This window comes from Lithobates pipiens, unplaced genomic scaffold, assembly GCF_037356315.1.
Source record: "Lithobates pipiens isolate NorthernLeopardFrog02 unplaced genomic scaffold, aLitPip1_a1.2 Scaffold_18, whole genome shotgun sequence".
Taxonomy (NCBI): domain Eukaryota; kingdom Metazoa; phylum Chordata; class Amphibia; order Anura; family Ranidae; genus Lithobates; species Lithobates pipiens.
Window position 1 is genome coordinate 262,565,339 of NW_027507758.1, and position 144,179 is coordinate 262,709,517.

The window sequence follows — 144,179 nt, forward strand, 5'->3', positions numbered from 1 at the left end:
AGCATCAGCATAGGCAGTCTTGAAGGGATCTGACATTTCAAAAAAAATTATTCGGTTACATCAGCATCAGGTGCTTGGTAGCTGGTGGTGATCCAAGACTGATTAATTTTTTATGAAGGTCAGTCGATCGACCGAGTCGGTGGACAGGTGCACCCTGTGATCGGTTACGAAGCCTCCAGCAGCACAGAATGTGCATTCCAAAAGAACCTTTCTGCAAGGCCTCCCGAAGATGTTTCATCCTCTGCTCCCTCTGCAATGGCAAGATAAGGTCTGCAACTTTACCCTTGTAACGTGGATCAAGGAGGGTTGCCAGTCAGTAATCATCCCTCTCCTTGATACCACGAATACGAGGATCCTTCCACAGGCTTTGCAGGATCAGGGAGGCCAAGCAGCGTAGGTTTGCTGAGGCAGTCTGCCCGGAGACCTCTGGGTCATTAAGGACGACATGATCTGCAGCCACCTCCTCCCAGCCACGTACAAATCCATGGGTTTCTTGGGAATGTAAATGATCCCTTAAAGACTGCTGCTGATGCTGAGTGCTAGGCTCCACCTCCATGCTGACACAATCCTCCTCCTCCTCTTCCTGTGTGATCGGCATGCCAACAGGAACACTGTCTGTATAAAGGGGGCCTTGAGAGGTAAGGAAGTCCTCCTCTTCCTCCCTCTGTTCTGCCTCAAGTGCCCTGTCCATTGTTTCATGCAGCATGTGCTCCAACAGGTGGACAACAGGGACAGTGTCACTGGTGCATGCACTGTCACTTCTCACCATCCTCGTGGCTTCCTCAAATGGTGACAGGACAGTGCAAGCATCCCTGATCATAGTCCACTGGCGTGGGGAAAAAAAACAAGCTCCCCTGACCCTGACCTGGTGCCGTAAGCGCACAGGTACTCATTGATGGCCCCTGCTGCCTGTGCAGCCACTGCAGCATGGCCAACGTTGAGTTCCACCTGGTGGGCATGTCACAGATTAGGCGGTCCTTGGGCAAGATAAATTCCTTTCAGAGGTCAGCCAGCCGAGTACTGGCATTATATGACCGGCGGAAATGCACACAGACTTTCCTGGCCTGCCTAAGGACATCCTGTAAGCCGGGGTACCTGCCCAAGAACCACTGCACCACCAAGTTAAGGACATGAGCCAAACAGGGAACATGGGTGAAGTGTCCCTGTCAGAGGAGGTTGCTGCCATTGTCGCAAACCATTGTCGCAAATCACCATTCTTGGCTTAAGTTGGCATGGCGTCAACCATCTCTGAGCCTGCCCCAGCAGAGCTGACAGAATCTCTGCCCCAGTGTGGCTCTTGTCCCCCAAGCACACCAGCTCAAGCACCGCATGGCATCTTTTTGCCTGCATACTTGCGTAGCCCCTTGAACGCCTATGGAGCACCGCTGGTTCCAAGGACAAAGCACAGGAAGAGTCCATGGAGGAAGAAAAGGAGGGAATGGAGGATAGAGGTGTGTCAGAATCACCAGTAGTAGCATTTCGGAGGCGTGGTGGCGGAACAACCTCTAACACTACTGTACCTTGTCCTGCATCCTTCTCAGCTGCCAGCAGAGTCACCCAAGCACCATTAAAGGTAGGTAAAATCTCTGTCCATGCCTGCTGGACCATGAGTCAGCAGTAATATGCACCTGACTGCCCTGTCCAGCGAGGCCAAGGCAGTGCCTTCCACATGCCAGTAGAGAGACGGAATCGCCTTCCGTTCGAAAAAGTGGCATTTGGGAACCTGCCACTGAGGAACCGCACATTCCACAAACTCAGGGAAAGGGGGCAGAGTCTACCAACTGAAAAGGCAGCAGTTGAAGTGCTAGCAATTTAGCCAAGCTAGCATTCAACTGCTGGGCATGTGGATGGCTGGGAGCGAACTTCTTTTAGCAGTGCAGCAGCTGTGGCAGGGAAATTTGCCAATGTACCGATAGCAGATTGCCCACAAGTACTTGGATGTGACACACCTAATTCTACACCTCCATTCCTCTCAGTGCAGGTTTCAGAGAGGATTGAAGGTATAGTGGGGTTGTAGATTCCAGCTGGTGAGGAACAAGTTGAGGTCCACTTTGTTCTTTGGTGTGGGTCTTTTAGGTACGCTTGCCAACGAATTGCATGGCAGGTCGACATATGTCTGGTCAAGCATGTGGTGCCCACGTGGTTGATGTTTTGGCCACGCGAGATACGCTTGAGACATAACGCACAGAGACAGCAGGGCCCTGCACATGCGGAGCTCTGAGGTGTGATTCAGTCGGTATGCTGACCTTAAGCTGGCCCCTGGAGGGCATCCTGCCTCTGTTTAGATGTGCCTCCTCTTCCTCCTCCTCTCTCCTAGCAGGCACCCACGTGGAGTCAGTGACCTCATCATCCCCTCCCTCCTCATCACTGGAGCAAACCTGGCAGTATGCTGCAGCTGGGGGAACATAACTGCCAGATTGCTGTCCTTCTTGGGCACCCCCTCTCTCTGGGCTCACGTTACTGCCTTCCTCTAGCTGGGTACCATCATCGGAGCCTTCAAAACGCTGGGCATCCTCCTGGAGGACATGTACCCAACACTGTGGGCAAACAGTTCGGGGGCTCCTCAGGAGGACATGGTGGGGCTAGGGAAGGAGTGATTGATGCCACTGAGATGAGAGAAGAGGCCATGTTGGCAGCTGCTTTACCAAAGTACCCGAGCCTGGGTGAGAAAGGATGAGGAGGATGAGGACGGCTTGGTCATCCACTCTACCAAGTCTTCAGCATGTTGCGGCTCAACACAGCCAGCTGGCAAAAAAAAGGACAATTGTGTCCCGCGGCTACGTGCTGATGAGCATGCACCGTGTCCATGACCAGCACTGTTGCCTCTAGACACAGAGCCTGCTTGCCCTCTTTTATTGGCTTGTGACTGTCTGCCTCTCCTTTTTGACCTTCCAGACATACTAATGGCCTGCAGTAAGATGTAGCTGCACAAATCTGGGATGTATATATAAATATATACTGATTATACTACAGCTAGTAGAATCAACTAGCTGCCTGTAGTATTATTAGTATGAGAACACCAGCAATTGAAGGTAGTTTTAGGTGCACACTGTGCAGAGTACACAGTACACTAACTGTAAATACTGCACCTGCCTGCCTGTGGTATTGATAGGATCAGAAGAACACCCTGGCTTTGGCCAATTACGGCTCTTTGTACAGACAGCTCTGTGATTTTCCAAGCATGGGGTCATACTGCATGCTTGGCCAATCAGCCAGCAATGCACCGCGATGCCTCTGTGAATTATGGGTCGTGACGCGCAACTCGAATTTGGCGCGACCGGCCCATAACCTTCGTAATTTGATGAACAACCAAACAGGCGATGTTCGAGTTGAACATGGGTTCGACTCGAACTGGAGGCTCATCCCTATTCAGAAGTACAGATGCACATGACTCATCTGATGCCTGCAACAGCATAAGACTGGACATCCAAATGTTCGTCCTAAGTTGTGCAGCTCATCAGAGACAAGCCCCTACAGCTGACTGCTAGCATGTGAGACTGGGGTTGGACGGAGGAGATGCCCTCCTCCCGCAGACCTGCCCCAACATCCCACATACATGGATTCCGCCCATGAGAGCAGCGTTGTGACGTCACGCACAGATGGAAGAAGGTGTGATTGCGTACTAGGGGTTCATAAGAAGAATATACAGATAAATGCAGATATTCATAATATATATATATATATATATATATATATATATATATATATATATACAGTATATGTATATCTTGATATAAAATGTAATCCAACATAGCCAATGTCAAAACAAAAACACATCAAGGGTTCTAAAACTAAAAAGAAAGAAGAAAGACAGAACTGCACACATATGTATTAGAACAGCATTATATACATCTCATATTGTTTAAAGAAAATGGTAAAAATGCTCTTTTTTGTTTTAAGTATACATGATCAATATACGCTTGTGATTATTTTCATGTGTTTGTATGTATATGATTAACTTGTAACAGAGTTTATTCTGCCTGTTCACTGTTGTTTTTTGTTAAACCTTTCAGATAATCATAAAACTCACCACTATCCCTGAAGAAGAGGTTTCTGTCAGAAACTATGAACCAGACTGAGACAGAAGTACAGTAAAATCACACTTGTTTACTAATAAAAATAAAAAGGTAAATAGAGTAAACATAGTCAAAGCATAGCCAGAGTCCAGTAACCGGATTGGGTAGTCAGCCAAGCCAGAGTTCTATAGCCAGATTGGGTAATCAGCCAAGCCAGAGTTCAGTAACCAGATCAGGTAATCAGCCAGGCCAGAAGTCAGGGATCCAAGTAGAGGAACAGTAAGCAGGATAAGGTGCCAGAAGAGATGTCAGCAAAGCCAGTCTTTAAACAGGAACGCAGGAAATGGTTTCTTGTGATGTGACCAACGCGAAGGCAGGAATGAAGTGAGCTTGAAAACTTTAAGTAGCAGGACTGACATGCAGATCCACAACAGCTGCTTAACTGTGGAGAGAGATGAGAGCTGGCAATTAGCTAACAGCTGAGTGGCCAGCTCAGAGAAGGAAGGGCTGAGCCAGCCCAGATGTCTATGGAAATCACGGAGGAGGGCAGGAGCATGTATGTTCAAGGATGAGACCCAGAAGCATTCCTCCGGAGCATACCCCTTCCAATGCACCAGGTACTGTATGCGACCACGGAACCTACGGGAGTCAACAATGGATTGTACTTCATACTCCTCATGCTTCTCAAACTCTATAGGGTGAGGACATGGCACCGAGGGTGGTAAAGTGGTTGCAGACTAACGGTTTCAATAAGGAGGCATGAAACACATTTGAGATGCGCACACAAGGAGGAAGGTCCAATGTGTAAGGCACTGGGTTAATCATGCGAAGGATACAGAAAGGCCTAATAAACCGAGGTGCGAACTTCAGTGAGGGAACACAAAGTCGGAGGTTGCGAGATGACAGCCAGACCCTGTCCCCAACCTGGTAGGAATGTGCAGGTCTGCAGTCAGCATGGAGTCTGTACCTGTCATTGGAATGACGCAAAGCCTCCTTGACTTGTGCCCAAGTGGAACGAAGACCACAGAGATGCCCCTCTAGCACAGGAATGCTCTGTGGAAAAAATGAGTCAGGCAACATGGAAGGTTGGAAACCATAATTTGGGAAGCAGAATTAAAAGCACTGTTGTGAGCAAACTCAGCCCATGGTAATAGGACCAGTTGTTGTGATGGTCAGAAATATAGCAATGTAGGAATTGCTCCAAGGATTTATTGGCCTCGTTCTGCAGCCCCATTAGACTGCGGGTGATACGCAGAGGAGAAAGCAAGCTGAATTCCCAACTGTGCACAAAAGGCTTGCCAGAACCGGGAGACAAACTGACTACCCCTGTCAGAGACAATCACCTTGGGTAGCCCATGTAAGCGAAAGATCTCCCGAGCAAAAATGGCCAGTTCCTTAGAAGTGGGCAGCTTCTTAAGTGGAATACAATGACACAATTTTGAGAACCGGTCAACCACCATAAGGATAACAGTGTTGCCTTGGGAGTTGGGTAACTCCACAATGAAATCCATACACAGGTGGATCCAGGGCCTCTCTCCATTGGGTATGGGTTGTAGGAGGCCCACAGGAAGGTGTCGTGGAGTCTTACTCTGAGTACACATGGAACAGGCAGCTACAAAGGCAGCTACATCAGCAGTAGACTAGGCCACCAGAATTTTTGTGAAATGGTCCAAATGAGTTGATTCTTCCCAGGGTGGCCAGCTGCCTTGGGAGAATGGTAAGTATGGAGCATGGCAGTATGGACACTCTCTTGGACAAAACAGAGTTCACAGGGTTTCTCAGGAGGAGCATGGACCTGAGCAGCAAGAATTTTGTCACCCAAAGAAGAAGTGAGACTGCTGCGAACTGTAGCCAGAATACGATCAGGAGAAATCACAGGAACCGGAACTGACTCCAACTTGGAAGTGGAGGAAAACCGTCGTGACAAGGTGTCAGCCCTTACATTCTTAGTACCGGTAAGAATGAGACAATGTAATTAAAACTTGTCAAGAAAAGAGCCCATCGCGCCCTTCTGGGAGAGAGGCGCTTAGCCTCAGACAAGAATATGAGATTCTTATGGTCAGTAAGAATGAGAACTGGCACAGTGGTACCTTCAAGGAGATGTCTCCATTCTTTCAGGGCTAAAATGATCGCCAACAGCTCTCTGTCACCAATCTCGTAATTGCACTCGTAATTAGCCACACGGATGCATAGCATTCTCAGAGTTAGGACGTTGAGATAGAAGGGCGCCAACTCCAGTCTCAGAAGCATCAACTTTTAGGCTAAAAGGCAACATAGTTTCAGGATGTGGCAACACAGGAGCCAAAACAAAGGCAGCCTTGGGACTCTCAAAGGCCTTAATGGACTCCGGAGACCAACTCCGTGGGTTACCGTCCTTTCTGGTCATATCAGTCAGGGGCTTGATCAGAGACGAGAAATTCCAAATAAACTTCCGATAATAGTTGGAGGACGTACACCCAAGGGTCGGGGCCACTGTAGGACTGCCAAAAGTTTCTCTGGGTCCATCAAAAAACCAGCAGTGGAAATGACAGCCTAGGAATTTAACCTGTTCACGATGGAACTCGAACTTCTCCATTTTACAATAGAGATTGTTTTCTCTTAGTTTCTGAAGCACATGACAGACATCTGTGTGGTGGCTCTCCAAGGACTTAGAAAATATGAGGATATCATCGAGATAAACCACCACACATAACTGCAACAAATCTTGGAGGACATTGTTAATAAATTCCTGGAAAACTGCTGGGGCGTTACAAAGACCAAAAGGCATTATGAGGTACTCATAATGCCTGATCGGTTATTAAACGTAGTTTTCCACTCGTCGCCCTCCTTAATCAGCACGAGATTGTATGCCCCTCTCAAATCAAGCTTTGTGAAAACCGTTGCTCCCTTGAGGTGGTCAAATAACTCTGTAATCAACGGGATCGGGTAGGCATTCTTAATCGTGAAATGATTGAGACCCCTATAATCAATACAAGGTCTCAGTTCACTGCTATTCTTCTTCACAAAGAAGAAACCAGCACCAGCGGAAGACGAGGATTTGCAGATGAAACCACGAGAAAGTGCGTCTGCAACATACTCCTCCATGGCCTTATCCTCCAAGACCGACAAAGGGTAAACCCAGCCACGAGGGGGTATGGCACCAGGTTGAAGGTCATAAGGTCGGTGTGGAGGCAAACTACCGGCTTGACCTTTGTCAAAGACATCGCTAAAATCGCGGTACTCATCCGGCAGGGAGAAGAGTGAAGAGATACACAGGACCCTGGCTACCTTCTGAACACATGTCTCACTGCATTGGGGTGAGCAGGAGAGAACCTCAGCATGGAGCCAATCAAAAGTGCCTCTGTAACCAAGGATAACCAATAACCAGTAAAAACTTAGGTGAGGAAATAACTTGGAAGGGGATTATCTCATGGTGAAGAGCCCCTATGGCCATGAACAACGTAACTGTCTCATGAGTCACATGGGCAGGCTGTAGAGGTGCCCTGCCATGAGCCTCAATGGCAAGTAAAGTGTCACGCAACTGCAGTGAAATTGAGTGCTGCGATACAAAGGCAGCATCAATGAACAGGTCTGCAGCCCCAGAGTCGATTAGAGCCTGTATCTCGATGGGCGACTCAGCCCAAGAAAGGGTGGCCAAAAACCAGGGGCTTATCCTTCTGGATAACTGGGGACAAAACAACGGCACCTAAGGTCTGTCCATGACAGGACCTCAAGGTTCGGGCGTTCCAGGGACGGGTAGGACAAGACTTCAAAAAGTGACCCGCCTGGCCACAATAAAGGCACAATCTCTCCCTCCTCCTAAAGGCTCTCATCCACAGAGAGATGCATGAAGCCCAAGTGCATGGGTTCATCTTCACTGACCAACTCGGTACCAGAAGGCATGGGAGGTGAGGGAGGCACGGGTGAGACTGCAAAGCTTGGAGGAAAATGTACAGGAGGCTTCCGCAAATGCTCCTTAAAAGAAAGTCTTTCTGAGTCTGAAGTCAATGAGGATGGCAAATGAGAACAAGCTCTCCAGCTCAGTGGGTATATCTCGGGTTGCTATCTCATCCTTGATGGTATCCGAGAGATCATGAGAAAAAGCAGCCACAAGGGCCTCATTGTTCCAAGCAACCTCTCCTGCCAGAGTACGGAACTCAATGGCTAAGTCGTCAACAGGTCTCGTACTCTGTTTGATGGACATGAGGCACTTGGCAGCAGAAGCGGTGCATGTGGGAACGTCAAATACCCTTTTAAAGGAGGCCACAAAGTCAGGGTAACTCAAGACAACAGGTTTTTGTGTCTCCCATAGAGGGTTTGCCCAAGCCAAGGCTCTCTCAGAAAGCAAAGATATCACAAAACCTACTTTGCTTCTGTCAATGGGAAACACCTGGGGCAGGATCTCAAAGTAAATCTCAACCTGGTTGAGAAACCCTCTGCATTGAACTTGACTTTTTTCCCAAAATCACTGGGGAAGTGGGGTGGAACCAGACATACCTCTTATATTACTAGTATAAAAATAAACAAATTATATTTCCAATATATACAGTGATTTGTAGACACTATAACTTTCACGTAAACCAATTAATATAAAGTTATTTGGATTTTTTTTTACCAAAAACATGTAGCAGAATACATTTTGGCCAACATTTGTTATATATATATAATTCTCAGGCTTTTTTTGTTTATATAATAAAAAATTAAAACCCAGAGATGATCAAATACCACCAAAAGAAAGCTCTACAAATTAATCACAGCAGAAGCAGTGCTGGCCCGGAAGTGCCAGATTACATATTTGGTACTGTTGTGCAGAGTATTGAAATCATACACTGGAAGCTTCTTGTTTGCAGCAGCAATAGATGTTCTTTTTTATGGAGGATTAGTAATGCATGTCATACAGCATGAGAAACATGAAACAGGAACTAAACACAAACAAGTGCACTGATCTTAGATAGACGGTACATCCTGTTATATCAAATAATACACATTACAAAACTATAATACTATAGCGCCACCTGCTGCATGGATAAGTATAATGCATACAGTATATAGTTCACTTTACATTACGTGCTGCTTCTGCATAGAAACCAATGAGCTTCTGACCCCAGCTTGTTCAATTAAGCTTTGGTAATAAAATCTGGAAGCTCTCTGGTTTCTATGCAGAAGTGAGCCTGATTTTGCACTTTCCAGCTTTAGTAAATAAACCCAATTGTGTACTTAAAAGTGGGGTATGCCTGTAGCTAATCTGTTGCCTGCATAACACACCAGGATATTACATTCAGCGAAAAATAGAGTGCTTTAGGCTTGTGTATGGCTTGTTAAATTAAGCATGTAGTGAGTAAGCTAATCACTCCCTCAAGTCACTTAAACAAGCACCTAAAAGCAAGAGTGTTTTGGAATATAATTGTAAAACATATTTTTACTAGATATATAACATCTATTAGGACTACAAGCAGGGGCATTGCTAGGTGTGAAAGAGACCAGTGGCTTCTTCCAAGCCCCGCAGCGGAAGGATTGATTGCTTGGCGGGGGTGGGGGTTAGGCTCACTTGCTGGTTGCTACCTACCTCACTAGTGCCCATCCAAGTGACCTACCAGACCCCTACACTGACCCCCCTGACACCTAAATTGATCCCCCCGACACCTACATTGATCCCCCTGACACATACACTGATCCCCCTGACACATACACTGACCCGTGTGACACCTAGTCACCAAGTAACTATGCAACTATTACAGCAACAGAGGATTTAAGGTTTAACTGGATGGACTTGTGTGTTATTTCAACCTAACTATGTAACTATGTAACCTACACTGACTTCCCAGATACATACATCAATCCCCCTGACACCTACATTGATCCTCCTGACACCTAGATTGATCCCCCTGACATATATACTGATGCCCCTGGCACATACACTAACCTCCCTGACACATACACTGACCCCCTTGACACCTACACTGATCCCCCTGACACCTACACTGATCCCCCTTACACATACACTGACCCCCCTGACACATGCATTGATCTACCTGACACATACTCTGACCTCCCTGACACATACATTGATCCCCCTGACACCTATATTGATCCCCCTGACACATACACTGATCCACCTGACACCTACATTGATCCCCCCTGACACATACACTGACCTCCCTGACAACTACATTGATCCCCCTGACACCTACATTGATCCCCCTGACACCTACACTGATCCCCCTGACACCTACACTGACCCCCCTGACACATACATTGATCTACCTGACACATACACTGACCCCCTGACACATACACTGACCCCCTGACACATACACTGACCCCCCTGACACCTACACTGATCCCCTTGGCACATACACTGACCTCCCTGACACCTACATTGATCCCCCTGACATATACACTGATCCCCCTGACACATACACTGATCCCCCTGACACATACACTGACCCCCCTGACACATACACTGACCCCCCTGACACATACACTGACCCCCCTGACACATACACTGACCCTCCCCGACACATACACTGACCCCCCCCGACACATACACTGACCCCCCCCCGACACCTTCACTGATCCCCAATACCTACACTGACCCCCTCTGATACATACATCGACCCCCCTGACACATACACTGACCTCCCCAACACATGCATTGATCCCCCTGACACCTACACGGATCCCCCTGACGCCTACATTGATCCCCCTGACACATGCACTGATCCCCCGACACATATACTGACCCCCCCGACACATACACTGACCCCCCCGACACATACACTGACCCTCCCAGACACATACACTGACCCCCCGACACCTACACTGACTTCCCTGACACATACACTGATCCCTCTGACACATACACCGACCCCCTGACACATATACTGACCCCCCTGACACATATACTGACACATACAGTGGTGTATAAAAGTGTTTGCCCCCTTCCTCATTTCCTGTTCCTTTGCATGTTTGTCACACTTAAGTGTTTCGGAACATCAAACCAATTTCAACAATAGTCAAGGACAATACAAGTAAACACAAAATGCAATTTGTAAATGAAGGTGTTTATTATTAAAGGTGAAAAAAAATCCAAACCATCATGGCCCTGTGTGAAAAAGTGATTGCCCCCCTTGTTAAAACATACTATAACTGTGGTTGTCCACACCTGAGTTCAATTTTTCTAGCCACACCCAGGCCTGATTATTGCCACACCTGTTCACAATCAAGGCATCACTTAAATAGGAGCTGCTTGACACAGTAAGGTCCACCAGAAGATCCTTAAAAGCTACACATCATGCCGAGACCCAAAGAAATTCAGGAACAATTGAGAAAGAAAGTAATTGAGATCCATCAGTCTGGAAAGGGTTATAAAGCCATTTCCAAAGCTTTGGGAATCCAGCGAACCACAGTGAGAGCCATTATCCACAAATGGCGAAGACATGGAACAGTGGTGAACCTTCCCAGGAGTGGCCGGCCGCCCAAAATTACCCCAAGAGCGCAGCGACGACTCATCCAAGAGGTCACAAAAGACCCCACAACAACGTCCAAGGAACTGCAGGCCTCACTTGCCTCAGTTAAGGTCAGCGTTCATGCCTCCACCATCAGGAAAAGACTGGGCAAAAATGGCCTGCACTGCAGAGTTCCAAGGAGAAAACCACTGCTGAGCAAAAAGAACATCAAAGCTCGTCTCAATTTCTCCACAACACATCTTGATGATCCCCAAGACTTTTGGGACAACATTCTGTGGACCGATGAGACAAAAGTGGAACTCTTTGGAAGGTGTGTGTCCAAGTATATCTGACGTAGAAGGAACACTGCATTTCATAAAAAGAACATTATACCAACAGTAAAATATGGTGGTGGTAGTGTGATGGTCTGGGGCTGTTTTGCTGCTTCAGGACCTGGAAGACTTGCCGTGATAAAAGGAACTATGAATTCTGCTGTCTACCAAGAGATCCTGAAGGAGAATGTCCGACCATCTGTTCGTGTACTGAAACGAACTTGGGTTCTGCAGCAGGACAATGATCCTAAACACACCAGCAAGTCCACCACCGAATGGCTGAAGAAAAACAAAATGAAGACTGTGGAGTGGCCTAGCCAAAGTCCTGACCTGAATCCTATTGAGATGTTGTGGTATGACCTTAAAAAGGCCGTTCATAGTCGAAAACCCTCTAATGTAACTGAATTAGGACAATTCTGCAAAGATGAGTGGGCCAAAATTCCTCCAGGACGCTGTAAAAGCCTCATTGCACGTTATCGCAAACGCTTGGTTGCAGTTGTTGCTGCTAAGGGTGGCCCAACCAGTTATTAGGTTTAGGGGGCAATCACTTTTTCACACAGGGCCATGATGGTTTGGATTTTTTTTCACCTTTAATAATAAACACCTTCATTTACAAATTGCATTTTGTGTTTACTTGTGTTGTCCTTGACTATTGTTTAAATTGGTTTGATGTTCCGAAACACTTAAGTGTGACAAACATGCAAAGGAACAGGAAATGAGGAAGGGGGCAAACACTTTTTCACACCACTGTACACTGACCCCCTGACACATACATTGATGCCCCCTGACACCTACACTGACCCCTAGCCCATCTCATTCTGACCACTCCAAATCATGCATGCACCAGGGAGAGAGAGCCAGGATAGGAGAGAGAGCCAGGATAGGAGAGCCAATCTGCTGCCCGCCCATTTACACAGAGCAAGCGGGGATCTCCCAGTGCCCAGCACGGCAGTGTCATTCCCGCCTCTTCCTGGATCCGGCGGTGCCTATGATGGATGTCACATGTCCCGCGGTCTCGGCATTGGACCAGTGGGATGTCCATCATAGAAGCCGGGTCCTGGAGGCGGGGCTGTTTGTACGTCACTTGGCCACGCTGGATAAGCGGGAGATCATTCCCCGTGGAAATGGCTTGGGGCTAATAATGAATTTAGGACTATCAAGACCCGGGCTTTTTGGGGGCACACTTGGGGCTCCAGCCCCCGTCCGCCCCCATCCGCCCCCTCCCGACGCCACTAACTACAAGTAATAGAAGAAAGAAATGGCATTTCCCTTTTTAACTCAAAAAGTGTAATGCTGTATTTTACTGATTTCATGATACTGCATAATTTTTTGTTCATATTTGAGTTTCTATGCTAAATGTATTCTACTAAAAAAAAGATATTTTATTGTGATAACTTCATAAAATGATTTCTAGTGCATCATTGAACTACCAATAGCATGGATCTTTCCTTTACAGATTAGTAGCAGATGGTCTAAGTCTTTGCTGATTCAATCCTGCTTAGCTGGCAAGATACACAACCTTCGTTGTAGCAGCACAGAGAGAATGCATTGCCTAGTTTATGTATCCATACACCACTTTTCTACATGTTCTAATATGTTCTGATGGCACTCAAGATCCAAGTATCTGATGCTAAGGTAAAACAACACTATGTTTGATATATATAGACAAATGTAAGAAATATATGTTTTTTAGCTAAACATATGCTACTAAACTAGTGTGATTGTAATACTAACAGTTTATCAATATCAATTAATATTACAATTTTATATTGTCAGCATGTATTTCAAATTTTTTAGATCATTGTCATTAGTTTCAGCTAATTCATATAAACATTTTTGATTATAAAATAATCATAAAAACACTTGTTGCAATCAGAATTCAACATATGCTTCTCTGCTTACAGTAAATGTGTACCTGCTTTGCATTGGTTACTTTTATAAGTCTATTAGTTTTATCCCAAAACTGTAACAGAAATGCTTTCTGGCTTATGTCGTCCAAAAAATAATAAGCTGGCATCTTACGTACGGGTCTTTTTATGATGTAGCAGACAAGATTCTGACTTTGAAATCGCAAATCTAGATATTGAGATGAAACTTCCAGCAACCTTTTCTAAACACAGGAACAAATGTTTTAAGATTCAAATGTGATGAATACAGTTATGATAGAACTTTACACTGTAGATCACCAGCTATAAGTGAGGATCCTAAATCCCTCTCAAATTAGCTTCCATATCTTACACTTCATTGTAGACAGTGGGAAACCCCATTCTTCAAGTAAATCTGCCATTACCAGATTGATTGTCTGTAATGCCGTGTACACACGACCGGATTTTCAGGCAGACTAGGTCTGACGGTCTTCCCGACTGACTTTTCAGCGAAGTTCCGATGGACTTTCCGAACGAACGGGCTTGACCACACACAATCACACCAAAGTCCAATGGATTTGACCGTGATGACGTACGACCGCACTAGAATAAGGAAGTTCATAGGCAGTAGCCAATAGCTGCCCTAGCATCGGTTTTTGTCCATCGGACTAGCATACAGACAAATGGATATTTCGACCGGACTCGAGTTCATTGGAAAGATTTGAAATATGTTCTAAATCTAAAGTCCGTCTGATTTTTCGACAGCAAAGGTCCAATGAAGCCCACACACAGTCAAATTGTCTGATGGATTCGTTCCGTCTGACCTTTGCTGCCAAAGTCCAGCCGTAAGTACACGGCATTATGCAGTGATGGTAGTACACATGTTTTATGAATGTAACATGTTATCAAAACTATGAAATGATTAAAGAGGTCGGGTGCCAGATGAAGATTGAGCTTTTTATCAATGGTAAGCAAATAAGGAATGGTTAAAATTCCTGAAAAAGCAACTACCAATTCCCTTAAGCACTGTACACCCTATGAGAAGATCGGAAGAAGCATTTCATACGGGGAACAATCGTTCGATTTTCGTATAGTGTGTACGCAACTTTTGACATCTGATTTCGACTAGGCAAGCAAAAATTTCCAAAGGGACGAACGCCAATTTTTTCTCTTAAGTGAACTGAATGGATGCTTTTTGTTTAATGTGTACCATTTTAGTACGATTTTCATATGAGAAATATCGAATACAAAAGACTGTGCATGATCAGGAACAACAAATAAAAAAATAAAAAAGCCTTTGTCGTACAAGTATTTTCGTACATGATTTCTATCCTTGGTTTCAACTTGCTGTGAAACATCAAGGAAAACCGGGCAATCGTTTGCTCGGTTTTTTCATAGTGTGTACCCCACTTTAGAGGGAGCAAGGTCACATGGTAGAGAAGATCACTAATGTGCAGTGATCATACTATTGCCAGAGATCTTCTAGATTGAGTGCAAGTCTATTTTCTGCCAGAGAGCTTTGTTTATCACCACCCACTACTATTGCTCAAGTTTTTCAGAGTAATGTTAAGGTTATCTCAGCTTTCCAAAAAATCAAACAATTTCCATGTATTTTCCATCCACTTTTAAACAATGTGTAATATATGCACCTATTGCTTATCTACCTCACCAACAGGTGTCATCACTTTATTAAAGTGACGATAAACTCTAGTTAAAAAAAAGAAAATCAGGGGGGTTGATTTACTAAAACCTGGAGAGTGCAAAATCTGATGCAGCTCTGCATGGTAGCCAATCGGCTTCTAAATTCAGCTTGTTCTATTAGAAAATATGGCATTCTATTTGTTTCTATTATATTCTAGACTATTATGTTCTCTTATTTTCTATTCTATTTTGTTCTATTATGGCCTATTCTTTTATTTTTTTTTATTTTTTCTGTTATATTCTTTTCCATTCTATTTTTTTCTTTTCTATTTCTTTATTTTCTATTCTATTTTATTCTCGTTTTAAATTTGAAAACTAAAATAATTTGAAAACTATTCGAATTCGAAAACTATTTTCTATAGTTAGAAAACTATTCGAGAACTATTTGAATTTTGTCCGTTTTTTTTTTTTTTCGTTATTTCGGATTCATTTAAATTTGGTACATTGTAATTCGGAAATTTGGATACATCCGATTTCCAAAAAACAAAAATTTGTCCAAATTTCAATTCAAAATTAACCGCACATGTCTACTGTCTGCAGCCTGGCACAGTCTATAGGTGAAATACACTGTGGCTGTACACTGTACTGAAGGGTTTTCATACTGTATGCATTGCATTCAGGTGCAAATGCCTGGATGCGGGTATTCTGCTCTCCTGACTGCATAGGGTTCTAAATGCTAGTACCACCTGATGCGTGGTTTAGCCTCATCTAGACGCAGCATATTTCAGCCTGTCATAGACTATGACAGGTGGGAGGCTGCGGGGCTGAACGCTGCACTTGTGCCTTCTAGGCGCACTAAAAGGCTGGAATCGGATGCATATGGTCTAAACGTCCACCGTGCAAGAGGCTTTGGATTTTAAAAAAGAGTAATTAAAGTCACAGTGGGGACATTGTTGAGAACCCTAGCAGAAACCTATAGTGTGAATATTTCAAATGCAAGTTCTAAATGTTTTAATATTTTTTTTTTCTGGCAGGTTGTCCTTCAGAACCTTTTTCTGTGCACTGCTGTATTCTATACAGTGTATTATTTCACCAACGCCATATGTTTCCTGGCACTTAGGTAAGCACTATATGAAAATTAAAACAGTTGGTGTAGAGTGGAAAATGAAACGCCATATAACTTGTTATATGGTACAATATTTGTGACAGTAAAGAACAGATATTCATGTGTTGTGATGCATAATTTACTTTTACTACCAGATCTACTACTTAGATTCTAAGACCCCATGCAAAAAAGGACACTGATGGGAGAAAAGAAAAAAGCTGCACACTCCGAAAAATTGTCAAAAAGGGAAAGTCCCCCAAAAGGGGTTTTCCAGGCAGCAAATAAGTGGAATACTACATAGAATGAAAGTTTGGCTTACATTTTATTGAATCAAAATATCAAAAATTGTTTTGACAATGGCTGTTAAAATTAGAGCTGTGGTACAGGAGATATGAACATGACAATAACAGCGTCAGTGGAGCTATTTACAATACATAATAGTACACAATAGTAAAGCGCTAAAATGTTGGTAAACTGAAGCGTTTCGACCCCACCGGGTCTTCTTTCTTTAGAGGATTTTTACGCCGTGGGAATGATGGCATGTGTTAAAATTCATAATTAAAAACCACAAAGTCAAATAGAACAACAGTGTGCATCTCAGTATAGTTACCACTTGCACCATGTTGTATGCAGTCAACTGAGCCTAAATCGTCTAGGTGAAACCCCCTTATCGGGTCCCACCAAAAGTCCCCGGTCAGCAGGCATACCAGCAAGAGGAGCAAAAAACCACCTTGGCGTGGCTTACGAGGAGTCACAATGGTGGGTTCCCAAAACCCGGACGGGGTGTGGAGGCTGAAAAAAACAAAAACCTACAGTTGAGGCATCAAATATCAGTGGCAGCATTCCTTGAGTCAGCATAAGTGCTAATGTATTATGTATAATTTGCAGTACTTGATGAATAGCTACACCTATTGTTTTTTATGTCCTGCAAAGTATGGAAAGATTGGGAAAAAAAAGTAGGGGGGGAGGAATGATGTGAGGAGCATGGGATAAGGGAAGGTGGGGATGGGAAAACTGAAACGGGGTAGCACAGGGAAGGAAGGGGAAGGAAAAAGTGAAAAGGGAAGAAGGGAAATGGAAAAAAGGAAAAGAAAGAAAAATGGGTGACAAATATTAGGACAGTATGTAAAAGAAATACTGAATGTGTGCTAACGTGGAGCAGTGACACATCCAGAAGGTGTATGTGACTGTGAAGATATAGGAGAAAAAAATTAAAGATGGGAAGAAATGGTCAAAAAGTAAGTGCCTAATGTGTGACAAGAGTAAAACAGGAAAAACAAACAATGCTGAAGTGTACAAAAACCAAAACTCAACAAAGAAATAGAAAAGGTGTTAAAACTAGCTGAAGTGACAATAAGCAGAGATGTGTGTGAAGGTGCCAGAAACATAAAAGCAGGCAGTAAATGCAATTGTTACCTTAAGTGTTCATAAGGGGTGTTCCAACAGTGAAAAAAGAAGGGATAATCAGTGTTATAAATCCAAAATGTTGCAGTAATCAGGGAATACAACAGAAGTCCAATCTGAGATATCAAAAACATGTCAGAATGGCAATTTGAACAAAGAGTAATGAATGGTCAAATAGCATAGGGGAGACCCATGGCCTACTCTCAAGGTGGTGTCCGCCCGGGTAAAACGTTGGGGATCAACTGGTATCCCTCAAAAGATTCAGCATTATATATGGAGGGACTTACCCTTAATTGGTCATATAGCCTACTGTGAGTGCATGGGATCTGCCCCCACCTCCCCCCGCCTGCAATGGCGGCACTTCACTTGTGGCACCCCTGGCGTTCCGGAAGAAAGTATTCCCGGCATTTCCATCACCTCTGCCGCAATCGCGTGGCATCCTGACGTCACGTGCACGTGAGACTGACCCGCGCATGCGCGAGAGACCCACGCACGCAGGCACAGTCATGGCACCCGGAGGTGATCCGGAACACAGCTGGCAGGAAGTACTACACCCTAGCTGGTACTGCCACCTAGTGGGTGTATTAGGAAGCACAGAGCCCTATGCCTCCCCACCCTGCCAGGAAGACACACCAAAGTGGAAGCCCCATCCCCAGACAGACCCGCGGTCCAGGAGCCAGAGGACCAAACCAGGGGAAAAAGATGAAAAGGAAATCATTGTGTAGAGCAAATAACACATGAAAAACGCCTATATAGTATTGTGTATCAAACTCAATTGTTACAATAACGACCTTGGTATCTTGAACATTAGGAACTATAACAATTGATAAACTAATAGTGGTGTTAATAAAACAATCTATCAGAGCTGGATTCGAGTACCAGCGGTACTCCACATCTCCCAATCTCCTCAAATGAGGTTATTAGGATGTCGATACTATATTGAAAATATTCTAGAAAAGGCATAAGTGTCATTGATCCATCTTGTCCAAGTGTAAGGTTACCTGGACACGGGGCATGTCATACAAATAGCATAATTTGAGAACAAAAGTATTTAGGCAAGCAAAAAAATGAAGCGAGGACAAAAACAGTTAGAAATCATGAGACAAAAAATACAAGATGTTAGAGACCAAAAATACAGGAAATCTGGGGCATATAATGGCCGATACAGGGGGAGGGAGGAGGGGAACAGAAACTTAATAAAGTTAATATGCTTGTTATTAATGTGTTTTACCTGAAGAAAAGGAAAGGGGCAAACGAGATGCTTTCGTTGAGGCCAGGAGATGAGGTGGCCTGTAACTGGAAGATCCATTTCTGCTGATTCTGAAGCAGGACTGTTAGGAATTTCCCTTGTGATCAGTAAAAACTCTGGGTGTTCTTGAGAAGCAAACAATTTATTTCTGATGTGGCCCACAACAGGGAGACATGCTTACAGGACAAGCTGCAGGAAAAAAGTCCCAACAAAAGAAAGTGTTCCGCCCTCACATACCCCACAAGAATAACATCTCTATGCTTCTATTGGCTGAGGGAACATAAATAACGTTGTCATGGTACGAACTGATACCTTTATTAGCTATCCATGTTCCCGTACATTCTTAGGCTATCATATTTAGTTAAATCTAATCATCCTACTTACTATGGAGTTAATTAGGACAAAACAATACAATGAGTTAATACAATAATGTGCTCAGAAGTAAGCTTTTTAACAAATCAGTCTCAGGACTATTGTTTTTCTAATAGTCACACAATAAACATTTAAAACTTTTCTAACATTCCCTCCTCTTTGTGTGACTATTTTATCTCAACACATTTCGATGAAAGTGCCTGTGTTATACACTTTCGGACTGTATGTCATTAAGTTGAGCTTCAATGTCCACATAGGTATCCTCAGAGGTAGAGAGGGTTTGATACATTGTTCTTGAGACTGCAGTTTCAATGAGTTTTTGTGAAAGTCCTCGAATACAGGGAATGCAGCAGCATCCGCAAGTGACCAAAACGGCCAAAGCCACAGCGATTGAGATCAAACATGATGTGATAAATCCAGTCCATTTACCGAACCATCCTTCAAGCCAAGTTGTGAATGGATCATTAATACCTGAGTTTTCTGCCAATTCATTCGATAGCGCAGTCAGTCCTTCCAAGGCTCTGGTCACTGTCCCTCCAGGAGCTGTATTGTTGGGGATAAATGTACAACACATGCTACCAAACATTTTGCATACCCCTCCTCTTTCAGCTAAGACCATATCTAAAGCCATTCGGTTCTGCCAGGCCATTAGAGATGTGGGGGCCAACTGTTCTGCTAGGCCCTTCACAGCATCCCTAGTATAGTTTACAAATCGTTGTTGGTTATAATATATATAATTAATCCAGTCAACATTTTTATTTATAGTCACCCACCAGAGAAGAGACTCAAACCCAGCTGTCACCTGATTCCTGGCTTTAAACTCGTCCGGCACCCCGCGAGGAACCCCAATCTCATCTATGTAGATCTGAGAGTCAAATGACCCCAAGGGAGAGGTGTCCCTACGATACTGTCGGTGACTCTTAGTCCACGGGTATTCTGACAGGATTCTCAGGGGCATAGCCAGCTGGACCATAGCGCAATCCCCTTGGGCATTGGCCGGTAGTCCAGCTCGCAGTTTCTTATCCCCACACATCCACCAGACATCAGCTCTCTGAATGTCATGTTCAACCCAGTCACCATTGTCCTGTGTTAATCCTCTCCACACAGTAGTCATCAGGTAGTGACCCAAGATCCACCGCGCTACGGTTCCCTGGGAGTGCAAAACAAGTAAAGTTGCCCGGATAAGCGGTAACCGCTGGAGGTATCTGAGGTCTCTGTACTGGGGGAAACAACAAACTCAACGTGTGACAAGTAGAATTTGTTTCAGGTTTATAGCTCTTATTATACAATTGCAACATACATTTTAAACCTTCTGGATCTGTATTGTGATCTAGAGGAAAAGGAACTGTTGCTAAATGTGGTCTGGCTCCGGCACAAACTAAACAGTTTTCCTTTTTCAGAGTTCTAACCGTGTACCTCAACCATTCTAACCATTCATTTTTTTTCCTTGGTAGCCCGTCTCCAAAGCTATGGCATCTTCTATTGTTAGGTTAGTGAATCTTATAGTTATACTCAGAGCTTCTATTTTAGTATGGCCTTCTTCTTTCCCTTCTGAGTCTACTTTTTCCTGTTGTTTAATTTTATTAGGTGGTAATACCTCAAGGAAAAATGTTCCTGAGGGATCAGTTCCTGACACCCATGCTCCCATGGAATACAACCGCTGATCTTCCTTCCTCGGCTCCTTTAATGTTATTAATAGTTGGTTACAGTTCTTACTATGTATGCAGGGGGAGTTGGCCGCTTTTGTGATTATGAGTCTCTCCTTTATACCACTCTTTTTAGCCCCTGGTTGATTATACCCCCAATCTTGATGCACTGTAGTCCACAGGGCCTGATGCCATGCTTGACATCCTGCCTTATTCCAGACCCAGCAGATATATGTATCTGCCCATAGAAGTCCTCTAGCCCCAGTTGTATCCCCACAATCTGCAATCTGACAGAAGTCTACCAGTATAGTGCTAGTTATTCCCTCTATAAAGTTTTAGATTTAATGCTTTTCCTGTTCTTTCCTAATTCAAAGGTTCCTCTACTCTTCCATAGCGCCTACCCCCTCTTATGGATGCCTCTCCTAGAGTCACCAGTAACCCAAGGATAATTACTGTCCCTTTCATCCTAACCAGCTACAGAGTTCCAGCGGATAGGATAGGGGAGTTGGAAGGGGAGGGAGACTTCACCGGTTTGAGACAAGTCCCACCTTGTGTGAGACCTCCCTTTGTAGCCGGATTTTCTGGACCTCTTGTAGCCAACTGGCCCTACTCTGCCTGTAAAACGTTTTTACAATGGGACTGGTGAATCCAGGTAGACCTCTCTGCAATCCTTATCACAGTAGGGGTAGTTAAAAGGACTTTGAAAGGACCATCCCACCTTGGGGAGTACCACTGCTTTTTTCTTATTACTTTTATTGAGACCCAATCTCCCACATGCACCTTTTTCATCTTCTTTTGGGGGTGTGATATACATACTGCTCACAGCTACTAGTAGGCAATACATCCAATTATTTTTACCTATTTCTTCCATAGCTTTTCTCAGTTTGCTTTTTAGAATGCCATTATGTCTTTCTACCAATCCAGCTGATTGGGGATGATAGGCACAATGGTATTTCCCTTTAATTCTCATCACTTCTATCAAATGTTGTATATTTTTTAATTACAAAATGGGGTCCATTATCACTGTAAATCCTTTCAGGGATTCCAAATCTAGGAATAATATCTCTTAGTAATGCTTTGGCTACAGTCTGTGCATCTGCACTTCCTGTCGGGAATATCTCCACCCATTTGGTCAGGGTGCCTGGGTACCAAACAATATTTCTTCCTTTCACATTTGTCTAATTCAATAAAATCCATGCAAATGTGTTGGAATGGATATTGTGGTGTAGGGAACTTCCCTTTCTGTGGTCTTATACCTCCCTGAGCATTGTGTCTTGCACATATAAGACATTGAGAGCAAAAAGTTTTTTTAGTAATTTGTGAATCCATAGGCTGTACATACTTTATTTAACATCTCAGTCACCCCCCTGTTTGACACATGCGTTACTCCATGTGTCAATACTGCTGCATACCTAAATAAAGATTTTGGTAATACCGGTTTCCCTTCAGGTGATGTGTAAATGTCATCAATTATTGTGCAACCCTTTGTTTTCCAATATTGTTTTTCCCCAGGGGGGGGGGGGGGCATTTTGCTGCATATCAGTAAGGACTGTATGATCTATCACTATGATTTCTCGTCATTATTTTATGTGCAGCTTCATCTGCCCTTTTATTTCCCTTTGAGATGGGGTCCGTATATTTTGTGTGTGCTTGACATTTACAGATTGCAAGCTTTTTTGGTAACTGTATTGCATCTAGGAGTTCTAAAATGAAGTCCGTATGTGAAATTGGTTTACCACTGGAGGTGACCATCCCCCTGTTTTTCCATTGTTGTGCAAAAACATGCACTGTTGAAAAGGCATATTGACTGTCAGTGTATATGGTTACAGATTTTCCTTCTGACAGTATACATGCTCTTGTCAGTTCTACAAGTTCTGCAACTTGTGCTGAATAATGTTTTGGTAGTGGCCCCGCTTCCAAAATCTCATCCTGTGTCACTACTGCATATCCTGTTGCATTTGTGCCATCTGGATTTTTCTTACTAGAACCATCAACAAAAAGTATCATGTCAGGGTTAGATAATGGTACATCTTTCAGATCACTTCGTGGCAGTACCTTTTCAGTGATGGCAACAGTGCAGTCATGTTTATACCCGTCAGTAGGAAGTGGTAGTAGTGTGGATGGTTTTAATGTAGTACACCTCTGTATTGTTAAGTGAGGTTTTGTCAAGAGTATTGTCATGCAGGAAAGGTGTCGTGCTGGGCTCAAATGTGATATCTTTTGCTGTAACAGGATAACAAACACTGCATGTGGTACCTTTTCAGTTAGTAAAGTTGAATAAAGACACCAGTCCATCCGGTTCAGCCTGAGTGAGTGTCTAGCCTCTACCCCTCTACACCCACATCGTTCTCCACCCCCAAGGATCCAACGTCCCCATTCATATACCAAGGCCAAATCGGGACAGAAGCTAATCAACCCACCTGCATGTCCCCGGAGTGCGGGAGGAAACCAGAGCACCCGGATGAAATCCACACAGGCACAGGGAGTACATGCAAACTCCAGGCAGGCAGCGCCATGATTGGGATTCGAACCAGTGACCCCCTTCACTGCTAGGCGAGAGTGCTAACCACTACACCGCTGATGCTACCAGTGCTTGTACACAGGGTGGAAGTACTCTCGTTGCAGTGTCTAATTCTGTAGAGTAATCCTTCCTCTAAAACCACCTGCGCCTCTTCCTCTATGAGACCCCTCTGGTTTTGCCTCAGCAGTGTACTCTTCTGCATCCTCCTCTCCTTCATCACCTTGCACAAAAACCTTTACTTTCACATTCTTTTTTGCTTTTAAATACTTCTCAGAATGCTTAGCATATTGTAAAACATCTAAAACCGATGCAGTTCGGTAAGTAACCATGTTTTTAACAATGTAATCCTTATGATCCTGTTTCAATCCATTTAAAAAAAAATCTTTAGCTGTTGCTGATATGCACTATTCACATCCTCAGCTTCGGGGAGCCCGGAGAACACTCTAAAATCTCTCGTAATTTATTTAGGTAGTCACTGACACTTTCTTTATCTTCTTGTACTGTCATATTTATTTTTTGCCAATCAGTCCGTTGTACCCATCTAAGCTGGCATCTGTTCAGTAGGGCAGTCAACCTGTTTCCTAAGTCTGGGCTTTCTGGAGGCAATGGATCCCCCCGTCCATGTGCATTTGCTGGGGCGCAGGGGTCCCAATCCCCCTTCACCGAAGCCCAATCTGATCCTAATACTCTCCTCAGGGCTCTCTCTACTTCCACCCCATTCAATTTATAACTGTTCCGTAATCCCTCTATGTTTTCAATGAATTCAGCTGGACCTAATTTTGGATGTTTTATGTGTTCTGTAGCCTTTTGTATATCACTGTCAGTCCATGGTCGAAAAACAGTCATAGTCAAGGGATATGGCTGACCCAGTGCATCATTCTGTCCTCCCCTTGGGTTTGGGACCTCTATCAAGGGGTATTCCTCACCGTCCTCCACACCATACCTAATAGGAGGTTTACTTAGTCTCTTGGCTCCTGCTGGGGCACCCAGTGCATGAGTTATGGCGTCAGTTAATGTTTCAAGGATCGATCTGTTCATCTCCAGGACTGAACTACTGTCTGGAGAGATTGAGGAAGTGGAGTTGGGGTTTTGTTCAGAGGCGGTTCCTTTGACAGGGGTGGATGTCACAGGGAAGGTGTTACTCTGGGCAGTTACTTGCACCTGAGGGGGAGGACCATTATAGGGAGGTGGTCTCTGGGTATAGCAGATGAGATCATCCTCTTTGTCCACTAGGGACAATTGGGCTTGGCATTTTTTCCTTTGTTCTTCCTTCTACCCTAATTCTAGCATGCTGAAGCCAATACTCCGCCATTTCCAACCCATACCTTTTTTGATCTTTAGCCTTTTGACTTTATAAATGTACCCAAATATAAACAACATTGCATCATTAACACTTCACAGTTGAAAGTCTATGAATTCTAAAAATAACTCCAATCCAATATAAATATTTACTTTAAAACTATTATTCAGACTCTTTCCCACCAAAAGTCATAATATTTTCACAGATGCACAAATTAACCTCTGTCAGGCAATCTGCATTTTCTTGTTTCTGAGAAACAGCTTCTTGACCTTCATAGCAATGAAAACATCCTCAGCCTTTTTTTTTTCTTTTCTTTTCACATTCATCAAGCCACCTGATAATTCTACAACATTCTATTTACTCCAAAGTGCAATCTACCTTCTTTTTCTTTTATGCTAAGTTTCAATATTTACAATATAACCCTTCTGTATGATCATAGCTAATCAAGGGTTAACATTTACAACTTCTTGCAGGAGCAGGAGAAATCCTTACATGAGGGGAGGGGGAGGGGAGAGGGTGCAGTGCCTAGGCTTCTTATCTTCTGAGAAATACCAGCACAAAAAAACATGTAAACGAACAAAACACACTATCGAGAGAATCAAAAAGGGTTAAACATGAACAAAGATAAAGTAAACACACACAGAAGAAAGTTAGCCTTGTGATCTTTGTAGATCACTTAACTAAACAGCGCTTAAATAGTCAGGCATTCAACCTCTGACATTCGGTATACCTCAAATCTTTTTGTTATCTGTCCGGACAGCGGGCGACGTAATTTTTTACCTTAGACAACGTCCCCAAGTGTCTCTGTCTACGAGCACTGGATCATCTAGATATTATACGATCAATACCAATGTCGGCAATTACAACACATTAAACCAGAAGCAAAGAGAAAGAAGAAAAGACTCTTAGAAAGAATTAAGAATAATTTAAATTATCTTACCTCTCAAACACCTGGACTGGATCACACAAGGTTCGGAAACAGACAGTGGAATTCAGATCTGTGGCCCCGCCCCTTTTTCACCAATAACATTGATTGGGGGGACTTGTAAGCGTTCGGTGAGCTTCAAAGTCCAGTACTCACCGAAGTTTTGTCGGGCCGTCTGATCTGAAAACCAGCGTGTTGCTTCCGGCTCGAAAGACCAAAAATGTTAGGAATTTCCCTTGTGATCAGTAAAAACTCCGGGTGTTCTTGAGAAGCAAACAATTTATTTCTGATGTGGCCCACAACAGGGAGACATGCTTACAGGACAAGCTGCAGGAAAAAAGTCCCAACAAAAGAAAGTGTTCCGCCCTCACATACCCCACAAGAATAACATCTCTATGCTTCTATTGGCTGAGGGAACATAAATAACGTTGTCATGGTACGAACTGATACCTTTATTAGCTATCCATGTTCCCGTACATTCTTAGGCTATCATATTTAGTTAAATCTAATCATCCTACTTACTATGGAGTTAATTAGGACAAAACAATACAATGAGTTAATACAATAATGTGCTCAGAAGTAAGCTTTTTAACAAATCAGTCTCAGGACTATTGTTTTTCTAATAGTCACACAATAAACATTTAAAACTTTTCTAACAGGACCTTGTTCCAATCCCCTCTTCTATCTGGTATCTGTATTTTATAAAGTGCAGTAAAGGTTGCTTTTGGCATTGTATAATCATGTGACAAGATGGCATGTCTCCCAACCAGGATATAGTGATTGCCGACTTGCATGCCGTACATGTGCTTGGATACGCATCTCCAAAACTCTTGTTTGGTCTTCCCTATGTAATAGGCACCACATTCACACTCCATGAAGTATACCACCCTACGGGTCTGGCAATTCACAAGCCTTTTCACGTGCGCATGACGTCACAACGCTACGCAATTGCGTTGGAGGTGACGGAAATGCCGGGAATGCTTCCTTACAGAACGCCGGGGGAGCCACAAGTGAAGTGCCGCCATTGCGGCGCTATCCCTGCCGGGTGGTGGGAGGTGGGGGCAGATCCCATGTACTCACAGGAGGCTATATGACCAATTAAGGGTAAGTCCCTCCATATATAATGCTGAATCATTTGAGGAATACCAGTTGATCCCCAACATTTTACCTGGACGGACACCACCTTGAGAGTAGGCTGCAGACAGGTAAAATAACCTTACATATAATTCTGTTTAGGTCGGACATCAAGGCACCGGTGTTGATGCCATGGGTCTCCCCTATGCTATTTGACCATTCATTACGCTTTGTTCAAATTGCCATTCTGAAATGTTTTTGGACTTCTGTTGTATTCCCTGATTACTGCACCATTTTGGATTTTTAACACTGTGATCATCCCTTCTTTTTTCACTGTTGGAACACCCCTTATGAACACTTAAGGTAACAATTGCATTTACTGCCTGCTTTTATGTTTCTAGCACCTTCACACACATCTCTGCTTATTGTCACTTTAGCTAGTTTTAACACCTTTTCCATTTCTTTGTTGAGTTTTGGTTTTTGCAGGCACTTACTTTTTGATAATTTCTTCCCAATTTTTTTTCTCCCTATATCCTGAATATGGGTATAACATGTAACATGTTATGAAACTTATCCTTCAAAGGTTTCCTCACAGGTTTCTATTGACTGTTTACTGTAGGGTCACTTGAAGCTTCTCCAAACACAATTTCCCTCAAAATTTGAAAGCACTTTTGGTAGACACTCTCAAGTTCTGGTAGATACTCATAATTATCCTCCTATGTAAATGGTTGGTGGTACACTGCATGCTGCTCTGAGGAAATTATACTTACTACTTAAAGCTGAGTTCCACTCAAAAGTGGAACTTATGCTCACCCGTCTCCTCCCCCTCTGGTGCCACATTTGGCACCTTTCAGGGGGGATGAGGGAACAGGTATCGTTCCCCACTTCCAGGAGACCAGGCCATGGCCCAGGCTCCTGTAAGTTTGGCCCTATCCTCCTTCCTCCGCCGCCAGACCATATAGAAAGCTCAGCATGCTTTACGCATGCGTAGTAGGGAACCAGATGTGAAGTCGAAAGGCTTCACTACCAGGAAGATCGGCTGCGGTGCCAACATCGTGGGCTCCCCGGACAAGTAAGTGCCCATATATTAAAAGTCAGCAGCTACAGTATTTGTAGTTGCTGACTTTTAATTATTTTTTTTGGGGGGGGGGGGGGCTGGACCTCCTCTTTAAGTTTAGACTTAAGCCCTGTTCACGCTTGCAAATGGGCTGTTTGCCTAAACTGCATGAGACTCAGAGGAGTCCATGAGAATAGGTGTAGGCAGGAAGCCCCATTGAAAGCAATAGGAGCCTGACAGCACCCATAGCTTTTTACAACAGTTTGCATGTAATTACTTATGCAGCAAATACCTGCGGATGAACAGCAGGTAATCACTGCATGATCAATCATATATGAACTGCTGTGAATAGCTGTGAGTGTTGTCAGGCTCCTATTTCTTTCAATGGGACTTCCTAACCTAACCTATTCACATGGATTCCACTAAGTCTCTAGCGAGTAATCGCAAACGGTCCCATTCGCAAGTCAGAATGGTTCCCTAAAAAGGGGTTTGTTTATAAAAAAAAAGTGAATATGTCAATCACCAAATACAGTGCCTTGAAAAGTATTCATACCCCTTGAAATTTTCCACATTTTGTCATGTTACAACTAAAAGCGTAAATGTATTTTAGTGGGATTTTATGTGATAGAACAACACATAGTGGCACATAATTGTGAAGTGGAAGGAAAATATTAAATTGTTTTCAACATTTTTTACAAAAAAAATCTGAAAAGTGTGACGAGCATTTGTATTCAGCCCCCTTTACCCTGATATCCCAAACTAAAATCTAGTGGAACCAATTGCCTTCAGAAGTCACCTAATTAGTAAATAATGTCCACCTGTGTGTAATTTAAGTGGATTTGAGCTGGGCACATATATCTGCAGTGTTTTATTATCTCTCTCCAAAGCACAATGCCCCGTGGCTTTCTCCTGCTCTGTTCTTTTGTTATCAGCCTGATGACTTCTGACAAGTTCTTTGATACACGTGATAAAACCAGCCAGAAATTTGTGTCAGGGCGGGTGATAGAAATAGATTACACATAAAATAAAGGCTCAGTGTTAGCCCACCAGCCTAATAAGCACATAGGGGATGGGGGAGTTTAGAGCAATTTTAAAAAGATGACTGATAAAAAGTCCATATATCCGTATAATAGCACCTTGAAGGCAGCCCAGTGGAAGATAAGAAGCAATTTTTGGAACAGCTGAATATAAAACACACAGGCGCCACTCTAAGTGCAGTATGACAGTAAATTTAATGCACAAAACAGATATAAGTACTCACAAGAGTAGGGAAATAACAGGCATTTTTGGCACAAATTACTGAGCGTCTGAGAAGGGGGTGCATCCTTGGAGCTGATTGCTGGTGACTCAGAGCGGGTTGCGACGGTGGTCACCGATGCTTCCTGGATCTGGAACACACAGGGAGCTGAGGGATGACATCACGCTACGCGTTTATGGAGTATGAGCTCCTTCTTCAGGCCTAACAGGGTCATGTTGGATGAGGGATTATAAACACTGATGCCGCTGCTGCTGGGTCTTAATTTCCTGTGGTATGGCTATATCACACATCTGCACTATTATTAAGCCAGCAATATATGTGTGTGATATATCCATAGCCGTATATCCATTTTGTGCATTGAATTTACTGTAATACTGCACTTAGAGTGGCGCTTGTGTGTTTTATCCTCAGCTAGAAATAGATTAGCAGACAGCTATTCAATTCACAGCAGACCTCTGCAAGTCTCTGACTATGTAGAGGGTGGTGTGTGCCTTTCCTCCAATCAGCTGTCTCACAGTGTATGCAAAGACTCCCCTTCCCCTGCTGGAACAGGAAGAGAAAAATCTAACAGGATGTGCACTTTCTAAACCGTATATAAAGCTGAAGATAGCAGCTGAAGATAGATAACATGTACATTTTATGTAGGGAGATTTGTTCCATCCCTGTGTATCATCTGAGGCTGTTCACTTCACTGGGTATATGTGAGGTATTACATCCACTTTAAACTCAGTATAAATTCAGCGGTTCTGTGAAGCACTCAGAGGTTTGTTAGAGAACCTTAGTGAGCAAACAGCATCATGAAGGCCAAGGAACACACCAGACAGGTCAGGGATAAAGTTATTGAGAAATTCAAAGCAGGGTTAGGTTATAAGAAAAATATCCCAAGCTTTGAACATCTCACAGAGCACTGTTCAATCCATCATCCGAAAATGGAAAGCGTATGGCACAACTGAAAACATACCAAGACATGGCACCTAAACTGACAGGCCGGGCAAGGAGAGCATTAATCAGAGAAGCAGCCAAGAGGCCCATGGTAACTCTGAAGGAGCTGCAGAGATCCACAGCTCAGGTGGGAGAATCTGTCCACAGGACAACTATTAGTCGTGCACTCCACAAATCTGGCCTTTATGGAAGAGTGGCAAGAAGAAAGTCATTGTTGAAAGAAAGCCACAAGAAGTCCTGTTTGCAGTTTGCGAGAAGCCATGTGGGGGACACAGAAAACATGTGGATGAAGGTGCTCAGGTCAGATGAGACCAAAATGGAACTTTTTGGCCTAAAAGCAAAAACGCTAATTGTGGCAGAAAACTAACACTGCACATCACCCTGAACACATCCTCCCCACTGCGAAACACGGTAGTGGCAGCATCATGTTGTGGGGATGCCTTTCTTCAGCAGGGACAGGGAAACTGATCAAAGTTGATGGGAAGATGGATGGAGCCAAATACAGGACAATCTTAGAAGAAAACCTTTCAGAGTCTGCAAAAGACCAGACTGGGGCAGAGATTCAAGTTCCAGCAGGACAATGACCCTAAACATAGAGCCAGAGCTACTATGGAATGGTTTAGATGAAAGCAAATTCATGTGTTAGAATAGCCCAGTCAAAGTCCAGATCAAAATTCAATTGAGAATCTGTGGCAAAACTTGAAAATGCTGTTCACAGATGCCCTCTATCCAATCTGACAGAGCTTAAGTTATTTTGCAAAGAAAAATGGGCAAAAATTTCACTCCAGATGTGCAAAGCTGGTAGAGACATCCCCAAAAAGATTTGCAGCTGTGACTGCCACGAAAGGTGGTTCTACAAAGTATTGGCTTGGGGTGGGGGGGGGGGGCTGACTACAAATGCACGCCACACTTTTCACATATTTATAAAGTTAAAAAACATTTATAATTTTCCTTCCACTTCACTGTTATGTGGCACTTTGCGTTGATCTATCACAAAAAAATCCCAATAAAATACATTTACGTTTTTGGTTGTAACATGATGATAGATAGATAGATAGATAGATAGATAGATAGATAGATAGATAGATAGATAGATAGATAGAGCGATAGATAGATAATATAGCTCTGTGTACAGTTGTATCAAAAATGTAATTCCTTATTTTAACTAACACCTTTAACTAACTAGCACTACATTTAAAATGTTTTATACCAAATACATAATTCTAGTGACTTTATAAAAAAAGGTCACTGGTGCTTTATAAAAAAGGACAAACTTTAGCTTTTTTATGAAATAATTAATTTTTCTTATATTTTTAATGAAAACCTTCATATGTTTCACACATTCTCATTATTAATTAAATCACAACTGTTTAACTATGCCACAACATTAACCCCTATTTTGTTTGGTTTTCCGTGAACTAAAAGATAGTAATCTTAGAGCTGTCATTTCTGCCCTCTTCACTACCATAGACAAAACTGACTTTCAAAGTAGCATCCTAAACCTCCAAAAATGTAAAGTTACATTCTGTGAAAACAAAACATTTTCTTTTTTAGTGCATTGCATTTTGTTAAGTTAACATATTTTGCAGTGCCCAGTTGTTTGCTAGGATATTTATTCTGCCCTATTCAATGCCTTCCCATAATTATGATTTATCTCTTTTGTCTCCATCAGTCGTTGATCAAAAATGTTCTATTTCCAATATTGTTTATCTGTTTGTTTTTGTAAGGAAAAAACATTAATCAATAATAGATTTGATTTTTATACTTTCTGTATGAGTATTCTATGCACTGTAAAGGTGTCCTTAAAAGTTTTAAGCAACATGGATTTAATGTTTTTTTGGCCACATGCCAAAGAGAAGAAGCCATGTAAAATTCATATGTACAATAGGTTATAAATTGTAATTAGCAAATGGCAATTCGCTTGATCTGGGTGCCTAAAATAATAAATGAGTCATACATGCTTGGCATTATGCGGATGATTTTTGATTAATGAAATTATTGGGCTTGATTCATTAAACTGTTTGCACTTTGAAAATTTTAGACCACAAACCAAATTTTCTCTGCTTTGTAACAAATCAGCCATACTATTTCAATATACACAGTGTACTTTACTAGAAAAATAGTGATTTTACAGTTAAGATGCATACATAATGATAAATGGGGAAATACCTAAATTGAAGCTGATTTATCAAGATCGGGCCTGTCCTAAGAAGTTCTATAACATCTGAATCTAAATTTTTTGTATACCATACTGACCTCATTTGGGCTCTGCTTAACCTTGTTTTTTACCATTGGTTACCTTACTTGGGTAATCATACTTGTGTACTCTGAATTCTACATACTCTCTTATTAATACCTATAATTCATGCTTTATGTTGGAAAATTAAAAACACCTTTCAAAAAAAAAAAAGATTCATAAATTTTATGAGGCAAATGTCAAAATGCAGACTGTGCTAAGATTAGGCCCAATGTGGATGAAGCATGTCAGAGGGGCGTGACTGATGGGAGGGGATTTGAGCTGAAATCTCTCTTTGATTTACTTAAATAACTATATACCTAACTAATAACTAAATAACACTTGTTTAATAATAACGGTAAAAAGAACAAATGTAGTCAAAACTTAGCCAAAGTTCAGTAACCAGAAAGAGATAGTCAGCCAAGCCAGAAGTCAGGGATCAATGTCGTGGAAACATCAGACAGGATCTGGAGCCAGAAGGGATGTCATTAAAGCAAGTCTTGAACAGGATCACAGGAGATAGTTTCTGTGATGCTGACCAAGGCGAAGGCAGAGAAAGGGAAAAAAACAGCCAGATCAGAAAGTAAAAGCAGCACACATTACACATTGTTTGGCACGCCGTTAACCCCTTGTCTGTCCCTACATGTCAACCCCTTCCCAACCAGTGTCATTAGTACAGTGTCAGTGTACATAATTATCACACCCCTTACACCCCTCCCACTGTTCCTCACTCAAGTGTCCCTTATTCTGAAGTTAATAAGTTGGTACATCCAGCACTATGTATGACCTTTCAGCTTTTTATGTCAGCGTTAAAAATTGTTGGATATGAAAAGTTCACTTAAAATTTGATTTATAAAAATAGCAAAAAACCTGCTTTAAAAAGTAATCAGATCATATAAAACAGACTACTAGTTTGACAGTTGAAATAATGAATGATATTGTTTTTTTTTTTTTTAAATATACTTAATGTAGGTCAAGCCTAGAATGTGACATATTAACTTGTTTATGTTTTCAAGTTCTCTGTTTCCCTTATATTTACAGATTGGAAAATTTTGATGAACTTGGACCTTTTGATTTTAAAACCACGCCTTCCTGGTCAAATAGAAAGTACCTAGGTAACTTTAAATTTTTCTGATTTATAATATAAAAAGAACTCCAAGAATTACTGAGAAAAGCACTGAGAGAGATGCAACACAAGTATGTGGAATAACACCTACTTTCTTGCAATACTTTGCACCTGCACCTATTTTGCAATAAAACACTTTAAAAATTCTGTCAGTACAACAGTACCATATACCCACCAAGTCTGGGTCCTGCATATCACTTGAATTAAAGTGGATGACATATTATGCCACGGATAAACACGACCAGACTTTGACGGTCTAGGTCCGACGGTCATCCCGACTGACTTTCAGCGGAGTTCCGACGGACTTTCCAAATGAACGGACTAGGCCACACACAATCACACCAAAGTCCGACGGATTTGAACTTGATGACGTACGACCGGACTAGAATAAGGAAGTTCATAGCCAGTAGCCAATAGCTGCCCTAGAATTGTTTTTTGCCCGTTGGACTACCATACACACAAGCGGATTTCTCGATAGGAACTGGGTCCAGCGGAGTTCCGGCGAAAAAATATGAAACATGTTCTATTTATAAAGTCCGTCAGATTTTTGGAAAGCAAAGGTCTGATGGAGCCCACACACGATTGAATTGTCTGACGGATTTGTTCCGTCGCACCTTTGCTGTCAAAGTCTGGTCCTGTGTACGTGGCATTAGAAGTCTATATGACTATCTATGTCAATTTATTTAACAGGCAGGGACTTAAAGCGGTTGGCTACTGGTACTGTACCACTGTGTTCAAAGTGTGGTCATAAAAGTACTGTACCTTGGAAAGGATAATACTACAGGCAAATGCAACTAACATGTTATGTGAATCTTACAAAAGCCTTTCTGAAAATAGTTTTTGTTTTTTATTTGACAATGAATATTAATGAGCGGCAGCTTACAACTGATCTATCCAATAATTTAAAGATTTTGTTGTTACTGTCATTTGACCACTTGTGTAGAGGAGATGACAATGGGCCATCTATGACTGTCTCATCCAATAAGATTTTGGACAACAAGTACCAATTATGGTATAGAGCAGGGATATGCAATTAACGGATCTACAGCTGTTGCAAAAGTCCCATCATGTCTCTGACTGTGGGTGTCATGCTTGTGACTGTCAGAGTCTGGCTATGCCTCATGGGAATTGTAGTTCTGCAGCTGGAGGTCCGCTAATTGCATATCCCTGGTATAGAGTCTATTAAGTAAGATATAATCTATCAGACCCAAAATATAGGGAGCAAAAGGAAATATATGAAGAATGGGAATTTTAAACGGTGCTTCCCGTGGGCATATGAAGACATATCACATGAATACATATACATTTTTCAAAGTATAAAAAGATTTTTTATTAATACATAAAATACATCATATCAAAAAAGATAAGAGCAACTGTAAGCCTGCATGTATAAAAACACATATACGTGTCAGAGGATCATCAGACATCAGGGCCGGTGTTACCACTAGGCAAACTAGTCAGCCGCCTAGGGCGCTCTGCTGCCTAGGGTGCCCGGCCACTGATGTTATTACTCTCTTCTCTCTGCAGCAAGCAACTAAGTCTCATCAGCAGGCAGCAGAGGACTGTGTCTGTGTCCCAACTCCTGAATGAATGGAAGCTAGCAAACGTTCATTGATGGGCCCTGGTAGGCTGCATTGATGAGCACTGGGCTGCATTTGATGGGCGCTGGGGAGGCTGCATTTGATGGGCGCTGGTGAGGCTGCATTGATGGGCGCTGGTGAGGCTGCAATAATGGACACTGGTGAGGCTGCATGGATGGGCGCTGGTGAGGCTGCATGGATGGGCGCTGGTGAGGCTGCATTTGATGGGTGCTGGTGGGGCTGCATTTGATGGGTGCTGGTGGGGCTGCATTTGATGGGTGCTGGTGGGGCTGCATTTGATGGGTGCTGGTAGGGCTGCATTTGATGAGCGCTTATTTAAAAAGGCAGAGTATACATGGGCAGGGCAAAGGGGGTGGAGTCAGGGGTGGAGCAAGGGGGGCGGAAAAATTAGGTTTCGCCTAGGGTGTCAAAAATCCTTGCACCAGCCCTGTCAGACATAGTATAACACATGTCACACAGAGTCTGCCTACATGTTTCATGGCACAGGTCACTTCTTCAGGGCTTCCTTATCGGTGTCTGACAAAAAACAATCATCAAATGTAAATGAGAAGGACTATCTGAATAAGTCTGCTGTAAAGGTGTACCACATTCCCAAAAGATATAAGAATGGAGAAACCAATACTAGGGAGTTTCTCCATTCTTATCATCAAATGTAATATCTGTTGCATGATAAGAAAGCATGCTCAAACATTAGAAAGCGGGACTCAAAACATTGCCAAGGGCATATATAAATCACCAAGGTTCCAAAGGTAAATCAGATTTAGAGATCATAATCACGTTCATTCAAGCATCATCAAGTCTATTATATATGAGAAGTGAAAACAGATACCAGGAATACCAGTAAGTGGTGTCTGGGTTAATAAAAACTGGCTGACATTTTGCCCACGAGTATGTCAGATGGTCCGACATACAGCCGGCTTCTGGCGGATGAACATGGTGAAAAACCAGCAGCCACTTCCTGGCAGAGCACAACAGCTCAGTGGGGGAGATCCAAGTTTCAGCGGACAGTTTTTCGGAATTTCCGAAAAACTTTGTTCAGCAGACTGTTCGCTGAAACTGTCCGCTGAAAGCCCACACACGGGCGGACTGTCCGCCGAAACACTGTTCAGCGGACAAAGTTGGGCGAACAGTCCCCGCGTGTGTACGCGGCCTTACTCTGTTACTGTCTCCTTTCATCAAGTTCATAATGTTGGTGATCATTGGCAGATAGTCAAATTACACCAAAGCAGTTAATTTGCTGGATCACTGTGCTAAAGCCTCAGAGCTGTCTGACCCCAAATTCAAGTTATTGTTTAGGAATAGTAGAAAGATGGCTTTGAGGAGGAACAAGTGAAGAAGGATGATCAATTAATGAATGTGCAACAGAAGAAACAGGATAATCTGATGATAATGTTTCTTGGGGATTACCCTGTCCATCCTTTCTAGTCCATTGGTTGCTGTTGCCCCTTAGTGGCCTCCTTGTCCAAAACATTAATAATTGTAACCCCCCCCCCCCCCCATTCTCTTTTTTCTGCACAATTAATGTTGGTAGTCCTAATCCAAAATGCCCCAAAGAAAAAAAAACACTCAGCTCTGTGTACGTTCAAGACCCAATAATAATAATAAAAACAACAGCAACATAAGATAATTTTACTATCTGGACAGCTTGATAGATTTGTTTTCATTTCAGGGTCAGGTGCTTAGGAAATTAGGCAACTTTGATGCAAAAGTGTAGCTTCACTTCACTAAGAAATGCCGTGTACACACGATCGGACATTGATCGGACATTCCGACAACAAAATCCATGGATTTTTTCAGACAGATGTTGGCTCAAACTTGTCTTGCATACACACGGTCACACAAAGTTGATAGGAAATTGCGAACGTCAAGAACGCGGTGAAGTACAACACATATGATGAGCAGAGAAAAATTAAGTTCAATAGCCAGAGTGGCTCTTTCGCTTGATTCCGAGCATGCGTGGAACTTTGTGCATCGGAATTGTGTACACGCGATCGGAATTTCCGGATTTTGTTGTTGGAAAATTTGAAATCCAGATCTCAAATTTTGTGTGACGGAAATTCTGATGGAAAATGTCCGATGGAGCCTACGCACAGTCGGAATTTCCGACAAAAAGCTCCCATCCAACATTTTCCATCGGAAAATCCGACAGTGTGTACGGGGCATTAGTGTTTACTTTGCAATGTGAACATTCACTTACTTCAATAAATATTGTGGTGACTTTTGTGTAAAAATACTATTGCGTTAATTTCCATAGGACATGATCAGGTAAAGCGAGAAGAGCTTATTCATTAGACTTTGTGAATAATCACTTTATTAAGTGATCCGTCTCTATTCCTTTACTATATCAGCTCAAGTATATGCGAACTCAGAGAACAATTTTCTTTCCTAAAAACCTTCTATATAACAGCATGTAGTGGGAAATCCACAATTTTAAAACTCCCCTTGTGAACCAAACTGAAAGGTAGATTATTGAACCTTTTATTTTCCTAAATAAACATTTGAAAAGGTAAGTTGTCCCTTTCACCTTGAAACGTAACAAGTCTAGAAAGTGCTACAAATTTCTCACTCGTACAAGTCTTACAATCTCACAATTGTTTTATTCTCAGGAAATGTGATCTCTTTGGAGACGACATTCTTAATAAGCAGTGCCGTTTTTGTATTCATTGTTGAGGAATGGATTTGGGATTATGCATGTACAGTTACTGTGATTCATGTAGGGATAACATCACTGGGTAAGTCAAGCTCTGCTTTTTAATACATTTTAAGAAAAAGATCTACCTATTTACTATACAGGTTCCCATACCAGATGAGGATTTTTTTCTAGCTTCCTGTTGTGCTATTACAGGAAACATGTAAGTATTCCCTTAAAACCATTTCCATCGTGGTTAACCTCTTCTCTTCCAGCGTTAGGGCTGACCCTTGGTTTAGGCTAGGTTCACTCTGCTGTGATGCAATTTTGACCAGAATTTTAGTGCACTTATGTACTACATCTTGAATTTGGTTTGCATATTCAATGGTGCCAAAATTGCCCTGGAATATAGCACCAAAGTTGTGCAGGAACCTTTTCCAAAAATCACTCCATGCTGAGTTGCATTGAAGTGAAGATGCACCATTGATTTCCATTGTGATGCAATTTTGTGCAACTCAAGTAGCATCTGAAATCACACCAGTGTTAACGGAACCTCACTTTTAATTATGTAGTGTAGGCAGACAACAGACTACCACAAATAGACATTTCTACATGCAAAACTTAAATGAGGAAACCTTTTGAATTTATACATTAAAACTGAAATAGCCACAAAAGGTGACTTTGTGTGCCTTGCAAACTGAGATACAGTATTACCTGGTATTTGTAGTGGTGATATCATCGATGTGAAGCACATAGCCTGTGCATTGAGCAAAGGTGTGGGAAGGGCCTGGCAGGTCAACCCACTACAGCAAGGGTCTCAAACTGGCGGCCCACCAGCTGTTGCGAAACTACAAGTCCCATAATGCCTCTGCCTATGGGAGTCATACTTGTAACTGTCAGCCTTGCAATGCCTCATGGGACTCGCAACAGCTAGAGGGCAGCCAATTTGAGACCCTTACACTACAGGCTGCCTGTAAAAATCTCCCATTGGAGGATACGAATCCAGTCACTCTGACTAAGGAGAGAGAGTAGCGGTATTTCAGGAAACTCCTATTCATAGACAAAGTGCACGAGTAGTTCCATGCTGGATTACTGGACAGATTTGAAATAAATACACAGAGCAAGGATATCTAGAGGATACCTGCATACTGCACACTGTGGTTTCCTATATAAAAGCAAGATTTTAGAGCAACAACCGTTGTGCGGATCATCTTGTTGGAACATGGCTCTTGTATTTGGACAATATTTATTTAGCTGGGATTTGTGCACTGGTCCAAATAATTTGGTGGAGGGGGGATTATGAGGTGGGGTTGTTTTTCAGGGGTTGGGCTTGGTCCCTTAGTTCCAGTGAAGGGAACTCTTAAGGCCTCAGAATACCAAGATATTTTGGACAATTTCATGCTCCCAACTTTGTGGGAACAGTTTGAGGATGGTCCCTCCCTGTTCCAACATGACTGCGCAGTGCACAAACAAGGCCCATAAAGACATAGATGAGCGAGTTTATGGTGGAGGAACTTGACTGGTCTGCACAGAGGCCTGAACTCAACCTGATAGAACACCTTTGGGATGAATTAGAGCGGAGCTTGCAAGCCAGAACTTCTCGTCCCCATCAGTGCCTGACCTCACAAATGCTTCTGAAAGAATGGTCGAAACATCCCAATAGACACACTCCTAAACCTTGTGGACAGTCTTCCCAGAAGAGTTGAAGCTGTTATAGCTGTAAAGGGTGGGCCAACTCAATATTGAACCCTGAGACAGGGATGGCGTTATTTTTATTTATATTTTAATTGGAAAACAACATCAACTAAGGTACCCACAAAATTTCATGGGTGTGTAGTGGTCACAGCTAGCAGAGGCTCTTAAGATGATTTACTAAACAAATTGTGATTTTTTTTTTAACTCAAAAACATAAATTATCCATTTATTATTCACTTCAACTATGCAATTATGTGTGTAGACGGGTAGCCGGGTGTATTGTGTGTTTCCTCCCAGTCACAGGCAGAGGGGGACCCTGAGGAGAGGCGGCTGTGCTGTGGGCCCCCTCCCCCTTCAGCACAGATGTGCCATGTGTTTTCCTGCCCATTCTCTGTCTCTTCGTTCTTCTCCCCACATGCCCCTCTAGTGTGTACTTGTTTCTATCCAGAGGCACTAAGTATAATTACTGTCTGTTGCCTCATTTATCTGCTATCTACATGAGTTACATCTGCTAAGTTTTCCTGACACCAAGAAAAAAATGGTGATAGGGGAGGGATCTCCAGCAGATTGACAGTCTCAGCTCTGTTCCTGTGTGCTGTGTGAAGGAGGGGGTGTCCCTTTCCCCCCATTTAGCCCTCAGAGCTCTCCTCACTGAGCTATGCAGTGTGTTATTTCAGCTCAATGACCCCTTTTTTTTCTGACAGTTTAGACCAGCTTTATAAATTCTGGGACTTTGGATGGATGTAGAGAAGACTTCAGATAAAGAAGTACAACTTGCAGTATGTAGGAGGATTTTTTTCACCTCTGTGTATTACCTGAGACTCATCACTGCACTGGCTATATGTAAGGCTTTACAACCACAGGTTCATCAAGACTGTCGTTAAGTGTACCAACACTTCTTAAAGGGTCCCGATAATAGCCATCAGAAGAAATATTTTAAAGCGGAATTCCACCCAAAAGTGGAACTTCAGTTTTAAGGAATCCTGACCATCTGACATGCCACTTTTGACATGTCATTTTTTTTTTTTTAGAGGGGGGGCAGGTACCTAGTTTTGACAGGTACCCAGCTCCCACTTCCACTTGGGCCACTTAGGTGGCCCCTCCCTCCCTGCAATCTTCTGGGACACGTCACAGGTCCCAGAAGATTGCCATTCAGGAGGTGCTGCGTGCCTCGGGTTTTATGCAGTGCGCACCCAGATGTGAAGCCATAAGCTGTTGCAGCTGGGCACCCACAGTAGTGATGCCAGCGCCGCAGAGAGGAGAGTGAGAGAAGGAAGGCTTCGGGAGGCCACATTGCTGGACCATGGGGCAGATGAGCATCTGTTTGTTGAAAGTGTAGCTTCTGACTTTTATTGCTAATTATTCTGCTTACTGAAGTGTATTATTACCATTAATATTCATTTTACCCTTTACTTCTGCCTGCCTACTACTAACTAACAACCGTTATTTCAAATACATGCTTGGGAGGTGTAGTGTTATGGAGCAGTATGATTCTTACAGACAGCATCACAGGTAGTCCTAAAAAGTACTGTTGAGTGTATGCATTATGAACACAGTTCAGTGGATACATTAATTTGTAGCCCACCACACTGCAATTTACAGTAATGTAACACAATACAGCACTGTACAAAATGGTGTATAGCAGTGGTCTCTAAACTGTGGCCTGGAGGGCTGGATGTGACCCATTGCTTACTTTTATCCATCCCTCAGGGCACTATTTCCCCTAGCATCGGCAACAGTTGGACATAGTTCTTGCTACTGACACCAACAATGGGACACTATTCCTCCCACTGACGCTGACAGTAGGGCACTATTCCTCCCACTGACACCAATGATGGGGCACTAGTCCTCCCACAAATACCAATAATAGGACACTGTTCCTCTTATCAACACCAAAGATGGGACACTGTTCCTCCCACTGACACTAATGATGGGGCACTATTCCCCCACTGACACCAATGATGAGGCACTATTCCTTCCATTGATGCCAACATTGGGACACTATTCCTCCCACTGACACCAACAATGCGTCACTATTCACACCAATGATGGGGCACTAGTCCTCCCATTGATACCAACAAAGGTACACCATTACTGATGCCAATGATGGAACATTTGCCCACAATGTGTAGAAACCTGCCCATCATGGATATGAACTCACCACGGGAGTGCGGGGGAGCGCGGGCTACAATCTGACAACTAAAAAAATTACGTCAGCTATTGTGCGCCTGCGCCGTCTCACCATCACAACAACTGATGGTAAAATCAGTTGTTGTGATGTTACGTACCAGCCAGGACACTATTTGATGAGGGGCATTTCTCGACAGAACACCTGGACGAACTACACATAGGCTGTACGTAATAGCACAGCTGCTGATTTTACAATACAGCGTCTGTGCACAATAGCCGTCTGAAGACATTTTTCTGTCAGATTGTGCTGAGATGAGGGGCGTAATTTAACATGAATGGGGTGGATATTTTTTCATTGATGGCCAGTGCTGATCTAACATGAGGTGGGATGGATGTTTTCATTGATGGCCAGTGCTGATCTAACATGAAGGGGGTGGATGATTTTAAAGATGGCCACTGCTGCAAAGATGGGGGCAGAATTTTAAATGTTTAGCTAGATAAATAGGCCATCCAGGAAGAATAGCAGATAAAGATTTATTTAGCAGATTTGTTTGGGCATTGTTAAAAATTCTGCCCCCCATCTTTGCAGCAATAGCCATCATTGAAAACATCCGTGTCCTTCATGTTAAATTCCGCCCCTCACCTACACGAACACTCCTCGGCAGCACGAGGCACAATATGACTGAAAAATTTCTTCAGTCGGCTATTGTGTGCAGGCGCCATCTCACAGACACAACAGCTGATCATAAAATCAGCTGTTGTGGTATTACGTACAGCGCATGCGCAGTTCGTCCCAGCCACTATTTGATAGAGGGCACTTCAACAGAACACTGGCCACGGATCCAGGGTCCTGTTGCCCCCTCAGGGCGGAAGATTATGGTTTTCTCAGGGTGCCCGGCCACTAGGCCTTTGATGAAGCCAGGACCTGACAGGAGGAGAGGACTCAGGAGTAGGGATGAGCTTGGTGTTCGAGTCGAATGCATGTTCGTCTCGAACACCGGCTGTTCGCCCGTCCGGCAAAGCCAGAACTCTGTGGGTCGCTTGCGCCAAATTCACGTGGTGCTCACAGCCCACAATGCACTGCGCCATCGAAGTGCATTGCTGGCTCATGATTGGCCAAGCATGCACTGTGACCCCGCATGCTTGGCTAATTACAGCGCCGGCATCGAGGAGAGCCATAATTGGCCACAGGCAGGATGCCTGTGGCCAATTATAGCTCAGGCTGTTTAGTACACGCCCCACACTATATAAGGCCGCCTGCGCGGCGTCCTTGTGTAGTGTTCCGGCGTCTAGTGAGTGTTGTGTGCCTTCAGCGCAGTATACACCTGTATATACCCTTTATTGTTGTTCTCTAATTGAGCCATCTGCAGGAGTTAGTGGGTGTTGTGTGCCTCCAGCGCAGTATACACCTGTATCTACCCTTTATTGCTGTTCTCAAATAGAGCCATCTGCAGGAATTAGTGGGTGTTGTGTGCTTCCAGCGCAGTATACACCTGTATCTACGTTTATTGCTGTTCTCTAATTGAGCCATCTGCAGGAGTTAGTGAGTGTTGTGTGCTTTCAGTGCAGAATACACCTGTATCTACCTTTATTGCTGTTCTCTAATGGAGCCATCTGCAGGAGTTAGTGGGTGTTGTGTGCCTCCAGCGCAGTATACACCTGTATCTACGTTTATTGCTGGTGTTCTCTAATACAGCCATCTGCAGGAATTAGTGGGTGTTGTGTGCTTCCAGCGCAGTACACACCCGTATCTACGTTTATTGCTGTTCTCTAATAGAACCATCTGCAGGAGTTAGTGGGTGTTGTGTGCTTCCAGCACAGTATACACCTGTATCTACCCTTTATTGCTGTTCTCTAATTGAGCCATCTGCAGGAGATAGTGGGTGTTTTGTGCCTCCAGTGCAGTATACACCTGTATCTACGCTTATTGCTGGTGTTCTCTGATACAGCCATCTGCAGGAATTAGTGGGTGTTGTGTGCTTCCAGCACAGCACAGTATACACCTGTATCTACCTTTATTGCTGTTTTCTAATAGAGCCATCTGCAGGAATTAGTGGGTGTTGTGTGCCTCCAGAACAGCACAATGTACACCTGTATCTACCCTTTATTGTTGGTGTTCTCTAATACAGCCATCTGCAGAAATTAGTGGGTGTTGTGTGCCTCCAGCGCAGTGTACACCTGTATCTACCTTTATTGCTGTTCTCTAATAGAGCCATCTGCAGGAATTAGTGGGTGTTGTGTGTCTCCAGCACAGCACAATATACACCTGTATCTACCCTTTATTGCTGGTGTTCTCTAATACAGCCACCTGCAGGAATTAGTGGGTGTTGTGTGCCTCCAGCACAGCACAATATACACCTGTATCTACCCTTTATTGCTGGTGTTCTCTAATACAGCCATCTGCAGGAATTAGTGGGTGTTGTGTGCATCCAGAACAGCACAATATACATCTGTATCTACCCTTTATTGCTGGTGTTCTCTAATACAGCCATCTGCAGGAATTAGTGGGTGTTGTGTGCCTCCAGCACAGCACAATATACACCTGTATCTACCCTTTATTGCTGGTGTTCTCTAATACAGCCATCTGCAGGAATTAGTGGGTGTTGTGTGCCTCCAGCACAGCATAATATACACCTGTATCTACCCTTTATTGCTGGTGTTCTCTAATACAACCATCTGCAGGAGTTAGTTGGTGTTGTGTGCCTCCAGTGCAGTATACACCTGTATCTACCCTTTATTGCTGTTCTATAATAGAGCCATCTGCAGGAGTTAGTGGGTGTTGTGTGCCTCCAGCACAGCACAGTATACACCTGTATCTGCCCTTTATTGCTGGTGTTCTGTAATAAAGGCATCTGCAGGAGTTAGTGGGTGTTGGGTGCTTCCAGCACAGCACAGTATACACCTGTATCTACCCTTTAATTGCTGGTGTTCTATAATAAAGGCATCTGCAGGAGTTAGTGGGTGTTGTGTGCTTCCAGCGCAGTGTACACCTGTATCTACCTTTATTGCTGTTTTCTAATAGAGCCATCTGCAGGAATTAGTGGGTGTTGTGTGCCTCCAGAACAGCACAATGTACACCTGTATCTACCCTTTATTGTTGGTGTTCTCTAATACAGCCATCTGCAGAAATTAGTGGGTGTTGTGTGCCTCCAGCACAGCACAATATACACCTGTATCTACCCTTTATTGCTAGTGTTCTCTAATACAGCCATCTGCAGGAGTTAGTTGGTGTTGTGTGCCTCCAGTGCAGTATACACCTGTATCTACCCTTTATTGCTGTTCTCTAATAGAGCCATCTACAGGAGTTAGTGGGTGTTGTGTCCCTCCAGCACAGCACAGTATACACCTGTATCTACCCTTTATTGCTGGTGTTCGGTAATAAAGGCATCTGTAGGAGTTAGTGGGTGTTTTGTGCCGCCAGCACAGCATACACCTGTATCTACCCTTTGATTGCTGGTGTTCTATAATAAAGCCATCTGCAGGAATTAGTGGGTGTTGTGTGCTTCCAGCGCAGTATACACCTGTATCTACGTTTATTGCTGTTCTCTACTAGAGCCATCTGCAGGAGTTAGTGGGTGTTGTGTGCTTTCAGCGCAGAATACACCTGTATATACCTTTATTGCTGTTCTCTAATTGAGCCATCGTCAGGAGTTAGTGGGTGTTGTGTGCCTCTAGCGCAGTATACACATGTATCTACGTTTATTACTGGTGTTCTCTAATACAGCCATCTGCAGGAATTAGTGGGTGTTGTGTGCTTCCAGCGCAGTACACACCCGTATCTACGTTTATTGCTGTTCTCTAATAGAGCCATCTGCAGGAGTTAGCGGGTGTTGTGTGCTTCCAGCGCAGTATACACCTGTATCTACCCTTTATTGCTGTTCTCTAATTAAGCCATCTGCAGGAGTTAGTGGGTGTTTTGTGCCTCCAGCGCAGTATACACCTGTATCTATGTTTATTGCTGGTGTTCTCTAATACAGCCATCTGCAGGACTTAGTGGGTGTTTTGTGCTTCCAGCACAGCACAGTATACACCTGTATCTACCCTTTAATTGCTGGTGTTCTATAATAAAGTATCTTCAGGAGTTAGTGGGTGTTGTGTGCCTCCAGCACAGCACAATATACACCTGTATCTACCCTTTATTGCTGGTGTTCTCTAATACAGCCATCTGCGGGAATTAGTGGGTGTTGTGTGCCTCCAGCACAGCACAATATACACCTGTATCTACCATTTATTGCTGGTGTTCTCTAATACAGCCATCTGCAGGAGTTAGTTGGTGTTGTGTGCCTCCAGCGCAGTATACACCTGATATATACCCTTTATTTCTGTTCTCAAATAGAGCCATCTGCAGGAGTTAGTGGGTGTTGTGTGCCTCCAGCACAGCACAGTATACACCTGTATCTACCCTTTATTGCTGGTGTTCTATCATACAGGCATCTGCAGGAGTTAGTGGGTGTTGTGTGCCTCCAGCACAAATTACACTACCCAATTGCTGGTTTTCCCATCTCCCTGCAGGCCATTACCATGTCTGGAAGGCCAACAAGGAGAGGCAGACAGGCACAAGCCAATAAAAGGGGGCAAGCAGGCTCTGTGTCTAGAGACAACAGTGCTGGTTGTGGACGCGATGCATCATCATCGGCACGTGGCAATGGGACACACTTGTCCTTATTTTCGGCAGCTGGACGCGTTGAGCCGCATCATGCCAAAGACTTGGTAGAGTGGATGACCAAGCCCTCTTCATCCTCTCTCACCCAGGCTCAGGGTACTAGCAAAGTAGCTGCCAACGCATCCTCTTCCCTCGTCTCAATGTCATCATCAGTCACTCCTTCCCTAGACCCACCATGTTCTCCTGAGGAGTCCCCCGAACTGTTTGAGCACAGTGTTGGGTACATGCTCCAGGAGGATGCCCAGTGTTTTGTAGGTTCTGATGATGATACTCAGCTAGAGGAAGGCAGTGGCGTGAGCGCAGAGAGAGGGAATGCTGAAGAAGGACAGCAATCTGGCAGCCATGTTTCACAAGCTGCAGCATACTGCCAGGTTTGCTCCAGTGATGAAGAGGGAGGGGATGATGAGGTCACTGACTCCACGTGGGTGCCTGGTAGGAGAGAGGAGGAGGAGGAGGAGGAGGCACATCTCTAATGAGGCAGGATGCCCTCCAGGGGCCAGCTTAGGGGCAGCACACCGACTGAATCACACCGCAGAGCTCCGCCTGTGCAGGGCGCTGCCTCTGCGTGTTATTCTAAAAGTTCTTTGGTGTGGGCCTTTTTTGAGATGAGTGCATCAGATTGCACCACTGCTATTTGCAACATAAGTCTCAAGCGTATCTCGCGTGGCCAAAACATCAGCCGCTTGGGTACCACATGCTTGACCAGACATATGTTGACCTGCCATGCAGCTCGTTGGCAAGCGTACCTCAAAGACCCACACCAAAGAACAAAGCGGACCTCTCCTTGCTCCTCATCAGCTGGTATCTCTAACCCCACTAGACCTTCAGTCCTCTCTGAAACCGGAACTGAGAGGAATGAAGGTGTAGAATTAGGTGTGTCAAAGCCAAGTGCTTGCAGGCACTCTGCTAGCAGTACACCCATGTCCGATTGTAGCAGGCAAATTTCCCTGCCCCAGCTGCTGGACCGTAGAAAGAAGTTCACTCCCAGCCATCCACATGCCCAGCGGTTGAATGCTAGCTTGGCTAAATTGCTAGCACTTCAACTGCTGCCTTTACAGTTGGTAGACTCAGCCCCCTTCCGTGAGTTTGTGCAATGTGCGGTTCCTCACCGCCTCGCTGGACAGGGCGGTCAGTGGTAAGGTGCATATTGCCGCTGACTCATGGTCTAGCAGGCATGGACAGGGACGTTACCTGTCTTTCACGGCCCATTGGGTCACTCTTCTGGCAGCTGGGAAGGATGCAGGACAAGGTGCAGTAGTGTTGGAGGTTGTTCTACCACCACGCCTCCAAAATGCTACTACTGGTTGTGACACACCTCTCTCCTCCACCCCCTCGGAACCAGCGGAGCTCCGTAGGCATTCAAGGGGCTACGCAAGAATGCAGGCAAAACAATGCCATGCCGTGCTTTCACTGGTTTGTTTGGGGGACAGGAGCCACACTGGGGCAAATATTTTGTCAGCTCTGCAGAGGAAGGCCGAGAGGTGATTGACGCCATGCCAGCTTAAGCCAGGAATGGTGGTTTGCGACAATGGCACCAACCTAACAAGTACTAGTATCACTGGAATGTGCACACAAAATATTGAAAGTGACAGCCAATGATCCCAGCGCCCTATGCAGTAAGTCAAAACTCACCCTAACAAGCTGCTATCATACAGAAGGACAAAATCACAAAAATATATAGTATACCGTATCCGTACCCTAATTACCCCGCATATACTATATTGACAGCGCTAAAACAAAAAAGGGGAAATAATCAAAAAATAAAATATAATAAATATATAGAGGATAAAATATAATAAATACATGGAGGATAATAACTCAGTGTCTAAAAAAAGTCACTAGCAAGTGTCCATAATATCTCCAAACATATATGACTCAATATTCAATTGAGCTATCACACTTTGGAAAAAAGTTCAGATAAGCAGATCCATCTCCGAAGAAGAAAACACCAGTGTGCGAAGGGTCTGACGGCCGGTGACACCCCTTATGGTAATTCACTCACCAGAACCCAAAGGGTTAACAGGCACTTCACTACGGCTGCAGAAGTAGTCCCACTAGTGTCCCTCCGGAAAATCGTCTTATCATAACACCATAGGTTCCTCTCTCTCGGGCTCCCTGCTCTCTCACCGATAAGAGTTCACTTAATTCTCATTCACAGCTCCAGATCCACATATAGAAAACAATAAAATATAGATTCCATAGTGCAACACAGCTTTATTCATTAAAAACACTCATGCGCTTAAAATCATACGTACACAATGTGCACAGCAAAATGTCACATTTAAAATGTCACTTGCAGCGATAACGAGGTGGTCTCACCGCAGTCCTGAGCGCGTTTGGGCGTGACCAGGCAGCTATACGTCACCAGAGCAGGCTATTCGGAGTGGTTACCCGGGACCCGCCGTGGAAGCTGAGGCAGTATTCGACCAAACGCGCTCAGGACTGCGGTGAGACCACCTCGTTATCGCTGCAAGTGACATTTTAAATGTGACATTTTGCTGTGCACATTGTGTACGTATGATTTTAAGCGCATGAGTGTTTTTAATGAATAAAGCTGTGTTGCACTATGGAATCTATATTTTATTGTTTTCTATATGTGGATCTGGAGCTGTGAATGAGAATTAAGTGAACTCTTATCGGTGAGAGAGCAGGGAGCCCGAGAGAGAGGAACCTATGGTGTTATGATAAGACGATTTTCCGGAGGGACACTAGTGGGACTACTTCTGCAGCCGTAGTGAAGTGCCTGTTAACCCTTTGGGTTCTGGTGAGTGAATTACCATAAGGGGTGTCACCGGCCGTCAGACCCTTCGCACACTGGTGTTTTCTTCTTCGGAGATGGATCTGCTTATCTGAACTTTTTTCCAAAGTGTGATAGCTCAATTGAATATTGAGTCATATATGTTTGGAGATATTATGGACACTTGCTAGTGACTTTTTTTAGACACTGAGTTATTATCCTCCATGTATTTATTATATTTTATCCTCTATATATTTATTATATTTTATTTTTTGATTATTTCCCCTTTTTTGTTTTAGCGCTGTCAATATAGTATATGCGGGGTAATGGCACCAACCTCCTCTCTGCCCTCCGACAGGAACAACTGACCCATGTGCCCTGTGTGGCTCACATCCTTAACCTGGTGGTGCAGCGGTTCTTGGGCAGGTACTCGGGATGATAGGATGTCCTGAAGTAGGCCAGGAAAGTCTGTGTGCATTTACGCCAATCATTTAATGCCAGTGCTCGGCTGGCTAAGCTCCAAAAGGAGTTGAACCTGCCCAAGAACCGCCTTATATGTGACATGCCCACCAGGTGGAACTCAACGTTGGCCATGCTTCAGCGGCTGCACACGTAGCAGAGTACCTGTGCGAGTACAGCACCAGGACAGGGTCAGAGGAGCTCGGTTTTTTCTCACCACGCCAGTGTGGAATGATCAGGGATGCTTGCACTGTCCTGTCACCGTTTGAGGAGGCCACAAGGATGGTGAGCAGTGATACTGCATGCATCAGTGACACTGTACCTCTTGTCCACCTGTTGGAGCATACGCTGCGTGGAATAATGGACAGGGCACTTGAGGCAGAACAGAGGCAGGAAGAGGAGGACTTCCTTGCCTCTCAAGGCCCCCTTTATCCAGACAGTGTTCCTGCTGTCCCACCCATCACACAGGAAGAGGAGGAGGAGGATGATTGTGCCAGCATGGAGGTGGAGCCTGGCACTCAGCAGCAGCAGTCTTGTAGGGATGATTTACAGTCCCAAGAAATCCGTGGATTTCTACATGGCTGGGAGGAGGTGGCTGCGGATCATGTTGTCCTTAGTGACCCAGAGGACTCCGGACTGAATGCCTCAGATAACCTATGCTGCATGGTCTCCCTGATCCTGCAAAGCCTGCGGAAGGATCCTTGTATTCTTCGGATCAAGGAGAGGGACCATTACTGGCTGGCCACTCTCCTTGATCCTCGGTACAAGGGTAAGGTTGCCGACCTTATCTTGCCGTTGCAGAGGGAGCAGAGGATGAGACATCTCCGGGAGGCCTTGCAGAAAGGTCTGTGCGACGCGTTCCCAGAGACTGGGAGGTTACAAACTCCTGGTCCTGGACAACGTGTTGCTGAGGCTTCGGTCAGAAGGAGCGGTGGAGAAGGTGGCCGTCTGACCGATGCATTCAGACCATTTTTTAGTCCGCAGCTCCAAGGTATCATTGGTTCCAGCAACCATCGCCAGCGTCTGATTTACATGGTGCAGGAATACCTAGGGGCAAGGTCAGACTTGGACACCTTTCCCACCGAAAATCCTCTGGCTTACTGGGTCTCGAGGATGGATCACTGGCCAGAGCTTGCACAGTATGCAATTGAGCTACTGGCCTGTCCTGCATCTAGCGTTCTTTCGGAACGCACCTTCAATGCTGCTGGTGGCTTTGTAACCGATCACAGGGTGCACCTGTCCACCGACTCGGTTGATCGACTGACCTTCATAAAGATCAATCAGTCTTGGATCACCACCAGCTACCAAGCACCTGAAGCTGATGTAACTGAATCATTTTTTTTGAAATATCACATCCCTTCAAGACTGCTTATGCTGATGCTGAGTGACTGTCCTGTTATGTTGACTGTCTATCCTCTTCCTCCTTCGCTGATATCTTGGAAGAACATTTTTGGTTCTAGGTGATGCCACCAGCCCAATTTTTTAGCCCCTGGGCATGTAATTACAATCGTTGATGCAATGCTTTGCAGCAGGGCTCATTCCTGCACTCCAACTAGAGTATATGGGAGAGGTTGCAGTGTCATAGCACCAGCACCAGTGCCTAAGGCCCAATTTTTCAGCCCCTGTTTAACAGGGGCATGTAATTACAATTTTTGATGTGATGCTTTGCAGCAGGGCTTATTCATGCACTCCAACTAGAGTATATGGTAGAGATTGCAGTGTATAGGCCCAATTTTTCAGCCCCTGTTTAACAGGGGCATGTAATACAATTTTTGATGTGATGCTTTGCAGCAGGGCTCATTCTTGCACTCCAACTAGAGTATCTGGGAGAGGTTGCAGTGTTGTGGCGCCAGAAAGCAGTGCCTAAGGCACAATTTTTGAGCCCCTGTTTAACAGGGGCATGTAATTACAATTCTTGATATAATATTTCACAGCAGGGCCCGTTCCTGTGCCCACAGAGAATAACTGTGAGGACTTATCGTCTTGTGGCACCAGCACCACCACCACAACCACCAAAGGCCCAATTTTTCTACCACTGTTCAACAATTGCATGTAATTACAATTCTTGATATAATCGTTAATAGTAGGGCGCTCCAGCACCCACCAAGAGTCACTTTGAGGGCTTACAGTGTTGTGGCAACACCAACACCTTGTTCCGCCATTTCTGCAGAGCATGTAGGGCAGGCCCCTACTTTCAAACATCCAACTTACAAACTTCTCCTACTTGCAAACAGAAGGAGACAACAGGAAGTGAGAGGAAAGAAGACGGACGGCAAAACAAATTATACAGGGGTGATAACCCTTCCCTATGTTTTCCTAAAAGCTTAAAAATAGATTTTTGGACTGGAGCTACACTTTAAAACTGTACCAGTTCAATATTACAAACAGATTCTATTTAACACAAGAAACCTACACAGTCCCTGTCTTGTTTGCACCGCCTGTATACTCCTGTTCTGAGTATATAGGGCCTGGGGGCCCCACGCCTTTCCTTTTTTTAATATGGGTATGGGGTTCCCCTTAATATCTGTACAAGACTCAAAGGGGCTGGTAATGGGCAGGGGGGGTTACCTATGCCATTTTTCTCAATGATTTTCATCCGTATTGCCGGAACCAGATATTACATTAAAACCGCAAGCTGTTTTAAATGACTTTTTTTTTCCGTTAAATGTCATTTTGTGCAGGGACTGTTCTAAACACGGGAAACACGTGACACTTCACAGGCATATTATAGACACCCCCCCAGGCACGATATTTAAAGGAATTTTTCACTTTTTTTTCACTTTAATCGTCATTAAAATCAGTGCTCCCGAAAAAACTGCAGTTTTTAAAAACATTTTAGGCATTGACCCATGTCCCCTGGGGCAGGAGCCAGGTCCCCAAAGCCCTTTTTAGGACAATATCTTCCATATTAGCCATTAAAATAAGCACTTTTTATTTTGAAAGTTCGAGTCCCATAGACTTCAATGGGGTTCTAAAGTTTGCAGGAATTTTCGGTCCGTTTGAAAGTTCTGGTGTGAACTGAACCGGTGGCTGTTCGGCTCATCCCTACTCAGGAGGCAGAAGATCAGGTCACCAGCTGACTGCCAGGAAGAGAGGTAAGTGAGCCATCACACAGAAGCTGAGCAAAGTCCTTAGTTGAGTGACTGGGGTGTAAATTTGTGAAGAAGGGGGTATTTGTGGAGTGTAAGGGGGGATATTTGTGAAGTGAAGGGTGGGTATTTGTGGAGTGTAGGGGGTAATGCTGGGGTTTAATATTGCATCTGCTGACACTAGTACTTAGGGTTAATATTGAGTCCGCTGACACCAGTGCTGGGGTTAATATTGTGTCCGCTAAAACCAATGCTGGGGGTTAATAGTGCTTTCGCTGAAACCAGTGCTGGGGGTTAATATTGCGTTCACTGACAACAGCGCTGGGGGTTAATAGTGCGTCCGCTGTCACCAATGCTGGTGGTTAATATTGCGTCCGCTGACACCAGTGCTGGGGGGTTAATAGTGCGTCCGCTGACACCAATGCTGGTGGTAAATATTGCGTCTGCCAACACCAATGCTGGTGGTTAATATTGCGTCCGCTGACACCAGTGCTGGGGGTTAATAGTGCGTCCACTGACACCAATGCTGATGGTTAATATTGCGTCCGCCGACACCAGTGCTAGCACAATTATTTCTCCCTCCATATTCACACACTGTCAGCTCTCCCAATCTACTCTAAGTATCCAACACACAATGACAAATGGCTGCTGGGAACCTTGTCTTTTATTGGTAGAGGGTTGGCACATAAGATAACTAATTATTGGTCCTTCTAAGCCACCTAGCTATAGTTCAAAGGCTAGAAAGTATATTATTTGTCATTGGTAGGTTGCTAAAGCAGAAATCAGCTGTATTAGTTTGCCGTTTTCCAAACAGTGAAGGACTAGGGTTTGTCTTGAACTCTTGATCATCTTGAACTTCGTTCCTAGTCACAATTTTGCTATACTGCGTGAAGGAATGTTGTTTATTATAATTCTGTCATAGCTCACATTTTGCTATTTTGGCTCTAATAATCTTCAAAATAGGCAGGGCTTGGGGCACAGAGCATTGCTCTTGGAGCCCATCCAGTTGTGTTAGAATAGCGAATGAATTTTTGCTATTCTAACATTGAATCACCTCTCTGCCTCAGGAAGCGTGGGTCTGATAACAATTTCCTGATTGGCTGAAAGGACAGGCAATCATATTGGACTCCTAGGAAGAGGAGGAGGGAGATGCACGGCGGAAGCCACCATGATCCACAGGAGCAGGAAGGCAGAAAGCTGCCACTCGACAGACATGCTGCCTGCCCGCTTACTAGATGCAGGGCTTTGCCGCCGACCGACCAACTGACCGGGTACGGGGGTGGTTGTTTGCTACCCCCCCAAAAGAAAAAACCAACAGCTGCCACTGATACCCAGGGACAAATATGCACCCTACTCCATTGGTTTGGCATCTGATTCTTTGTTTTTTTGCTTTTTTGTGTTAAGAAAAAAAGGTGCTGTAATGGAATAAATGTATAGATGAACAGTGACAGAATTTATTAAAGATTGAAATACAAGATGACATGTTACATTAGAGCCCTTGCAGGCTTTTAAACTGTTTCATACAGGAAGCACTTCATCATAGTTATACCATCAAATCACCTTGCATTTCATCTTCAGTAATAACCTTCAGTTAGCATTAATCCTTATATTTTCTAATTCTTCACGTCTCATTGCTAAATTGTTGTAGTCTCCATAGCCTACACAAGTGATTTGCTGTTGAATTCCATTTAGTTTGTAGCTTGAGCTGTTTAATAATGAATTAATATTTGGTAATAATTGTCATGGATCAGTGCTTACCAAGCACTAATACAGAGCGCTACCCCTGTAGGAGCTGTTGGATAGGATGGGTCCCCTGTTCTTTTCCTCAACCCAGTGCTAATTTTGGCAGCAAATTTCAATTTAGTTTTAGTCTTAGTCTTTTGATTAAAATGCCATTTTATTTTAGTCTCATTTTAGTCATCCAATGGTTTTCGTTTTAGTCGTATTTAGTTGAATAAAATATTCAGCACATTTTAGTCAACTAAAATGTCCTACAACTAAAATTCATTTTGGTCATCTAAAATTGATTGGGTTTAGTTAAATTGTGATGCATTATTTAACCACTTCCCGACCAGCGCACGACGATGTACGTCGACAGCATGGCACGGGCAGGCATATTGGCGTACATGTACGTCCAATATTCGTTGCCGCCGTGCCATCGGGAGCGCGCCGCCGGCGGCGCGCTCCCGCGCTGGTCGGTACCCCCGTGAGTCCGGTCGCGGGACCCGCGGACTCGATCGCCGCGGGCATCCCCGCGATCGTCTCACGGAGCGGCGGAAGTGAGGAAATGCTGTATAAACAACATTTTCTCATTCTGCCTAGCAACTAGTGACGCTGATCTCTGCTCCATGTGATTGGAGCAGAGATCAGTGTACACTAAATGAAAGCCCAACCCCCCCACAGTTAGTAACACTCCCCTAGGAACACTTAACCCCTACACTGCCACCCACTGGTTAACCCTTTCACTGCCAGTGTCATTTACACAGGAATCACTGCATTTATATAGCAGTGATTACTGTATAAATGACAATGGTCCCAAAAATGTGTCAAAAATGTCCGATGGGTCCCCGACAATGTCGCAGTCACAATAAAAATCGCAGATCGCCGCCATTACTAGTAAAAAAAAAATAATAAAAAATTATTAATAAAAATGCTATAAAACTATCCCTATTTTGTAAACGCTATAACTTTTGCGCAAACCAATCAATAATCGCTTATTGCGATTTTTTTTACCAAAAATATGTAGACGAATACGTATTGGCCTAAATTGAGGGAAAAAAATGTTTTTTTATATATTTTTGGGGGATATTTATTATAACAAAAAGTAAAAAATAATGCGTTTTTTTCAAAATTGTCGCTCTATTTTTGTTTATAGTGTAAAAAATAAAAACCGCAGGGGTGATCAAATACCACCAAAAGAAAGCTCTATTTGTGGGAAAAAAAGGACGTTAATTTTGTTTGAGAGCCACGTCGCACGACCGCGCAATTGTCAGTTAAAGCGACGCAGTGCCGAATCGCAAAAAGTGGTCTGGTCTTTGACCAGCAAATTGGTCCGGTCTGAAAGTGGTTAAGCATTTCTCTACAATTTCCAAACTCATTAAATACTCCTGGAGTAAAAAAATGAATATAATGTTATTTATGTTATTAAGGTTTGAACAAACTCACATCCACATACATGGGTATTTAGCCGCTCTGGATGGTCTGGGGAAGCCTGTAATGCTGCACAGTGCTCAGGGCAGTGTTCTGAGGAAGCCTGTAATGCTGCACATTGCTCAGGGCAGTGTTCTGAGGAAGCTTGTAATGCTGCACAGTGCTCAGGGCAGTGTTCTGAGGAAAATTGTAATGCTGCACATTGCTCAGGGCAGTGTTCCGAGGAAGCCTGTAATGCTGCACAGTGCTCAGAGCAGTGTTCTGAGGAAGCCTGTAATGCTGCACAGTGCTCAGAGCAGTGTTTTCCGAGGAAGCATGTAATGCTGCACAGTGCTCAGAGCAGTGTTCCAAGGAAGCCTGTAATGCTGCACATTGCTCAGGGCAGTGTTCTGAGGAAGCCTGTAATACTGCACAGTGCTCTGGATGGTGATCTGAGAGGCCTATGATACTGCAGTGCTTTGGACTTTGCTGTAATGCTACACACAGTGCTCTGGACAGTTGTCTGAGGAGGCCTGAAATGCTATACAGTGTTCTGGATGGTAGTATGAGAGGCCTGTAATGTTGCACAGTGCTGTGGATGGTGGTCTGAGGGGAGGCCTGTAAAGCACAGTGCTCTGGAATGGTGGTCTGACTCTGAGAGTCCTAATGCTTTATTTTATATATTTTATATATATTATTTTTAAAAATTATATATTTATTTTAAATTTTTGCCAATCCAAGACTGTTAACCCCTGCTTCACCTTGCCCCTTGCTATAATTTATTGTTCACTGATTGGTCTGCTGGAAGTTCCAGTTCCACAGCCACACCAACATGCTCTCCATTGTGTATATATAGCCATGGGCGTCCGCAGCAGGGGGCAAGGGGGGTCAAGTGCCCCCCCTGGAATCCCCAAGGTGTTGCCACTGCCGCCGCTGCCGCCGCCATGCTGCACTATTTTTTTTTCTGAGTCCGCTCTCTCCTGTGTATCACAGCGCTTGATGGCTGTGTTCGGCGGCCGCTCTGTAACACAGTCCCGCCCCCCCCCCCCCCAGACCATCTCGTGTGATAGTAGAGAGAATCAACGCTCCGCCTATCACATGAGCCGGTCTGGGGGGGGGCGGGACTGTGTTACAGAGCGGCCGCCGAACACAGCCATCCAGCGCTGTGATACATAGGAGTAGATGCCCATCCATGCTACAGTGCCTGGATAGGAGGATCGAGGGGGGAGGGGGCTGCAGTGCTCTCCTCCACCACGCACTCTCCTGCCCCCCCCCTGCTCTTCTCTTCCACCACCGCACTCTCCTGACCCCCGTACTCTCCTCCACCACCACACTCTCCTGACCCCCCCCCCCCAGTGCTCTCCTCCACCACCGCACTCTCCTGCCCCCCCCCCAGTGCTCTCCTCCACCACCGCACTCTCCTGCCCCCCCCCCCCAGTGCTCTCCTCCACCACCGCACTCTCCTGCCCCCCGTGCTCTCTTCCACCACCGCACTCTCCTGCCCCCCCCCGTGCTCTCTTCCACCACTGCACTCTCCTGCCCCCCCCAGTGCTCTCCTCCACCACCGCACTCTCCTGTCCCCCCAGTGCTCTCCTCCACCACCGCACTCTCCTGCCCCCCCGTGCTCTCCTCCACCACCGCACTCTCCTGCCCCCCGTGCTTTCTTCCACCACGCACTCTCCTGCCCCCCCCCCCAGTGCTCTCTTCCACCACTGCACTCTCCTGCCCCCCCCAGTGCTCTCCTCCACCACCGCACTCTCCTGACCCCCCCAGTGCTCTCTTCCACCACTGCACTCTCCTGCCCCCCCCAGTGCTCTCCTCCACCACTGCACTCCTGCCCCCCCCCAGTGCTCTCCTCCACCACCGCACTCTCCTGCCCCCCCCCAGTGCTCTCCTCCACCACCGCACTCTCCTGCCCCCCCAGTGCTCTCCTCCACCACCGCACTCTCCTGCCCCCCCCAGTGCTCCTCTCCTCCACCACCGCACTCTCCTGCCCCCCGTGCTCTCCTCCACCACCACACTCTCCTGCCCCCCCCAGTGCTCTCCTCCACCACTGCACTCTCCTGACCCCCCCAGTGCTCTCTTCCACCACTGCACTCTCCTGCCCCCCCCCCAGTGCTCTCCTCCACCACCGCACTCTCCTGCCCCCCCCCCAGTGCTCTCCTCCACCACCGCACTCTCCTGCCCCCCCCAGTGCTCTTCTCTTCCACCACCGCACACTTCTGCCCCCCCAGTGCTCTCCTCCACCACTGCACTCTCCTCCCCCCATGCTCTCCTCCACCACTGCACTCTCCTGCCCCCCCCCCCACCCCAGTGCTCTTCTCTTCCACCACCGCACTCTCCTGCCCCCCCCCCACAGTGCTCTCCTCCACCACCGCACTCTCCTGCCCCCCATGCTCTCTTCCACCACTGTGCTCTCCTCCACCACCACACTCTCCTGCCCCCCCAGTGGTCTTCTCTACCACCACACTCTCCTGCCACCCCCTCCAGTGCTCTCCTCCACCACCACACTCTCTTGCCACCCCCTCCAGTGCTCTCCTCCACCACCACACTCTCCTGCCACCCCCTCCAGTGCTCTTCTCCACCGCCACACTCTCCTGCCCCCCCAGTGGTCTCCATCACCACCACCCTCTCCTGCCACCCCCTCCAGTGCTCTCCTCCACCACCACACTCTCCTGCCCCCCCCCACAGTGCTCTCCTCCACCACCACCACCACACTCTCCTGCCCCCCCCCCCAGTTTTCTCCTCCCCTGTTCTTGCTGCTCTCCAGCTCTCCCCATCCTTCTCTAGCCACCATCCCAGTGCTTTCCCCCCCAGTGCTCTCTGCCCCTATTCCCCCCAGTGCTCTCCCCCCCGTGCCCTCCACTCCCCCCAGTGCTCTCCCCCAGTGCTCTCCCCCAGTGCTCTCCTCTCTCCCCCTGTTCTTTCCCCTCCAGTGCTCTCCCCTCAGTGCTCTCCCCTCCCCCCAATGCTCCCCCCCTGTTCTCCCCCCCCAGTGCTCTTCAGCTCTCCCCATCACTCTCTAGCCCCCACCCCAGTGCTCTCCAGCCCTCCTTACTACCCACCCCTGTTCTATCTGCCCCCCTGGTGCTCTCCAGCCCCCCCCCCCCAGTGCTCTCTACCCTCCGTGCTCTCCACCCCTGTTCTTTTTGGCTCCCCCTTAGCACCCTCCACTCCCCACCCCTGTACTCTCCTCTCCCCCCTCATTTTGCGCCCACCCATGTGCTCTCCACCCCCCATAGTGCTCTCCAGTCCCCCGTGCTTTCCACCCCTGTTCTTTCTGGCCCCCACTGGTGCTCTCAAGCTCCCCCCCATTGCTCTCCACTCACCCCTGCTCTTTGTGCCCCCCCCAGTGCTCTTCACCACCCCACACTCTTAGCCCCCCCAGTGCTCTCAGCCTACCGTGCTCTCTACCCCTGTTCTTGTTGGCCCCCCCAGTGCTCTCAAGTTCCCCCCAAGTGCTCTCCGCTCCCCACCCCTGTAATCTCCACTCCCCCTCACTCTTTGCCCCCATCCATGTGTTCTCCAACCCCGCCAGTACTCTTTGCTCCCCCTTCTCTCCAACTCCCACTCAGTGCTCTCCACTTCCCCAGGACCAGAGGGCAGGCTGACTGGGGCCAGAAAATGAGGACGGCTGGAGGTGCAGGTGGCCAGGGACCACTCCATCTCACAGCAGACAAATCCTCTGGAAGGAGCACCGTCCCCATCCAAAACGAGAACAGACCCTGCCTGCTGCTGGCCGTCATGTATATCCTGCTGGCATGCAAGGTACTGTACCGAGCATAAACAACACACCTTCCCACAGACAGGGACTGCAGACTGGGACATGGGGCACAGGAGGGGCTGCAATGATGTGCACAGTGAGACTGCATTCACGGCACAGTAAAGCTGCATTTGATGGACACAGTGAGGCTGAATTTGATGGACACAGTGAGGCTGCATTTGAAGGGCACAGTGAGGCTGCATTTGAAGGGCACAGTGAGGCTGCATTTGAAGGGCACAGTGAGGCTGCATTTGGTGGGCACAGTGAGGCTGCATTTGATGGGCACAGTGAGGCTGCATTTGGTTGGCACAGTGAGGCTGCATTGGTGGGCACAGTGAGGCTGAATTTGATGGGCATTGGTGAGGCTGCATTGAGCTCTTGCATCAAGTCTGCAGTCTCTGTCCATCTCCTGTAGCATGTCTGAAGTCTCTGAGGGAGTCTGGAGAGGAGTCAAAAGTGGGAGCCCCGCCGGGATGGGGGTCATGGGAGAAGTCGGACTTGTGTGGACTGTGGATAGGAGACTATAGGATAAAACCTCCAAGCTGGAGCCGACTGACTGAGCCCTGCACAGTGCACCTGAGAGGAGGTCAGTGAAAGCACCGCCAGGCCAGTCGGGGGTCACTGATGTAAGGGGGGAGTGAATACGATAATGTAAGGGGCACTGACATAAAGGGTTTCCTCCTTATATTAGTAACCCACCCCCCTTACCTTAGAGTATTCTTTCTGAAGAAGGTGGTTCCCCCCCACGTTCTGAGTTTCTGGGGTCCCCCTTGATGATTGATCACTTACCACTATTAACTGGAATTTGAATATATATATATATATATATATATATATATATATATATATATATATATATATATATATATATATATAAAGCCCTATGTGATTTCATATCTATATCTAATACTCTCTTCATCAAAGGTGCTTTAAAATGTATGGTTTTTCCCTTTCATGAACCAGAAAATAATGACGTTATGCTGTTGGGCTGGTATAATAATGCTGTTGGGCTGGTATAATAATGCTGTGAGGCTGGTATGAAATTTTTTCCAGGGCTGGTTTTTGAAAGCATGGGCGTCCGCAAGGTTACTCAGGTGGCTGCGTACCATGCCCATATAGCCTAGAGAATGTACATCTTTTTACATTGCAATACATCTGTTGTTGCCATATTTTTATCTTGATGAAAACAGTCTATACAGTGACAGTATGAGATCAAAATATGGCCACAACAGATGTATTGCAATGTAAAAAGATGTACATTCTCTAGGCTATATGGGCATGGAACACAGTCAGAGTAACTTCCAATACAAAGTGAAGATGAATTATCTGTTATATAACACATATGTATTACCAGTGTAAAGATTTTCATGAGATTGTCGAAAAGGGGTGGAGCATGAGTGGCCTTGAAATGATGCCCCCTTTGGAAAAAGTTCTGCGGACGCCCATGTATATAGCTGTCCTCCTCTAGAGGGCATCAGGCCAATAGAAGGTGCAGTCAGCTCCGTGCGTGTAGCCTTTCATCACTACAGCCCTGATTGACAAGATTCCAGCCCTGCCTAGATCCAATCAGATGTCGGTGACATCACTTCCTGTTCCATGGTGCATACTGGTCTGTGCGGAGCTGCTTGGTTCCTTTGCTCCTGGAGAAACACTCTGATCCATTACAGCCAGCTACTCAATCCTTTCCAGCTGAACAGCGGTGGAACCCACAGAGCCATGTGGAATGCCAGCCCAGGACTGCACTTTACTTTGATGAGCATGCATCTTTTATCATCTTGTAAGTGTTATAATCTTATCCTATTAAAGTCATCCTTTTAATACTACACTCAGGTCGGCTCCTCCCCCACAGTGGTGCAGTGGTTAGCACTCTCAGCTAGCAGTAAGAAGCGTCGCTGGTTCGAATCCCAACCACAACACTACCTGCCTGGAGTTTGCTTGTTCTCCCTGTGCCTGTGTGGGTTTCCTCCGGGTACTCTGGTTTCCTCCCACACTCCAAAGACATGCAGGTAGGTTAATTGGCTTCTGTCCAAAAATTGGCCCTAGTATATGAATAGGGACCTTGCATTGTGGGATTGAGGGTAGGGACCAATGAGAGTGTGCAATGTACAGGGATAGGGGTAGACTCACACTCAGGTTGAACTGGATGGACTAGTGTCTTTATTCAACCTTACTAACTATGAAACTATAACTATGAAACCTGTGTCTGCATAGTAAAAATAGATACAGCAAAACATGAGCTCATCTCTTTGTCCTTTTGCTTTCTCTTCCTATCAGCAGGGATTTTTTTCAGTACATGAACTAGTTATCTCCTTATACAGCTTTGTCTTTTTAAGCAGCCCATGCATGAGTCAGTTTTTTTTTCATTCAACCAGAGAGTTCTCCCAAGTCAGATGCCAAGTAGCAGCAGTGTGAATCGAGCATAATACCAACCTAAACCAAGCCCTAATCTATCTATTTTTTTATTTTATTTTTTATTTTTTACAAACTATTGATTTCATAGACATCTTCTCTGCAGAAGAGGAAAATGTTATGTTGTTCCTCTTCACAAAGAAGAGAGATGCAGGGGGAGTGCCTAAGGGTGATCCTTGTGATTGGCTATCAGTGACCACATGATCAGGAGCTGGTCCTCCCAGTCCAGGAGCTCTCAGTGACAGCTCAGTGCCAATGCTAGTACTCCAGCCAAATAGGATCTGGGCTGCTCTGTGCAAAACCACTTCACAGAGCGGGTAAGTATAACTTATTTGTTACTTTAAATAAATGCTTTAAATGACAGTAAACAATACTTTTTTTTAAATATTAAAGTGGTTGTAAAGTTATTTATTTATTTATTTTAAATAACAAACATGTTATACTTACCTCCACTGTGCAGCTCGTTTTGCACAGAGTGGCCTGAAACTTGGTCTTTTGGGGTCCCTCGGCGGCTGTCTCTGCTTCCTGCCGCAAGTGCTTCTCACATTCATGCAAGCTCCCTCGCATGGTGAGAAGCACCTTTCGGGCGAGCTCCCATGATACAGCCAGCGACTATGGCCACTTGCTGTATCACACGGCCCCGCCACCCCAGCGAGCTGCATCATTGTATGTGATTGCCAGCAGCACAAGCCAATGGCCGTGCTGCTTTCAATTCATCCACTCCAGCCAATCAGCGGCCAGGCTGAGCAGCAAAGAGGACGTCAGGGGCAAGCATGGGACTTTCGAGGGGTCAGGTAAGTAAAACGGGGGGACTGGGGGGGGGGCGGCACTGTGAGATGTTTTTTCACCTTAATGCATAGAATGCATTAAGGTGAAAAAATATTTACCTTTACAACCCCTTTAATACTATATGTTGTATTATATACTAAACGTATGCAACATTAATAAACAAAGTATATTGTGTTATTTGATTGACTTAGGTGACCGTTTTGAACATTGTGGGCTCCATTCACAAAGCAGTAATTTTTTGGGCATTCATTTAAAAAATGCTACTAAAATACTGCATGCACTAGTTTATGAAGGTATTTTAGTAGTGAAAGCCTGAAGTAATTTACCGCTGGCAGTAGCCGGCATCCTTAACAAACACTTTAAATAGCTGGTTGGTAAGGAATGGCTGGTCGCTGGTGTCCTTAACAACCAGTAAAAAACATGGTTGTTAAGAAGCGGGTGGCCACTGCATCCTTAAGACCCCTTTCACACTGCACCACCCATAGCGTTTGCGGTTTTACAGTCATATTAGCGGAGCTTTTCGGCCGCTAGCAGGACGCTTTTAACCCCTGCTAGCGTCTGGGAAAGGGTTAAAACCACTGGCAATGCACTGCAATAGCTGCGTTTTGCCAGCAGTATAGCTGCGCTGCCCTATTGATTTCAATGGGGAGCAGTGGTGGAGAAACGGTAAATATACCGCTCCTTGACCGCTGCAAAGAAGCTGCTGGCAGGACTATTCCTGACATCCTGCCAGCGCACCGCTCCAGTGTGAAAGCCCTTGGGCTTTCACACTGGAGACAATGGTGCAGCTGTTTGAGGGCGGATTGCAGGCGCTATTTTTAATGCTATAGCGCCTGCAAAACGCCCTCGTGTGAAAGGGGTCTAACAACCATTGAGTCATCAGCTATCAGTAGGGTTCCCTGCTGCTGCTGAATGTAAAAAAATAATTGCTGGCAATTAAAAATGAAGAAAAAAATGAGATTTAAAAAAAAATGGCCTGGGGTCCCCCCAAAATCCAAGCCAGCCCCTTATCTGAGCATGTAGCCTGGCAGATTAGGAAAGGGGGGGACGAGCAAGCGCCCCACCTCTCCTCCTGAACCAGGCCACATGCCCTCAAACAGGGGGGGGGACCTTTGAGACACTACAATTCTTTTTGATGAATGAGTAGGGATACCCCTACTATTTCTAACACTGATACCAACAATTGGGTACTATTCCCCCTGCTAAAACCAATGATGGGGTAGTTTACCCCCACGGATACTGGGGCATTTTCTAGTCCCACTGACCATAATCCGGCCCCACCAAAGCCTGAAGGTCACTAAACTGGCCCTTTGTTTAGAAAGTTTGGCAACCCCTGACCTGGCTAATAGATCTAGCTGATCTAGCTGAGTCTGAGCCAATTTAAAATTGAAATCCCAACTTTACACCAAACATTGTGAAATACATATTTTGATTTAAAATCATGTTACTAAACAGAAAACAACTCAAAGTAAAAAAACATAACAATATTTATATATATGTGTTTGTTCTGCAGTTATGAAGCAACTTCCTAGAATGACACATTGGTGGATCTCTTTAGGTAACTTTCTCTTTGCTGCTAACTCTGGATATTTCATGTAAGCAGTGACAGCAACTGAACATTGATAACCTCCTGTTAAAACATTTTTTTAGCTGGGAAGGGGAGGAACTTCTGTCAGTCTTTTGCAGTCTATGTCTCTGCTGGGCATATTTCCCCTTTTTTCGATTTCTTGATGGCCAAACCAGAAGTGAGGACATTTCCCTAAAAGGGACACCGACAAAAATGAATACCAAACAGGGGTGCTTAGCTTTACCCAACCTAAACAAAATGTTTTAATTCTGTGAATGCCACCCCTGGATAGATTTTGTTTACTTACTGTATTTTCTGGAGAAACTGCACTTGCAGAGTGCAACTGCTCTTTGAAAAGGGCACAGTCTATTTGCCTTTAGTAAATCAACCCCATAGTGACAACACATAAAAAGGAAAATCTTTCCAATTGTTATAGAAACTATAGTAAAAACCTGACGAATGTTCTAACCTTTCCAACTCTGTGAAAAACTAAAAAGAAAGCTTTTGCAGGAATTGTGCCTTAGGTTCTTTGGGTTGACATTGGTACCTTTTCTCTCACATTAGCTTGTTAACCCTCAACTCCCCAAGGCTCTACCCACGTCCTTAGCTTTTTGTCCAGCAGTGTTGTCACCTGACCTATTCTACCTACTACAGTATTGTTAAAATCAGTAGTGGCTGGTGCTCCATTGGTGGAGCCCCCCCCCCCGTGGCTCCATGTCGACGGGCATGACCAGTGTCTCATAAAGGCACAAGCAGCAAGATTAAATGATGATGGTATGATTAATGCTTCAGCATCACCCCCGGAGTGTATTTTGGCAAGATTTAGAATCCTCAGATTACCCAGGATTCCAAAGGAATAGTGAGTGATGTCACTATGTCACTGTCACCCATTAAGCACTATCAGTGCTTAATGGGTGACATGCCCTGTGAGTATGCTGGCCATACAAGAACTGGAATGTTTTCAGTTTCCAGGAATTGTTTACAGATCCTTGCATTTGACAAACGATAACGAAAGCACAGAATCTGAAAAACGAAAGATCCGACATAAATAAGGGCCGGTTCACACTGCGACGCGAGGCGAGGCGACACGGCTCGCCTCGCCTCGCTCCCGCAAGTCGCCCCCATTCAGTACTATGGAACTGTTCTGAGAGGAGCGACTCGAGTCGCTCCGACTCAGAAAAAAGGTTCCTGTACTACTTCGGGGCGACTTCGGGGGCGACTTGCATTGACTTCTATGCAGAAGTCCTCTGCAAGTCACCGCTGAGCTCCCCGCAAGTCGCGGCGAGGTAAGTCGGAGACGCCTCGCCGCGGCTCGCTGTGTGAACCGGCCCTAAATGCTTTATTTTCATTTTCGTTGTTACAACAGTTTGATATAGAATAGGAGATTCGACGTGACTCTGACAATAACAATCTGTGTCTATAGAACCTGTGGTCGAATGTGCCTAACCTTACCTCTATTAGTCCAAGATTATATAGAGAAAATATTCGACAGAGAAAAAAGATTTGACAGAGAGAAAAGATTCTGCAAGTTACTGTCCTAAAAAGTGTTTGGGGACCCGGGTCCTGCCCCAGGGGACATGTATCAATGCAAAAAAAAGTTTTAAAGAAGGCCGTTTTTTCGGGAGCAGTGATTTTAATAATGATTAAAGTGAAACAATAAAAGTGTAATATTCCTTTAAATTTCGTACGGGGGAGTGTCTATAGTATGTCTGTGAAGGGGCGCATGTTTCTGGTGCTTAGAACTGTCCCTGCACAAAGTGTCATTTTTGCAGGAAAAAAGTCCTTTAAAATCACTCGCAGCTATTATGAATTGTCGGCTCCGTAATACAGAGAACACTCATTTAAAGTCATTGATAAAAATAAAAAATAAAAAAATAAAAAAGCGTGGGGGTTCCCAAAATTCAATTACCAGGCCCTTCAGGTCTGGTATGGATATTAAGGGGAACCCTGCGTCAAATTTAAAAAAAAATTGACGTGGGGTTCCCCCTAAATATCCATACCAGACCCTTCAGGTCTGGTATGGATATTAAGGGGAGCCCCGCGTCAAATTTAAAAAAAAATTGACGTGGGGTCCCCCTAAAAATCCATACCAGACCCTTTATCCGAATACGCAATTTGGCAGGCCGCAGGAAAAGAGGGGGGGAATGAGAGAGCGCCCCCCCCTCCCTCCTGAACCGTACCAGGCCACATGCCCTCAACATAGGGAGGATGCTTTGGGGGTCTGTGACCCCTCAAAGCACCTTGTCCCCATGTTGATGCGGAGAAGGGCCTCATCCCCACAACCCTGGCCGGTGGTTGTGGGGGTCTGCGGGCGGGGGGCTTATCAGAATCTGGAAGCCCCCTTTAACAAGGGGACCCCCAGATCCCAGCCCCCCCTGTTTGAAATGGTAAGCGGGTGCAAAAGTACCCCTACCATTTCACAAAGAAAGTGTAAAAAATAGTTAAATAAGACAAACACACTTTTGAAAAATTCCTTTCTATCAATGACTGTGATTTTAAAGGACTTTTTTTTCCTGCGTAAATGACACTTTGTGCAGGGACAGTTCTAAGCACCAGAAACATGCGCCCCTTCACAGGCATACTATAGACACCCCCCCCCCCCCTATGAAATTTAAGGAATATTACACTTTTATTGTTTCACTTTAATCATTATTAAAATCACTGCTCCCAAAAAAACTGCAGTTTTTTTGCATTGATACATGTCTCCTGGGGCAGGACCCGGGTCCCCAAACACTTTTTAGGACAGTAACTTGCATATTAGCCTTTAAAGTTAGCACTTTAGATTTTGAACGTTGGAGTCCCATAGACTTTAATAGGATTCTAAAGTTCACACGAAGTATACTATATACTAGCTCAGTCGAATCTTCTTTATACATTCGACAGACACCATAAGCCTTCAAAGACAGATTCAACCGTAATTCATGTGGATTTTCGGACGAATGCAATTTTTTTACGAAAAACAAAATAAATAAAAACGAATTTCGGGAGTAACTAAATAAATAAATTTTTCGGACAAAAACGAAACTCCAAAACAAAATATTTTACTCTGCACATGTCTACTAATGATTAAAGGTGCAGCTTTTTGAAAAGTGAAAACTGCTGTAATCTTATAACATATCAGGTATTTATTTCTGAAGATGAAGCACCTTGACAGCCCTATAAAGAGTGATGCAAACAGTCTATTTTTGGGAGAATTAAATAGTACGACATTGAAGTTATTACCATTATTAAAGTGTCAACAAGCCCAACAAGCCCACATTATAAAAAAAAAACTATCCATAAATGGAGCATTACATGCTGTTAATACTTACTCCATCACTATGGGATTCGTTTTTTGTATTCTGCAAAAACCTGGTTGTTCCTGCTGTTCTCATTTATTAGTGAGTTGCTATGCTGAGCATTCCCTCCCTATCACATCTGAGCAGCCCATGTGACTATAGAATCACACATGTGGGTGTATATACAGTGGTAAATGACAGCCCAGGTCCACTAACCAGCTAAACACAATGGGGCGGGATATTATGTGTAGATTAATTTAGGCTTCATCTCCCTCCCTTCATCTCACAGGCTGAAGGGGCGTGACACACCTGTGACTGGCAAAAAATGACCACACCATGTTATTGCCAAAAAATAATAAAAATTTGATTTCAAGTATATGTTTGTATAACAATTTAAAATAGTTTGTTGAACCGGTTCTGTCCCCCCTCCCTTCATCCCCCCTTACCCCCGGCAACATTCCAACTCTTCCTCTCCTCTTTCTTATCTCCCCCTTGCTTCTCCTCCCTCTCTTTCCCTCTCCTCTCCTCTCTTCTCCTAGATCCCATTTGGAATGCTCTCCCCCTTAGGACATTTTCCTTTGCATACAGAGAATTATGCTCTCTTGATCAGTGGCATCTTAGTGGGCCCCGCACCCCAGCCGTCTCTTGACACTTCTGACAGCAGACCCCTATGCACGCGGGTCCTCCTTTACCTGACCCTTACCCATAACCTACCTTTGTTTACCCTTAGGCTCTTGATCATCTATGTGTCAAGATATTGGTTCACACATTTATGGCTGATTCTCAAACTTCTGTTAAATATTTGGCTGCGTCCCAATTTTCACTTTTGATATTTTTGTATGCATAATTGTTATCTCTCTTTGCAATTTGGGAATGGCCCTCCCTTTAACCCTGTACTCTGTATTACATTTTTCAATAAAATGTTTGAACAAAAAAAATAGTTTATTGATATTAACCATTTATTTTTACTCTGTATTTCAAAGGCTATTTATTGTTTATTTTGAACATGTGACCAGCAGCAGATGACTAGAAGCTCCTCCTGCTTATGTTTCCCTGCATACAGGCTGGGAAAGAGCTGGTATATTGATTAGGAAAAAGTTTATTTTTTTTATTATATTAATTTCAGTCAGGGGCGGACTGACAACTCATGGGGCCCCCGGGCAATAAGAGATTATGGGGCCCCCAGGCAATAGGAGAAGATTATGAGGCCCCTGGGCAATAGGAGATTATGGGGGACCGCAGGCAATAGTATATTATGGGGGGGCCTGGGCAATAGATTATGGGGCCACACAGTATACACACATAGAGTATACACACACAGAATACACAAAGGTGCAGCTATAATCTTGGGATTTTTAACTACTTTCAGACCGGACCATTTTGCTGGTAAATGACCAGAGGTCTTTTTACACTTTGGCACTGCGCTGCTTTAACTGGTAATTGCGCGGTCATGCAATGTTGTACCCAAACAAAATTTGCGTCCTTTTCTTCCCACAAATAGAGCTTTCTTTTGATGGTATTTGATTGCCTCTGCGATTTTTATTTTTTGCGATATAAACGTAAAAAGACCGCAAATTTTGAAAAAAAATGATATTTTCTACTTTTTGTTATTAGAAAAATCCAATAAACTCAATTTTAGTCATACATTTAGGCCAAAATGTATTCAGCCACATGTCTTTGGTAAAAAAAAAGTCAATAATTGTATATTTATTGGTTTGCGCAAAAGTTGTCACATCTACCATCTAAGGTACGTTTTCTGGAATTTACGCAGCTTTTAGTTTACGACTGCCTATCTCATTTCTTGAGGTGCTAAAATGGCAGGGCAGTACAAAACCCCCCCAAATGACCCCATTTTGGAAAGTAGACCCCCTAAGGAAATTGATAAGAGGCATGTTGAGCCCATTGAATATTTTATTTTTTTGCCTCAAGCGATTGAATAATGACAAAAAAAATTTTTTTTTTTTTTTTTACACAAAGTTGTCACTAAATGATATATTGCTCACACATGCTATGGGCGTATGTGAAATGACACCCCAAAATAAATTCTGCTGCTTCTCCTGAGTACGGGGATACCACATATGTGGGACTTTTTGGGAGCCTAGCCGCGTACGGGGCCCCGAAAACCAAGCACCGCCTTCAGGCTTTCTAAGGGCGTAAATTTTTGAGTTCACTTCTCACTACCTATTACAGTTTTGAAGGCCATAAAATGCCAAGATGGCACAAAACCCCCACAAATGACCCCATTTTAGAAAGTAGACACCCCAAGCTATTTGCTGAGAGGCATGTTGAGTTCATGGAATATTTTATATTTTGCCACAAGTTGCGGGAAAATTACAAACTTTTTTTTTTTTTTTTTTTTTCACAAAGTTGTCACTAAATGATATATTGCTCACACATGCCATGGGCATATGTGAAATGACACCCCAAAATAAATTCTGCTGCTTCTCCTGAGTACGGGGATACCACATATGTGGGACTTTTTGGGAGCCTAGCCGCGTACGGGGCCCCGAAAACCAAGCACCGCCTTCAGGCTTTCTAAGGGCGTAAATTTTTGAGTTAACTTCTCACTACCTATTACAGTTTTGAAGGCCATAAAATGCCAAGATGGCACAAAACCCCCACAAATGACCCCATTTTAGAAAGTAGACACCCCAAGCTATTTGCTGAGAGGCATGTTGAGTCCATGGAATATTTTACATTTTGCCACAAGTTGCGGGAAAATTACAAACTTTTTTTTTTTTTTTTTTTTTTCACAAAGTTGTCACTAAATGATATATTGCTCACGCATGCCATGGGCATATGTGAAATGACACCCCAAAATAAATTCTGCTGCTTCTCCTGAGTACGGGGATACCACATATGTGGGACTTTTTGGGAGCCTAGCCGCGTACGGGGCCCCGAAAACCAAGCACCGCCTTCAGGCTTTCTAAGGGCGTTACAGTTTTGAAGGCCATAAAATGCCAAGATGGCACAAACCCCCCCCAAATGACCCCATTTTGGAAAGTAGACACCCCTAAATTTAGGGGTACACTAGTGAGACTAGGTAATAAATGGCGGGTGCCCTGAAACTATAAAAAAATAACTAACCAACCAGCGTCACCTGTAACAGTTATATGGTGATCACTGGTGAAAGGGTTAACTAGGGGGCAATCAGGGGGCTTTATGCGGTAGTATATGGGGGTCCCTGGCGCTATAAAAAGCTGCGGCGAACCTAAATACCTACCTGCCTAACTAGCGTCACCTGTGACACTAATACGGCGATCAGAAAAATGATCGCTTATTAGGCTGGGTTCACACTGGAGCGATGCGGAAACGCCGCAAATCCGCGGCGGGTTCCCGCATCGCATGCCTCCCGGCGGCAGTTCACACTGCCCTATGCGAACTGCTGGGAGTGTCAGTGAAATGTTACTGACACCCCCAGATCAGTTCGCATATCGCAGTGCGATCTGCAAACTCGGATCGCATGGTGTGAACACCCATGCGATCCGATTCTGCTGCGGGCCAAAAAAAGGGTCCCGTGCGAATTTGCGGCGGGTGCGGCGGGTGTGGCGGGTGCGGCGGGTGCGGCGAATGGCTGAACTCGAATCGCACAGAGATCGGATGTGATTTGCACTGCAGTGCGGTGCGAATCACATTCGTTCTCATAAACCGCTGCAATGTGAACCCAGCCTGGCGACGGGGGGTGATCACGGGGTTAAACCTTTATTGGGGGGGTTAGGGGGGTACATTAGAACTAAAGGGGGCTAACTCTAACTGCCCTAACAGTTATTACAGTCACAAATGACACCAATGCAAAAAAAAAAAAAAAAAATGACATTGGTGTCACTGTGACTGGGGGGCAGGGGTAATTGGGGGGGTGATCGGGGGGTAAAGGGGGGGTGTGAGTGTGCCTGGCATGTTCTACTGTGTGTGTAGAGTGTTGGTGCAACTCACCGATCCGCTCTCCTCCGTGTCGGAACGAAAAATACCGACACGGAGGAGAGAATACATGACTTCCTCTCCTGTGTTTACATTACAGGAGAGGAAGTGATGTCACGGGGGATTTCCATTCGTCGAGAGCGATCGCGAGGGGGTGGCCATGAATGAATGGCCGCCCCCTCATCCCGGATCGCTCTCGAAGGAATGCCGACCGCCGCAGGCACCGGGGGGGGGCCCGATCGGGCCCCCCACCCGCGGGCAGGCAGGGACTTATATATACGCCCATATGCCTGCCCGTGCCATTCTGCCGACGTATATCGTCGTGCGGCGGTCGGCAAGTGGTTAAATATACACAGATTTTTCATACTGTCCCTGGTTTTATTGAGGCTGGCAACCCTTAGTGGCAAGCTGGGGCCCCTTAGTGGCATGGGGCCCCCGGGCAGTGCCAGAGTACCCATATGGTCAGTCCGCCCCTGATTTCAGTGCCATCATCCATATAAAGAAATAAAAGGGATGATGAGAATTAAACAGTGTGTGTTTAGTATCACTTTAACTGGTTAAATGAATGCAAAGTAGGGCATTATTGTGACATTTGTAGTAAGTAGATTGCTGTCTTGCCTTGGCTTTTAAAACATTGTTATTTATGCTTTTCCCTCCTTAGGACTGGGATTGATGTCAATGATTTTTGGAGGACAAATCTTGGCTTATCTTCTTTACAAAGACAATTTCATCTATCCAGACCTGGATGACTTTTGAATTTCCTGTTAACTCAAGGCATGGCTTGAAATGTTTGTTTATTTTGTTTTACAGCATTTTATGTGCAATTGTATGTGTGTGTCCTTACCTATGTATATTTAGTATAAAAAGAAAAAAATAATAATTTTAAAGTTTATGTACATAGAATACACTTTTAATTGAATGCTCACGTCACATTTAAATTTGTAAACCCTCAATGTTTTTCACCTTAATGTTTTCTTTGCTTTAAGGTGAAAAACCTTCTGTAGTGCAGCAACCCCCCAGAGCCCCCCATTTACTTACCTGAACCCGATCGTACCAGCAACAGTGATGAGCACAACAGCTTCAGCCAATGTCTCAAGTTCTCATTGGATAGATTGATAGCAGCGCAGCCATTGGCTCCCACTGTTGTCAATCAAATCCAGTGACAAGGGGGTCGGAGAGGCAGGGCCGAGTCCTGCTGTCTGTGTCAATGGACGCAGCAGCAGAACTCGCACGGGTGTCCCCTTGGAATGCGGATCTCCAAGGGGGGCACGCGATGCGGGGAGGAGCCAGGAGCGCCGCTAGGGGACCCCAGAAGAGGAGGATCAGGGCCTCTCTGTGCAAAACCTGTGCACAGAGAAGGTAAGTATAACATGTTTGTCATTTAAAAAAAAAAGAAAAAAAAAAGAACCTTTACAACCCCTTTAAGTGGTGCAATTAAAGTATTTTCATGACAATTTGTAACAAAGAACAACAAAAATATATATTTGCTTTTACAATGCTAAAAAACCTATTGTGCATTGTTGTTGTGTATTGCATCATCGCATATTAACATAAAAAGAAGTAGATTACAACCCTAAAAGTTATTTTTAACAAACCAGCTGTCCCTCTGACCTGATTTACTCAGTTAATAAAACAACACAAAGCTAAAATAATAAGCAAGTGTCTGCTCAATACTTGCCATTTCACCCAACGGGGTATGATCATACAATCTTGCATCAATTCTATACAAAAAAGCTAAATTCCAGAAATTACAGCATTTATTATGCATCCACAATGTGTATGTGTGCACTGGCTATAGCATACAGTCATATGTTGACACATTACATTGTTTGTTAGAATATGTCTGTATATGAGTAGAGGCAAAAATGGAACAGTTTTAGTGGTTCAACATCATACAACACCTAATAGATAAGGCACCACATCCCTGAAAATTGAAACATGAATCAAAAAACAAGAGAGGGAATTAGGGATTTTAACGGTGCAAATAGCGACTAGATAGTAAACATTATTGAATAAGATACAGAATTATAATACAAATATTTATTGAATTCAAGGTTAAAATCATTAACAAATTATGCTTGAAAAATAAAAACACAGGACAATGCAGTGCAGTGGTTGTTCTCATTTAACACACATAATCCCGAAATGTTTCGCAATAGGTTGCTTCTTCAGGGGATGTGTGAATATTTCAACGAAATCTAAATCAAAATACAAAATACAAAATAATATAGTAACAAAATATATTACAAAAGTGTGTCAAAAATCAATAAGTACGAGTGCATATTTCCATATTTCCACAATTATTCAATTGATGTAAGTACTCATCGAAATATAATATATATCTTTTCTATTTATTCTATTTTATTTTGTATTTGGGAGGGTGTTTACCCCCTTTAGGTTGACTTATTTTAGCAACCTCTATATTTATTTATTTTTAAATTTTACTTATATTTACTGAAACTTGCCAACAATCCTTTCTTTCATTGTATACTTTCTCCTATCAGCAATTTTTGGCTGGTTTTTTAGCCCCCTGCGACCCAGCATGGTTGTGGCTAACTCCTGAGGTGGACAAATTCCCTACTCTATCATCTACGTAGTGGTTTAAGGTGGGTTATTCTTTATTTTTTTATTTTTTTATTTATTTATTTTTTTTCTCAAGCTTGCACTCGTACTTATTGATTTTTGACACACTTTTGTAATATATTTTGTTACTATATTATTTTGTATTTTGTATTTTGATTTAGATTTCGTTGAAATATTCACACATCCCCTGAAGAAGCAACCTATTGCGAAACATGTCGGGATTATGTGTGTTTAATGAGAACAACCACTGCACTGCATTGTCCTGTGTTTTTATTTTTCAAGCATAATTTGTTAATGATTTTAACCTTGAATTCAATAAATATTTGTATTATAATTCTGTATCCTATTCAATAATGTTTACTATCTAGTTGCTATTTGCACCGTTAAAATCCCTAATTCCCTCTCTTGTTTTTTGATTCATGAGTAGAGGCAGTTTGGATGACCTGAAAAAAATAGCTGTCAGAAATGGAATTAAACCCATTTGACTTCTTTGTTCCAATGCTTTGAGTTGCTGATTATATTTGTTCTAACAAGAAATAATAAAATGTAAGGGCTACACGTAAAGCTATAAGGATATAAACTGTAACATCAATCTACAGAACACAACCGAAGAGATAACACTTTATCTAAGGCGCCTAACAGGTCAAGTGACGGCTTTGCTGCATCACTACACTTTCTGTAAACCCAGGATAAAATGATGATCTCCTAGTGGAAATATTTCAAAGCTTGATGTGTTATTAAATGCCAAACAGCAAATAAAGATCAGTTTATTAATATCTGTCAGATAAAGAAGTTAATGTCACCTGATCCCTAAAAAAGAGTGTGAAAGTATGAAGTGTATTTATTCTGGTGTAAAGCCATGTTCACAGTCTGCCATATACTCAGATCCTTTAATAATCTTACACCCTGTAATTACCTGAAATATTTTATCTTTCACTGGTATACATCAAAAAAGTTTTTATCTCTGTTGCTGGATATTAGCTAAAGTGCAGTAAAAGCACACTATATTGATGAGATATTTATGGAAGGCATCCTTAAAAAAACAGTAAACAAAATGGTTGTTAACCACTTTAGCCCCGGACCAATTTTCAGCCTAAGGACCAGAGGTCTTTTTACAATTTCGCACTGCACTGCTTTAACTGGTAATTGTGCGGTCATGCAATGTTGTACCCAAACGAAATTTGCGTCCTTTTTTTCCCTCAAATAGAGCTTTCTTTTGATGGTATTTGATTGCCTCTGCGATTTTAATTTTTTGCGATATAAATGAAAAAAGACCGAACATTTTGAGAAAAAAATATATTTTCTACTTTTTGTTATAAGAAAAATCAAATAAACTCAATTTTAGTCATACATTTAGGGCAAAATTTATTCAGCCACATGTCTTTAGTAAAAAAATGTCAATAAGCGTATATTTATTGGTTTGCGCAAAAGTTATAGCGTCTACAAACTAGAGTACATTTTCTGGAATTTACACAGCTTTTAATTTATGACTGCCTATCTCATTTCTTGAGGTGCTAAAATGGCAGAGCAGTACAAACCCCCCCAAATGACCCCATTTTGGAAAGTAGACACCCCAAGGAAATTTCTGAGGGGCATGTTGAGCCCATTGCATATTTTTTTTTGTCCCAAGTGATTGAATAATGACACGAAAAAAAAAAAAAGTTTACAAAAAGTTGTCACTAAATGATATATTGCTCACACATGCCATAGTTATATGTGGAATTGCACCCCAAAATAAATTCTGCTGCTTCTCCTGAGTACGGGGATACCACACATGTGGGACTTTTTGAGTCTAACTGCGTACGGCACCCCAAAAACCAATCACTGCCTTCAGGGTTTCTAAGGGTGCAAATTTTTGATTTCACTCCTCACTACCTATCACAGTTTCGAAGGCCATAAAATGCCAAAATAACACAAAACCCCCCCAAATGACCCCATTTTGGAAAGTAGACACCCCAAGCTATTTACTGAGAGGCATGTTGAGTCCATTAAATATTTTATATTTTGCCACAAGTTGCAGGAATATTACAATTTTTTATTTTTTTGCACAAAGTTGTCACTAAATGATATATTGCTCACACATGCTATATGCATAAGTCAAATTACACCCCAAAATAAATTCTGCTGCTTCTCCCGAGTACGGGGATACCACATGTGGGGGACTTTTTGGGAGCCTAGCCACGTACGGGACCCCAAAAACCAAGCACTGCCTTCCGGATTTAAATATATAACGCTACCAAAAAAAACTGTTAGTTATGTGTTTAGTGTTTTGTAAGTGACAGCGATCGATCGATAGTGCACTTGGGTGGGCTGGGCGGAGGGGCAAAATGCAGGTGCCAGCAGGTATCTGGGCTGATCACGCTAACAATGCGTTTTTTTGGAACCCTAAACTGCTGGGGACGCTAGTATAGATCTGATCAGATCAGATATTAATCTGTTCAGGTTCTATACCACTACGGGAGGTGTATGCTTTGCGCGTGGGTGTTAGCGGTACTGGCACTAACCTAATGCTGCCTGGGGCAACGTAGACCCTGACCCTAAACCGCCGGGTGATCAGGGGGTTAAACCTTTATTGGGTAATAAATGGTGGGTGCCCTGATGCTATAAAAAGCAAACTAACTAACCAGAGTCACCCGTAACACTTATACGGTGATCACTGGTGAAAGGGTTAACTAGGGGCAATCAGGGGGTTAAAATTTTTATTAGGTAGTATATGGGGGTCCCTGGTGCTATATAAAAACCTGACGGGGAACCTAAATAACTAACTGGCTAACCAGCGTCACCAGTGATATTATACGGTGATCGCTGGTGAAAGGGTTAACTAGGGGCAATCAGGGGGTTAAAAACCTGGCGGTGAACCTAAAAAAATAACTAGCTACCTAGCGACACTAATGCAGCGATCAGAAAAATGATCGCTTAGTGACACTGGCAAAAGGGGGTGAAAGGGTTAACTAGGGGCAATCAGGGGGTTAAAACCATTATTGGGTAGTATATGGGGGTACCTAGCGCTATAAAAACCTGGCGGTGAACCTAAAAAAATAACTAGCTACTTAGAGGCACCAGTGACACTAATGCAGCGATCAGAAAAATTATCGCTTAGTGACACTGGCAAAAGGGGGTGAAAGGGTTAACTAGGGGCAATCAGGGGGTTAAAACCATTATTGGGTAGTATATGGGGGTATCTAGCGCTATAAAAACCTGGCGGTGAACCTAAAAAAATAACTAGCTACTTAGAGGCACCAGTGACACTAATGCAGCGATCAGAAAAACGATCGCTTAGTGACACTGGCAAAAGGGGGTGAAAGGGTTAACTCTAAGGGCAATCAGGGGGTTAAACCTTTATTGGCGGGTGGTAGGGGGCTACCCTGGACCTAACACTAACTGCCCTGACACTTTTTACTTTTACAACTGACACTGAATGCAGTGATCAGTAAATAAATGATCACTGCAATCAGTGACACTGTGACTGGGAGGGGGAGGGGGGGGGGGCGGGGGGGCGATCGGGGGGGTTTGTGTGCCTATGTGTGCCTACATGTCAGTGTAGTGTTGGTGCACACTTACTTTTAGTCTTCTCCTCGTAGTCCGGTCAAAAAGACCGCCCCGAGTAGAATGACATCACTTCCTCCCTGCCTGTGTATACAATACACAGTGGGAGGAAGCTTCTCATTCGCCAGGAGCGATCGAGAGGGGATGGCCAGAAACCAACGGCCGTCCCCTCATCCCGGATCGCTCCTGAAGCGAAACAGACCGCCGCATCCAGCGGGAGGGGGTCCGATCGGACCCCCCACCCGCTGGAAGGCAAGCACGTACATGTACGTGCTTGTGCCTGTACATGCCATTGTGATGACGTACAATGGCATGCGGCGGTCGTTAAGTGGTTAAGGAGCAGGTGGCCGCTGTGTCCTTAACAACCAATAAGTCATCAGCTGTCTGCGGAGTTTCCCGCTAACAGCTAAATGTAAACAAAAAGAATTGCCGGTGCTCTGTCAAAAGCTGTCTGGCCATCGGATAGTGTCCGCCCCGTACTGCACAGGCACAGCGCTTGCGCAGTACGGATGAGAAGGAGACTTCCGAAAGTCTCAGAAGAAGAACAGCGCCTGCGCACTGAGTCCAGGTGCAAGCCCCACCATCCAAGTGGACCTACGGTGGCACATAGTAAAATGGCCCCTCGCGGGCTTGCTTCACTCACCACGCTTTGGGCACGCCTTGCTTTGCTTGGCTATTTTTTATTCTAACTCTATGTCCACTTGCATGGTGGGCTCACGGCGCAGGCACCGTTCATCTTCAGATACCTTTGACGTCTCCTTGTCCTCCATACTGCACAAGCGCAGTACAGGGTGGACACTAGCTGATGGGGGACAGTATTCGACACATCACCGGCAAACACAAATTAAAGAAAAAAAATGACATGGGCTCCCCCCAATCAATACCAATTCCTTTGGGTCTGGTATGGATTTTAAAGGGAACCCCCATGCCAAAATAATTTTAAAAAAATGGCGTGAGGCCACCCAAAATTTATACCAGACCCTTATTCAAGCATGCAGCCCAGCAGGTCAGGAGGGGGGGGATAAACGAGTGCCCCCCTGAAGCATACCAGGCCACATGCAACATGGGGGGACTTTGGGGCAGAGGGAGCTCTGCCCACCCTAAAGCACCTTGTCTCCATGTTGCTGGGGTCAAGGGCCTCTTCTCCACAACTCTGGCAGGTCATTGTGGGAGTCTGCGAGCAGGGGTAAGATTCTGCCCTCCCCCCCCCATGTGAATGAGTAAGGGGTTCATAGCACTCCAACTCATTCACCAAAAAAAAAGTGTAGTGTAAAAAAACACTGGAGGCAGTTTTTGACAAGTCCTTTATTAAAAAAACAAAAATGTCAAAAATTGTCGCCTGGTGTAGATCCATCATCAATCAACCAAAAAAAAACGGCATGGGATTCCCCACAGTCCATTACCAGGCCCTTTTGGTCTCGTATGAATATTAAGGGGACCCTTATAGTATTGTTTTGGCTGCTGCAATCTGATCAGTCAGTCATTTATTTAATTTCTATTGTATTTTATCCTTTTTTTTTAGGTCATTCATTGATTGCACTGCTTTCATGCATCTATCCCAAGATTTATTTTTTCCAATGAATATACATATGTCCATCCATTTTTATACCTATATGTGTTTTTTTAGTTATCCTTACTATGAGATATGGGTTAATCCCCTTCTTCGGGTTTGCCGGTCTCAAGCAATTCAGTTTCTATTTCCATCATTTGAAACCAGGGACATATGGCAACCGACATATATGTCGGGATACCTGTGTCCCCAATTTGCTTGAATTATGACTCATTTGAATTTAAAATCAGGGCTGACAGCCCCCAAACCGTATAGGTTACCTGTCTCTGGCCAAATGGTGGATCCTGGCCACAGCACAGGCTTCTAGGGGTCACTACTGGCAAAGCCTTTCACTTCGGCCAGAATCTAAAATGGCCGACGCGTTGTACGGACGTGCAACACGTTCGTTACGCACGCGCACTAGACACCTACGTGCGCACGAAGGAAATACGTCGTGCGCGCGTGCGCACGAAGGGGATCCTCCCATTAGGTGTGCCCGCAGCCCAGCAATGACGTCAGACGCTGCTGGGCTGGAGACACGAGTTTAAATTCGCGGTTCCCGGTCAGTGCTATCCAAGCTAGCATTGGGAGCGGACACGTGGAGCCACCAAACGGATGGAGGAAACTCCTAAAACTTCACCGAATAGACCACGTTGCTTCATTTAACAGGTAAGACAAATATGTCTTCACTGGACTAATTGGACATGCCTGCAGTCCTAACTTTAGGGCTATGCATTTTTTACTCTCATTTTTGGGATGGCTATAATGAAGACTTGGGCCGCGTACACACGCGCGGACTGTTCGCCCAACTTTGTCCGTCCAACAGTTTCGGCAAACAGTCCGCTCAAACTTAGCATGGACGGACATAGCCACACACGACGGACGAACAGTTTGCTGAAACCGTGCGCGATGACGTGAACGGCACGTACGACGGGACGAAAAATACGACGTCCTATACACTGCAATGCAACCTTCCGACGTGGAAATCCTTTCTGAGCATGCGCGAGACTTAGTTGGCCGAACAAGCCTACACACGAGCGAACAGTCCGCTGAAACCTTGTTTCAGCGGACAGTTTTTCGGAATTTCCGTAAGACCTTGTTCGTCCAACTGTCCGCTGAAACTGTCCGCTGAAGCCCCACACACGAGCGGACTGTCCGCCCAAACACTGTTCAGCGGACAAGGTTGGGCGAACAGTCCGCGCGTGTGTACGCGGCCTCGGTCTCTTCGTTTATCTTTCCTGTTTCAGAGATCAATACAGAGAATTTTCTCGTGTTCAGAAACACATCTTATCCAACTTTTATCTGACAATATATGGTACATGTGGATACCGGGCTGTGTGAACTGGTTTCATTTCTTCATTGTCATATTACTACCAGGTATGTTAGAAATTTGGACTGCGCCATTTGATAAAGAAAATCCAATGGCTAAGATATATTTTACACATATTTCTCGTGCCTCTGCAGATCCTTTTGGGGACGGAAATGGGGGATCCCTAAATGGGGGCTCTTGCCGCGGTCCGCTGGCTTGATAAGTAAAGGAGGAAGAGATTATCTGTCCTCATTTCAATGTTAATTGATATACCCAACATACGATATTAACGATAAATAATACAAGCAACTTGCCTGATTATATGGGGTAAGACTTTAGTTCTATATATATTTTTTTATTTCTATTTTCATTTTCTTGTTGAAAAGTTTCTTTTTGACAATCAATTTGTAGATTTACTACTGATATGTAAATTATGTCCTTATGTTTAAATAAAAAAATATTTCTCTGGTGATGGTTTCGCTGCAGTTAGGGCCGTTCTTGTTAGACTGGGGTGAATCCATCACTAGACTAATGTAATCATGATATGTCAAACCATACAGGTGGACATTTCCTATGCCTGTGTTTGCCAGTATTTGTAGCTGCTGGCTTTTAAAAAAAAAAAAAAACGCGGAGTCCCGGTGGACTTCCGCTTTAAGATACCAATTCTTGGTTTAAAATGTGTTTTTTATCGCCTATAATCAAAATACATGATTTGAATAGAAATATATAAAAATAATATTCAATTTAACAGAGTTTCCATTTTTTTTTCTGATTGTTGTCCCCATAGGCTGATGATGTTAATTGACCCATAATGGTCCGATTGGTCCGAATAGTCTGACAGGGTAGGCTGATGAAGGGGACATGTCTTCCTTGAAACAAGGTCAACCCTGTGACAACATACCTAGAAGAGACAGAGCCCAGCGGACTGCCAGCATTCTCTCTGTGGATGCTTGTGGTATTGTCTCCATCCTGTGCCTGATGAGTCGTATCTTAGGTCTACACCCCTCCTCCTCATTCTTCAATATTTGCAGCATCCAGTGACAGAGAGACAAATCTAGTAAGGGATGGTTTAAGACAAGTCTTTCTCCACATCTAGCAATGAAGGGGGCCTGGGAGCAGGCTGAGGAGGCTAAAGCAGAGTTAGGACCCTCAGTAGGACTCGCCTACAACCACCTCACTATTTCCAGCAGCCTCTTTCTCCTCCTCAGCTGTCATGATTTTTCAACAGAAAGCATGCATCGGGTGGAGCGAGGAGATATCAGTTTCTATGTTGCATTGCAATGAGTTTATACTTTTTAATAAATGATTTTAAATTTATGTTGAGCACAAGGTAGCATTTTTCGGTTTCATCTTTCTGTTAACTGTTTCATCAATCTGTTGCATGCAACGTGTTTACAAAGAGAGATGGATATTGAGGAAGCAACCATTTAAGGAGGCTACTGAATCATAAGAAAGCTTTTCCCAGTTAAAAGGGGGGGGGGGGGGTGGTGCCAGTAATGGACTTTTTATAATCTTAAAGTGGTTGAAAAGGCAGAATGTTTTTTATCTCAATGCATTCCATGCATTCAGATAGAACGCCTTCCGTGTGCAGTAGCCCCCCCTCAGCCCCCATAATACTTACCATCTAGATCCAGCGATGTTGCAGGAGTTTCTCGGCTGCCTGGGACTCTCCCTCCTCATTGGCTGAGACAGCAACCCAGTGCAGCCCTCACTGCTGTCAATCAGTCAATGAGCCAATGAGGAGAGAGAGGGGGCGTGGCCGAACCATGGCTGAGTGGATACAGGTAGCTACGGTTCAGCTTGGGTATCCCTTAGCAAGCTGTTTGCTGTGGAGGCACTCGGCAGGGGGAAAGGCAGGGGAAAGGGGCCAGAAGCATCAACGAGGAGCCCAAGAAGAGGAGTATCTGAGCTGCTCTGTGCAAAACCACTGCATAGAGCAGGTAAATATAACATGTTTGTTAAGGACCGAGCCTATTTTTCAGGCTTTGTGTTTAGAAGTTCAAATATTTTTTTTTTTTTGCTAGAAAACTACTTAGAACCCCCAAACATTATATATATTTTTTCAGACACCCTAGTGAATTAAATGGCGGTCACTGTAATACTTTATGTAAAAACACAAAAAAACAGGATCCAGCGCTCAATGAGTTCTAGCAACAGTCCGTAACAGATAAAAAGTTCTTAAGTAGTAAATCCTTTTATTCAAAATTACAGCTGATCAAAAACAATCCTGTTCACTCACATTTAAAAACAAAAGATAAAACCATCACAGGGCGGAGGGAGAGAAGGGAGCAGGAAAACGAAGAGGCAGCAGCCTGAACTTCTACTGTGTGGAGATGTAATCACAGTGGGACACACTCACCGACATGCAGATGGTATTCCAATGTATGGAGGGATGAACACCACAGCAGCCCTCAGCAGGGAAGATGGAATAGGATGCCGTTCCTTGTGTTTCAGTGATGTCAGACCAGCTGAGACACTGACTAGGGAAGGGGGAAGACCCAGAGATGTTGAGATAAACTCACAGTTACTCACTCCTTAACACGCTGGTGCAGTCCACTGTTTGGGTCTTACTGTGGGAATAGATAACCCTCTGGGAGGAGGGATATTGGTGTGCATATCTTGATGTGACCTCCCTATACACATCTATACCTCAGTAAGAGTAGGACTGAGGGCCATACAACGTTTTCTGTGTAAAAGTGGAGATTTTAACTCTTAACAGTTTTTGATCGAGGCTACTGAATTTTGTTTCAAACATAATTATTTCACATTTTGTGAACAGTTTTATTTACAACGTAGGGGTACAGCCATGGGGGCAAACTTTGCCCCGGTGTATGCCAACCTAACCATGGGCCACTGGGAGGAGGACAGTATCTGGGCCAACAATCCATTTGCTGAACACATCGTGTATTATGGTCGATAAATTGATGATGTCGTGCTGATATGGAGTTGGGGCCCGCTCCCGCTTTTTTTGTGTTTTTATTGTTTGATACATATTCACCAGTTATGGTTGTATTCCAGCTGCGCTGGGTTCAGACTCCTCTCCATTTACTTTCACTTCCCTATTTCTGATTGCTATACATGTGTCCACTTTTTAGCGCTGGTGTTTCTATGTTTATATTATAATACTTTATGTCACACAGTATTTGCGCAGCGACCTTACAAGCGCAAATTTTTTGGAAAAAATACACTTTTTTGAATTAAAAAATAAGACAACAGTAAAGTTACCCCAATTTTTTTTATATTGTGAAAGATAATATTACACCATGTAAACTGATCCCCAACATGTCACGCTTCAAAATTGTGCCTGCTCGTGGAATGGCAACAAACTTTTTCCCTTAAAAATGTCTATAGACGACGTTTAAAAATTTCTACAGGTTAACACTTTTGAGTTACTGAGGGGGTCTAGTGCTAGAATTATTGCTCTTGCACTAGTGATCGCAGCAATACATCACATGTGTGGTTTTAACACCGTTTTCATATGGGGGCGCTACTTAGGTCTGCTTGCAAGCTCGGCGAGATGGTGCACTTTCATTTTTTTTATTATTATTCATTTTACTTTTTATTTTTTATTTTGATACTATCCTTATATAAAGAAAAAATATGGGTCACTTTTATTCCTTTACAAGGAAAGTAAACATCCCTTGACAGGACCTCTTAAATGTGAAATCTGGGGTCAAAAATACCTCAGATCTCATAGTAACACTAAAATTCAATAATAAAAAAATAAATAAATGTCATTTGAAAAAAAGAAAAAAAAATCCCCTTAAGGCTTTCACACTGAGGCGCTTTACAGGTGCTACAGCTCTAAAAATAGCGCCTGCATAGCACCTGTAAAGAGCCTCTACTGTCTCTCCAGTGTGAAAGCCCAAGGGCTTTGACACTGCAGCGGTGCGCTTGTAGGACGCTAAAAAAAGTCCTGCAAGCAGGATCTTTGCAGTCCTGTAGGAGCAATATATCCAGCACTCCTAAAGCACCCCTGCCCATTGAAATCAATGGGGCAGCGCTGCCAAATAGGCGACAAAGCGCTGCTTTGCGTGCGGTTTTAACCTTTTTTGCCCACTAGTGTCCAATTAGCACCTCTAAAACGATGGTAAAGCTAAAAATTCCACCAACGCCCACCCACCCCAGTGTTAAAGTAGCCTTAAGAGCATTGGGCGGAAGTGACGTTTGACATCGCTTCCGCCCTCCAATGCTATGGAGCTGAGCGGGGGTCATCTTTCCCTCACTCGGCATTCAGGCAGTGAGGGGGGAGGAGACAATTGGCTCCGCCACTACCGTTGTCTCTGGTAAGTGACCGTTGTCTCTGGTAATCATAGTATGTATGTCACCATTGACCCTGGTAATCGTAGTATGGCTGGAGGGGGCCCTATCCCACCACCGTTGTCACCGTAGTATGTCATTGTTGTCTCTGGTAATCGTAGTATGGCTGGAGGGGGCCCTATCCCACCGCACTAAAAATACATTTTTTAAACAGATAGCTGCTGGCATAAAATGGTATTTAAAGTCAAGGTAGCAACGTATAATGACGGCCGTTAAGTAGTGAAAGAAAAAAAACGTAGACTTTAGTATCACTTTAAGGTCCATCTCATAAATCGACAGTGTGTCCACATGGTATTGCATGGAACACTGAGAATTTTTTCTATTCGCCTGATTGAATCAACTCTGTGGACTTTACTTTTGTCCATCAAGATTGTATGTTACATATGTGGAACAGATATATGTATAAACAGATTTGTGTTTCGCTAAATGCATGCTTTCCCTATTGTGTTAGTGATTATTTGTATTTTGATTCTTATGTTTTTATGTCACTAATATTTGATTTAGATAACACTTTTGATTTATTTTTGTTTATTCATATTTATTGGAAACTGATGCATAGATGATGAGATTTATTTATATTCGCTCTTTTATACTGAAATGGGTTATAGTGTTGCATGTTCACTAGTAGTGCGGCATAGGTGAATTTAGGTTTTAAACAATTATTGAGATACTGAAAGGTTAATTGTAAAAAGAAGGGGCAGGTGTTTTTTGTACAACATATATAAGGTTGTCCAGTTGACAGTATACACACAAAAAAATGAAAACAAAGTGCAGCTCAACACACTTAAAAAGTATACATTACGCACAGATGGACTAACTCAAGATATAACAGTAAAACCCCATTTCTACACTGTAAAAGAAGAGCTGATAAAATTGTCTCGCAATTCTGAGTTCAGCAAGATGACTACAAGCAATGATGTCTGTATACAGTGTTCATATTCCTTCTGTGGTACAGTGTCTTTGTTCCCTGAAGATGGGCAAAATGCCCTCTCACCAAATCCTGTGGTCAAGGCCCAAACGAACGTCCTGGAACAGCAGGCTTTCCTAGTGACCTGACTAGTCACCTCACACTGGAACGCTTCACCGTTGGTGCAGGTACGCCTTGAAATGCACCTGGAATCTCCCTCTCTCAGACTGGATGTCCTGATTGGCAGTGGAGGCCTGAATCGCGCAGGGAGATCATCTGAGAGACAGCATCTCTCCTTCAGTTCTGATCTCTTTCACTGCCTCATGGTCACTGAGAATCTCTTCAGGAATTAAAATGGAGTCTTTTACTTTTCCTCCCACAGAGAATGCTGGCCTTGGTAGTTTCAGTCACTATACAGGGCTATGGGGCTGCTCTGTGCTGGAACTTCATATTCCATAGTGCTTTGCAGCTACTCCCTGCAGCTTGTTAAACTCCCTCTAATTGGCTCCTGTCACTGCTCCTCTAATTTGGCTTTCTTCCTCATGTCAATAGGGACACAGGGGAGGCTGCAGTGTGAACAGCTCTGTTCAAGTCAGCTCATATTACATTAGATTCAGTGAGACAGTGAAACAGGGAGAAGAAATCCCTGCAGACATGACAGGCAGCTCTCATTCTTTCAGGCTGGAAAGCCTGTGTACATTGCGGTGGCTTTCTTAGTGGGGTTGCAGAACAAACAAGACACCCGCTACACACTCCCCCCACCAAAGAACCTTTGGTTCTCCAAAGGAAGTGTCAGGTCACCTTGAGGCGAGGTGACAGGTGCACACCATAGGTATCAGGAGTGCACCGCAAGGTTGTGGACCCTACGGCTGACTGCTGCAGACGGGGGACAGATCCCACTGGGGTTAGAGCATAAGATTCCCTGGGGCGTGGAGTCTAAGAGCCAGCAGGTGTTCACCAGCGCCTCTAGTGGTGAGGATGGACTTGGCTGCAACTGGCTCCAGGTCGCGACCCCCAGGGTCCCCCAGCTCACACCCACAGTAGGCAACAGGAGGATAGGGATGGTGAGGGACAAAGCCAAGGTCGGGGTCACAAGCAGACAAGAATAGTTGGGGACACGGCAAAAGGTCAGGATCACAGGCAAATGGGGATAGTCAAAGACACGCCAAAGTCGGTAACGGAAAACAGTAGCAGAGCACACGGCAGGAAACAGGAAGCTAACACATAAAGGAATACACAATGCTTAATCAGCACTGATGGCCTGCAGTGCACAGGTTAATATAGGGCTCCCTGATATGGCCTGGGGTGGAGCCATGCTTAGAGGAGAGGTTATAAAAACCACCAGGTGGAAGTGGCTGGCCTCTCAGTCTGAACACATGAGGGGAGGTAAGCAAACACAGGAAGATCACTGCATAACCATGACAGGAAGTTACAGTCCTTGATCTGGTACATGCTTTTAGAAATACACGGAAACAGGTTAATGTACACAGGAAAATAAACAGTTTGCATTTGTATAAGAACCTGGCAGAGGGACCTCCCACCAATGAGCATAGGAAGGAAGATTGTCCTGCCTACAGGCCACCTTAATTGGAATGACCCAGCTAGATGTGCCAGGGGGTGAGTTAAGGTTGCCTTTCACCAAACCTGTGGTGAAAAGGTCAGGCTCTACAAAAGTCCCTTGAGAGATGAGGATAACTTCTTTGGTGCTCTCTGGAAGCCAAAGCCAGTAAATCAGGAAACCAGATGATTGAAGGCTGCAGAACAGGATAAGGAACCAGAAGGGACGTCAGCCAGGCAAAGTCTTTAACAGGAGAACAGCAGAGAATCTCCAGATATGTTTTACCAAGGCAAATGCACAAATGGAATGAACTAGGCAGTTCAAATAGCCAGAAGGGGCTGGCTGTAGACTGGACTGAGGAGCAGGAAAGGATCACAAGGTGAGCCACTGTGGAACGATAAGTGCTGACAATTATCTGACAGCTGAGCAACCTGAGCACAAAGAAGGGAGCTTCTGAGAGCCCAGCCCTGACACAATTTCAATGTATCATTTGGGATAATTGTTATTTGTTGGATTAGATACTTTTTAAACATAGTTAGCGCTTATTTAGTTTGGGAACAATAGGAGTGCTGAGTTATACACTTACAGCTTTTATGCTTGCAAAAACTCTGGTTGCTGGCAGGACAGTTTAATTCCACCTTAAGAGCTGAGAAGAAAAAAAAAGTTTGTTTTCTCCAAATCAGTCACAGACCCTGGAGCCCTTCCACTTTACAGTCCCTTTAACAATGATATCTGCTTTACTTTACAGAGTTTATTTTACTTCTCCATGAAGAATGGGGCATTTTATGAAAAATAAAACACACTAAAAAGACATGCAGTGTACAAACCAGAAGCAAATAATTGTCTTGTTTCAGTCTAGTGTATTGCCCCAAATTTGTAGAGCACTTTGAACTATGTCGTCATAATGAAAAAGAAAAGTTTTTTGTGCTCACATAACAGTTTTGTACAGGAATGCTTTAAATGTATTGATCTGTTGAGCAAAGATCAGTTTAAAGGTAAACTGTTTGTTAATGAGTATCTGTAGAAAAATTATGAAATGGTTTCCTCTTAGTTATTATAGGCTACAAATGTGACTCAGGTTGAAGCGTATAATAACTCTTTGGAGAAACTGTAGGTGGGAAAAGGACATTTTGGTTGGCAGGTTTGATATGACCTAGGGCTGATGTATCAGATCATGGAGGAAACAGGAAATAGGAAATTGATCATCCTGCAGATATGGAGACGATATTCACATCTAAAGGTCTGAAAGAATTCACCTGCTCTTCAATGCACACAAACAGCAAGAAATTTGTATGGATCACAATGGATTCTATAGTGACTAAAATAGTTTTGAACATGCAAATAAGGTGAGTCTAATGATTTTACCCTTTTAAGTAACTAAAAGCTCTCAGATCTGTAGAAATTTAGACCACTCCAAGAATAACAATCACTGCAATATTTCAAGCTGGGATCTATCACAGGCAGATTTTAAAGCTGAACTCCAGCCACAGACATCTATACAAATTCAAAAATACCTCTTGTGTGGTGTGTTAACTGCTCACCTCAGTTCTGTGTATTGGATAATTCATTGATTTGTACCCGTCAGATAATACAGCCAGCTCTAAACCTTTGAGGCTCTGGCTATGCGTTTGTTTAACATGTTATACTTACCTGCTCTGTTGCAGTGGATTTGCACAGAACAGCCCCAATCCTCCTCTTCTCAGGTACCTCTTTGGCACTCCTGGCCCCTCCCAACTGTCGAGTGCCCCCACAGAAAGCAGGTTGCTATGGAGGCACTGAGTCGAGTCACAGCTCCCTGTGTCCATTCAGACAGGGAGCCACGGCCCGTCCCTGCCCCCTCTCTCTCCTAATTGGCTGACTGACTTTGATTGACCACAGCAGGAGCAATGGCACCGCTGCTATGTCTCAGCCAATCAGGAGGGAGAGTCTCAGATGGCCGAGACACTCGTGGACACCACTGGACAGAGAGGGGGCTCAGGAAAGTATTAGGGGGGTTGGAGACTGCTGCACACGGAAGTTTTTTTTATCTTAATTGCTTATTTTTTACAGTGTTGCGTACCTTCTGTTTTCACAGTTTCACAAAAAGGCACAATTTAAAATTTACAAGTATTTGTTATTTATTAACTCAATATCATTTTAGCTATTATATTCAGTAGGAATTTAGCAGTAGTTTTGTAAGTTTTGCTGTGCTTATTTGCGCTACTCATGATTTTAATGTATTTTTAGTGAAAATATAGTTTTGACAAACATTTACGCATTCGGTCATGTGCTTTTAGAAAATGTATAGTTTACGTTCACAAACTCTGAAAGCTGTAAGTGAAAAAAAAAATGGAAAATTGCAAAAATGGTTTCAAATTGGAGCGCAGGGCCTGGCAGAAAAAGGGATACTAAACTAGACTCTGCCAACTCCCTTGGTGCTGATGGTTCCCCAGCTCTTCCTAACCTGTATGTTTTGGAAAAAAGGGCCTCCATCATCAGGGGCAGACTGGGTCGAGGGGCAATTTCCCCCTGGGCTGATCTGATTATCCCCAGAAAAAAAATAAAATTTATGTTCACAGTGCCTTTCTTATCGTTATATTGTATTACATATTTTGGGTATATCGAATTTAAGGCTGTAGCGATATTGCATGTTGTATTAATATTTTTGGGGTAATGTATGTCTGTTGCACTGAGTTGGGTGATTATAAACTGCCATCACTGCAGGCTTACAGGTTCAACAGGCCATTTTATGGCTAGGGCAAGGCAAACAAAGTTGGATGTTACAAAGTGCTATAATGGCACACATTCTGGTAAGAGATACCTGATAAAAGGTTATTACCATTGCAATACAGATTACTGTGTTTATCCTCTTAAATGTCCTTGTGGGCTCACATACAATATGTTGGCAAAATATTAGGTTCTTTCCAATCCACTGAAGTGGCATCAGATGAGCACTAGGAAAAATTACATAGGGTCCTTCACAGGGGCTTTGTCAGCTCTGTTCAGCAGGGGATCCATGAGCAGATTACCTGTTGAATCGGAGCTGAATAGGACAGATGTCAGTTTTTTGACATCCATGCCCTTTCAGTTTGTGTCCACATTTTGACAGCAGACTATCAAAAAACTGTTTTTTGGATAATGCCCGGATACTGATGATGCTTACTGTTCTGACCAGCACTATGAATCTTTCTTACTCTCCCTGATCTCATTACAGCTGACTTTATATCTCTTCCTGTTCACTAGCTCTTTATGTTGTCTATCGGTATATGATTCATGCAGCTTTATAGCACTGTTCACTGCATATTACTTAGAATATGACTGTGATCACTTACTGTATTCACTCATGCTTAATGGTACTTATTTTCATTCTTATTTATATTTACGCTGCTCTGAGTATGACAGGCATACATTTATGGTCTTTTTCTCATTTTGCCCTTCTTGATGCCTCTTAATTTTGTAAGGGACATTTTATAGTACAATATACAAATGTTCTTATCTTTGATATACAATATTGTTCTTTGTTGATGCCGATAGTGGGCATTCATACTTGTCCAGAAACTCTTTGGAAGTAAAGCTACATCACCCTAAACCCAAAGCTCATCCTATTTGATATGATTGTATACAAACAGCAGCCAATACAATTAAATGGCTGTAGCAGCTTTGCTCAGGTAACAGCATATGGCTTCTTTATCAGTGCTTACCCATGCATGTGCATACAGCACTTCTCCGTGAACATGAAAGTGGTGCACCATATGAACCAATGCAGAAGCAAATTGTATTGGCAGCTGTATGTGGCACATGGGACTCCCCAGGTGTGTCAGGGTTTTTTACTCCTCAGCACATAAGAGCTGCTAAGACTGTGCATGATGCCTTAAGTATTACCTATGTATTCTCTTCGATAGTTAATGTATACATTAGTGTTTGAAGCTATTAGTCCTAATCATCAGACACCTGCATCATCACAACAGAAATATATTGTGATTTTTTTTTTCAATACTGTTTTTTTTATTGAAGTTTTTCATGAAGAACATATAATACAGACGTACAGATAAATGACATCAATTGTTCGTCATGCCATGGAATAGGTTAACAGAAATCAACTCATTAAATTAAAATGACAACTCCCTTAGAAGGAAGTATAGCCTTCAATTTACAACATTACATTATACTATGAATTTGTTTTAGAGTTCGGCATCTAGGTGGCGAGCAGTGTCTTCCCTCCAGGTACCCCATGTGGGAGCAGACTTAGGGGGAGACCTCCACAACCCTTCCTCATTTTAGTAGTTTATGATAGGAAGTTTGATGCATTGGACAGACGAGCATACTTGGTTTTTATTTTGGAGTGAGTGTATTCAGTAAATGTGGTGTGCTTATGGAAATCATGACTTTACAAAAATTGTGTACATTAGGCTTGTGCAATTCGTTTCGGCCGAATTTTGCATCTTTCGGACATTCGGATGCATCCGAATGTCCGAATAAAAAAATAACGAATCACAACGAATACGAAAGAAATATAACAAATGAATTCGAATGAATTTGAATGAATTCGGTAATTCTTTAATGATCTAAGAAACAAAAGGTCAGCTCAAAGTAAATCTTATAGTCCAATCAGCTAATTAATTTTGAGCCGGAGGTTGTATTACTGGCAAAGTGCATTACTGAGAACTGAGTAAGCCCCTGTACACACGGTCGGAGATTTCGACAACCAAATCCGTCGGATTTTCTCCGTCGGATTTTCTCCGTCGGATCTTGTCCGAAACTGTTGCATACACACGGTCCGACTAAGTTGTCGAAAAATCCGATCTTTCAGAACGTGATGACGTAATTTTGTTACGATGGGACTAGATTCAGGCTAGTAGCCAATAGCTTTGATGTAGGAATTTGATCTGAGCATGCGTGGCACTTGGTCCGATCAAAATTCTACACATGATCGGATTACGTCCGACCAGCCCAGTTGGTCGGGAAATATTTCCAACATGTTGGAAAATTGGGTCGGACAGAGATTCGGACGGAATCAGTCCGATGCATACCACACACAGTCGGATTATCTGACGACACGGTCCGATAAAACGCATTCCAACGGATTCTCCGACCGTGTGTACGCAGCTTTAGAAGGGTGTTGCATTGTATTTGAGCTGAGGAGAAGAGATGTTGTCATTGTGTGTGTGTTAAAAGATTCAATAAACAAAGGACTTTCCAAACTACGAATCATTATCACGAATGTCTATACATACATAAATAGCGACTTTCAACGAATACGAACAAATGAATTCGACACTCTACGAATAATAACGAATTATCCGAAAACGTATTAACGTAAGATAATGAATATAACAGAATGAAATGATGTATTTTACGAATGACAACGAACCAAAACGAAACAAAATTTTCCATTGTGCACAAGTCTAGTGTACATATGTGCTTGGGAATTATGTTAGTTTTGTTGTCTGGAGCCAGCTCAGCCACGGTTGCCAAAGGGTTGATGTCTTAGTGTAAGTACCTCTACTGGAGGCCATCAGAATTTCATAAGTGGAATGCATGTCTACTATTTCTAGTGTGTTTTGGACAGTAGGGGCTATATTGGATTTCCATAGCTTAGCTATATTTAATTTTGCTGCTAGGAGGATGTGGTTTTGTAACCGTTCTGAATGGGTGTGGGATATCTCCGATCGTGATGTGTAGTAGGGCTAGTGCTGGGGATTGGAGTACATTCATTTTAGCGATGTCTTCCAATATTCTGAATATGTGTGTCCAGAACTATTGTAGGACTGGACATGTCCAGAATATGTGAAGTATGTCTCCTTTTTTCCTTGGCATCTCCAGCAGAAGTCAGAGTGTTGAGGCCCAAAAGCTGCTTGTCTGGTAGAGGTCAAGTACCACCTTAGTGAGATTTTTTGGTACAACTCCCACAATGTGGAGCAGCAAGTGGATTTGAATATTGACCTGATTGCTTCTGTCCATTGCTGGTCTGAGAAATCTATGCCAAGGTCCACTTCCCACTGTCGCTGAGGTTTAAAGGGGTTGTAAAGGTAAAAAGTTGTTAGCCAATATGTGTTTTTTGTGCTATATACATAGTGAATATAGTTATTTTTGCTTAAAATATTTAGTTACTGTCATGGTACTACTACAGAGAGCCCACAGGCGAGCAGGTGACATGGGATCCCCCAGGACATAGAGTCTAAGGGCCAGCCGATATTCTGCCAGGGACCCCCTCATGAGGGTTTGGGCTTAGCTGTGTGCTGACCCCTGGTCACAACCCCCAGGTTCACTCTGCTCACTAGGGGAGTAACAGAAGGCACAGTCAGACAAGGATGGATGGATGAAGCAAAGGAGAACTGGATAGTGAGCCAAGGTCAGGGCAGGCTGCAGACAACGTAATCAGGACAAGCCAAGTCGGTACACAAGAGATCAGTTCACGAGAGGACAGGTTAAAGCAGGTTACATGAAGGGGGCTCAGAAACAAGCATTGTTCAAGCAACCAGAAGCTGATCTGGAAGGAATTTAAATAGAGAAGCACAAGGGGGGCTGGACAGGAAGTAGCAAGAAGGAATGATATAATTAAGCAACAGGTGGAGCCGGCGACACCCATAGCTGCAGAGTGCAGCAGATCTGAACACAAGCTAGTGGAACAACAGGTGCCAGCTGACCCACAGCAGTAAAGGTAAGATACAGTTCAGCTCGGCAGCTGATCTGTGACATTACCCCCCCCCCCGCTTACGAGGTCCCCCTACACGCCTGGGGGCTGGCTTGGAGGGAAATTTCTGATGGAATATGGTCACCAAGTGTGGGGCTGAGACATCGGTGGCAGGAACCCAAGACCTCTTCTCCAGATCATAGCCCTTCCAATCAGATAGAGTAGCTTCCCTCGGGAGTATTTGAAGGCCAATATTTCTTTAATCTCGTACTGATCCATGGTATTAGCCATAGGAGTGGGTTGAGAAAAAGAGTGAGAGAAGCGATTGAGGACCAGTGGCCTGAGCAGGGAGACATGGAAGGTGTTGAGTATCCTGAGATGAGAAGGCAGACGGAGCTTGAAAGCAACTGGATTGATCTGACAGAGAATAGGAAATGGAGCAATTAAGCGAGGGGTGAATTTCATTGAGGGCACCCGAAGTCGGATGTACTTAGTAGAGAGCCAAACTCTATCGCCAGGCAGGAACTTAGGAGCTGGATGGCTATGACGATCTGCTGCCGTTTTATGTCTGGAAGTAGCTAGATAAAGATTCTCAGAGACTTCTGTCCAGATTGAGTTGAAGGACTTTTGGGTTTCAGCTGCTGCTGGTACAAGAGGAGAAATGGAAACAGGAACGTGAACAGATGGATGCTACCCGTAAACGGTGAAGAAGGGAGACTATCCAGAACTGCCATTGGAGTGATGGTTTAAGGCAAACTCCCTACACCCACAGGCCCCTCTTCTTTTGTGTATCTTTTAAGGCAAACTCTGCCCAGGGCAAAAGGTTCACCTAGTCACCATGGTGGGCTGAGATGTAGGCACGGAGAAAACGTTCTACATCTTGATTGACATGTTCCATTTGCCCATTGGATTGGGATGAAAGGCAGATGAAAAATACAATTTAATCCCAAAGGAGCTGGCTAAGGCTCTCCAAAACCGAGCAGTAAATTGAACTCCTCTATCAGAGACGATATGTGAAGGCATCCTATGAATACGAAAGATCTCCTTAATAAAAGTGGTGGCAAGACTGGGAGCAGAAGGTAGGCCTGGGAGAGGAATCAAGTGACACATTTTGGAGAACCGATCCACCACTACCCGATGACTGTAGAGCCTGTAGAGGGGGTAGATCTGAGATAAAATCCATGGAAATACAACGCCAAGGTATATCGGGAACTGGTAAGGGCAAAAGCAATCCAGCAGGGGCGGACGTGGAAGATTTGGATAGTACATAAACTGTACAAGCTTGAGTGTATTCCTTGACATCCTTACAAAGAGAAGGCCACCAGTAATGATGCTGAAGAAGGTCAAAAGTATGAGGTATACCAGGATGTCCAGAGAACTTGAAGCCATGTGCCCAAGCAAGGAGTTTGGGATGAAGTACACAAGTTTTACCTGGAGGAGGCTATGTAGACCGGAGCTGAGTAGTGGCTAGGATACAATGCGGAGGGGTGATGGGACCAGGATCTAGGTGATTCTCCGAATCATTTACATCAAACAACTTGGTCAAGGCAATCGGCTTGTCCCTCGGAAATAGGTAGAGGGTAGACCCTGCCTCGGGGCGGAGAGGTCCCAGGTAACAGATTAATGGAGCAGTGATAGTCTCTGTGAGGAGGAAGGCAATCAACTGACTTTTGCAGAAAACATCTCGGAAAGACTGATATTGGGAAGGCAACATGGGAGCTGTGGAGGTCTCAGCCAGAGGAGTGGAAGGAGGCGGTAGCACCTTGGAAATACATAGTTGCTGACACGGAGGACTCCAAGCCAATACTTGTCCAAAAATCCAGTCAATATGCGGGGAGTGTTTCTGCAACCATGGAAGGCCCAGGATGATGGGATTGGAGGATTTAGGCAGAAATAGGAAAGAGATCTCCTCAGCATGCAAAACCCCAATGCATAAGACAATAGGAGGGGTTTTAAACTGGATGGGGCTAATAGGCAAGAAGGAGTCATCTACTGTGGTCATGGAAAGGGATTTAGCCAAGACAACAAAGGCAATGCCCAAATCGGAAGCTAAAGATTGTTCAATGAAATTCCCGGCAGCACCAGAGTCCACGTATGCAGAGAGTTGATAGGCATTTTGAGCCCAGTGGATAGCCATGGGAAGGGTAAAACGAGAGAAGCGGACAAAATGAAAGGATCGGCCTAGATCACCTCCCTCTGAGTGACCTAGACCCTGGAGTTTCCCAGACCGGCTGGACAGGAGTTCAAAAGATGTCTTTTATTGCCACAATAAAGGCACAGGCCCAATTTCATGCATCAGGCACGTTCCTCGGGAGTGAGGCGAGTTCGCCCAAGCTGCATAGGTTCTTCCAACATGTGAAAGGTTGAAGACGGAGAGGGTTCCACAGGTCTTTGGACTACCTGTGCTGGATGGCCTGCAGGGGGGTGACTGGATCTGGATTTCTCCAGGACCCGCTCCTGGAAGTGAATGTCTATTTGAATGCTCAATGTGATTAAATCATCCAATGTGGTAGGAATGGTGCATCCAGCGAGTTCATCCTTGACACGCTCAGATAGGCCTTGCCAGAAGGTAGCAGTAAGGGCCTCATTATTCCATTTGAGTCCAGTGGCCAGCGTACGGAATTGAACTGCGTATTGGTCGACTTTCATTCCTTGCTGACGAAGATGAAGGAGGGCCCCAGCAGCTGAAAACACTCTGCCGGGCTCATCGAAAGTTTTCCGGAATGCATCCAAAAAGAGCTGGAGGGCGGAGGTGATAGAATTGTGTGATTCCCAGAGTGGGGAGGCCCAAGCTAGAGCATCACCGGAGAGAAGAGAGATGATACATGCGACTTTGGTGCGATCAGTTGGAAAAAGGTGGCTGGAAAGTTCAAAATGGATGGAACACTGATTAATGAAGCCCCGACAAGCATTAGGGTTGCCAGAAAAATGAGGTGGCGGTGGCAGATGCAGGCAGGGATTTCCAGATGTAGCAGGTAACACAGCAGCAGCTGAAGCAGAAGCAGGAATGGGAGGATCTGAAGTTGCAGCGAGTTGCAGCCGATCCAGACGGGAGTCAAGATCTTGAGGGACCAGCATTATTTGCTCTTGATTTGCTTGCTGGGAGTTAAGCCTCTGAACTAGATGTTGCATTTGATCCTTGGTCAGTGGCCGATTCTCATAGGCACTCGTGGCTTGAGCAAACTGTCACGGTACTACTACAGAGAGCCCACAGGCGAGCAGGTGACACTGGATCTCCCAGGGTGTGGAGTCTAAGGGCCAGCTGGTATTCTGCCAGGGACCCCCTCATGAGGGTTTGGGTTTAGCTGTGTGCTGACCCCAGGTCACTAACCCCGGGTTCACCCTGCTCGCTAGGGGAGTACCAGAAGACACAGTCAGACAAGGATGGATGGATGGATGAAGCAAAGGAGAGCCGGATAGCAAGCCAAGGTCAGGGAGGGCTGCAGACAACTTAATCAGGACAAGTCGAGTCTGTGTCACTGCGACAGAGTAACCAACATAAGTAGGTGAAAGTAAGTGATTTTATTAAGATAAATGCATATAATGTGAATACACCACCAATACCAGAATGAGAAAACCGAATAAGAGTGACAACCAACCAGTATATATAACAAAGGGGATTCCAGAATCATAGTCAAGCCCGGCCCGGGTCATAAACAGGAGGTCAGCAGATGGGGGGACAAGGAGAAAGGGATCAGGTAGCAGGATAAGGTTTCAGGGATGCAGGAAAGGACAGGATCAGGATGCAGGAACCAAGGTTTAGGATCAGGGTAACAGGTAACAGGATGCAGGTCAGGGCTCAAGGACAAAACCAAGGCAAACATGTGAGTGCTTGCCGGCTATTTATAGGCCTGTGATTGGCCTCAAGTGACACCTGATTACAGGAGGTGCTGTCTGCTCCACACTGCAAGGAACAATCCGCTGGCGGACGCCAGTACTGCAGCTCAAAGATGACATAACATCAGCAGGGAAAAGCTCTCCTGACAGTTCCAAACTGCCAGGAGACACCTTCTGGTGGACCTCAGTACTGCATGCCAAAAGACAGATATTATCAGTGGATGGAACATTTCCTGACAGTACCCCCCCTCAAAGGAGCGGCCTCCGGATGCTCCAACTGGATGTAATTGTCCTTAGTCTATGGCATTAAGCAGAACAATGGATAGGGGTACATCAGGCTGGGCAACGGGCACTTCAAGCTGGGCAGCGGGCACTTCAAGCTGGGCAGCGGATAGAGGCTCCTCATGTAGGGTAGCAGACAGTGGCACATCAGGCTCCGGATCATCGGACTGGGCAGCAGGCTCCGGGTCATCGGGCTGGGCAGCAGGCTTCGGGTCATCGGGCCAGGCAGTGGGCTCCAGGTCATCGGGCCGGGCAATGGGCTCCGGGTCATTGGGCCGGGCAGCGGGCTCCGGGTCATCGTGTCGGGGAGCAGACACAGGTGCATCAAGATAGGTAGTAGACAGTGGCACATCAGGCTGGGCAGCAGGCACATCAAGGCAGATGGCAGACACATCAAGGCAGACAGCAGGCTCCGGGTCATCGAGCTGGGCAGCGGACTCTGGGTTATCGAGCTGGGCAGCGGACTCCGGGTCATCGAGCTGGGCAGCGGACTCCGGGTCATCGAGCTGGGCAGCAGGCTCCGGGTCATCAAGCTGGGCAGCAGGCTTTGGGTCATCAAGCTGGATAATAGACAGTGGCACATCAGGCTGGGCAGCAGACAGGAACTCATCAGGCTGGGCAGCAGACAGGAACTCATCAGGCTGGGCAGCAGACAGGAACACATCAGGCTGGGCAGCAGACAGGAACACATCAGGCTGGGCAGCAGGCACCGCAGGCCGGGAAACAGGCAACACACCCTCAGATCGGGAAACAAACACTGGGACTTCAGGCTGGAATGCTGGTTCTGGTTCTTCAGTCTGGAACGCTGGCTCTTCAGGCTGGAACGCTGGCGCTGGCACCACCGGCTGGAACGCTGGCACCTCTGGCTGGAATGCTGGCACCTCCAGCTGGAACGCTGGCACCTCCGGCTGGAACAGATTGGTGGGTGTGGAGGCAGGTTGGGTTAATGGCAGGATCATTTTGGCTGGAAAAAACTTTAGTTTTTTCTTTGGTTTAGTCACTGAAGCTCTGTAGGTGTGGGGTGCAGAAGACTGGAAAGGTGGATTGGGATATGGCAGAGAGGAGGTAACAGCAGCTGGGGGAAGTTCTTGTGGATTAGTAGGCAGCTGAGAAGAGGCAGTTGGGTTGTATGCAGGATAGGTACAGGGAGCAGAGACCGGATATGAGTATTTTATTGGAAGAAACATATACTGGGCTGCTACTGGGTTTGGCATAGGTGATAGGGAAACAGACTTTTGGGCAGGCAAGTGTCTCATGGCAGAGGTGGTTTGTTGTGGGTTGGTTGGGGCTGATTGTAACATATCAGACCATGCTGAGAGTATTGGTTGGACAAAGAACGGATCACATGCTGCCTGTTTAACAAGGGTCTGTACTGAGTGAATACATTCCATAAGCTTCTGTTGGGGACAAACGGAATAGTGCTCATAAACGCATGCAGAATCATCCTCTAACTGCCACACCAGAGACTCCACCTGATCAGCATTGAAAGGGGGAGAAAAATCATCACCAGTCTTTGGAACACAGGACAGGGCTACCTCAGCACATATTTGGATCAAAGGCTGCACATCCCTAAACAACATGCAGCCCTGGTCAACCAGGGAGTGGGCCAAACGGATGATCTCAAGCAGCTGGTCATTAGTCCACTCTTTCAGTGTCTGGTGGAGATACTCGCCACTCTCTGATGCCAGCAGAGCATAATAAGAAATCAGATTAGGATTCATTCCAGCAAAGCCAACAGAACCGAGAAGGTTCCTTTGTGCAGCCACTTCTGGTCGGGGATGGCCTTGGTTTCTGTCATAAACCGGATGTGGCCAGAACTGTGTGACTACGACAGAGTAACCAAACATAAGTAGGTGAAAGTAAGTGATTTTATTAAGATAAAAGCATATAATGTGAATACACCACCAATACCAAACAGAGTGAGAAAACTGAATAACAGTGACAACCAGCCAGTATATATAACAAAGGGGATTCCAGAATCGTAGTCAAGCCTGGCTAGGGTCATAAACAGGAGGTTAGCAGATGGGGGGACAAGGAGAAAGGGATCAGGTAGCAGAACAAGGTTCCAGGGATGCAGGAAAGGACAGGACCAGGTACAACAGGATCAGGATGCAGGAATCAAGGTTCAGGATCAGGGTAACAGGATGCAGGTCAGGGCTCAAGGACAAAACCAAGGCAAACATGTGAGTGCTTGCCGGATATTTATAGGCCTGTGATTGGCCTCAAGTGACACCTGATTGCAGGTGCTGTCTGCTCCACACTGCCAGGATCCATCCGCTGGTAGACACCAGTACTGCAGCCCAAAGATGACATAATATCAGCAGGGAAAAGCTCTCCTGACAGTTCCAAACTGCCAGGAGACACCTGCTGGTGGACCTCAGTACTGCACGCCAAAAGACAGATATCAGCGCATGGAACATTTCCTGACAGGTACACAAGAGATCAGTTCACGAGAGGTCAAGTTAAAGAAGATTACACAAAGGGGGCTCAGAAACCAGCGTTGCTCAAGCAACCAGAAACTTTGCAGCTGATCTGTGAGTTACCTGTTAAATAATTATGCTATTTCTCCACTTTCTCGTTCCCTCTCTTGATTCTCTTCTCAACTTCCATGTTTTGGAAAGCGTTCACAACTAAAATTCCCTTGAGGCTTAGCGTCATCGCTCATGCGCAGTGCCGCTTTATTGCCCTGTCATAACGTGTCCAACTCTCAATGCAGCAAATAAGGGGGCAGAGTTAAGGCGGGGCTGTACAGCTTAGATGGTCATTCAGTAAAATAACAAGGCCTGGGAAGCAGAGCTACAGCGTCTCCTGCCTCCCGTGCCTTTGAACGTACACATCATCTCCCTACAGGGATGTAGTCCCAAGGGAGGGGGCGAGCAGGCTGACTAAACCCCAGCCAGAACAGCTCGGATGACGGGGGCAAGCTGACAGAGGAGGAACAGGAAGTGAGAAATTCAGACAAAGAAAAAATACATTTAGAAGGGAAATCGAAGGAAAGGGTAAGTGAACCAATAATGCACTAGCTTAAAGGAACCTAATTAGAAAATAAAAAACAAACCTTTACAACCCCTTTAAGTTGATTGAATTCTTTTATTTGGTGGAGTGTGTTGTACAGGAGGGATATACCTTTTTGTTCAGTGGTTAGATGGTTTAAATAATGCCAGGAATTTGTAGGAATAGTATAAAGTAAGTAAAATGTTTGTCCTAAGCAGTGAGATATATGAAGTTGGTTGAAGTATTCTGACGGTGGTGTTAATTATTTAACCACTTAACCTCTGGAAGGTTTTACCCTCTTCATGACATTGCTATTCTGCACTGTGCTACTTTAACTTGAAATTGCTCGGTCATGCAACATTGTATGCAAATAAAAATTTTATATTTTTTTTGCACAATTAGAGCTTTCTTTTGGTGCCAATTAATCGCCACTGGGTTTTTTTTATTTTTTACTATATAAATGAAAAAAAAAAAAGACTGGAAATCTTAAAAAAAAAAAAAAAAAATTCTGCTTTCTGTTATAAAACATATCCACTAAAATCAATTTTCCTCATACGTTTAGGCCAAAATGTATTCTGTTAGATGTCTTTGGTAAAAAAAATAAAAAAATAAAAAATCCAATGTTAATTAATTGGTTTGTGTGAAATTTATAGCGTCTACAAACAATGGTGTATATATATTTGAAAATTGATTGGGGCGGAGGTATGTCCTATGACTACATACTTTTGCTAGTAGGTGTCCCATTTCAGAAAGTTGGGAGGTATGCTAAAGGAAAAACTTTTTCCTTTTCATTTTTAATAGGGCAACCCCTGTTAAGTTTTTTTGCCATCTGTGTCCCAAGGGGAGATTTCCCTTCACATCCTTTTCCTGTTCCATAGCCAAAACAGGAAGTGAGAAGAATATCCTCAGAAGTGAAGGGATCCCCAGTTGTTCTAATTAGAAGATTTCCTCTCTATTACTGTCCAGTTACTGTCCTAAATGTAAGATTTTTTTTCAGTTTGATAACGGTAAACAGAACAAATAAGGAGGGTGAATCTCTCTTATGGGGGCACAGACAGCAATACAAACTGACAGGTGTTTTAATTCCTCTCAACTATATTCATCATTTTAATTAAAAGAAGGTTTTGCATTTATTTATAATTTAGGCTTGCATAGAAGTGTAAATCTTGCTAGAAAATTCCTAAAGGTGGTGGCTTGGTTTGTGTTATAGAAGGAAGACTGAGAGCCCCTGGCTAACCCTTATCAATGTTTTTTAGGGAATAAGAAGTTGGGCCTAATGCCAGTGACTCCTCTGTGGAAGGCTTACTGAGAACACAATAGTAAGCCTTTGTACACATGGTCGGATATTCCGACAACAAAATCCGTCGGATTTTGTCCGAAACCTGTGTTGCATACACACAGTCGGACAAAGTTGTCGGAAAATCCGATCGTTCAGAACGTGGTGACGTTATTTTGTTACGACGGGACTACGTTCAGGCTAGTAGGCAATAGCTTTAGTCTAGGAATTTGATCTGAGCATGCATGGCACTTTGTCCGATCATAATTCTCTACAAACGATAGGACAAAGTCTGATTGGATCATGTTGTCCGAAAATTTTATAGCCCAGCTCTAAAACTTTGTCGGTTGGATATTCCGACGGAAACAGTCCGATGGAGCCCACACACGGTCGGATTATTAAATAACACGGTCCGATCGGATATTTTCCGTCAGAATGTCCGACCGTGTATACAAGGGCTAAGAGTAGGTAAATTCTCTGACAAGTGTGATGAATGGAGGCCAAAGATGGGCTGCTACCAAGCATGGGATTGCATTTTTTAGGGATGTCGAGATAGATACCAGTATCCTACACCAATTGTATCCATCTGTGAAAGAACAGGACTCTTGGGGAAGAGAATGATGTTACTGATGTCAGGGGTTGTATGATTTACAGCTTTGAATTGTTGGCTCACAAAGGTTGAAGGGGACAAAGAACTACCAGCCTGTGGTGCTCTTTATCTGTAAATACAATGGACAGTTCTGCCTCTTATGCTCGTAATTTATGGCCAGGACTACAATAAATCTAACACAGGAGAAGAAAGCAATGACAAGGAGGAAATAAGCAATCCTTTATTAGCTTTGATATAAACATTAAAGCATATCTGAACCCAACTACAAAACATGTAATATATTGCAGTTTACCTATCCTAAGGTGTGATGGTGGCATTTGCTTTCTTTTTTAGGTTAAATATATTTCCAGCAAGTATATAAAAATACATGTTGATCCTTTCAAAAAAATGTGTGTCCTTATAATTTTTTTTATTTTTTTTTTATTTTTTTATTTTTTTACTATTTTTCAGAAAAATATGTCTAGGTGCAGACAGTAATGATATGTTGTACTATGAACAATGCATAAGGAGTATAAAGTCTGAAACCTATAGATGGCATCTAAGGTGGTACATTTTTCCTGAGTTTTAATAAAGTGGCATTTAGAAACAACCTGGAGTGCTTAATTTTCCCATTATAGCAAATATATGTGTTTTATACATTTTTTGTGAAAGCAGAGTTATGTATTGCTGTTAAAGAATCATATCATCACACCCCATGGTACACCTCCCTCAGTACTTTATCCTATTTCCACCTATGAAGGTATGAATAGAAACACTGCAATCTATTTTGCTATACTTCAATACATAAAAAATGTACATAACACATTCGCTTTAACACTGCTAATTTTGCTACGTACTGTACATTATGTATATTATTAGTGAGGTTGACAACAAAACAGTTTGTGATTTAACCACCAGAGGGCAGTCTAAGTACATGAAAAGTCAATTGCATATTGATACAGTAGTTCAAAAAGTTTTTAATTTAATGTCCATTTATCATTATATGCTTACACAGTATCTCACAAAAATGAGTACATCCCTCACATTTTTGTGAATATTTTATTATATCTTTTCATGTGACAACACTGAAGAAATTACACTTTGCTACAATTTAAAGTAGTGAAAGTAAAGCTTGTATAACAGTGTAAATTTTCTGTCCCTTCAAAATAACTCAACACACAGCCATTAATGTCTAAATCGCTGGCAACAAAAGTGAGTACAAAAGTGAGTACACCTGAAAATGTCCAAATTGGGCCCAAAGTGTCAATATTTTGTGTGGGCACTCTTATTTTCCAGCGCTGCCTTAACCCTGTTGGGCATGGAGTTCACCAGAGCTTCACAGGTTGCCACTGGAGTCTTCTTCCACTCCTCCATGACGACATCACCGAGCTGGTGGATGTTAGAGACCTTGTGCTCCTGCACCTTCCGTTTGAAGATGCCCCACAGATGCTCAATAGGGTTTAGGTCTGGAGACATGCTTGGCCAGTCCATCACCTTTACCCTCAGCTTCTTTAGCAAGACAGTGGTCATCTTGGAGGTGTGTTTGGGCATATCTCCCAACTTTTTAAGATGGGAATGAGGGACACCTATCAGCAAAAGTATGCAGACATAGGACACACACCCTGCCACGCCCCCTTAAAAGGAGAATTGTACAAAAAAAAAAAAACAAGATTGGTTAAACCCACAAGTTCTTTTTTACCACTACTATTCCTTTATATTGGCTTTTGGAATTCACAAAAGCAGCAATTTAGAAATCAGATGAAAGGTTTAGTGCTGGAAAACACTTTTTGATAGATAAAAAGTGCATTTTATATACATCCATCTAGATCAAACCAAAATGAGTGACAAATGAGGAGGAATGAGGGACAGAGGAGCATTGCTCCAAATCAGGGACAGTCCCTCAAATCAGGGACAGTTCATGTTGAAATATTGCCCTGTGGCCCAGTCACCGAAGGGAGGGGATCATGCTCTGCTTTAGTATGTCACAGTACATTGGCATTCATGGTTCCCTCAATGAACTGTAGCTCCCCATTGCCAGCGTCTTGTCGAGAAATGTCCCCCATCGGATAGTGTCCGCCCTATACTGCGCTTGCGCAGTACGGAGGACAAAGTAGAAGCAGAAAGTCTCCGAAGATGAACGGCGCCTGCGCACTAAATAGTACTAAATAGCCCTGAGTCCAGGTTCAAGCCCCACCATCCAAGTGGACATAGAGCCAGAATAAAAATATGCAGAGCGAAGCAAGGCCGTGCCCGAAGCGTGGCGAGAGAAGCAAGTTTACAAGGGGCCCTGTTACAAAATGCTGTTTTACAACATCGGGAGCATGTGAAAGGAAATTACTATTAAGTGCGCAGGTGCCGTTCATCTTCTGAGACTTTCGGCGTCTCCTTTGTCCTCCGTACTGCGCAAGCGATGCACCTGCGCAGTATAGGGCAGACACTATCCGATGGGGGGACACTTTCCGGCAGCACCCATGCAGCCCCAGACCATGACAGCTCCACCACAATGCTTGTCTGTAGGCAAGACACACTTGTCTTTGCACTCCTCACCTGGTTGCCGCCACACACGCTTGAAACCATCTGAACCAAATAAGTTTATCTTGGTCTCATCAGACCGCAGGACATGGTTCCAGTAATCCATGTCCTTAGTCTTTCTTGTGCATTATCTTTAGAAGAGGCTTCCTTCTGGGACGATAGCCATGCAGACCAATTTGATGCATTTGGTCTGAGCACTGACAGGCTGACCTCCCAACCCTTCAACCTCTGCAGCAATGCTGGCAGCATTCATGCATCTATTTCCCAAAGACAACCTGGATATGACGCTGAGCACGTGCATTCAACTTCTTTGGTTGACCATGGAGAGGCCTGTTCAGAGTGGGACCTGTCCTGGTAAACCGCTGTGTGGTCCTGGTTACCGTGCTGCAGCTCAGTTTCAGGGTCTTGGCAATCTTCTTATATCCTAGGCCATCTTTATTTAGCGCAACAATTCTTTTTTTCAGATCCTCAGAGAGTTCTTTGCCATGAGGTGCCATGTTGAACTTCCAGTGAACAGTATGAGAGAGTAAGAGCGATAACACCAAATTTAACACACCTGCTCCCCATTCACACCTGAGATCTTGTAACACTAACGAGTCACATGACACCGGGGAGGGAAAATGGCTAGTTGGGCCCAGTTTGGATATTTTCACTTAGGGGTGTACAGACTTTTGTTACCAGCGGTTTAGACGTTAATGGCTGTGTGTTGAGTTATTTTGAGGGGACAGCAAATTTACACTGTTATACAAGCTGTACACTCACTACTTTACATTGTAGCAAGTGTCATTTCTTCAGTGTTGTCACATGAAAAGATATAATAAAATATTTACAAAAATGTGAGGGGTGTACTTTTGTGAAATACTGTATGTTTGGGCCTATTTAGTAAAGGTTAAAAAAAAAAAAAAAAACACCATATGGTAGCTTGGTCTAATTATTAAGGTGATCTGTGCAGGTTCTTAAAGTTTTGGCATATTTCAAGAAAAAAATTGAACTAAGCAGCAAAGGGAATTTTGCAGATAGATGTGCCAAGTCATAAAACTTTTCCGTACATTTTTCTGTCACAAGTTTTGGCAGTCATCAATCTAAGCCTGTTGAAATGTACTACTTTTTTTTTTACAAGAATCGTATTGTTTTAGGAAACTGGAACACTGAAATACCATACATAGCCTTCCACATACAATTAATATATTCTAATTAGATTAAGGGTGGTGTTAGGATTGTGAAAGACCTGAGACACTCTAGGGCACATTAAAGAGAAAATAAAGTGACATGATTAAATAGTGCCTAGGTGTACGTGCAGTATGCCCTGCACACACTGTTTCAACTCATGTATACACAAAATATGGCCGAAATGCTGCTCCCTAAGGGTTCTTTCACAGCTTTAATGCGCATTAATGCACCTATAGCATTAATAAGCATTTAGGATGTGTTATACAGGCATTCATGTTGCATCAGGCAACACTTCTCAAAGTCCTGTGTGTTGTTGTTTATTTTTTTTTTTTACAAGGCTAAAATGGAAAATGACCACTTTTGACACTTTGTAACAGCACCATAAACGCACTATAAATGCCATAGGCGTGTTTACAATGCATTTAAGGTGCGGTTGTGGTGAGTTTCAATAGTGAATAGTGAATGGAGGAAGTTGCAAAGCGTCAACGCCTGCCAAACTCTGCATGCAGTAATATTTTTGCAGCAAAGCAACACTAACCCCAGTTGTGAGCACCTCCATCTGCTTCCTTTCGTAACAATTTTAGGTGGCATTTATAGGTGTTCGGGAAACTTTAAAAATGCGATCCAACTGCCTATTTTTAATGCATGTGCCCTAAACAAGAGTCTCACGGGCACATCTACCGAATGCATTAGTCAGGAATACATCTTGGGCATGCATTTTGCAGATTGGTAGTACGGTGTCAACTGGCATAGGTGGTCACAGGCAAAGTACCTCCGTACAATCATGGTGGTGGCATAGTGGCCTCTTACATCAGTGTTCAGTGATTTAATACCCACTTACTTTCGTGGCCAGCAGCCATGTACTGGCCATCGGGACTACAGGGAATTTCCAGGTAGGCTCATGGCTCAGTGGGCCGATTTCAGTAAAAAAAGTAATGGTTGCGTGGCTCGCCCTCAACTTCACTCAGTGATGTAAGAAAGATGAGAAAAATACAGAGGAGAATAAGTGAAATAATAAAAGAGGTTATTGAGGACTCCTTATGTTATGCTACTTATGTTTTTTTGCACAATTGCGTATAGTTTTATATACTGTTTTTGTGCCTGTTTGCAAAATTAAAGTGGGCTGGTCTGGATGAAGTCCAGGGACAAATTTTTGTCCCAGTCCAGCCCTGGTGGGCAGTGGTGAAGTACTCCCTAAATTGGTGGTCAGCGTTGTGTCCCCTTACCTTGGTGGTCAGTACTATAGTCCCCCTTTTTACTGACATTTATTGGTATTATGCTTTCTTATGTCAATGATACAATGACCCCTTAAATTGATGTTCAGTGCTTTAGTGCTCTTTTATGTTTCCAGTCAGTGAAGTGCTTCTTTGTGTTGGTAATCAGTGATGTAGTACCAAGCTAAATTGCAGTTCAGTGGTATAATGTTTTCTAATGTTAGTGTCCAGTGTAGTGCCTGCTTATAGACTCCTCCCCCAGCACAGGCTGACTCTCCCAAGAAAGACCCTTCAGCACAGATGACCACCCCAATACATATAAAAGGAACAAGGTGGGGGGGGGGGGGGGGGGCGCCTCTCTAAGTGTAGTATTAAAACAGTATAATTTATTGCACAAGATTAAAAACACTAATGTCGCGTACACACGACCGGACTTTACATCAGAATAAACTGTGACGGTGTTTCCGACAGAGTTCCGACCGAACTGACTTGTCTACACACGATCGCACCAAAGTCCGTTTGTCTCTAACGTGATGACATACGATGGGACTAGAAAAGGAACTTCAATAGCCAGTAGCCAATAGCTGACCTTGCATCATATTTTGTCCGTCGGAATAGCATACAGGCGAACGGTTTTCTCGATAGGAATTGAATCCGTTGGAAAGATTTAAAACATGTTCTATTTCTAGGTCCCTCAGACTTTTGGAAAAAAAAAAGTCTGCTGAAGCCCACGCATGATCGGAATATCCGATGCAATGATTCCGCCTGACCTTTTCTGCCGGGAAGTTGGACTGTGTGTACACGGCATTACAAGATATAAGTGGGAGTCCTGTAGTCCTGGCAGTTCTACTGTGCCCCACTGGTTCTTCGCACGACCTGGGTAGCTGGGAAAGGTTCTGGTGTGATGTTGTGCTGAATAGCGGTACATTCAGGGAAACCAGGGTTTTGAAAAAATATATATATATTTTTTATTTTTTGCTATAATAAATATCCCCCAAAAAATAAAAAATAAATGTTCCTAAGTTTAAGCCCATATATATAATTCTACATATTTTTGTTAAAAAAAAAAAAATTGCAATAAGCGTATATTGATTAGTTTGTGCAAAGGTTTTAGTGTTTACAAAATAGGGGATAGTTTTATGCCATTTTTATTATTCAATTTTTTTATTAGTAAAGGCGGTGATCTGCGATTTTTTTATTGTGAATGCGACATTATGGCATACACATTGGACACTTTTGACACTATTTTGGGACCATTGTCATTTATACAGTGATCAGTGCTAGCCCCGCCAATTAAAGGGGACGTACAGGTACGCCCATTTGCCCACCGCTGCCATTGTGCTGATGTATATCGGCGTGTAGCAGTCGGCAAGTGGTTAAATCACCCCCTTACTGTGGCCCAACTTTGTTTTTGCCTAAAGACTGACTAATCAAATGTACATTATTAAAAACGAAGGGCCTTGCCTCCTGGAGCGCCAGATACCCAATTTACTTTTAACCCCACTGGCCATTCAGCACAGACCGACCCCCCCCCCCCCCCGCCTTAGCAAAGAGACTTTAGCACAGACCAATCCCCCTCACAGACCTCTCATAACAGACAGACCCCCAGGAAGGACTCATAGATACAGATGGACCCCCCCCCCCACCAGCACAGACCCCTAAGTACAGATGCTGCACCCCCCATCACAGACCTCTCAGTGCAGTCGGACAGCCCAAGCACAGACCTCTCAATACAAACAAGTACAGATCCATCAGTAGTGTAACCCCCCCCCCCCCCCCCCCCCAGTATACAGAAAGAGATAAAATGCAAATAACAGCTAGGAGTCTGGAAGATTGGAATGGGCATGTGGGCAGAGCTTAAGACGCCCTAAGGAGGAACTCTGAAAACTTCAACTCGCTAAAGCCCAACAGTGCAGGCGGAGATTGTGGTCATGATAGATCTGCATTAAGGTGACACTCCAAATTAGAAGTAAGCACACTTCATGGCACAATTAACTCTTCATGTCTCATTAACGTCACAGTGATGTTACACTTGACCAACTATACATAGCATTCCTTTCATGGTACAGCACATTTGAGGGGATACCGCAAAGCCTGTATCCCACTCTCCAGTCCGGCTTTAATGGCACCTCACTCCCAGTGACAAGCTACATGAACTAAGCCAACTCTTGAGGAATGTCTTCACAATTTCTTTGTCATAACATACAGCTAGATACATAGGGGCTCCGTGATGCAGATCTGGTGTTGGATACACGGAGCACAGGCCACTAGGGAGGTAGCTGCATTCAGTCAGCCCCTCTGTACAGAACACACCATCATCCTTGTTAGTTATACTGTACACATGATGGCTGGCAGCCTGAGCAGCAAATACTCTACTGGTTACTATTGACAACAGCAATCAGATCTTCCACTTGTCGACCTTGGGTAGTACACATCCCTTGATGTAAACCCTGTTCTTTTTATACACTTGCCTTACATGCACCCCTTTGCAGGAACTTTGGACCAAGCATTTAGGAGCACAATAGCTTTTACTAATGTTTATTGTAAGTACAGAGTTAACAGATCACAGTCTTTCACAGTACAATGCTGGCACAGTTCCAGTTCATTCTGTTTCTGGCTACCCATGTCATAAGTAAAAGGGAATCCTTATTTAGGTTCTGGTTTCGATACCCCAAGAGGGTGGCCATGTGTTCCTAGAGGAGCTACATCTTGTAACACAGCTTCCTGCAAGTTTCCATGAAGAAGGCTTCCACATCCAAAGGTTACCTCCCCATGTATCTATGAGCCAACACAAGGGGCAGGACTATGAACAACCGGGAGTTAGCAGCCTTAACCCTTCCCTAACCTCACTGAGCAGCCTGTTCACAGTTAACAGTGGATAACAAAAGTCTTTTATGAGACTAAGCCTGGCCATACATTATACAATTGTATTGTTCAATTTCCTTTAGATTTACCTTCAACCATGTAGTGCAAGGGCCTGCCTGATTGCATACTTATTGAAAGTGTTTGACCTCATATTATATGATTTAGGTAAATCTAACAAGAGAATTGTATAATGTATGGCCAGCCTAAGGTATGACTGGTGTTTGCCAAAGCACACAATAGTACAAAATAAACCAGCATTGGTGGATTTCATGGGTACAGTGACAGCATGGAACAGCACAGATAGTAACAGAGAACAACCAAATAAACAACAGAGAGTACAAGGTGATCAAAGCAACACAATTTTTGAATGAGGGTAGACAGAAGCAGGTGCACAGACTAGGCAATAATGACTGTGCTAAGGCATAGCAAAAGGTTAACAAGACAGCAAAGGACTAACACAAGCCTGCGGAATAGTAAGGAAAAAACAGGCAAGGCGAAATTACAAAAAAAAGTTGAACCACAAGGCATGACCAAGCAGAAGACAGCAGCAAAAACATAACTAAAGTTTAGGGCTATGCACCTCCGAACAAGGAAGCACATAGCAAATCTGGCGCTCAAGTTCCTGACAATTAGCAAGGATAGCTACATGTTCCAGCTGAGGCTTGTGGTAAACAATGGATACACATAAATATGTATTTAAAGGCAAAATCCATCCTTTGGTCCATGTTCCATCCATATTGAAATAGTTTGTATTTAAACCTAAATGATTCCCCTATAATGTTTCTTCTAAGGCTGGATTCACACCTATGCAGTTTTAGTGCTTTTTGCATTTTGCAGATTTGGACTACAGACAGGGGAGGGCTGGCAGCCTTAGGCCTGGGGGGCAAGTCCAGTCAAGTGGCCCATTGAACCCCAGAATCAGCTGACCATCCATCTACACCACATTTCCCATACAGAGAGGGAGGGAGACTGCTCCACATTGCCCCAGAGAGAGAGACACTGCTTGACACTGCCGGTCACTCTCTGTGCAGGCAGTGTGAAGCGGTCACTCTCTCTGTGCGGGCAGTGTGAAGCGGTCACTCTCTCTGTGCGGGCAGTGTGAAGCGGTCACTCTCTCTGTGCAGGCAGTGTGAAGCGGGCACTCTCTCTGTGCAGGCAGTGTGAAGCGGGCACTCTCTCTGTGCAGGCAGTGTGAAGCGGGCACTCTCTCTGTGCAGGCAGTGTGAAGCGGTCACTCTCTCTGTGCGGGCAGTGTGAAGCGGTCACTCTCTCTGTGCAGGCAGTGTGAAGCGGTCACTCTCTGTGTAGGCAGTATGAAGCGGTCACTTTCTATGTAGGCAGTGTGAAGCAGTCACTCTCTCTGTGCAGGCAGTGTGAAGTAGTCACTCTCTGTGTAGGCAGTGTGAAGCGGTCACTCTCTGTGTGCAGGCAGTGTGAAGCAGTCGCTCTCTGTGCAGGCAGTGTGAAGCAGTCACTCTCTGTGTAGGCAGTGTGAAGCAGTCACTCTCTCTGTGCGGGCAGTGTGAAGCAGTCACTCTCTGTGCGGGCAGTGTGAAGCGGTCACTCTCTCTGTGCAGGCAGTGTGAAGCGGTCACTCTTTGTGTGGGCAGTGTGAAGCGGTCACTCTCTCTGTGCGGGCAGTGTGAAGTGGTCACTCTCTCTGTGCGGGCAGTGTGAAGCGCTCACTCTCTCTGTGCGGGCAGTGTGAAGCGGTCACTCTCTCTGTGCGGGCAGTGTGAAGCGGTCACTCTCTCTGTGCGGGCAGTGTGAAACGGTCACTCTCTCTGTGCGGGCAGTGTGAAGCAGTCACTCTCTCTGTGCGGGCAGTGTGAAGCAGTCACTCTCTGTGCGGGCAGTGTGAAGCGGTCACTCTCTCTGTACAGGCAGTGTGAAGCAGTCACTCTCTGTGCGGGCAGTGTGAAGCGGTCACTCTTTGTGTGGGCAGTGTGAAGCGGTCACTCTCTGTGTGGGCAGTGTGAAGCGGTCACTCTCTCTGTGCAGGCAGTGTGAAGCGGTCACTCTCTCTGTGCAGGCAGTGTGAAGCGGGCACTCTCTGTGCAGGCAGTGTGAAGCAGTCACTCCCTGTGGGGGCAATCATTTTGGAGCAGTCTTTCAGAGAGACTGCATGATTGCCCCAGAGAGACTGAGAAAAAGAGCTTGCCCCTTCCCCACACCCAGTACAAAGACCAATAAGACTGCAGGAAGGTGAAGACTAAAGACTGTTCTGTCACTGCCGCCACACTAAGTGCTACCTGTGGAGTCTGGAGCTTCTCTGGTGAGTGAGCACCACACCACTGGGCAAGCCAAGCCAGCAGAGTAGCCGAGAGTCACAGGGAGTTCAGCAGGCTAAACATGCAAGTCCTGCTTTCTCCCTGGCATGACCACCATATTCACCAGGGTGCAGGCTCCTCCTGTGTCAATTGCGGGTAGTGAGAAAAGCACATGCAGGTGCACACCCTGGGGCACCAGCCAGATTAAGGGCATTGTGGGCCTGGTGCTGCAGTGGAGCAGGTTTAGGAGTGGCAGGAATATAAGGCAAGTAATGTCATATCCCAGCTCTCCTCTTACTGGCCACCCTCCCATGTTTCCAGGAGCCTGTGCTAGCTTGTGCCCAGACTTGGTCACAGTCACACAGGTGTAATGCTAGTGAAGCCTGGCACTTGATTTACTAAGCATTCATAAGAGCCGTGTGTGGGTGTGTGCTCTGAGGTGAAAGTTTTCAATCCATCAGAATACAGTGATCGCTGCCGGCAGCTTAGCAGCCAGCAGTGATCACAAAAAAAAGAAATAAAGACAAGCTGGTTGTATTGTCAGTTGATAGATCGAATTCTGTGCAACCAGTCTGCACATAGATTGATTGAAATTTCTGCTGAACAGGCAGAATTTCAATCTGTCTATGGTGGCCTAAGTCCACCAGTCTCTGTTTAATAATATCCTCAAATCTTCTGGAAGGGGGGCTCCACTTAGGTGTAGAAATTCACTTTGAACTCCACCTTATTTCCAGAACTCTTTTTAGGGTCCTTTCACACTGAAGGCGCTTTACAGGCGTTTTAGTGCTAAAAATAGCGCCTGTAAACTGCCTCTCATGCCACCCCAGTGTGAAAGCCCCGAGTGCCCTCACAATGGGGCGGTGCGCGTGCAGGACATTCTGAAAAGTCCTGCAAGCAGCATTATTGGGGCAGTTTGGGAGAGGTGCCCTACCCACTGAAATGAGCAACACAGGCGGTTTTAACTCTTTCTTGAGCTGCTAGTGGGTTTTAAAAGTGCCCCGCTAGCGCTACTAAAACGAGCAATGCTTTACCACTACTGCCCACACCGCCCCAGTGTGAAAGTACCCTTGGATATTAGATGTGCAAACAATAAGGTGAGAGCACATCTAATACCTACAGAGAGCAATGGAAATTAGGTGGAGTTCAAAGTGAACCGTATAATTACCTGCAGGGATTGGCATTTAGAGGGTTAAAACAGGCAGGGATGAAATGTAATATCAACTCCTCACTGCCTGTCAAATGCCTCTGAAAAGTGACCTGAGCATGGATCACTTTTTAGAGGAGTGGCTGCTGCAAGTGAATACAAGCCTTTAGTGTGCTGCAGTGCGAGTGTACTGGCGGCTTTCACAGTCCCCCAGACTTCCCTTGGACTTCTTTTAGGGTGCACATTTTTGCTGCATTTTCTGGAATTGCACCAAAGATGCAGCATGCAGGACGTTTTGTGCACTTTCAGAACATGCAGTAAAAATGTGCAACCTCTATGGGACCAGGGACAACATGCAGGAAGACTGCCAGGACACCAGCACTGCAGCCAAACCGCACCATGCCAGTGTGAGCCCTCATCATACCACCTAGAAGGTACTGCTCAGGCTGCTAGAAAAAAAAACTCTTTGGCTGCAGAGTGGGGGAGGGAGGAGGAGTTTACTTACTTGGATGGTCTCAGCCTCTCAGGAGCATCACTGGATTCCAGCGGACTGCTCAGATTGAACTTTCCCGCCCACACATCCTCTTCACAGACAGCACACGGGCTGCCCCGGAGTGTGGGCGGGGAAAGAAGCAGGTCCTGCCTCTGCCAGCCAATGGTGTGGAGGAGGGAGGGGCTGGGCGGGGCTGTGCTGTGTAACACAGACTGTCAGCCCTGAAATGAAGACATCGCTGGATCACAGTACTGGACTCGGCCAGCTCAATATCTGCGCATGTGTGCTCTTGGGCTGATGGCACAGCAGCCTTTGCCACAGCATATCAGAGCAGCCCAGGGGGCAATTGCATCCCTGCCCCCCAGCCCAGCCCTCCCCTGACTACAGACCATTTAACATGGTTTCCTATGGAACATGTTCTGTAGTGCAAATCTGCAAAATGCAAAAAACACTAAAAATACATAGGTGTGAATCCAGCATAAGTCTAGGGCAGGGATGGTGAACCTTGGCACCCCAGATGTTTTGGAACTACATTTCCCATGATGCTCATGCACTCTGCAGTGTAGTGGAGCATCATGGGAAATGTAGTTCCAAAACATCAGGGGTGCCAAGGTTCGCCATCACTGGTCTAGGGATAACTGGTATGTGTAGTGATGCCTAATATTTGGTATGTACTGTCATAGGCTTTTCCATATATACATGCACCATTTTGCATTTTAGTTTATATATGTGCTCTTATTTGTGCAGGAAGGGGTCTTATATTTTGTTTTTGTTGTATTTTTATTGTTTCAGTTTTTTTTTTACTTTTTGTACTTTTATTACTATCACAAGGTGACTGGCGATACCCCATTGTGAGAACAACAAGCTTTCTTTAGGGAGATTGGAGACCTCAGAGACCTCAGAACTGACTACAGATGCCTGCTCCTCTTCCAAAACCATGCAGACTGATCAGTAAAAGTCGCTGATCTGCATTTCATATGGCCAATATTATAGGTACACTGAGCCTATGAACCTGCTATTACTCAGTTCTAAGTAGTTCACGGTTGTCTCCATTCACTGTTCTCCCACTGCCACCCAAAACTCTACTGCATCAATCGTGCGCTAATATTCCTGTAATAGTTGGTAAAAGGCAAGTTATCGTTTTTTTTTGTTTTTTTTGGCACTGTATAGGTAGAGTGAACTTTATTAAGGGTACCTTGACCTAGGCATTTGGTCACAAGTTTGCAGCTGAAGGGGCTTGATCGATTAATCCTGGGCAGTTAGCAATGTTGATAGAGAAGGGAATAGTTATAAACTCTCTTGTGCTTTTTTTTGTTTTTTTGTTTGCCATCATCTGTCTCCAACTGGGGGGATTTGCCTTAATTTCCCACCTGTATATACACTGAGAAACTAAAGGAAATCTCTCTAAAATTAGAGTAATTCTGTCACCAGAACAAATGTCCCCAATAGAAGATTTGCACCGCACTTCTTTTCTGGGGGTAACCTTGAAATTTGTTTTTGCTTTACATACATTTTAACTGTGATCATCCCTTACAATTGAGATGGCACGACCAAATGTGAAATTATATGTCTGTGTCACCAGTTGTTTGGAAGGTCTGAATCAGTTTATTCTGCAGAATATTGTTTGTTGGAATCCTCAGCATGAACAGAAAAACAATCCACTTTTCTCTCTCTCTGCTTTTTTTAAAATAAACATTATTAACAATTACTATAATAATACACTACCAAAATCAATTTTTATAAAATGAACTATAGGCCTGATTTAAATTGTATGTTTGTCAGTTTTATGTTGGTTACAAAGAAACTCACTTTTTTTTTTTATATAATAGTATGACATAATATGACAATTAAATAAACTCCAGAGTATAATAAAGTTTGTAGTTGCGTAACAATAACCATAGCAGCCCAAGCAGCTGCTTTGGGGCCAAGGAGGAGGCCCCATTAGGGAGGCTGTTGAGGCAAATTAAACAAATAAAATCTGTGTGCACATGTAGGGAATGCACATTCAGTACTACATCATTAAGGTTTGAAGAGGTTGCTTCTGACACTGACCTTGTATCCCTATGCGACTTATCAATTAAAGAAGAGGGTACTGACATCGAACTTACATCTAGAATCTTCAGAATCATGTCCTATTTCTAGTCACATCTCCCTTGCAGGCTGTGCTATAAGGATAATTTTTTTGGCTATCTTAGGTAGTGTAGCTTTATCACCCTCAGAGCTTCTGGTCATCCTGGCCAGCACTGAAATGAATCCTTATGCCGATACAGTTGTCCTCAAGTGGTAAAAGGGCAGTGTTCCCTTAGATATAAAAGAAAAAAAGTATTAAGATAGCTGAGATATGTACTGTGGTTCCACAAAAAAAGCCACAGTTTATAGACGATTGTGTTAGGGTTAAAGAATAATTGTATGCAGAGTACTAACAATGATGTCATAATATAAAACACTGGGAAGGTTATTATTGCTACCAACAACTTTGTTTTTGTTGTCTTTTTATTAATTACTACTCTATCTCTTTCAGCATTTGCTTGCTGTGGTGATATAAGGGATGAGATGATTTATAATTACAATGAGGTCCTGAGAGCTGGTAACCAGGTAGAACATGGCCCCTGCTAGCAGGTTCATCTGTCACTATTACTACAGCACACTTATACTTAAAGGGGTTGTAAAAGTTTGTTTTTTATTTTCTAAATAGGTTCCTTTAAGCTAGTGCATTGTTGGTTCGCTTACCTTTTCCTTCGATTTCCCTTCTAAATGTTTTTTTTCTTTGTTTTCTTTGTCTGAATTTCTCACTTCCTGTCCCTCCTCAGTAAGCTGTTCAGTAAGCTGTTCTGGCTGACTAAACACCGCTCGGATGATGGTGTGAAGTTTACTGAGGAGAAACAGGAAGTGAGAAATACAGACAAAGAAAAAAAACATTTAGAAGGGAAATCGAAGGAAAAAGTAAGTGAACCAACAATGCACTAGCTTAAAGGAACCTATTTAGAAAATAAAAAATGAAGCTTTACAACCCCTTTAAATTACAGTGATCAGAGGTCAGAAATCAAAACTTCAGGGCTCACATCTCCTAACTTCAGGCACTGTGTTAAGGTGAAACCCTTTCCTATAACATGCCAAGCATATCCATTGTAGCTTATAGGCCTCTGCTCTGAAATCCAACATGGAGCCCAAGCCATGGGACCCAGGCCAGTCAACAGCCATACAGGGGATGTTAAACCCATAAAATCCACACAAGCACAGTGGACATACCGTAGCAGGCCAATTACTTCTAATTCCCTCCAGAGTCCAACTCTCTTCTCAGTGTAGTTCAATACATAGCCCCCTCAGATTCTTCTCAGAAAAAGGACATGTCCAGGTCAGATTGCTTTGTAATAAAAAAAAGTTTACATGAACCCAAAGGAATCCAATCAACAGAACAGCTTGAAATCTAACAGTAACCTCTGTAGTTCGCAACCTCCATTAAGGTGTCTTATTATCCTTCAAAGGAAATCCAGTGCCCACAGTCTACATATTAAGATTTGGCTCCACTGGGAATTAAGACCCGCACCCCATAGGGGAGCCCCAATCCTGAACTACTGACATACTTTTTTTCTTCTTCTGCTTCTGCTGAATAGAAGTCCTCGTACCAGGATCTTCCATCCAATGACCCAACCCCCCTAGTATCCTCTCAGGGACCTTAAAAACCCAATGGTAAATAACTAAGATGGACAGGGAGTGCTGCCCAATAACCAGCAGCACTGTACTGACTATGCTGACAGTTCTCATGCTACCTGTCCCTGATATAGACACATTTATGTCAATATCAATGACAGTATTAACACTGCCAGGTCTGAGAGAAGTTGCCGGTTGACCCCATCAAATTTTTGTTATGAGGTCCCTTAATTTGTAAAAGTTCTCTGCCTCTGATAATCTGTTTCACTAGGATTGCATGAGATCAAACTAAGAACATTTATTTGAGAAGCCAAAAAAAAAGTGCATGTAAAAGTGTTTAGAAAATTTAACTGATGAGAAAGGCAGAAAAAAATAAATAAAACAGATGGCCGTGTAATGGTTTTCCAAGCGAGAGATTACAGCAAGGAAATGCCAGAGCACTTTAGTGTTTATGTAATTTGTATAAGTACAGTAAGGAGAAGGAAATGTAAATATTAAGGAAAGCAATGTTAATAAATACACATAGGCAACTATGCTGTATTTCTAGAAGAAACTAAGATGTTTCACAGACCATATACTACTTCCTCCTTTAAATAGAGGAAATGTAATTCAATGTATAGTTTGTTTGCTAGTCTTTGTATTGGTGAAAATTGTTGGACATATTGGATTATTTTAGCATAACATTTTTTTAGAAATGGGTGCAAGAAATGAAGAAGATATCCCTTACTGATGTCTCTCACCATGTACACCTCTAGTCTTTTTTGTCATGCATGTTACAGGCACACTTTTGTTACTCAATATTTAAAAAAATAGCTGATTCTGTTTGTCCCAGTAGAAAATTCCCCATTCTACTAAATACTGTATATTAAAATTGTTTTACTGCAGGATCCCTCCTTCTTCTATTTTAAAGATAGCACAAATGGCCACTTTGAGATTCTACAGGAAGGATGTGGCTCTAAATCCTGCTTGTATATGAAAAAAGAAGTGATGTTCAATAGTTCAATAGTTCTCTGGTGTTATCTATTTATTGTGTGTAATATTAGCATATAGTAAATGAAAATTGAATTTATATATTCTCTTTCAGAGGTTTATTTACACCCTTTACATTACCAGAAGGTGGCACAGTGTGGCTGAGGATAACAAGGTAGTAGTTATTGTAAGGGACTAGGCTAGACAACATGTCCTAGAAATTTTCTGGTTTTATTTAATAACAGTAAAGAACAATAATTCATAACGATAATATTTCTAGGTATCAAAGAAGACACTTTACAGTTCAGTAGCAAGGCAATCAGCAGAATTTACAGCTTTGTGCTTGAGCAGTGCTTCTTAATCAAGTCCCCTTGGCTGGCATAAAGTAGCCTCTCATTAGGGTGCTGTGCTGGGGATAAAAGATGTACAAATGTGTCAAACCAGTTGCAGGCTGGAACAAGGTCCTTCCTTAATCAAGCAAAAGAATCCCAAAGAATATACTATCCTACTTTCTCACACATACTTTCAAACTGGATAAAGACCAATCTTTGTGCCAATTATAGATTGATAGCGCTACTGAACTCTGATCTTAAGATTTGCTTACTCTGGGTAAACAGTGATGATATACGCTGTGTTTACTTCTGGCTCTAATCGGGAAGTGAGAGGGCAGTCTGTGGATCACCTCACTCTCAGTGCTGTCACTCTCTTTAGTGGTATCACTGCTCAGCGTGACAATGGCGGATTACACAAAGTAGCACCCTCCTACATTCCATCCACCCACATAAAAGTTGCAGTCCTTGGCATTACCAACAGACGTCATACAATAGACAATAACAGTAGTAGTAAAGAAAAGAAAAAAAAGAAAAGAAGAAATATTTCGAACAATATAATCAGAGTACAGTACTTCACAGGCATGAGTGCTCTATTGGCTCACTAGGGCAGGTGAGGCTTAGCATCCAAGGACTGTCCTTCCTCAACAACAGGATCACAAAGTTGTTAATTCAACAGAATGATCAGCGCTTTCTTGACTGGAGATGTCCAACGTGGCAAGTTTCAGCAAGGGTTCCTTGGCCAAGGATACTTGAGGTGATCGTAGCCCTATTAGTGTGTTTGCAACAAAAAACAACTGAGAACTGTCTGATACTGATGTTTTGTTTGCACTAACTTCCAAAGTTTCAGGAAAAACTTTCAGGGTGTATCCCCTTCTTCAAGGATTTGTTGTGATCACCTTCTACATCTAACCCTTTTTGTCGGGTATATTCATGTGTCTCAACATTTGGTGGCTTATATATCATGTGTTCTATTCCATGTTTAATATTTTTTTTTTTTATGTGAAATATCTTTATATGTATGTAGTACCTAAATAAACTTTTTTCATATTTTTATATATATTTTGCAAGTATATCATATTTTCCGAATCCTGCCAATTTTTCTACCCAAAAAATCCCATGGGGCAAACCTCACCAGTTTTTCAGACATTTTCGGGATGTGGTAGGAGCTGCCAGGATTTCTCACTGGTTGGTATTCTCTGTTCTCTTTTAAAATCTTCTTCAAGGTCCAAGCAGGTTAGTACTAATTGGACCTTGATGTAGGGAGTACACCATGAAACTTTTTCCTGAAAATTTGGATTTGTTTGCAAATATAAAAAAAGTATCGCATACAGTACTTTTTTTTCTTTTTTTTTTTACCAAAGATACAAGCTCAACTGTACAATTATTGTTTAACCTTTCATTCTACTTTAAGCACTTATATTTTTAACATAATCAAAACACTGCATTTAACTAGTTTCAGGAGTAGTAGTTCAGAATTCTGAGAGTCTGGATCAAAGAAAAAAAAAAACATACAGTCCCAATCTCAGGAGCAGGCAACGTATTACTATGTTAGTCAGGTATGAAAATATTACATTTAGCCTATATACTGAACCACTCTATTTTTATTCTTATGTTGATTTGCATAGGGTGGGGAGTGGACCCTCACTAAACAGCAGTGTCTCTGTTTTAAAATTAGTTCTGCTGGGCGCTAGTCAGCGTAGGCCTGAACTAAGTTCTGCTCTCTGTAAGCTTTATGCCGCGTACACATGTAGCGGACTATCCGACGGACTTAGTCTGGCGGAATTCCCGCCAGACTGTCCGTCTGACTTTCCGAACGGGCTACTTGCCCACACACGGCACTTTTCAGCGGACTAATACGGTGTACTAAGTCCGCCGTACTATCCGCCCTACTTTTGAAATGAACGGACTCGCCCACGCACGTGGAGGAAAGTCCGCTCATTTCGAACGCGTCTCCAGGTAGGCGGGGCCCGCGAAGGAGACGTCGCTGGCCCCGCCGCCTGGTATGGACTTAAAGGGGAACCCCAACGCCGAAAAAAATTGGCGTGGGGGTCCCCCCAGGTCCACATCAGACCCTTGTCCGAGCACGCTACCCGGCCGGCCCGGAAAGGGGGGACGAGCGAGCGCCCCCCCTCCTGAGCCATACCAGGCCGCGTGCCCTCAACATGGGGGGTGCCTTGGGGAAGGGGGGCAGCGCGCCCCCCCCACCCCAAAGCACCTTGTCCCCATGTTGATGAGGACAAGGGCCTCTTCCCGACAACCCTGGCCGTTGGTTGTGGGGGTCTGCAGGCGAGGGGCTTCTCGGAATCCGGGAGCCCCCTTTAATAAGGGGGCCCCCCACCCTATGTGAATGAGTATGGGGTACAATGTACCCCTACCCATTCACCTGTGAAAAGAGTACAAAAAAACACAACACAGGGTAAAAATAGTTTATTGCACAGCTCCGGGGGTCTTCCGTCTTCGGGGGTCTTCTCGCCGGACTCCGCTATCTTCTTCTAGCTCTTTTGCTAGCGGAGGAGCCCGGCTTTCTTCCTCGCCGCCGCCCTTCTTCCAACTTCGGGGGTCTTTTCCCCCTCTTTGGTTCTTCTGCCGGGCCACCGCACCTTCTTCTAGCCCTTTTACAGGCAGTGGCCCGGTCTTCTGTCGCCGCTGCCGCCGTCGCCGCCGCCGCCTTCTGTTCTCCTGTTCTCTTCTTCTTCTTCTTCTTCAGATGTTGCCTCGCCGAGTCCTCCGCTCACAATGACGGGGACAGGGCATGCGGCGACTTATATAGGGACATCTCCGGATGATGTCCCCGCCCATTATGGTGTCACAGTCCAAGAGGATGCTGGGACTGTGACATCATAATAGACGGGGACATCATCCGGCGATGTCCCTATATAAGTCGCCGCGTGCCCTGTCCCCGTCATTGTGAGCGGAGGACTCGGCGAGGCAACATCTGAAGAAGAAGAAGAAGAAGAAGAGAACAGAAGAACAGAAGGCGGCAGCGGCGACAGCGGCGGCGGCGACAGCGGCAGCGGCGACAGAAGACCGGGCCACCGCCTGTAAAAGGGCTAGAAGAAGGCGCGGTGGCCCGGCAGAAGAACCAAAGAGGGGGAAAAGACCCCCGAAGTTGGAAGAAGGGCGGCGGCGAGGAAGAAAGCCGGGCTCCTCCGCTAGCAAAAGAGCTAGAAGAAGATAGCGGAGACCCCTGAAGACGGAAGACCCCCGGAGCTGTGCAATAAACTATTTTTACCCTGTGTTGTGTTTTTTTTGTACTCTTTTCACAGGTGAATGGGTAGGGGTACATTGTACCCCATACTCATTCACATAGGGTGGGGGGCCGGTATCCGGGGGCCCCCTTATTAAAGGGGGCTCCCGGATTCTGATAAGCCCTTCGCCCGCAGACCCCGACAACCAACGGCCAGGGTTGTCAGGAAGAGGCCCTTGTCCTCATCAACATGGGGACAAGGTGCTTTGGGGTGGGGGGGGCCGCGCGGCCCCCCCTTCCCCAAGGCACCCCCCATGTTGAGGGCACGCGGCCTGGTACGGCTCAGGCTCATCCCCCCTTTCCTGGCTGGCCGGGTAGTGTGCTCGGACAAGGGTCTGATGTGGACCTGGGGGGACCCCCACGCCGATTTTTTTCGGCGTTGGGGTTCCCCTTTAAGTCCATACCAGGCGGCGGGGCCAGCGACGTCTCCTTCGCGGGCCCCGCCTACCTGGAGACCCTCTCCAGGCGGGAAAAGTCCGCTCATTTCAAAAGTACGGCGGACTGGCACACACACGGCCGGATTGTCCGCCGAAATGCGAGTCCAGCGGGAAGACTGGAGTGCAAAACTACTTTCTAAGTCCGCCGTACTTTCGGGTCAAAAAAGTCCGCCGGAGGCTACACACGGGGGGATTGTCCGGCGGACTTCAGTTTGCCGGACTTTTCCACCCGCTAGTTTGATCGTGTGTACGCGGCATTACTATAATTTCAGGTTATTGTTTGCTTCTGCAAGCTGTTAATGAGTGTCCCTGACAATAAATTAAGACGATCCAATAGCCTGAGTTATGAATATTTACATCTCCCTGACCAACTATTAGGAAGCCTTTTGACAATAGTGCATGCTGGGAATGAGTACAAATATTTGGGGGAATCTTCTGGTAAAGTTCTTGCCTCCCAGGCTTTGCCTGTGGAGAATGTGTGTGCTGCCTGGGGAGAGCATATGTGTTTGCAGAAGAAAGGCCAGAGCTTGGGGCCAAAAAAGATTGCACTACCTGGCCAATTAATATGTCCAGTTGGTGTGAAGCTGGAATCTGCTCCAGGGGTCCAGAGTCTCCAAAGAATTAGGTGCAAACTTGGAAGTATAGTGGCTTATGCATAGGGATGTGTAATGCAACTAAAATACTGTAAGCATGATTTGGAGTGTGTGTGTCTGTTTTTCTAGTATTGTGTGCCTTAAAACCCTTTCTCTCTTGGTTTGGTCTACAGATTTAAATAAACTCAAACTTTTCAAAAGTGACTTCACAAGAAGTCAAGGATCTAGCTCTGAGTTAAAATTTAAGCTCACTGAGCCATTTGGGAGTCCCTAACTGCCTTGGGGGTGCTACAATAGTTTCATAAGTGCCTACATTTCCATAGTTGGCATTATCATGATCTTCTAAATTTTGCAAATCAAATTTGGTGTCATCGTGGTGTACTAGATTTCTAAGGTCAGGCTATACTCAGGGCCTGGAATTGTTAGCACTAAGGATACTAAGCCTCAAACCCTGATTCAGTGGTCAGCAGATGTTCTGATGATGGGGTGTTGCATATCTCTCAACCTAGCAGCCGGTAGGATGTTAAGTAAAGAAAAGTCTCTGCCACAGACTTAGATGAGAAGTACCGTATTTATCGGGGTATAACACGCACGGGCGTATAACAAGCATCCCAAGTTTAGGAGGGCATTTTAAGGAAAAAAGTTTTAGGAGGGAAGTTTAAGGGAAAAAAAAACTTACATTTAAATGCCCGTCAATGCAGCCTTATCAGTGTGCATCTGCCGCCTTGTCCATAATTGCAGAATGATCAGTGTCATTTGCAGCTTGCCCACCGCTGTTTGCAGCCTTGCAGAGTGTCATTTGCAGCTTGCCAGTGTCATTTCCAGCTCGCCCAGCACCGTTTTCAGCCTTGCCCATGTTTAAATATCCCGCCGCCGAAAAAGACCGAGCAGCGCCGAAAAAGACCAGAAAAATTCACTGCTATAAGCAAACATAAAAATCATGATCAGCTCCTCAGATTGGTGCTCTGGTCACACTGTGGTGTGTGTGTGTATATATATATATATATATATATATATATATATATATATATATATATATATATATATATATATAAAATAAATAAAACATTTTTTTTAAAAATTTAAATTATGTTTTTACATACGGTCACCAGTCATTAGCCTTGGTCACCACGACACAAGTTATATAATGACGCTGTATTGCACCATTGACTGTATGTAAACATTTTTTTTAAAATGTGAAAAAAATAATATTTTCTTTCTTAATTTTCCAAAAAAATTACAACTTCTAAAAACACATCATGCCTCTTGCTACATACCTCAGACTGTTTACCTACCAAAAAGGGGTCATTTGGGGGTATTTGTACTGTCCTTTTCGAGTCTAAAGAAATGAGAGTGTCAGTACATCAGGATTGATGGATTTTCAGATATATACCATAGTTTGTGGACTCTATAACTTTCACACAAAAAAATAAACACTGATTTGGGTTATTTTGACCAAAGAAATGTAGCAGAATACAGTTTGGTTTATTATTTATTTGCAAAATTTTATAACAGAAACGAAGAAAAGCATTTTTTGTTTTTCAAAATGTTGGCCTTTTTCTTGTTTATTTAGCACAGAAAAAAAACTGTGTTGATTAAATACCATGAAAAGAAATATCTATTTGTGTGAAAAAAACATAAAAAAATGTGCTGCATGACTGCGCAATTGTTATTCAAAGTGTAACCGCGCTGAAAGCTGAAAATTGGCCTGGGCAGGAAGGGGGTAAAAGTGCCCGGTATTAAAGTGGTTAAAATTGTCTGCATGCACACTCTGAAGTTGAGGAAGTGTGTTTGCCAACTTCTGGGTGAAATTGCTAAATTTATGTCTGAATACTTTTCTTACTAACATGTTTTCAGAATACAAAATATTAATAGCCGGTATGTAAATACTGTATCTGCGAAAAATACATAACATTTTTATACCAAGAAAGCTGCCCTATAAATGCAATTTATGAGTTAATATTTCCCTAGTAAACCAAATATGCAGCTATAATATGTTTGCAGGTTGGTTCCCTTTACAAAATAATTCCTTTAACATGGGTTTTTGAGCCATCACTGGTATAGTATATAATTACAGCACCTCTAAATAACCACCAAACTTCAGCAAACATCACTAAAAATATCAAAAAAAGCTAAATTGCAGGCTGATTTACTCTAGAAATAAATGTGAGAAGCGCCTTACTTTTTGCCACATTAATCCTCTAAAGTAATAGCCATATGATTATTTTCTGCTGTGACACTAGATGGGGACATTTATTCAGTAACCGCCGGGAAACTTTTTTTCATAAGATTTACTGCCAATAGCCTAAGAGGGCCACTTGTGTATCATTCATGCAAATAAAATGATCAAATGAAATAAACATAACAAATCAAATATATGCCATTCAATCAGTTTCATGAACTCTCGGTCGATTATTAGAGGGAAAATTTAATTTAAATTTAAATTTAAAAAAATATCTGCATGTTTTCAGAGATTCGTAGTTTAAGTTGATGGAGTGATAATTTTGTAAAAAGATTGTGTACGTTTTTATCTGACAGATCATATGCTGCATTGATATTTTCAGTCGATCGTAAAGTGAACAACAATATTGCATGTTTCATTCTTCAATATTTATCTAAGCGATCCAAAAATCACTACATTTAAATTGGTCATACACGTATTGATTTGTGATTGATCTACGTATGAGTCATTGCAAGAAAGGGATTCCTCACTGACATAGGTGTGCGCAGCCTTTTGCATTGGGGTGTGCCCCCCAAAACTCAAATACACCTGTGTATATATATATATATATATATATATATATATATATATATAGATATATAGATATATATATCTATATATCTATATCTATATATATATATATATATATATATATATATATATATATATATATATATATATATATATATATATATATATATATATATATATATATATATATATATATATATAAAGTTATATTACCAAAAGTATCGGGACACCTGCATTTACACGCACATGAACTTTAATGGCATCCCAGTCTTAGTCCGTAGGGTTCATTATTGAGTTGGCCCACCCTTTGTAGCTATAACAGTTTAATCTCTTCTGGGAATACTGTCCACAAGGTTTAGGAGTGTGTCTATGGGAATGTTTGGCCATTCTTCCAGAAGCGCATTTGTGAGGTCACGCACTAATGTTGGATGAGAAAGCCTGGCTCTCCGTTCAAATTCATCCCAAAGGTGTTCTATCGGGTTGAGGCCAGTCAAGTTCATCCACACCAAACCGAATCATCCATGTCCTCATGGACCTTGCTTTGTGCACTGGTCTGGTGCGCAGTCATGGTGGAACAGGAAGGGGCCATCCCCAAACTGTTCCCACAAAGTTGGGAGCATGAAATTGTCCAAGATGTCTTGAAATGCTGATGCCTTAAAAATCCCCTTCACTGGAACTAAGGGGCCAAGCCCAACCCCTGAAAAACAACCCCACATCATAATCCCCTCCACCAAATTATTTGGACCAGAGCACAAAGCAGAGTTCATAAAGACATGGATGAGTGAGTTTGGGGTGGACAAACTTAACTGGCCTGTACAGAGTCCTGACCTCAACCCAATAGAACACCTTTGGGACTAATTAGAGCAGAGACTGCGAGCCAGGCCTTCTCGTCCAACATCAGTGCCTTACCTCACAAATGCGCTTCAGGAAGAATGGTCAAACATTCCCATAGACACATTCCTGAACCTTGTGGACAGCCTTCCGGAAAGAGTTGAAGCTGTTATAGCTGCAAAGGGTGGGCCAACTCAATATTGAACCCTACGAACTAAGACTGGGATGCCATTAAAGTTCATGTGCGTGTTAAGGCAGGTGTCCCGATACCCCAATACCTTTGGTAATACAGTGTGTATATATATATATATATATATATATATATATTAGGGCTGTGGAAATTAAAGATTAATTCCTCAATTAATCGTAAATTTTTTTGATTGATCAAAATACACACCTCTCCGCCAGCTTCCGGGTCTTCAGGGAGCTCCGTTGGACATTCAGTGACGTCACGGACATCAACGTCACCAGACTCCTCCCCCTTCCCCAAGTGCCTCCGTCTGCTAATGAAGGGAAGGGGGAGGAGTCCGGTGACGTTGAAGTTCTGATTGAATGTAACGTGTACGGGGGAGGAGCTACGCATGACGTCACCCACTGCTGCCCTACGGAACTAACACGATTGTCGGCTTTACATGCTATGTTTTTATCATCTTTATGTGAGTAGTTTGTGTTTGAACACAAAAATGTAATCTTATACTTAAGCGGTGAGCACTTAGATCTTTTCTTTCTACCCATGACCTGGCGTCCTTGCTAAGATCTAAGGAGACATGAGAGAAGTTTATGGTCCGTGTTAACCCTTTTGATACCCGCCTGCATGACCACCTGTTTGCACAGGGGTCCATGCCATAAGGTGAGAGTGATTAGTTAGACCGGAGATGGAGGGATTGTACGCTACTCTGGAAAAAATAATTACTTACGTCAGTGCTACAGTTTGAATTTAAAACGTATTTGTGTGAACTGTCAAGTTAAGTCACGGATTGTGGAAACTAACTAGTGTATTGCACATTTACCACTGACTAATGCAGAGTTGCAATGCAAGGAGATCAGTTAAAAGTAGTTGGATCTATATGTGTGTTATAATTAATCGAAATTAGTCAATTGATCAATAAGAAAAAATTGATTAATTGAACATGAAAATTGTAATCAGTAACAGCCCTAATAAATATAAATAAATATATATATATATATATATATATATATATATATATATATATATATATATATATATATATATATATATATATATATATATGTGTATATATATATATATATATATATATATATATATATATAAAAACACAGATCGGTTCCTCGAATTAGCACGCACATGGTCACTGATTAAATTGAACAGTGTTGATTGAAAATATAATCTATCAGAAATGATCTATTGACAACGATTATTTAATCAATCTATATTATGACTGTATTAATTGGCTTGCACACATTCAGTTATTCAGAAACGACAGAAATAAATTCTATCATGGCTAATCGACTTGGCAATGTTGAAATTGATCAAAAGCTTAGTAATACCTCATTCACATGACCAAATCAGCCATGGCGTACCAAGCATGCCACGTACAGGAAAACCATACAGGTCAATGATAGGAGCCGTGGCTGTAGGCATGCACTGTATCTGCGTAGTTGCATGCAGTTAGGGATCCTCTGTCCACGTGTTCTCAAAGAGTTAAAGAGGGATTCCGCCAAAAAAAAAATATTAAAAGCCAGCAGCTATAAATACTACAGCTGCTGACTTTTAATAAATGGACACTCACCTGTCCCGGGTTCCAGCGATGCCGGCAGCCGAGGCCGATCGACCGCTCGGGCCTCGGCTGCTGCCGCCGCCATTCTAGGTGAGGGAATCAGGAAGTGAAGCGAATCGGCTTCACTTCCCGGTTCCCTACTGCGCATGCGCGAGTTGCGCAGCGCAATAGGAAATCTCCGCGCTGTCACTGGGACCCGTGAGTGTCCCAGCAGACAGCGCGGCAGGGCAGGAAATGTCGTAGACTCCCGTGGGAGTCTATGCCCGGAAGTGGGTGAAAATACCTGTCTTTGACAGGTATCTCCACCCCCCTCCCCCCTGAAAGGTGTCAATTGTGACACCGGAGGGGGGGGGGGGGGGTTCCGATCAGCAGAGGTTCCACTTTAGGGTGGAATACCGCTTTAAGTTCTGTTATTTCAAACCTGTGACTATTGTATTGCAATGGGTGCAGCTGCTGTTCACCCAACAATTTTTCAATGCAAAGATTAGGGCAAGAGGATCAGGCTAGGGTTTCCACCTGTCCAGGATTCCCCCGGCCAGTTCAGGTTCTGAATCATGAATCCAGGTTTCAGTCCACCTGAAACCCGGACACAATATTAAGACCTGTCTGTGGCTCCCCAAGTAACCAAGATAGTCATAATCAAATCTGTTGCCGTCTGGGAGCTGCAGGCAGCTGTCTGGGGGCACGTTTGGCCTCACTGAAGAGTGGGTGTGTGCCACATTACTACTCTCCTTGGGGCACCCAAATGTGTCCCGGGTCTTTTATAACTTATACATTGGATTCCAGCAGCAATAATCAGCAGATTCTTATGGCTGGGATCACAGGTGTATGCGAATATTGGAATCCACTCAGCCTGTTCAAAAAAATGACAGGCTGAGAGAAGCCATCGCTGTTCGTATGTATCTGTACAAGCAGCAGTTAGGCTTGGCATACATGTTACAATATGATTGTACAATCTCCTTTAGATCTACCAATAAGTATTCAGGCTGAATGGGAAAAAAAAACAAAAAAAACAAAGGTGTTTCCCCCCCCTGCATCCTCCTAGTAACCGCCAGGAAACTTTTTTTTTTATAAGATTTACTGCCAATAGCCTAAGGGGGCCACATGTGTATCATTCATGCAAATAAAATGATCAAATTAAATAAAAATAACAAATCAAATATCTTCCATTCGATCAATTTAATGAACTCTCGGTCGATTATTAGTGTTAAAATTTTGTAAATCACTTCTGACCAATTGAAGAAATATCTGCATGTCTTTAGAGATTCGTAACTCAGATCGATGGAGTGATCATTTTGTAAAAGATTGTACACATTTATATCTGACTGAAGGTATGTTGGATCAAAATGTTCAACGGATGGCAAAGTGCACAACAATACTGATTTAAATCAATGATAAATTGCTTGTTGGCAAAGTCATTCAAAAATTGCTACATTTAAATTGGCCATACACATATTGACGTGTGATCGATCTAGTTAGGAGCTGTTGCAAGGAATCTATTTATCACTGATTAAGGCCCCTTTCTCACAGATGCCCCTATTGGGTCTGCTGGACCTGATCAGAACCTCCATTGCTCTCCGAGTAGTGACAGATGTCAGCTGACGTGTCCCCTGACACCCACGACCTCCGATCTGATCCGATCCGCTGGAAACAGACGGATGGATGGGGATTAGTTCCCCATTCGTCTGGCGGATCGGGTGACAGTCAGATGGAAACGGACAGGCGGGCTGTTTCCATTCGACCGCCTGAAGAAAACAGCGAGCTGTGGTTGATGCAGAGAGGACATATAAATAAATTCCATCATGGCAAATCGATTTGCCAGTGTCGAAATTGATGAAAAGCTTAGTAATACATCATTCGCATGGCCAGTGGTGTCGGCGGGGGGGGGGGGGGGCAGATGGTGGCTGAAGCCTGGTGGGCATGGTTCTATTAGCCCCAGGCGTCGCCGCCGAGCAGGAACCGATCTGACCTGACCTGAGTGTGGCCGAGTGTAATAGCAGGTCCCACTTTGTGGAGCCTGCAGCGCTGATTGACCTCCCACTGGTCCAATGCGGGGACTGCGGGACGTGTGATGTCCATTATAGGCACTGCAGGCTCCAGAAGGCAAAGAATTACAATACGGCCGACGCGCCACTGTGAGAAGCTCCCGACCACACTCGGCGATCAGGTAGGTGGCTCTTCTCTTCTCATCATGGCTCTGGAGGACCTGAGTGACGTCACTTCTCTTATGTATGGATTTTAAGGGGAAACCCCTACGCCGAAAAAATGGCGTGGGGATCCCCCCCAGATCCATACCAGACCCTTATCCGAGCACGCTACCCAACCGGCCAGGAAAGGGGGTGGGGACGAGCGACCGCCCCCCCCCCCCCCCCTGAGCCGCACCAGGCCGCGTGCCCTCAACATGGGGGGTGCTTTAGGGAAGGGGGGCCCTGCGGTCCCCCCACCCCAAAGCACCTTGTCCCCATGTTGATGAGGACAAGGGCCTCTTCCCAACAACCTAATAATTCTAGTGCTAGATCTCCTCTGTAGCAATTTTCCGCTACTGTACACAGGCAAAATGGTGATCTGCTTATGTAAACACAGCAGATCACCGTTTTGTCAGGAGGGAAGGCATTGCAAAGCAGGGACAGGGATCCATGCCTTCCCCTAGTAAAAGCACATCTCACACAGTACACAAACACTGGCTAGGCACACATTAACCCTTTCATCACCCCTGATGTAAACCCCTTCCCAGCCAGAGTCATTAGTACAGTAACAGTGCATTGTTTTTGAGCACTGATCACTGTATTAGTGTCACTGGTCCCCAAAAAGAGTCAAAAGTGTCAGTTAGTGTCCATCTGTCCACCGCAATATCGCAGTCCCGCTCGCTATAGGTCGCTGATCGCTGCCATAACTAGTAAAAGAAATGAATGAATAAATAAATAAAAAATCCCATAGTTTTTAGACGTTATAACTCTTGTGCAAACCAATCAATATTCGCTTTTTGGGATTTTTTTTTTTTAACGAAAATATGTAGCAGAATACATATTGACCTAAATTGATATAGAAATTTGAATTCAACTTAAATTTTTTTATTGGATGTGTTTTATAGCAGAAAGTGAAAATAATAATAATAATTTATATATATATATATATATATATATATATATATATATATATATATATATATATATATATATATATATATATATATATATTATTATTTTTATTTTTTTTAAGGGGTTTTAAATCCTCAAGGTTTTTCACAAAGATGCAGCACCCCCAGAGCCCTCCTTTTATATAACTGAACCCAGTCTTTCCAGCGACAGGGGTGAGCACACCAGCTCCAGCCGGTCTATCGGGTCCTGATTGGATAGATTGATAGCAGCACAGCCATTGGCTCCTGCTGCTGTCAATCAAATCCAATGATGCAAGAGCCAGGAGGGGGGGGGGGGGTGCATGAGTACCCCGAGGGAGAGCGGCTTTCCAACTGGACACCCCAGAAGAGGAGGATCGGGGCCACTGTGCAAAAACCAAATGCACTGTGGAGGTAAGTATGACATGTTTGTTTTTTTTTGTTTTGTTTTTTAAAACCCCGAACCTTTACATATCCTTTAGGCCCCTTTCACACTGGGGCGGTGAGGGTGCCAGCGGTAACGTAGTGCTATTAGTAGTAGTACTGCTTTACTGTTGTTTTAGTAGTGCTATTTGGCCGATAGTGGGGCAGTTTTAACCCCCCGCTAACAACCAAATAGCCGGAAAAGGGTTAAAACCGCCGGCATAGTGCCGCTGCAGCAGCGCTATGGTGGCGGTTTAGCGTCGCTGCCCCATTGTTTTCAATGCGGAGGGGCGCTTTAGGAGTGGTGTATACACAGTGCTGCAAAGATGCAGCTTGCAGGACTTCTTTGACCGTCCTGCAAGCGCGCCACTTCAGTGTGAAAGCCCTCACACTGGAGACACAGGAGAGGCTCTTTACAGGCGCTACACAGTCGCTACAAACTGCCTGTAAAGCGCCTCAGTGTGAAAAGTAGCTTTAAGCTGTTGGACTTTTTTTGTTTATAGCGCAAGAAATAAAAACTGCACAGGTGATCAAATACCACCAAAAGAATCGGTGGGAAAAAAATACATACGTTTTAATTGGGTACAGCGTTGTACGACCACGTAATTGTCAGTTAACGTGACGCAGTTCCGCATGGCAAAAAATGGCTTAGTCATGAAGGGGCACGGGGGTAAATCTTCTGGAGCTGAAGTGGTTAATAGAGATTTTATTCTATTCATATTCGGTCATATTTCTTTTTTCGTTATACATCTCGGATATGTCAATTATTGACATATCTGTTATAATTTTTTTATGTCTTCGTCCTATGATGAGAAAAACAATCCAAAGAGTAACATCTGAAAATATAATCAGAAATGATCAATTTCAAAACTGACGGTAGCTCTAGAGGAGATTGTACAATCAGATTGTATAGTGTATGGTGACACAGGTGGTATTTTGTGATCAGACAATAAAAGCAGCAGCTCTTTTCCATGTCTTTGCAAGAACTAAAGGCAGATTCGGTTTGTTTTTGTAGCTGATGTGTGTGTACATTGTGCAGATCAGGGCTGTCATTGGAGGGAGATGACAGAACACAGGTAATGAGGAGTGACTCATTGTTGTGTATGAGGAAGCAGAGTGATCGGGCTCCTCCCTGCTCTTATTACCTACTATGATGATGAGAGGAGGAGGAGGAGGAGGAGCTGGAACAGTGGAGTTGCCAGGAGGCAGACAGGAACAAGTGCTATCTATTGGAGACATTATGCTGGGCACACCATGAGCTGGAGGCCTCAGAGTAGCCAAGGAGTGGTCCTCACAGCCTACCATGCGGGCAAGAAGGACTATTCTAAGATCTCCCCTAAAAGGTAAGAGATAGCAGGAGATCCTTCCTAGCAGGACAGGGACAGCTGGATGGGCTGTGCAGGCTGATCGCTAGTGCTCTATGGATGGCTAGATACTAGGACTTTCTATATACTATGGATGTCTATATACTAGGACTGTCTATTTACTATGGATTGATAAAATATGGATCTTCTCCTATCAGCCATCCAAGCCTGCAGACACATGATGTAAACTGTCAGGGTTTGTTTGTTGCATGTTGTTGTTTCTACTACTATTTGATTGTTTTGTAGATCTGTCAGCACTGACTCCAGAGCACTTCGTTTGTATCATAATAAAGTCTAGGATGTTGTTGGATTGTACAGTGTAATATAAAACATGTTTGTAAAGTTTGCAGATCTTCCTTTTTGCTTGTGTTGTTTTCTTGCTGTGCCCTTAGTATGTCACCTAGTCATTGGAGGTGTGTGTACCTGCCTGTAATTGTGTGTCTGTGCACAGAGGATAATAATAATAAGCATAATTAATAATAGCACTGACATCTGCATCACCCATCAACGCTCTGCTTTGTCAGTGCCATCAGCTGCCGGCTCCTAAAGCGTTGCACTAGTAGAAAAATATTTTAGTTTCAGCCTTGGTTCGCATTGATGCGATGAGGGAAACGCACAAAATTGGCTGCGTTTCCTGCATTGTATTGCATTGCACTGCAAAGCAATCGCATGGCATTTGTGCAATCTGCAGTGGGTGTCAGCCCTTGGTCACATTGATGCCATGCGGGAAATGTACAAGATTCGCTATGCCCCCCACATTGCAAACGCACAGCGTCAATGCGATCTGCTGCAGGTGTCAGCCCTAGGTTGCACTGATGCGATGCGGGAAATGTACAAGATTCGCTGTGCCCCCCCCCCCCCACATCGCAAACGCACAGCGTCCATGCGATCTGCTGCAGGTGTCAGCCCTAGGTTGCGCTGATGCGATGCGGGAAATGTACAAGATTCACTAGGTCCCCCCCCCTCCACATCGCAAATGCACAGCGTCCAGCGTCCATGCGATCTGCTGCAGGCGTCAGTCCTAGGTCACATTGATGCAATGCAGGGAATGTACACGATTCGATGCGTCTCCCCCCCCTCATCGCAAACGCACAGCGTCCATGTGATCTGCTGGGGGTTTTAGTCCCGCTTCACACTAATGAGATGCGGGAAACCCTGCGATTTAGTGCAATTTCCCGCATCGCACACCGGTTCACACCAGGGTTGCCAACCTCCTGTAGCATTTTTTACTGAAAAAACCTGGAAAATTTTCAGGCGGAGCAGATTTTTTATTGGTAACCTGAGAAATGACAGAACTCCTATTGAAAATGATTGCAGTGAATATTTGAACAGTATAAACATGACATGGAAACACTGACAATACCTATAACAAAGTAATTTGCTTGATTTACACTTAAAAAGTAAACACAGCATGAAATGATCAGCCCCTGATATTTACTGGCAGTTGTAAAAAAAAAAAAAAAAAAAAAAAAAAAAAGGGTCCTGCGCTATTTTGGTGCAGATGTGATTTCAGTTTTTATATGGCTGAATTTGCATTGCATGGATATCGCATGTGGTCTGGACAGTAATGCGATATCTGAGGCTGGGTTCACAGGCATCACATGTGATTCGCACAGCATTGCTGTCCAGACCACATTATCCATACGATGCAAATTCAGCCATACAAAACTGAAATCGCATCGCATCCACACCAAAATGGTGCAGGACCCTTTTTTTTTTTTTTTTTTTGCGTACACCTGAAACCCAAGTGATGCGATTCTGGCAATCGCACTGTGTTTTGCAATCTGTTTTGGGGTGTCGTTAATCTAACATTGAGGCTGGGTTCACACTTGTGCGATCACATTGTTATATTACCGACACCCCAAAACAGATTGCAAAACACAATGCGATTGCCAGAATCGCAGAACTTAGGTTTGAACACCCATGCCATGCGATTCAGGTGTAAGGAAAAAAAAAGGTCCTGCACCATTTTGGTGTGGATGTGATTTGAGCCATACAAACTGTATGGTTTAAATTGCACTGCACAGACATTAAATGTGGGGTGATTGCTGTGCGAATCTCATGCAGGGTCTGCATCAAATGTGAACCCAGGTTTAACTTCAGATTGACTCGAAGCAGACCGCAAAACGCAGTATGATTGTCAGAATCACATCACATGGGTGTGAAAACCCATGTAATGTGATTCAGGTGCAAGCAAAAAAAAAAAAAAAAAAAAAAAAAAAAGGATCCGACCCTATCTTGGGTGCGAATACAATGCAGTTTGAGCGATACAAAACGTATGGCTCAGATTGCATGTGTTGCACACAGGAATGTGGTGTGATTCCTGTGCGAATCACATGTGGTGTCTGCATCGCATAAGTGTGAAGCCAGGCTTAAAGAGGTAGTAAAGTCTCAGAGGCTGTCCTAATCTAAACGTAGTAAAATTGCACAATTCTAGAACGCACTAAATAAATGCATGTTTGGGGTGCCATTTTGTCGCACCCTAAACATGCTAAAGAAATGGGCGTTTTTGTCGTACAACAAAATGCCCAAAAAACACGCAATTCAAAAACATGCAAACTTCTAATCCAAAAAGGGTTATAAGACCTGCTTTGGTGCATTTTTGGAGCGGAGGGCAGCCCATTCAAGGTGTCACACTAAAAGTGCGATGTTCCCACGTTGGTGACATTTGAATAAGAGAACGGAACCTAAAGCTTTGATCTACAGGTGAGCTTGTAATGAAGTTCCCTAGGAAACAGCCTAAATTTGCACTGTGTAGTAGATATGTATACCAGCCGCAGCTGATGACATCATTGGCGCCTGTGCCATGAATGCAGAGAGCGCTGTGCTGCGATGCTGACTCCCATTCGTCGACTGTGAACCCAGGGCAGCTAAGGGAGGCTCTGTTTTTGAGCAGGTTTCACATTGCATGTTGTTCGCACAAGAATCGCACCGCATTCCTGTTCAAGTCACATGCAATTCTGTGTGGTGCAATTTGAACTGGCAGCTGCTGTGGGACACACATTAAGAGCACTTTATTGAACTGCCATGAGTAACATTTTAATAGCTTTCTATTCACTGTGGTGGTCCAAGTCACAACCCCCTGCGCTAAATAAAAAGTACTACATGCTGTGGTGTGAAATTACAATATAGAAAACGGGGTCTATACATTGGGGCTGAACAGCCAACGCAGCTGGTGTCAATGGACCCTATGCAGCCACCATTCCCCCCCCCCCCCCCCACCCCATTTTTGAATAGAGTTGGGAAGGGTTGGAACCCCTGTTTGGTTTTTACTGTTGTATGTGTCACCACTGGGAAAGTCGACTGTTTCTATTTTTCCTGGACATCATTGTCAGTGGGATAACCCAAACATTTGAGTCTGTAGGGCTCATGCAAAGGCAGTGCTGTGTTCTTTGGCTACAAACAAACTGAAGCATTAGCTGCAACCAGTACTGCTGGTCCTCAACACAAACTGTCTGTATCCAGGGTCAGCCAGAAGCCTTCTTCACATATAACAGCTGGTGCAAGTGTTGTATGTGAGCAGTGGCGGTGATACCCATTGATTTGTACAGATCTGGCTGCGTAGTTGTGGGCTGTAGCAATTCATGTGCAAGGTGTATATGGGGCTACTATATCCAATGGTGGAAATCGCAAATTCTTGCTGGTGAACGCACATGTGCATTCCAATAGAGGGAAAATATTCTCATGGGGACACACATCATGGATAGAGGATCTCCCTTACTTTATATAGATCTCCTCTCATGTCACTGGGATGTCACTTCCTTCATTCATACATTTTTTTTTCTTTTCTTTTTCTTCCTTTCTTCCTTCCTTCCTTCCTTCCTTTCCACTTTCCTTATTTGCTTCCTTCCTTCCCCCCTCTCCTTCCTCCCTTCTTTTCTTTTCTCTCTTTCCTTCCTTCCTTCCTTCTTTTATTTTCTCTTTCCTTCCTTTCTCTCTTTCCTTCCTTCCTTCCTTCTTTCTTTCCTTCCTTCCTTCCTTCCTTCCTTCCTTCCTTCCTTTCTCTCTTTCCTTCCTTTCTCTCTTTCCTTCCTTTCTCTCTTTCCTTCCTTTCTCTCTTTCCTTCCTTTCTCTCTCCTCCTCTCTCCTCCTCTCTCCTCTCTCCTCCTCTCTCCTCTCTCCTCTCTCCTCTCTCCTCTCTCCTCTCTCCTCTCTCCTCTCTCCTCTCTCCTCTCTCCTCTCTCCTCTCTCCTCTCTCCTCTCTCCTCTCTCCTCTCTCTCTCATAATATGCAACGTGGTTGGAGGGAAGGTTCAGAATGGCAAAGATGTTTTTATTACAAATTATGTGAGAAAACTACAGTTCCTTTTTAACTCAGACTTCCCTGATCTACACTTTATGGTGTAACATAGGAATCCGGCACCAAGAGTTTACCAATGTCAGCCTCCATATTTCACAGGACAGGTTTGCTTTAGGCTCCAGAAAGTGTCAAATCTGCAGTGGATAATATGGGTAAATTCTAATTCCTTTTAGTAGACAGATCTCAAATAACAACAGGATTGATAAAAGCACTGCATACATGGCATTGTAAGTGTAAGCAATGTATCATTGGTGATGCAACATGTGTACACCCCTGGCTGCTACCTTTGGATTTAAATGGGTGAGTGGTTGGGGTAAAATTGCAGCTCAATCATGTGATTTACCCCCCCCCCCCCCCCCCCAACTGAAAGTGTAAACAAGCCCTAAACTGTCTGTGAGAGAAGATTAATCCCTCTGGTGATCATAGTTGTCAGACAGAAAGTGAGAAGTGATCTAAAGTTCTTGATTTATCACCCAGCGGGAACCAATGTTCCTCTGGCAACTAAGGTGACATTCCTCCACATTTGGGATGATTTCTTTTTTTTTTTTCTCTTGTGCCTCCAGGACAGGGAGTGAAGGGAAACTCCGCAGTGGGATGAAGAGAGCAAATAGATACCCTGAGAGAGGGTTTATGCTTGACCACTCTATTCCACCCGCACATGTGCAATTATGCTGCAGGTCTCTGCCATATCCAAAAGGCCTGCAATACATTTGTGCATATGGGAAATCTCACTGCACAGTTATGCCCCAAGTCACTTCTGGTTTATTTAAACCATCTGTAATTGGTGAATTTGACGAATTGCTGTTTGTACACAACACCGGCAAGTGAATACAGTCCGGTCCAGGGAGATTAAGCGGTTTTGACAGCACAACAGCTAACGAGGACAAAGTTGTCGATGCCTCAGAGGCGGCCATTTTGTTGGCTAGTATCGGAGTGAAGTAACAATCTCCGCTCATAATATCGTGCACCGGACTGTGTTTGGTTGCCGGTGTACAAACAGCAGTTCATTAAAATCTCCAATTACTGATGTTTTAACCACTTCAATACCAGGCACTCCCCCCCCCCCCCCCTCCCTCCCTCCCTCCTTGCCCAGGACAATTTTCAGCTTTCAAAGCTGTCACACTTTGAATGACAATTGCGCAGTCATGCAACACTGTACCCAAACTAAATTTGTATTAATTTCTTCCCACAAATAGAGCTTTCTTTGGTATTTGGTTGATCACCTCTTAGTTATTTTATTCTTTGCTAAACAAACTAAAAAAAAGTTTTTGAAAAAATAAATTTCTGATGGCCACTGATAGGCGGCACTGACAGGCGTTACTGATGGGGCACTGATTGGCACTTTGGGCACTGACTGCCAGCTGATGGCCACTGATTTGCAGCTGTGGTGGACACCTCTGATGGGGGCTGCTCTGATGATCAATGTGCTGATTATCAGCGCACACCCCCACCTCTGACAGGAGAGCTGCCGATCGGCTCTCCCTGTCAGAGCAAACCGAGGAAAAGCCAATTACCGGCACCTCCTGGTTTACGCTGTAATTGGCTGTGATTGGTCACAGCTGATCACCTGGTAAAGAGCCTTTGTCAGCGGCTCCTTACCATGATTAGAGGTGCAGTGTGACACACCACCGATCACTGCGTGACCCCATGGTTGTGTGCTGGCTTATTTTCCTGAAAGACGTCATATGACGTCCAGTCAGGATGACAGAACAGCCGCCTGGCTATCTTTCTGCTATAGGCCGGGAAGTGGTTAAAAAAAACTGGAAGTTACGTAGTTGGAGTTTGACGAGTTTGCTTTTTTTGACAGAACACCGGCCATACACGGTTTGAACCATAATGTGCAGGTTGAATGTAGCAAGTTCATGGAATGGATTAACTTGGGCACGACCAGCCTGCTGGATTCTCTTGCAATTATCACAATTACTAGCAATAATCCCTGGCTTTCACCGCCCACCCTGCCAGGAGAAGACAGTTGCTGATTCCCCTGTCAGAACTGTCTATGTTGATGGGGGAATTTGTGCAAATTTTTGAAATTTTGCACCCTGCCACACACAGTTCCCTTTTTTTAACCAGATGGCTGAATGGGGGAAAAAAATGGTTCCTCCAGCCACAAAAATGAGGTGGCTTGAGGAATTGCCCTGCTGGGACAGTGGGGTTGATTTACTAAAACTGCAAAATCTGGTGCAGCTCTACATAGATGCCAGTTAGCTTCCAGGTTTGATTGTCAAAGCCTAATTGAACAAGCTGAAGTTAAAAGCTGATTGGTTATTATGCACAGCTGCACCAGATTGTGTGTGGACCACTTTTAGTAAATCACCCCCATAATGTTCTGACAGCTGCACCTGCCACTGTCAGAATACACAAATCTGTGGCTACAGCTGCTAATTGTGGCAACATTTTCCAACATGTTCCTTCGAGAGAAGTCAAGACTGTACCAGCCGAATTTTGATAAGTGCATGGCCATCTTGAGACCCAAGATATTCTTTGTGGACTTTGAGTCACACAGCATCCAATTCATGCCATGCTATTTCTTTGTGTTAAATCACAAATGTGGCAATGCTAATGGGATGAAGTGCAGTCCTTCATTGCCATGCCTGTTTGTTTCAGATCTAATTTACTGTGTATCTCTCCGCTGCAGAACACTAGACTGAGACCCAGGGATTGTGGGATACATAGTTTCTTCATCGGAAGTGTCAGTTCATAAGCTGGCCATACATGGTTCAAAATTCAGAAGGGACTGGCTGAATTTCGATCCATGCATGAACACTAAGGGTGAAAAGAAGTTAATCTACCATTCGACTTCTGTACAACTACCTTGTTAGATTTTAGCTGCTTAGGAAAGCCTCCCTGCTGTCAGAATACAATAGCCCAGCAGGGAGGAGTCCTGTATCCACATCAGGTGTCTGGATGGGGAAATTGGGTCAGTTTTTTTTTTTTTTTTTTTTTTCATTCAACCTGCTGGTTGAAAGGAAAAGCTGACTAATGTATGGGGAGCTTTGGGCTAACAGCAGAGGTCATGCATTAAAGTTGTTGTATACCCCCTGTGCAGTGCAAATACCTCAAGTTTGAACACAAACATCTGATGCAGGTTTATAATGACTTTAAAGAGGAAGTAAACTCTCCCACTCTGATGCTTCTTTTAATTTAGTCCATTATAATAAGTAATTATCAAACTATAGCCACTGTAATCCAGCCCAAATTGCATATCACTTACTGTTTAAAGAAACTTTAAAAAACTTGTTTCCAGGGGTTAGGCAGCGCCATCTTAAGTATTGTTTTCTGAATCCACAGTAGAGTGTATTTTCGCCCTTACATTGAGCACTTCCTGTACTGTTAACCAAGCCTCCTTCTCAATCTAATGTTTCTATGGCAACCCTGCTTCCCTGTTCATAGCTTACTTGTTTTACTTCATAGTATTTACTTGTGCTGATTGTCTAATGTTTTCCTGTGTGAATCCTATCAGCTTCAGCTGATAAGTCTGCAGTACTGCTGTCCGATGCCCTGCTTTACACTGCATGTGAGGTCACATGGTGTGTAGAAGGAAGCTCTGAGTGATTATGCAGCTTCCTGGGAGTTCCGTGGTGTGTTCCCTAGGAAGTCCTGATAACAGATAGATAAGCACATAGAGAGCATGCTGTAAATCAGGGGAGATCTGGGCATGCTCCGTGAAATCATTCTAAAGAACAAAAAGCATTAAAACAATACTAAGCAAGTAAGGAAATATCTACAAGCAGTATTCATTAGGGCTTTTTATGCTGATTTACATGGGACAAAGTTGTGGGGGAGGGTTTACAACCACTTTAAGGCTTGGTTCACACTTCTGCGGGAATAGCAGCGTTACCCTACGTGAGAACACACTGCTCTGTAAAAATGCGCAGGGCTGCCATTGATTCTGAATGACACCCACACACGTAAAATTGCAGTGCGTGCGCGTGAACCACAGGGAAATTGCATGGTCAAAAAGACCATGCAATCTCCCAAGACCTCCTCTTTAGTTCCCTCATCACCTCCTCCCATACTTGCCTCCAGGACTTCCCCCGAGCCCCTCCCATCCTTTGGAATTCCCTACCCTAATCTGTCCTACTATCACCAACTCTATCCACTTTTTTTAGGTGATCTTTGAAAACTTTTTTCTTTAGAGAAGCCTATCTTCCTCCACCTAACAACTGTACTTCATCTCATCCCCCACCGTTATTACCTTTTTGTATCATTTGACTCTCCCTCTTAGACACCTTTCACACTGGGGCAGTGCAGGCGTCAGCGGTATTTTTAGCGGCGCTTTACTGTCGTTTTAGCAGCGGTCTACGGCTGCTAGCGGACGAAAAAGTGTTTAAAAAGCCTGCAAAGTGCCGCTGCAGAGGCGCTTTGCCGGCGGTATAGCCGCGCTGCCCCATTGATTTCAACGGGTAGGAGCGGTGAATACACCGCTCCTTTCACCACTCCAAGGATGCGGCTAGCAGGACTTTTTTCACCGTCCTGCTATCGCACTGCTCCAGTGTGAAAGCCCTCCGGCTTTCACACTGGAGTGAAAGGGGCCAGTTTTTTCAGGCGCTACACAGGTGCTATTTTTAGCGCTGTAGCGCCTGAAAACCACCCCAGTGTGAAAGGGACCTTAGATTGTAAGCTCTAACGAGCAGGACCCTCTGATTCCTCCTGTATTGAATTGAATTGCATTGTAATTGTACTGTCTTCCCTGATGTTGTAAAGCGTTGCACAAACTGTTGGTGCTATATAAATCCTGTATATTAATAATGATTAGTATATTAATAATAATTTTCCTTTCGGCCGTGTTTTTGAAAAGTTGCATGTACATTTTTTTTTTTTTTTTTTTTTTTGTGGAATTGTAGGCATGGCAGCCTATTCATTTAAATGGGCTGCCGTGACAGCATAAGTGCATCCCTCAAAAACACATAGATGTGAAAATCAGGCTTGTAATGAAAAAAGGATCATTCCGATGCTACATCTCTCACCTGCTGCTTCTAAAACTGAGAAGTATGCTATCAAAAGACTTTTGATCACTCAGTTCCCAGTCTTCACTGAACAGAGAGCTGGTGACTGTCACCAGCTCACTGGAGGGTACGGGGGTGGGTGGCTGGGTCAGGTCAGCAGTAAGTTGAGAGGCTGAGCCACCTTGCAGTCCAGGCATCTGGGTAGATCCCAGTATTAAAGCTGGGATCTTTACAAGGCCTGGACAAGCTCAGTGATGTCGGCTGACAGCTGAGTTTAGCCTGCTGTAGGCTGATAATGGGTCACAGGGATGCAGAACAAAATACGCTCCTGTGATCCCCAGGAGAAGTATAGGCAAAGAGCTTTGGCTATACCTCTCCTTTAAGACCTTGTTTACACCAGATACTATCAGGTGTGCTGTATTAAATGCATCCTGAAGGCATGTTCCAATCACCCTAGATAATACCACTATGTTCATTTCCAGCACTTTAAAAAAAAAAAAAAAAAAAAAGTACAGCAGCATGCATTTTTTATTTTTTTTTTAACACCAGAACACATGAATGCACGGGGGGATCCTTAGTATGCTAAACATTTAAGTTAAATAAAAAAAAAAAAGAAACGGCTTACTGGAATGCATTTCAAATGCAATCAAAACATGGGAAAGCCCCAGTTCACACCAGTGCCCTGTGCGATATTGCATGTAATTCACACTGTGCGATGCGATTTCAGCCATACCAATAGTTTTGCTAAGTTCGCATCGCATTTGTGTTCACACCCATGTGATCCGATTCATTTCTGAACTGACAGTTTGCACTGCAAACTGATTTGGGGGTGTCCAATAACTTTCTATTGACACTCCCAGCAGTTTGCATAGTGCAGTGTGAACTTCCTTGCGAGTCAGGTGCGATGCGGGAATTCACATTGGATTTGCAGGGTTCCAGCATTGCACAAGTGTGACTGTCTGTCTAGAAATGCACACTGAACATGAGCATTGTGGTGTGAATGAGCCCTTATTGTATGTTTTTTTTTTTTTTTTTTTTCCCTCTAAAAATACTC

The 144,179-nt window shown here is 44.1% G+C and overlaps 2 protein-coding genes across 4 annotated transcripts in view; both read left to right on the plus strand.

Annotated features, from left to right (window-relative positions):
- The first annotated feature begins 13,288 nt into the window (after positions 1 to 13,288).
- On the plus strand, positions 13,289 to 73,314 carry TMEM244 (transmembrane protein 244). Of its 2 annotated transcripts, XM_077486886.1 has the most exons (6): positions 13,289 to 13,410; positions 16,316 to 16,401; positions 33,412 to 33,485; positions 37,704 to 37,829; positions 64,103 to 64,147; positions 72,014 to 73,314. In XM_077486886.1, exons 1-6 carry the CDS (start codon positions 13,378 to 13,380, stop codon positions 72,106 to 72,108), a joined length of 459 nt encoding a protein of 152 aa, XP_077343012.1. In that variant the 5' UTR covers positions 13,289 to 13,377; the 3' UTR covers positions 72,109 to 73,314. The 2 variants fall into 2 exon arrangements, with proteins under 2 accessions (XP_077343012.1, XP_077343013.1); XM_077486887.1 differs by lacking the exon at positions 64,103 to 64,147.
- A 14,900-nt stretch (positions 73,315 to 88,214) lies between these two features.
- The window catches only part of ARHGAP18 (Rho GTPase activating protein 18), a 200,756-nt gene continuing 144,791 nt past the window's right edge, over positions 88,215 to 144,179 (plus strand). Inside the window, exon 1 of one of the 2 annotated variants that reach the window (XM_077486888.1) lies at positions 88,215 to 88,470. In XM_077486888.1, the coding sequence (XP_077343014.1) occupies positions 88,340 to 88,470 (131 nt within the window). In that variant the 5' untranslated portion in view covers positions 88,215 to 88,339. Of the gene's footprint in view, positions 88,471 to 133,680; positions 133,857 to 144,179 lie in introns of those variants that run through there. The other variant, XM_077486889.1, reaches the window with a different exon arrangement.

Coding starts and splice junctions, on each gene's coding strand:
- TMEM244 (XM_077486886.1), top strand. CDS start 13,378: ATGGCACTCAAGATCCAAGTATCTGATGCTAAG. Junction 13,411..16,315: donor TCCAAGTATCTGATGCTAAG/GTAAAACAACAC, acceptor TTTTTCTGGCAG/GTTGTCCTTCAGAACCTTTT. Junction 33,486..37,703: donor GTCAAATAGAAAGTACCTAG/GTAACTTTAAAT, acceptor TTTTATTCTCAG/GAAATGTGATCTCTTTGGAG.